The sequence below is a fragment of the Glycine max genome, chromosome 6, assembly GCF_000004515.6.
Source record: "Glycine max cultivar Williams 82 chromosome 6, Glycine_max_v4.0, whole genome shotgun sequence".
NCBI lineage: Eukaryota > Viridiplantae > Streptophyta > Magnoliopsida > Fabales > Fabaceae > Glycine > Glycine max.
In genome coordinates this window covers 44,325,466-44,456,720 of record NC_038242.2, presented here as the reverse complement: position 1 = coordinate 44,456,720, position 131,255 = coordinate 44,325,466, and the positions used below count along the sequence as shown (strand labels likewise).

Sequence of the window (131,255 nt, the reverse complement as noted above, 5' to 3'; positions counted from 1 at the left end):
TTATTTTAATTCGCCTACAACTTTAGCCACACATATGTTCTTTTGTATAATTTAACCTTCTTAACAAGAAGCAAACTCGCGGGTTCTTCGGAAGAAAAAAGACATTGCATAGTCTTAAACACCATCATGTATATATTCCAGTCAATCACCACTCACTGCATGGCATGTGACAAATTTTTTACACTTTCGTATAACATTTGTCTACTGAATTGGCTTTTATTCAATATATCATATATAGTTTTATTGAAATCGTATCTGATAATAGTACCAAACGATTTAAAAAAAAAATTCTAGCTTGTTTGACAGAATAAATACAATGACATTTTTTTTTATATGATAGAAATTCAAGTCTTTACTCCAGTCGTACTTGCATATTCAAACCTTTTATTATTATTTTTTAAATAAGACCCACCCGATTTTATCAAATAGATGTGGAGTTGTCGAAATTCCCGAGTTCAGTGCTGCTACTGTGGCCTGTGGGGTAATTATACTGGTGTTTTCTGCAATTGTTAGGTACCACTCGTACCAGTTTTATCAATGAAATTTTTTCCGATTTAAAAAAAAATCTAAAAAACCTAGGTATGATCGAGTGGAATGGTAGATGACTCTTCTCAAACGGGGATAAAAAATTCGTTAACTCTTTTCCTGTACGTGTCTTGACTCTTCAATTCCTTTTTATACTAACTCCTACTTCCATTAGCTTTGTCCATATGCATGCCTGTTAGAATTTCTTGAAAAATAATCTTAATATAAAGTTTTCGATAACCCTTGGTTTTATATTTGTTATTCTTGATATGCTTGAAACTCTCTTCTTTATGTATTAAGATATTTTATGTGTGATGTATTTTCATATTATTTTCATCCTTCTAATTTTAAGATGTATTTTTTTCACTCCTCTAACTTTGGAATGTATCATTTTTTGTACTTTTTAGATAATACTTTATACGAGAGTAAAAATAATTTAGATAGCACTTAAAACAATACATATATATATATATATATATATATATATATATATATATATATATATAAATTTTAAAATTAGAGAGGTCAAAATAATACAAAAAAATTAGAAGGACCAAATTCGAACACACTAATAATTTTAGAGGATCTAAAACATAATTTAATTATCCATCTAATTATAATTTATGAAAATATTTATTTTAATTTTCCTTCCTATTTAATTTTCATATAAGTGTTTACCAAGAAACTTATTTTAATTCGCCACGCATATGTTCTTTTGTATAATTTAAGGGTGTTGCTAGGTGCACCCAGCAATATTGCTGGTGCACCCAGCATTCCTATAAAATACCAAAAATGTCCCTGGGTCCTCACACACCTGCGGATCAAGTTGATCCATAAGTCATTCACGGATCAACTTGATCCGCAAGCTTCATGTGGATCAACTGTGCGAAGACAATTTTTTAAAAATTGAAGGTCATTTTTTTACAATTTGAAGCTTTATTTATTTTTTTACAATTTAAAGCTTTATTTATTTGAGTCATGACCAATCAAAAAAAATATTTACAAACTAAAATCCATTTGAAAAAATAATTAATTTTATTTTATGTCTCTTTTGTTTATGTAAATAAAATACTGTCCTAATAAATGTTTAGTTAAACGTAACATTCATACTATTTCAACGAAATTCAAATGAATTTGGAATCAAGTAATTTAAAAATAACAGTTAAACATTAACACTAATATTACAAACAAAAATAACTTTAAATATACAAAATGTTAAGTAAAAAAAAATGTTGTCAAGTACAAGAAATGTTTATACATCGAATATCAATATGAAATGTGTAAAGAAACTACGGCTTATCTATACGGCGCCAACGTCAAGACCTCACGTACACAATGCGGCCTTGGGTGACACTCCTAGCAACCTTAAGGCATTCTTTGATTACTTCATGTGTCGATGTGCCTGGCATGACTATCCCTAAGCTGAGGTGACGCTCCAACCTCTCGGCCATCGCATCGTAAGCCTCCTATTAAATAGAAAACAAACAAATTAGACAAATTAGTATTAAAAAATTGACGTAAATGACATTTCATACATCTAACCATATAGTAACACTTACCACTATATGTCTGGGCTCGTCGACATCAGACCTGGCTGGATCATCCGGGACCTGAGGGATATCTAACTCTAGGACTTGGGGGACATGTCTGGGTTGCGCAGCAGGTGCATCTGCCGGAGGATCTGATGGTTGTGTCGTGGTCATGAATGGATGAGAAATACGGAAGAACCAGTCTATGTAGTCAGGTGCACCCTGACCTGGCACAACACATGGATTACCTACTGTCGCCAGATGGTCTGAGTAGTGCGTCCACGTATCGTCTATGTCATCATATGACATCCATGGATGGACAGGGTGTGCAGGAATGCACTGGACGTAGCCAAACTGGCGCATAACCCTCTCCGGTCTGTACCTAACAACAACAGGCCCCCAACAGAGCTGTCTCGAGAAGCACGAAATCGGATGAAAGTCCTGCACAGGTCGATGCTTTGAATATGGCATTCAACAGACATCTAGGATCCTCAGACGATCCAGGCGTTGTCTGTACGTCGCTATAGATACCTTCTTCACAGTCTTCTTTGTCGCAATCCACCTACACGCATGTGGTGACACCTCGTCGTAGTCTGGATCACCATTGCACTCCGCAACTGACAGAAAGTGCTCGTATATCCAATACTACAGGGTTTACACGAAAATCATACATGTTAACTAAATATACACTTATTAAAATATTGTTGTAATTAAATTATGAAATACATGTTAATTACCTGTAACAAGGTGATGTAACCAGCAAGCTGTCGGCTGGTGCTGAGACTGGCATCATTAAGCTGATCGTACATATGGACGAGCCCAACAGCTCCCCATGCATACCGCTCAGCAAGAGTGAGGTCATGCAGGGCCTGTAAGTGTACGACATGAACATGGGTTGCACTCTTATTAGCAAAGAGAGTGCAACCTAAAAGATGCAGAAGATAAGTGCGAGCGGCAGCTGTCCAGTGTTGTGTCTGACATCTACACTGGTATATGTCTTGCAGCCACTACAGGCGTACGTATGGTCCACCACATTGGCCTGTCTCGGCCATGGCCACCTCTGGTGAGACCATAAGTAACTCAACCAAGAGTAGCACCGCCTCATCGCTGCGTAGAGGCTGGAAGTCATGCAGTGCGCCAACGATCGACAGATGGAGAAGAGCCGCAACGTCGTCTAGCGTGATCGAAATCTCCCCCACAGGAAGGTGAAAACTAGAAGTCTTCCAGTGCCACTTCTCGAAAAAGGAGGATATAAGTCCCCGATCGCCAGTGTTAATAGAACACGCGATCAAAGGACTTAATCTTGTCCCAGCAACCATGTCCTCAATTGCAGGAACAAGCCTGCCTAAGTTATGCACCTTTCTTCCATGGGAGGATAACTTCAACTCAGGACATTCCTGAATTGAAGTACAAAGGAACACAATTTGTTCAAAAAACGTGAATCAGTAACCAATAAATAAATAAATAAAAAGTTAACTAACTTTAATATTATAAAAACGTGAGATATTTTTTTCTAGACTAGATTTCCATTTTTTTTTTCATTTTCAATTTTAAAAAAATATTTTAATATTTCTATAAAAAATTAAAATAAATTTTTTTAATAAAATTTGTATTTAACGCACAATATTAATTTATATTTATGGCACTACACTGTTATTCGATCGATTATACATCATTAACATGAACAAAATAACGCAAAAAAAAAATCACCTCTATAAAAATTTTAAAGGAATTAACTAATTTTTTAAAATGTATAAATCATAAAACTAAAAGAAATGAACAACATTCTAAAAAAAAGAAAATTTCAATATTTTAAAAAACAAAACATATAATTATAAAATTGAAAAAAACAAAAAATTGGCCCATTGAAAAATTGGTTCCCCAAGAACCCATTGAGGAGAACTGATTTCTCAATGTTTAAAAAAACAAAGTGAAGATGAGAGATCGGATTGAAAGGGATCCAAGATAACCAGTGATTTATATCACTTAAGTAAATAATTTTTAACTTGTATTATTTGTGTATTTTTTTAATTTTTTGTATTTATGGGGTAAAAAACTCTAAAATTGAACACGAAACAAAAATTTGGGTATTTTTAAAATAGGGAGATAAAATGTCTCAAAGAAAATATGATTTTTTAAATTAAAAAGATAAAATGTCTCTATTTAAAATTTAAAAATTAAGAGACGACTAAAATTACAGATTAAATAAAATAAGATGATCCAAAGTATATTTAAACTAAATATAATACATGTCAATTTCCAAACATGTATGGAACGGAAGAAAGCCGACAAAAAAAAAATGGGAAGAAAGACAACAAAACAAGCCAAATTGCAAGATTTACATAACTACCCCAGGTGACTACGATAATATTTATGGGCTCTGTGGAGCCTACGGTAATTGCAGGATTACAGACTCAAGAGTATGCCTATGTTTAATAGGATTCAATCCAAAGTCACCACAGAATTCGAGTCAAGGATGCGTCCGGAATAAACCATATTGAGTTGCACTGCTGCAATGACAGCTACACGTATGCCTTTGTCAAATATGTAGGCATTAAAGAATCTGAGGCTACACATATATACATGACTGGATGAAAATATTTAGGACAAAGATGATGGATAATTTTATTTGCTTACATATTTTACGGTTGATGTTAATTAATGGCATTAACAAAGATAAAAGTAATGTAAAAAAAAAAAAAAGTATCATGTGCGATGTGAGAAAAACTAAGGGATTGAAGGTATAATAAAAATATTAAGTATGTTATAGGAGAGTGCAAAACGGGAAGGATTTCTAGTTTCTACATACCTCCACAATATGTCATAAGAAGTGACTTTGAGAGACACTTAGAGCAAAAACTAAGATCATGGCTATATATTTTCCGGGCCTTTTCGCACCAAAAAAAGACTAACATGAAATTTCTGACTAAGGTCGTCTTACATATTGATGGAGTTTGCAGGGAGAGTGAGGAGCCCTACTATGACATATATTAGCTTTTTTCCCAAGTAAGCATGGCAACAGGGGCAGAAATTTGCCCCTGTCCCTGAAAATGACGAGGTCAGAAATTTGTCCCCTGTTCCTGTCTCCGACGGGGGACGATTTTCTCCGTCCCGCTTCACTTCTGAAATACACTTATCCTATTAAAAATTTAATTATAAACAACATTTATAGCATAAAATCCAACGGACCCAAATATTGCCCCCGCACCCGCCCCCGAAAATTCATTGAAATATCTTGTCAAAAATTTAATTATAAACAACAATCATAACATAAATACAATTTTGGACAACAATGACAAATCAAAGTGATAATTGTGAATATCAATTACAACATAAAACATATGATTATCAATAACAAACCAATAACATAAGTTTCAAACATTCCTGAAGTGACTGTGAGAGGAAGCGAGTGAAGTGAAGGTTCCTTGTGGGGAGTGAGTGGTGTGAGAGGAAAGCTAGAAGGGAACTCAAAATCAAAATGAGAGTAAAAAAACTTCGTACCCCATTGCCCAGAGACTCTTCGCTATGCGAAGGTATGGTGGAGGGATGTTGTACGCAGCCTTACCCTTGCATATACAAAGAGGCTGTTTCCGGATTCGAACCCATGACCAACAAGTCACCAAGACACAACTTTACCAAAATAGAATTTCCTTCTTATAATATATATAAAGTGTATTTTTGTAATTTAATAGGTGTGGGGACTGTGGCACCACAGATATCGGCATTACCAAAATCATCACCACCCCAAAATGTAAGATGCGGAGAAAATCCAAATCCAAATCTAAACCGATCAACTTGATTTTTTCGTGTCAAAATCGAGACTGGTTCGAGAGGGTCCGGTTGCCACAATTAAACAGATTAATTTTTTTATACAGCCTTTATGCAAAAACATCAGAACAACTAAACAGGTGTTGAAAGAAAAATCCTTTGGTAGATATTGTACGCAGTGCAATACGTTCAATTGACTAATTTTCACCGACCTTTTAACGAAGCAATGGGTAATTCATCATTTCAAGTCATTTGGTTCGGATTTGTGCTTAAATTTCCTTCCATCTGAAATCCTCCTTAGAAAGAAACCAGGCTCTTTTGGCTCAACTAGTTCAATCTCACTCCCTAACATTTGAATTACCGAGGTCATGGTTGGCCTATCCTCGAGTATTGTTGCACACATAAGAGACTAACATGGATGCATCGCAGTGCTTCTGGGATGGCACATGAGCCCTTTATGCTTGAGTCAATCAACTATAAAGCATTTTGCTCTTTCCAAAGTGTCCATGCCTGAAACATAAAAGAAGGAAAAAATTAATTATTGATGTTTAAAATTTCTCATAGATAGATAAGCCATAACATGTGACTGATATTAAAAAAAAAAAAAAAAGAACACCTAATCTAAGCATTCTTTGTATTACATACCAAAAATGAAGGAGTCTAGGCTTCCATTAAGCATGTATTCATATACTAGTAATTTTTATTGTCCTCTAATGCAACAGCCAAGAAGCTTTACAAGGTTTCAGTGTTGAAGCTTTGCAATCAGTTTTACTTCTGTTATGAACTCGGTTATTCCTTGTCCAGAACTGCTTAAAAGTCTCTTGACAGAAACTTCTCACCCATCCACTAATTTTCCCTGCATAATTGCTTTCTTTTGAGTAGATGATTTCTGTAACAATAATTCATCACAGGACTCTAGTTGTTCTTTTTCTGTTAGGTGCATAAATATTGAATTACCTAATATACAGGTCCAAAACCACCTTGTCCAATTATTTAATGAGAAGTTGTTAGTGACAGTAGTGATTGTTAGTAGATCAAACAATGGTAGATCCAGATCTCCTAGCTGGTTTTCAATGTTGTCTTTTATCTTTGACTTGGAAATCGGAAGAAAGGAATAAAGCATTCAGTAATACTATGAAACATGAGAAGGGAATGAAACTGGCTTAAATATATGAATATATTACAGTTTAACTAATTTAGCTCAGTTAGCTATTTTTGTTACACAGCGATTAGAGTAGTTAGTGATGTTAGTCTTCATCTGCCCACATATAAATTCTGTTTTCCCTTTGTAATACACAATCTATTCATTCTGATTAACACCATTATAGAGAAACTATTCTTCTCTTCCAGTCTTTCTCCCTTAATATGAAGGCAAAAAAAAATATATTGTGTGAACTTAAATTCATTAATCTGTGGCAAATTTAGCATTAAACCATGAGCTTCATTGACATGTTAGAAAGACCTCAAATTCCCTTAGATGTTACTACACTACGAGTGTTTCCTGATAATTTGAAGTATTTCCAATTTCCATTTTAAAAATATTTAATACAGAAAAGATATGCCATGAGTTAATGACAGTAATATGGTTGAATAATTTACCAGCAATCTTCCTTTGGACTCTGTATATGACAAAAATGTAAAATGAAAGTATCCCACTAATTACAGCAATTGTGGTAGCCATCATTATTTTCACGCTTTTGTTGTGTCTATGTTCTTCAAACACGACAAACAAACAAAAAATATGTGAAATTGAATCTCAGATCTAAAGAATGATCTTGTATTTTTCCAAAATAATACGAATGATGGAAATACTTACCCACCAGGATATATAGATCCTGCCCACCTGTTTGAAACGGTTTGATGTCGATTAGGTCGCCAAACCAAAGGACACAACCACCACCTCCTCCTCATATGTCTGAATTTGTAAATGCCATGCAAGAACAATTATTCAAGCATTTGACTCTGCATTCCTCTAAATCCATATCCTCATGCATCAAAGTATGTGTAGTATCACAGACATATGGGAGCTTTATGAACACCTGAAACTTGTTAATGGAGACAAACACGACAGTACTTAAATGTGAAATACTGGAATTTATACAACGGAATTCGGTTCGGATTTGATAATCCACTAAAATGAAGTCCATTCCATGGTCTGGTAGTACTTTTGTGTTCCTCTCATTAGATAAAAATCTTGATAGTTATTCAGCATTAGAACTCTCCAATAAAAATCTCCTGGTGATCGATCATCTCATCTGAACTCCTCAAAGACATTATTTTCCGTTCCATACTGGTTAGGAGGTTCCATCTGGATTCTGTGCTCCACTATGATAGATTGTAATATTTGTATACCATACAACGGTGTCGTGTTGTCTGAGCTCAGGATTGCCTCTGCTGTTGAATGTTAAGTAGTCCGAGGAATCATTGATCGAGTTTGCCCGGTTTGCGACCCAGAATACTCTATCAGTAGGAATATTTTCATACCAAATCCCCAGGTAATGGTTTTTAGAATTACCTGGGCTGAAGAAATTATGCTCAAACACTCCTCTGCTGGACACTAAGGTCTTTCCATCACTGATAGACTGTGACACATTGAGGATATATAGCTGCAGAAATTTTGAGGCAACAAGCATGTAACCAACAACAATAAACATGAAAGGAAAAATTGAGAGACTAATGGTTCGGTTCATGGTGATGGGTTCTTTCCCCACCCCTAGTACACTACAACAAAAAAATGTTAACAAAGCATGTATAAATGTTACTAATATTTTTTCGTAACATTTTATCAAATGTTATATTTGATCATAAGCGCACAATACAAGATCTCTAACATCACCTACACGTTTAGCCACTCACATGATTGTTCTTTGGTACTCGTGTAATTTATCTGGTTCTTGCCAAGTAGCCAACTAGCTTTTTCGAAAAAAAAATTATTGCATGGCTGGATCAGCACCTCATGAAGCATGTTCCAGTCAATTTTAACTCTTTTGTATAATCTTTTCCTACTGAATTGGCTATTCTGCCAATTGTCCCATAGAGTTTGATTGGAATCATATCTGATGTAATAGTACCGAATGATTTACAAATTCTCTTTTTGAGGGTATTAATACAATGACATTATCTTTTAGTATGCAATGGAAAGTCTTGTATATTCAAACTTTTCATTATCTTTTTAGCCAAATTCCTTCTTTGGGTAGATTGATAAACTATAAGCACGTGCATTTATAATATTTATTTTATGTGTAACATGAAACTGATAATATGACTTAGGGTTTAGGATCTTGTTATTTTTTAATTACTAAATGATATGGACAGTTATTTTTGTTGTCCATTCCGTGTACAAAGGATTCTCTTGTTGCTTCTGCCATAGCGATGCATTCTTTATCCATGGACCGAGCATAAAAAGGGAAAAGGTTACGTTTTGGACAACTTTCTATTTTTCATGGACTAATTGCAAGGCCCAACTTTCTGTTTCCAACTATGAAATTGCTAAATGCACCTCCAAATTTGACTTATACACCTCGTTTTATACTTTCATTTAAGAAAAATCCAAATATGCCCATAATTTTTCATTCCGGAACTCAATTCCGGTGCACATCTCCAGAATACGGATTTTACAAAATGTCACATTGACTCATAAGCAACTTCCAAACGTGAGACTTTGGTCTTTTATCCTTTTCCTTTCTTTCTTTTCCTCTTTACTTCTCTCTTCCTCTGGTTTCCCTTACCAATTTTCTCATTATCATCATTGAGGCAGCAAAAATCTGTTTTTTACAATGAAAAAACAGAGGCCATTCACTTGTTTGGAATATATAAATATCAGCATCAGCGATTCAACATCTGTTTTAAAAGAAATTGGCAAAAAAAAAAATTCAGCATCAGTAGAGTCAAAGTATCTTTATTGGCAGAAGGACACTATGAAATCCAATTTTATAACAGTGATGTGATGGAGGAAAAATAGCAACATCACCAGAGTAAAAATAGTTATACTAGAAATCCAATTTGCACGAAAAAAGAAAAGAAAGATAAAACCAAAATTTGATGTTACGTAGAGACAATAACAATAGCGTCATAATTTTTTGTTAAAATTACATTTTTGGTGTTTTAGTTATCACCAATTTGGATTTTAGTCTTCTTTTAAATTTATTCACTAATTTAGTTCTCAAATTATGTCAAATAATATAAATGTGGTCCTCAAACTCACATTTGAGTGTTGACTGTCACAAAAAAACGTTAATTGATGCAATGGTTAAAATAAACAATGTTACAGTAGACTCTTGGACACACCTATTCATGTTCAATCAAAACGTAACACCTGATTGGAAATGATAATCATATCATAATAAATGGTTGACTTGATCCTTTGCAAGAACAGTGTTGAACATCTCCTCTTCAATTCTTGAGATTTGCATCATTATTTTTGCCTATTCATAGCACTGTGTCTTCATATCATTCATCAATTCTAAACTCCATATGGAGTTAAAAAGTTGGCATCATTAAATCTTGATACAAACATAACATTTTAAGCAAATTAATATATATCTAATACTATTATACAGTGCTATAATAAAGTTGATATTAATGTTGTACTTAATACTATTATACAATGTTATACATAAATCAGCAGTTCCTTCTTAGCCTCGCATAAAAATCTAGATGACACAACTATTTTTCATATGCAATGTGCCCACAATTATGCATATTGACAATTGAAACACAAGAACTAATCAACGCCAAGTGTAATTACATTAATGAAACTGCAACACACACATATTTTGCAGAAAAGCCAATGGCAAGAGATAACACATATTAAATTGAGAAGCAGTCTTTCATAATAGATTAATGTATATAAATGATATTGAATCATAATAGACTACTACCTTGCAACATAGTGGTCTCATGTTCTTGTGATTGATACAACATCACAACCTATTGTCCAACTGACACGTGTGAAGCTATTAGAAAATTTATATATATCGATTACTCTTTATGGGAAATCTACCATATTGCAATTACTAATAACACAACAAAATTTTAATAAGAAATATGAAAGTCATATGGATCAGTTTCAATTTTTTTAATAAAGACCTATTATTCCTTTTTTTAAATAAAAAAACAAAGACCTGTTTTAGGTCAAAATTGGTCATTTTCTCTTGCTTTTACTTTGGTACCTCTCCAAAACAAAACATATTCCCGAAATTTCTCAATTTTTTAAGAAAAAAAAACTAAAATGTGAAGAACTCCATAATCCTCCATCCAATAACGTATAATAAAAATAATGTAATAAATTTAAATAAACGGAAATAATAAGTAACTAATATGTTTAAAGGAGGAAACAAAGACAATTAACGATATAATAAGATTATTTCCGAGTTAAAAGTAGTAACTTGAAATCTTCTATAACAAACAAAAATAACAACATAATATTACATAATACATGAATTAATCTTTTAAGCTAGTAAAAAAAAGTTAAATATTAACTTATGGAAGATATTCATTGTTAACTACTAAAACAATATAATCTTTCATTATCGTCCTGCATTTGTATAATTATCTTCTTTGTAAAGCGGGTCTATCACGCGCGCATGGTTGAAAGTAGGCAAAAGAAAAGTCATTGGTACTTTAGTAGGATTAAGGCATGTCTCATTGATGTCCTTCCAAGCATTGTCAACCATCTTACCTAGTTGATCAATGGCAACTTGGTTTGAGGTATTGTGTTAAGTTTCTTCATATAGCATTCAAGGCTTGATGCAACATGTCCTCTTTCTTGTTCAACCTTCATAAACAAAATAAAAGAAAACTGAATCATAATGAAATAAAAATAAATATTTAGGTTGTGTTTAGAAAAATTAGTTGGAAATGGAAGAATTAGTTAAAAGATGTAAAGTTAACTTATAACTGGTCGTTAGAAACTGAAAAGCTAATTTATTAAATTAGAAATGTTCAATAAAACTAATATTTAGACACATTCATGATTAACTCATTCTTAAAAAATAGTGATATGGTATGGTACTAATTTACCTTGTATATAGGCCCGAACCCACCTTGGCCTAGTTTGTTGTCAGTTGAGAAGTTGTTGGTGGCATTAACTAATGTAGCAAGATCAAACAATGGTAGTTCCATGCTATCTTCTTGTCCAGCAGCTTCATCTTTCTTTACTACCAACACGTTTTCTTCTAGATCAATTAATTAGTGATACCAGCAGCATCGATCAGTGTTTTCATTTTTTTATTTGAAACAAAGTTATCTGGAATTAATATCATCTAAGTTTTCTTTATCTGGAATTAGCCTATTAAATGCCACTAATTTCAAGAAGTTTGGAACAATAAAATATTGTGCTTAAGAAATTTACCTTCATATATACTTCCGTTTTCTCTTGAAAGAGTAGAAGATTGCCAATAGTATCACGAGAACAATAGGAGGCACGATCGTACCTATCAACAGCAGTTCTTTCTTCTTATGGGCATCTTTAGCATCTGCATTTACAGGTTGAAAATTAATTGAAGTAATAATCAGTCCCCAAATAGGCATTTAATAGTACTTTTTATCTTTTATCATCATTTGGCAAATTTGGTCCTTCCATTTTTTGTTGTAAATCTTACGTTGTAGAATTTGAACAGTGTATTTCTTTTCATTTATCTATTAACTTCACATCCAATATTTAACGAAAATGTTTATCTAACCATTTACTGCACAACCCACCTTAACATTTCTTATGGCTATAAAATGTTTAGTTAATGGACGAACAAGAGATCAAAATCACTGGAAAAAAAAAAGAATGAAATGACAAAATTCACCAAATGAATGAGAACCAAATACCGCAACAAAAGTACAATTAAGCAAAAAAGAAATTAACAATGTTAGAACTTAATTAATTAGAAGAGCAACGTTTTAATTTCACCTGTCTGTGAATCTGCCATTCAAATATTGAGATATTGTCCACTTTGTGAAACAACTTTCAAATCAATAAGATCAGCAAACCAAATGGAACACCCACTTCCTGCTCCTCTTATGTCCAAGTTTGCATAAGCTGTGCACGAACAATTTTCCCAACATTTAACCTTGCATTCCTCGAGTGTCATACTTTTATTAATCCAAGAATGTGTAGTATCCGGAAACTTCAACCCAACAAATTTTCTAAACCCATCTCTCCCTTCCACCTTGCAGCTCCACGGTTCACTTCTCACACATCCTTGTTCCATTGTATCCAAAGATTTCGGTTTGAACCCTTCTAAACACTGACACACTGGCGATGAATCAACCATACAATTCGCGTAAGAACCACACGGACTATAAGTGTCACAAATGTCTCTCGGTGCAGTTTGAAACAACCTCCATGTTCCATTTTCAGGGATCCAAATGTTGCGTTGGCGACAGAGAAGGGTTTGGTATGCCACTGGTAGGTCCTTTTCATGTTTGAATTTTCCTAAAATACTCAAGTGTTGTGTTTTGATGTTTGAATTAACTGGCAGGTGTTCTTTTTGTTCCCTTTGCTATTTGAGCTTGGATTTAGACAATTATGTTTTTTTTAAGGTTAAGGACTTAAGGTCTTAAGGATCATATATTAACAAGGTCACTCTTTTTATAACTGGCTGGCGAATCCTCTAGCATACTTACCGTGAGATGCTTATGTTGCATTTAATGCTGGTGTTGGATTTTATGATATCTGTTTTATAAACTTTTACAAATACTTTTTGCGGGAAGGGGATGTCCTCTAGCAGAAGTTATTGTCTGTTCATTGGCTGAAAATTCAAATTACATACACTAACGTCTATAGGCCATTTGATTGAGAATGAATTATAGGCACACAAATATGGAGATCTTGCGTAGAGGGGTAGAATCATTTTTCTGATCGATTGTGCCTCGGCTCTTTTTTACAATGTGATTCTTTTATTCAATTTTTTTGTACTCTTTGTTTTCGGTATTAATCTATTCTAATACTAAATCTTAGGTCTTCATATGTTACTGTGTTTCTTAAAAGCGGAAAGTAATATTTCTATCATGAAAAAAGCAAAGGAGATTCTATTGGCTTATAAAAAAAATGTCACTCTTTTTTCTCATTATGACATAATATTATAAAAAAAATATCATATAACAATATCATTACAACTCTTTAGTGAAAAATTAATTGAAATATTTATACAGAAGTATTACTCTTTTAAGTATTTTTTTTACAACTAATATATTTTTATATGATTAGTTAATATTGCATGATTATGTTAAGGAAGAAAAAAATTCCTACATTTAAAAACTTGACAGTTTGTAACTTATTACATCTTCTTCTCACAAGATTTTATCATCACTCATCAAGGATCAGGGTTGGAAATGATGTTAGGTAGCATGGAAGGGAAGGGGAAACATTGTACCTATCTTCACTTCATTGTCATGCCTATTTAATATTAATCATCGCTTATACATTTTTTATTTTAAATATATTATAACTAAATTAAAATATAATTTTAGTCTTTTGTTTTATTTTATTTTTTGCTTTTATTTTTTTAAAATTTTAAACAAGTCACATTAATTTATTCACATATTTTTATTAGATGAATTTATCATATAACATTAAATTAAATATGCACAACAATCATCTACTATGATACAAACAAGGTCCTGACAATGCCTACGTGGCATTGCCAGGGCTTACGTGTCGCACTGTGAGCCATCCTCATTCCCGCCCAAAAACGTCTTATCACACTGCATTTATTGTTTCTGTCATTTTGTGTGTACGTGCATTGGCCTCCCTCATTTTTTCATTTCCACCAACGCTACACTTATTGTTTTGTCTTTTCAAGTTGGCATTGGCTCTACAGTGTTCACGCCTTTGCATTTTTCTGATTTCCATTTGCATTGTGACCTCTGAATTCTCTCCCGTTTGGATTTCCTCTCCATGGTTTCCATTTTTCATTGTCTTTCTTCCTCATTTTTGTTTTTTGTTTTCGGCTTGGCTCGGCCTCTACGATGGTATTTCAAACCAAAAGGTCCGACATTTTTGTATTTTATCATGAGTTTGTGGTTTTGTGTACGGAGCTTTTCGATTTTTCAAGCCAAAAGGTTTGACCTTTTTGTATTTTATCATGAGTTTGTTGTTTTGTATACGTAGCTAATGGATTTTTCTTGGGTGGTTGGTTGTTATATAGCAGCACAAAAAGAAAGCAAAAGCTTCTACCTTTTTGTTCATAAATAAACGTTGTTTGATGTTCGATTTTTCAAGCCAAAAGCTTCTACCTTTTTGTTCATAAATAAACGTTGTTTGATGTTTGATTTTTCAAGCCAAAAGTTTCTACCTTTTTGTTCATAAACGTGATATTTTATCATGGTATTTCAAGCCGAAAGGTTCAATTTTTTTCACCACATTATCATGAGTTTGTTGTGTTGTATACGAAGCTTTTTGATTTTCTTGGGTGGTTTGTTGTTATGTACCATTTTGCTCGGGCTTTGTTGGGTTTTGATGTTGCATTTGCATTATTTACTACCTTTTTGTGGTTTTTTGATTCATCGCAACAAGAAAGCTTCAACCTTTGTTCATTTTTTATGATTAGTACAAAAGGTTTGACCTTTTTTTGTTCGGTTTTGATGTTGCATGTGTATCATTTACTACCTTTCTGTGGTTTTTTGTTTCATCGCAACAATAAAGCTTCAATCTTTGTTCATTTTTTATGATTTTTTATGATTAGTACAAAAGGTTCAACCTTTTTTTGTTCGGTTTTGATGTTGTATGTGCATCATTTACTACCTTTCTGTGGTTTTTTGTTTCATCGCAAGAAGAAAGCTTCAACCTTTGTTCATGTTGGTCGAGAATGACAAAGAAGCCGACAAAGATGATTACTGAAGAACGACAGTGAACGGTATGTTTTCGTTTACCCAGCTTTTCTATCTTTCTCTTTGGATTGTTGTCATGATCAATTTTTGTGGGTTTTTGTTGTGCTTTGATCTTGCGTGGTTTGCAATACTTTTTTTCTAAATGAGTTGCGATAAAAAAAATGTACATAACTTCTTTTTGATTTCCCTGATGTCCATTGGTTTCATGTGTTTCATTTGGTTATATATGTTTATATATTTATATATCATCATCTATCATCTTCATCTATCATGATACAAACAAGGCCCTCACAATTTCATCGTTGTTTGTTGTTCATTTTGCATCTGCATCATTTACTACTTTTTTGTGGTTTTCTCAGTTCTCTGAACAGCAAATGGATTTTTAGGGTTGTTCATTTTTTTTCATTTACTAGCCAACCATGTTTTCTTTGTTCAGATCTGTGTCAAACAAACCATTTTTTGTTATGGTATTTGTCTTTCTGAAAGCCAAGAAGAAATGTCTTTTCACTTGCCATTAATTGTTTTCGGCGTTTTCTGCGTACCCCTTCAGTTACCAATGCGCGTTTTCTAATTTTTCACTCTTTTCGATGTTTCACGCTTTCCATTGCTACACGCCTTTCCAATTTTCCATTTTCCATTTCCGTTGTGCCTTTTGGATTGTGGGTTTTGAATTCTCTCCTGTTTCGATTTGCTCTCAGGCTTTTATTAAGCCTGGAATTCGTATTCAGCTTGGTTTGCCATGTATCATGAGGTTTGAATATCAGTGTATGTGTTTTTGTTATCGTATCTGAGTTTTCGCAGTCCAACAAGACAAAAGGTTGGACCTTTGTTCATTTTATCATTAGTTTATCTTTTCCTATACCTTGCTTTTCGATTTTTGGTGGGTTAATTTTGTCTGTCACGCATTGTTGCCGCTTGATGTTCATCTGCATCATGAACAACCTTCTTAACAACTCATTACATACACGTTTTTATTTGGTTGCATGATGGTCGAGAACAACAAAGAAGGCAAAAACGATAGGTGAAGCACAATAAAGGCCGTTAACACTGTCCCACAAACTCATTACATACAGGTTTGTTTTTTAATTCTCTTTTAATTACTTAAATGTTCATGTTTGTTCTGCAAAGATGTCCTAGAAAGAAGGCCTTCACCATGTATATCATGTACTTACTTTTTTTGGTCTTCTGATTTGCCACTCACATAGGCTTACATTTTTATTGTCAATCCTGTGTTGTAGATGGATTTGGTTAAATTATTATTTGAAGTCTCAGATATATTTTTGCTTAAATTTTGTTGTCCATCTTAGTGTTCATGTCAGTTCTTCATCATACTGCCACGTCTGCATCAATTTGTACTCATAATTCACTTCTGAATGACTTGCTAAGAGGATCAACTTTGTTATTTTTATTATTATTACTTTCTCATTTCTTATACCTATATTTCTTGCGTTTTGATTTTCAATTTTGCTCCTATACCTGACAACTTTGCTATCACTTTTTTTTTGTAATTTATTTGTAATTACTATTAAATTTATTTTCATTTTATTGTATTATCATTCAATTTCGTCACAACATTTATGTGTTTTTATTTTCAAAAACAGTCATTAAGTATTATTTTAATAACGGATTTGAATTTTGAATTTTGAATTTTTGAATATGGAAGGTCATACTTTGATGTGATTGCAGGTTGCGAAGTAGGACAGTCACACCCAATTTAAAGCTCCATATCAATGCTGACTTGGTTTTCAAGGTACCGTGTAAAATGTTCAATATCCCCACAATAGATCCTATTGGAATTCGTGTTGTACACGTCTAATCATATATCACATGGCAGAAAGGTAATAATTGTTTTCACCATTAAAGCCTCCCAATTAATTAATATATTAATATTTTCACCATTACCAAAACTAATAATTATTTTCACCATTATAAAGGAAAACCAGTACGGGAATTGTTAAAGTCTCACAATTAATTAATATTTATTAGCATTTTCACCGTTATCAAAGCTAATAATTGTTTTTACCATTATGAAGGAAAACCAGTACGGGAATTGTTAAAGCCTCCCAATTAATTAATATATTTATTAGTATTTTCACCGTTATCAAAGCTAATAATTGTTTTTATCATTATGAAGCAAAACCAGTACGGGAATTGTGACACCCTCTACCCCTCACATATATATTAATAAAGGAATAAAAATTCAAATATTAATTAAAAGTATTTTTAAAACATTTTTAAATACAAGCTTTTCAAATGGGTAAAAGGCTCACATTCACTTTCTTCTACATCATATTCAAACTTGTCCAAATAAATAATAAAGTCATCTCGACTCAAAGAAAGTCATATAAGTCTCATACAATTAATATAGAACATATATCCTAATGTCACATCCTATCAGAGCGTGGTGTTCCCGTGTCCTCTAGCATGAGGTTCTTCATAGTCATCCACCTATTCATTTGCTCCCCCGAACACAAAGTTCAAGATCATCACAGGATCCAAACACAAACAGCAAACCGGGAGTGAGTTATCACATTGCTAACTACTAGAGAGAAACAACACAACATATAGTAGCCAAATAAAATTTACTTAGCATATCTCACATTATTTCATCACTTTGTCATTCATCAATCACACTTTTCATCCATCAATCACACCTTTCAATCATCAATCATTATACACAGGAATCACACACTCCGATCAAGACATAATAACACATCAATTTCATAATAAATAATTAGCAAGTGTATGTGACAGTTATGCTAAGACTCAAGCCTATATGCAATGTGGTACCATGTCAGTGAAAAACCACCCTGGGGCGCTTAGGAGTACATAACAAGACACACCACACAATGGGTTTGTCAGGTCACTCTCACTAAGTAAGATCATAGGGAGACCAGTCAGGGTCACGATGTTTTGCGAGAATGCTCCAACCATATGGGATCAACATAAGCTTAAAGGAGCACTCAAATCCGGTGACCCCCAAGGCCTACACTCCGAAGAGTCCGTCAGGGCCTCTCCCTCCTGATTCAGGTCCAACCCCTAAAATTATTTTAGCACACAGACTCTATCTATGAACTGTACAAAACACACGACTCCTCAATCGTTCTTAAAATAATTTTAACTCGTCGCCTTTTAAGGGTCTTATCATTAACTCGTCGCCCTTAAAGGGACTTAACATTAACTCGTCGCCCAAAAAGGAACTTAGCATCAACTCGTCGCCCTAAAAGGGACTTAACATCAACTCGTCGCCCTAAAAGGGACTTAGCATTAACTCGTCGCCCTTGAAGGGACTTATGATCGTGTGATTGTACAATTCATAGTTCACAACTCGATGCACATATATATCTCAATCATATACATACTCAATTTATCACATACACTTAATCCCAATCACAATGGTATAATCTCAATTTAACATGTTATCACACCTCATGAATCATGTACACTTTACCTATGAACTATGCAATACACACATCTACTCAATTGTTTTCAAAATCATTTTAACTCGTCGGATTCCCACAGTGAATCCCATCACAATACTCGTCGCCCTTAAAGGGTCTTACAATTGTGTGATTGCACAGTTCATAGTTCACAACTCAATACACACATCTCATCTCAATACACATGTATTTCATCGTCCGTCACATGTTCAATTTATCACATACTCACAGTTTGAATCATCATTTCATAACCTCAACATAACAATTTATACAAAAGATTTCATCACAACATGGGGTGTAAAATCCCTGAAATAGTTTCTCACAATTATATCACAATCAATTAATCAAATTCATGGGTTAAACACAAAGACATCAAGAGCACTCAAGTTTATCAATCAATTCTCATCAGGACATCAATTGGTACATAGAACACAATAATATTATATTTATAATCATAAAGAGAAAATTATAATTCAATAAACATCCCAAAATAAACCCAAATTTAGTTCTCTAAGGATCCCTACACATGTTCATTCTAATCCTCAATTGCGATAAACTCATCCCTTACCTCTAAGCGGGCTCACGTGTCTTCCGCCAGCGATAGCAACATCTCTAGTGGTTCCCGGAAATTTTTTCAATTATTCATCCGACTGCTACGATAGGATTTCCAAACGTCAGAGAGACGGAGAAGAGATTGAAACCTCCACTTGTACTGTCTTCATGCGATTCCTTTTTCTTCCTCCACGAATATTATCTCGCAAATCCCAACGGTGGAAGCGTGCGGAATTGAATTTCAAACAACATATCCAAATTTCACAATAATCCAACGGTTAACGAAACCGGGATCGTAGTTTTACCAAGACAGCTCTGGGTTTCTGCGAGAAAGAAAAAGGCTACAATGCGAAGGGTTTTTCTCTCAGTTCAGACATCATATCGAAATTCCCAACGGTGAGAATTCTCGGAATTGTGTTGCGAACATGATACTCAAATTTTACGACGATCCAACGGTGAACGGGTTCGAGATCGTCGTTTTTCTGAGACTGGTTTGGTGGGCTGCGGGAAAAAGAAAGGGTTTTGAGAGGAGAAGGAGAAAAACGAAAATGAGGTCACAAGGAGGCAGCTGACTTAACATAACTATTTATACCTAGGGTACTCAGCCTATTATTTGCTCTATATTTATTTATTTATTTATTTATTTACTAAAAATCTTTTTAAATTTATTTACGAAAAATTGGGATGTTACAGGAATTGTTAAAGCCTCCCAATTAATTAATATATTAGTATATTTTCACCGTTATCAATGCTAATCATTGTTTTTACCATTATGAAGGAAAACCAGTACGGGAATTCTTAAAGCCTCATAATTATTAATTAGGATTTTCAAAATTAAAAAACGGGTACGAGAATTGTAAAAGACTCCCGAATTATAAGCGGTTTCCAAATTAAAGCCCATTCAATACAAATTACAAAAACTCAAGCATATCAAATCATAACCAACAGTTCTCCTCATTTGTTCTCCTCATTTCTTTTCTCATTCCTCCAACAACATCACTCAACCCTTAACAGTATGAGTACCCAATCATCATTCTTCTCTAATGCGGTAAGTTCTTTAACATTCTAATCCTTCTTCTTTTCTTTCTTATTTATGTTTAACTTCTTTTCTTTCTTTTAACATTCCAATCATCAATCTTTATGTATATATATGTATTACTTCATTATACGTTGTTTGCATTTTGGAATCGATTTTTGTCCTTTCGTATATGTTGCTTTCCTATTTTGTTTTGAAACTAATTACATTCAATGTTGTGTTATAGGGCCCATCAAATATGATGGCAAGAACACGATTTACAGCAGCATTTCGTGTTCAGAAGGTCAACATTAACAATCCCAACCACTTTTTCTTTTCTCTTATTCCAAATAAAAAAAATTGTGATTGCCTAATGTTTTCATGTTTCTGTGCAGAACATCATTGAAGTTCCATTGAGTTACCATAGTCAATGGAGGTCATATTACCCAACTTATGTTTTATTTGACTACAATGAAACCACGCATTTTATTAGGGTGCGCAAATATGGCACTCGATGTTTTTTTGCTGATGGGCTGAAGGAGTTTAGAAGAATCCATGACATTAATGACAATGTCATTATCCGATTTTTTGCAACCTCAAAAGATACTTCTTTGGAAGTCGACATCATGGGACCTACCCTTAGACAGACATGTCGAAGGCCGGTTGTTACAACCAGAAGGCACATCTTTACCGCTGATGTCACCCAAGACATGATCGAACATACCAACTCTTTGGTAGTAGTTTGTTACCCACTCAATGATGTTTTTATTTTTTGGTTCCCATCTTCTCTTACTTCAAATAACATTTTCAAATTACATTCATTGTTGATCACTTTGAATGGTTGTATAATCACTGTTTTGGTTTCAATGTAGGTTCTTCCAGCAGCAGCTTTAAATTTTTTGTTTGGATAAAAAAAAATTGTTCCTGTTCAGCTTCCAAATGGCACACGAAACCAATGGCAGATCACTGTGCACAATGGTCTGCCATCTGTTGCAGATCCATGGTTTCAATACCTCTGTGAAAATAATTTAATTGCAGGAGATGAAGACATGTTCTTCTTTAGGTTTGACAAACATGTATGGGAGGTCATATTTAGGAAACAAGTTATGTGGGATGAAGACCTCCCGGTTTGAATCACCATGCCTAAAGTTCATGACTTTTTTTGTTTTAATATTATTTTATTATATTTTCATTAATGTTGTTAATCCAATACCTTAGGGTATTAAATAATTTCTTTAATTTTCTGCTGCATAATTAATCACTATCAATTTATTATGTTCAATGTATATATCATTATCTTTGTTTTTTCTTGATTAATTATCTTTGTTTTTTCTTCAGCAATTATCTTTCTTTTTTCATTTACGTTGTGAATAGAATTATCATTATGTTTGTTGCTCATTTTGACTACAACTGCCACGTTTTTTATTTTTATTTTTATCATGGACCAAGGCAGCTTAATCATGTCAGTTGTATCATGAGGTTTGAATATCAATGTATGTGTTTTTGTTATGGTATCTAAGTTTTCGTAGTCCAACAAGATAAAAGGTTGGACCTTTCTTCATTTTATCATTAGTTTATCTTTTTCTATACCTTGTTTTTCGATGGTTGGTGGGTTCATTTTGTCTGTTACCCATTTTTGTCGCTGTATGTGCATCCTTTATAAATTTTATTTTCCAGTTTGAATAAAAAATTTAGTTTTCTTACCACTGTATGTGCATCCTTTATCAATTTCATTTTTCAGTTTGAATCAAAAATTTAGTTTTCTGAATCAAAAATTTAGTAATGATCGCCAAAATTAGAGTTTGAGCCCGTGCATCGGCACGGGTTTCTCGCTAGTTTAAAAGTAAGATCATAAATGAGCGTATGACTTGCGAAAGGAGAGTAGTAGAAAACAATTTTCTTAGAAATGAAGCAGAAATTCCAATTAGTGGCTGTTATTTATATTACATCTTTTTGGTGGAAATTAAACGAGAGTAGTAGAAAAGCTTAGGGGGAGAAGCTGCCAAGAAAACTCGCCTAAATAAAAAGAATTCTTAAGTCATTGGTGGAGTTGGATACTATTAAATATGCTACCTTAAGAATTTTCTGAAAGTCTCCAAAGAATTAATAGCAATGGACCAATAAAAGGATGGCAGACTAGTTGTTACTGTTATTGTCTTTTTTTTTGTGTGTGAAGTGTTATTATTATTATTATTATTATTATTATTATTATTATTATTATTATTTCAATAGTAATTCAACTCTAAATTCAATATTTCAAGCTTCAAGTACAGTATGGTGTATTAAGTAATTGCGTTTACGTTTTTACCGATGGCAGAAAGTGAAATACAAAAAAAGGGAACATATAATTTTTTAGCCTAAAGAACAAGACAAAACAAACTTCTTTTATTCAACTAATTTCAGTAATCTCTGCACCGCATAACATAAAAATAGAACTCAATAATACAAAGTATTTCCTTTTCAAAAAATAAAAAAAAAAACTATAACATGAAAGCACCTAAAAAAACAGAACTCAACACATTCTAGGACTAAAAAATAATGAAGGATATTCAAACATCCTTAATTCTAAATTTTAATTAATCCTCGAATTATCTTTCCTAACAGTCAAATCCCTTCACCTTATCCGAAATTACAACAAATTTTTGTAGGCTTAGTTTTTATCCGATTCATTGGACTTACCGAAAATATTTTGATTGATAATAATATCCATATGTATCTTGATAACGGAAAATCAAAAAGTGGTAAGTGTAATTGAAAATCAATTAAGATGTTTTTTTGTAAGATTAAAGTGGTAAGTTAAATGTTATTTTTTCAACATTTAACTTCTTTTCCACATTTATTCCTGGCACCGACCGTTTGGTTCCCCAGTAGATATTGTTGAGTAATTTGGTATTTCCATTTCTTATGATTGACATTTCACCACCTCGGTTGCTCCACTTTTTGCATTCTCAATAAAAAAAGAAACAAAGAAGACTCGATCATGTATGTTTTTGCTTCCCAAAACTCAGTTTTAATTCTTTTAAAATTAAAAGAGTAGAAAACTTGGGCTTTTTTATCGAGTGGGAATATTTTTTTTTTTTGTTTTTTAATGAGGATAAGTTTTAAATTACTTCTCAAAAGAGATAAGTGAGGTGTTGAGCAGGTAACTTGTTACGACTTCAAATTAGTAATTCAACTTTTTTTTCTTTTATCACTTTGAAGTGGTAATTTTTTTAAAAAAATTATGACTTTAAAGTCGTAATTTTTTTTTCACGCTTTGGTTTTTTAGTATTTTATTTTCATTTCTTTAAAAATTGTAATCAATTTTATTTATTTAACTATTAAAATAAATAATTTTAATTTTTCTTGTTATTAATTTTATTTAATATGTTATATATTTCTATAATATTTTTTATTTAAAATACACTATATTTTTTAAATATTGTTTTATTTAATATACTTTCCTATATTTAAAATTTAGATAATCTTTTAAATAGGAAAATATATTAAATAAAAAACAATATTAAATGAATACTCCATTTATAAGTCAGCAACTAACCTATTAATAATTACTTTCGAATTCTGTCATTTATACTATTATCAACACTTCATTATTAAAAAAGAGAAATATTGAGAGTGAAGGTTACTATTGGTCCATATTCATTGATGGGGATAATAGAGTAATGAGTGAAAATTAATAATGACGTGAAAGTCCGATAATGTGAGATGATAATTTAAGCTAAATATTTAATTAGTTATTAGTAAAATTAGTTAGATGTGTAATTATGTTAGGATATAATATAATTGAAAACTTGTTTTATTTTCAGACAAATTTAATGGCTTAACTTTCCTTCCTTGATCTTGATGATTGATTGGGTTGGAAGTGACCATTACATCATACTAGAGGGAGTATAATATTGAAAAACAATAATCTTTTAAAGATTAACTAAATTTTAAATATACAGAATATATTAAATATAATGATATCATAAATATAATATATTTTAAATAAAAATCAATAAAAAGATATATAACATATTAAATAAAATCTTAAAAAATATACAATATATTAAATAAAAATAATAACAAGTAAAATTAAAATTATTTAGTTAATAATTAAATAAATAATTTTTTTTCAATTTTTAAAAATTGAAAAGAAAATAAAATAAAAAAGTGTGAAAAAAAGCAAAATTACAAGTTTGAAGTCGTAATCCTAAAAAAAAAAACTTTAAAGACTTCAAAGTCTTAAAAGTAAAAATAAAATAAAATTAAGTTACGATTTTAAAGTTATAAAAAAATACACTGATTAGACTTATTTCCATATGAGAAATACTTCAAAAACTACTCCCATTTGAGAAAAAAAAAACAAAAAAAAATACACCCTTAGTAAAAAAATACACCCTTAGTTAAAAATTTATGCATACTTAATTCTAGCTTAGGGAGAACTTTATTTCATTTTTCCTACTCCCGAGAAAATAAAAATTCATCGGTCGGTTAGTTGTTTGTCACCCTTCTTACCAGTTTTCCCAATTATGTGTGAGTATTGCTGGCTCACAACCTCAAGTTTTCAGCAATTGAACGATATGAACAGGTATTATGGCTTTAGCCGTTAGTATAAAGGCTTTCTGACGGTTTTACTTCTTAGTTCAGAGTTAAATTTAATTTTTGTCTTCCTATTTTTTTAAGATTTTAGTGCTTATATTTTTTAATTGAGATATTTTTTTTTCACTTTCAAAAATTTATAATTTCTATCCCTCTATTTTTATTGAAACATTTTATCCTATTAGAAAAAAAACACAATTTTAGCCCCTATAGCTATAACTTGTGACGATCCAGAAACCTTATAAATGGGGTTCAATTTTCTTTCCCTTTCTTCATAGTTGTTTAGATGTCTAACTTTTAATAAATAATATCTTTTTAAAAAAAATTATTATTTTTATATATAAAATTGAAACTAATTTATATATTAAATGATGATAATAATAAACACACAACTAGTTTTACACTAGATATCACTTTATACATTGCAAACAAAAAAATATATAACTAATTTTACACAATTTTGTACAAACTAATCTTAATCATTATTATAATAACACCATACAAAAATAATTTATATAATTAATTTATAAATATATATGTATATACATGAAAAGTTTCCATGGAAGGAGAGGCACCATATCAAACATTAACGTGTATTAGGTTAATGTTAACGGACATTTATCGTATGTTTATTTATCTATTTTTTATCCATAGAAATTAAATACGATTGAGGTTATATATTTTGCTCAACCAAGTGAGCTAGACTCCCTTAGTGATTATTTATCTATTTTAATTATCACTAATAAGTTTAATTTATATAAAAATAAATTAAAAAATATACAATCAATGTTTGAAATAGACCATGGGGATTAAGAGTGTTTTAAAGGTGAGGGATAGAAAAACTCAATTAAAAAATAGGAGAGTAAAATTATAAAATTTATAAAAGTGGAAGATGAGATGTCTTAATTAAAAAATAGAGGAATTAAAATTACTTATTTACAAAAATCAAAGAGAAAAATTGTATTTTAGCCAAATTTATTTTATTAGTATTTAAATATCAATTTCCATTAATATAGTGATATTATTGATAATAGCTATTTTTATACCTTAATCTTATAGTAATTGTTGGTGCAGTATTGATTGGTAATAACTAAAGCTTTATATCCTTATACTATAAAATACTTTTAAAAATGTTCTGCACTTTTGCAAATTAAATAAGTTATAAAATTTACATCCTGAATGCGCAAACCATGAAACACTATTGGATCAACTTATTATTTTCAGTGGAAAAAATAGAGTGATGGAAAAGTACATGTGTTTATATATTAGTAGTTTTTTTCTGCTGGTAAAGTGGAAAAAAGAAACCAAGTTGACCACCACGTATAGAGGAAGCAACTTAGACATTATGGCAAAGTGAAAATTGATGCAAAGCAAGAGAGAAGCTGCCAAGAAACAAGGCCCAAATGAGGGGTTTTATTGATCCGGGTGAATTTAGTTTTTTTTTTTAATTCAATCTAATTAAATTTAATTGAGTTAAATTGATTGAATTTACTTTTTTTCTTATCAACCCAATACAATTCAATTCAACTTTAATTAGATTAATTACCAGATTGGGCCATTAAACAATTGTCACATGAAGTATTGATTTTTTTTTTTTAAAAAGTCATAAGTTCAACAAATAGTAAGATATCTTATTTGACAAAAAAATGAGAAAAATACTATTCATATGATAAGCAATAATCACTAATATTAAAACATAACATTATTTTATAACTCAAAATAGTTAAATAAATAATAATCATAAAACATAACATTATATTAGATTCGATTAGATTAAGTTTTGATCGGATTCAAAACTTTAAACCCACAACCCAATCGAAATATAATCAATTTTATTAAATTAAAACTAATTTTATTCAATAACTCAATCCAATTTATAAAAACTAGTTGAATTGGATGGGTTTGTGAGTTTGTGGATCAGATCAGATCCACTTACACTCATAGCCCAAACCAACCGCAATAAGGGGCTTTTTAGAATTACACACATTTTTTCCCTAAGTTTGCTTCCATTTTTGGCAATTGTAATGGATTAACATTAGCTTTATAATAATGTGGAAAAAGAAAACCAAACTATGACGAGTAACATGGACGTTATGAAAGAGTGAATATCCTAGTAACAACGGAACAAAGCTCAACCTAAAATATGGAACACAAATTTAATTTGAGGCACTAAATTATTTTAATTATCAATTTTGGACTCAAATTAATTATTTAATATGTAAAGTAAAATGTTAACTAGTACTTTAATATGATTATGAAAAATCCAACTCAAACTAAATACATATTTAAATTTCCTAGTAGGTCATGTCGGGATACCCAAAGAATAAAACACACTTTTTTTTATTAAAAAAATAAGAAGATACATTAGGATTAAAATAGTTAATCGGTGGTAAAAGAGAATAATAATAATAATAAATTATCAATTTGATACTTAATTTTATTTATTTAGAATGTTCAATAAGTTATTTTATTTCTAAAAGTTCCAATAAGGGCTAACATTTTATAAAATACCTGAATGTAATTCTTTATTTTTAAAAAATTTTCCAATGTGGTTGTCCTTTTTGTTCAAGTGAGGTTAACGACATTAATTACAAAGTTCGGAAAAAAATACCATATTGAGGCATTCTTAAAATGCAAAGAACTACAAAGACATTTAAAACCACACAAATTAAGAAAATTTTAGAAAATAAAGAATCTGATTCAAATTTATAAAAATAAAAAGACCTTATTTAACATTCTAAATAAATAAAGTGATACAATTGATAATTAAACATATGAATAATAATACAAACTATAACAAATTGTTGACAAAAGTAGTTGATACTTAGATCTCTTAACTAAAGTTTAAGATTTGATCATCGACTTGACATAAATTCTTCAATGAAGATATCATTTTGTCCCCCAAAGTAGACTGACCCATTAGGAGATGATTAGTTTGATTCTAAGTAAGAAGTCTCAAATACCTTAAGTTATGACAAAATGCTATAAAATGAACGCAAATCATCAATCGCGCTACGAACAACTTATTTTAATTTTGGGATGAAAAAACAGAACAATGAAAAAAAGTAGAAAAAGAAATTCAACTTCATTATGCATGAAGTAAAATAAACTTTATTAAAAAGTGAATACTCTAACAACTAATTTCGTCTGAAGGTTCTTAATTAAAAGAAATTACTACGAAACAACATTCAAAATGAAATAAGGAACTTCATACAAAACTAGACGGAAATATGTGCCTTACACATATCAATAACTAAATATACCTAAATATTGTGATATTAATAATCCTTCTCTTAAAAAAAATCTTGATAATCCTTTTAACATAATTCCTTTAATAACACATTTCAATATTTCATGCCTTAGGAACAAAAAACCTAAATTTAAGTAACAAACTCAATAACCAGATATTTTGAGAAGGTAACAATTAGAAAAATAATATTGCATGTTTTTGTACTTAACGAGAGTCAACAATAAGAATAAGAGTAAAAGAAAAAGACATAAAAATATTTAAAAAAAAAAATGTTTGATAGGAAGCACCGACGAAATGATGAAGCAGCAACATCAACGAAGTCTTCATTAAATTATTAGGGGGAAATTCATAACTCGTTTTCCACGAACCTCCCTTCGTCACCGTTAGATATGTGGCCTGAGCCCACTCACATCATCTGAACCCTCCATTCATTAGCAAGTGGGTTCAGTAGCTGATTCATTATTTGTATCCACAAACACTTGCTCTTCTTCCTTCACAGTTTTGCAATTGAAATGGCTTCTACTTCTAATGCCATCATCCAATGCACCTCTTCTTCTTCGTTTGAGTATGACGTGTTTGTGAGCTTCCGCGGTGAAGACACACGCAACAGCTTCACCGCTTTTCTTTTTGGAGCTCTGAAAAAACAAGGCATCGAGGCCTTCAAAGATGATAAAGACATCAGGAAAGGCGAATCCATAGCACCAGAGCTAATACGAGCCATTGAAGGGTCTCATGTTTTCGTTGTTGTCTTTTCAAAGGACTATGCTTCCTCAACTTGGTGCCTGCGTGAACTAGCACATATCTGGGATTGCATTCAAACATCACACAGACCTCTTCTGCCTATTTTTTATGATGTTGATCCATCACAAGTGCGAAATCAGAGTGGAGACTATGAGAAAGCCTTTGCCCAACACCAACAAAGTTCCAGGTTCCAAGAGAAGGAAATTAAAACATGGAGAGAAGTTCTGGAACAAGTAGCCAGTCTCTCTGGTTGGGATATCAGAAATAAGTAAGTAATCTTCTGTTGGTTTGTTACGTGCATATACAATATATTTTTATCATTTCTTACTAATGCTGTTATCTTGAATGTATTACTTATTACAACCTTTAAACTGGAGATTGGGTCAACATTTATTATACATGTTTAATACAAATAATATTTTAAAAATGAAAAAAAGTACTATATATGTTATTGTCTTCTTCTATGCATGTACGCTCTGTTTTGATTCCCTTAAGTGATGATTTGTCATTCTTTGTTTTCTTTAAACTTTTAGGCAACAACATCCTGTGATTGAAGAAATTGTTCAGCAGATAAAAAATATCTTGGGTTGCAAATTTTCTATTCTTCCATATGATTATCTAGTTGGGATGGAATCTCATTTTGCTAAATTATCAAAGCTAATATGTCCGGGGCCGGTTAATGATGATGTTCGAGTTGTTGGAATTACTGGGATGGGTGGAATAGGAAAGTCCACTCTTGGTCGAGCTTTATATGAAAGAATCTCTCATCAATTTAATTCTCGTTGTTATATTGATGATGTAAGTAAACTTTATCAAGGTTATGGTACATTAGGTGTACAAAAAGAGTTACTTTCTCAGTCTCTAAATGAAAAAAATCTAAAGATTTGCAATGTATCTAATGGAACACTTCTGGTATGGGAGAGGCTATCCAATGCAAAGGCACTTATAATTCTTGACAATGTTGATCAAGATAAACAGCTTGATATGTTTACAGGGGGTAGAAATGATCTGTTAGGTAAATGCCTAGGTAAAGGGAGCATAGTCATTATAATTTCTAGGGATCAACAAATATTGAAGGCACATGGAGTAGATGTTATTTACCGAGTGGAGCCATTGAATGACAATGATGCTCTTGGATTGTTTTGCAAAAAAGCATTCAAAAATAATTATATGATGAGTGATTTTAAAAAGTTGACTTCTGATGTATTATCACATTGTCAAGGTCATCCCTTAGCAATTGAAGTGCTAGGCTCATCTTTGTTTGGTAAAGATGTCTCTCATTGGGGGAGTGCATTGGTTTCGTTAAGAGAAAAAAAAAGTAAAAGTATTATGGATGTGTTGCGAATAAGTTTTGATCAATTAGAGGATACACACAAGGAAATATTTCTAGATATTGCATGTTTCTTCAACCATTATCCTGTGAAATATGTGAAGGAAGTTCTAGATTTTCGTGGATTTAATCCCGAATATGGCCTACAAGTTCTCGTTGATAAATCACTCATAACCATGGATTCGAGGTGGATTCAAATGCATGAGTTGTTGTGCGATTTGGGCAAGTATATTGTTAGAGAAAAATCACCTAGGAAGCCATGGAAGTGGAGCAGGTTGTGGGATTTTAAAGATTTCCTTAAAGTTATGTCAGATAATAAGGTAGAATAATTTATAAATATAAAGTCCTCCTATTATTCTAGAATTTGTAAATGCTTCCAAAGATCTAACTTTTTCTTTCCTCTTTGCAATGTTCAAGGCAGCAGACAATGTGGAGGCCATATTTCTTATAGAAAAATCTGACATTCTTCGAACAATTTCAACAATGAGGGTCGATGTTCTATCAACAATGAGTTGCCTTAAGCTTCTCAAACTTGACCATTTGGACTTTAACGTCAAAATCAATTTTTTTTCAGGAACACTTGTTAAGCTTTCCAATGAATTAGGATATCTTCGTTGGGAAAAGTATCCTTTTGAGTGTTTGCCACCAAGTTTTGAGCCCGACAAACTTGTTGAGTTGATTCTACCTAAAAGCAACATCAAACAACTTTGGGAAGGCACAAAGGTAATATCAATTATTATTATTATTTTTCTATATTGTATTTATTTAAATAAACAAATAAAAAGGCAAACTTTCTTATGATAATTTCTTTTTCTCTATTTAATTAAAGAAACAAAAGAAAGGCTGAATGTCATTATTAATTTTGTTTCCTACTATTGGCCTTGCATTGTAGCCTCTACCTAATTTGAGGCGTTTGGATCTCTCTGGCTCCAAAAATCTAATTAAAATGCCATATATTGGAGATGCCCTATATCTTGAGAGTCTTGATCTCGAAGGATGTATACAACTCGAAGAGATCGGTCTGTCCATTGTTCTTTCACCAAAGCTTACTTCTCTGAATTTGAGAAATTGCAAAAGTCTTATCAAGCTGCCACAGTTTGGAGAGGACCTAATTCTTGAAAAGCTACTTCTCGGAGGATGTCAAAAACTCAGACACATTGATCCATCCATCGGTCTTCTAAAAAAGCTCAGAAGATTGAATTTGAAAAACTGCAAAAATCTAGTAAGCTTACCCAATAGCATACTAGGCCTCAATTCTCTTGAAGATCTGAATCTCTCTGGCTGTTCAAAACTGTACAACACCGAGTTATTATATGAACTAAGGGATGCAGAGCAATTGAAGAAGATTGATATAGATGGAGCTCCTATTCATTTCCAATCAACATCTTCCTACTCCAGAGAACATAAAAAATCAGTTAGTTGCTTAATGCCTTCCTCCCCAATATTTCCATGTATGCGTGAACTTGATCTAAGTTTCTGTAATTTAGTTGAAATCCCTGATGCTATTGGAATTATGTGTTGCTTACAAAGGCTAGATTTAAGTGGTAACAATTTTGCTACACTGCCCAACCTCAAGAAGCTTTCCAAACTGGTCTGTTTAAAGTTACAACATTGCAAGCAGTTGAAATCTTTGCCTGAGCTCCCTTCACGGATTTACAATTTTGATAGACTAAGACAAGCAGGATTATACATTTTTAACTGCCCAGAATTAGTTGATAGGGAACGCTGCACTGACATGGCTTTTTCGTGGACGATGCAATCGTGTCAGGTTTGCATGTTCCTCCTTTGCTCCTGCCATCTCTTTCTCTCTCCTTTTTTGTGAATAGGAATCAGGAAATAACATAGAGATGTCTCTGCTGTACCAGGTGTTATACATATATCCGTTCTGCCATGTTAGTGGAGGTGTTAGTCCAGGAAGTGAAATACCAAGGTGGTTCAATAATGAGCATGAGGGAAATTGTGTAAGCTTAGACGCATGTCCTGTTATGCATGACCATAATTGGATTGGCGTTGCGTTTTGTGCAATATTCGTCGTACCTCATGAAACACTCTCAGCAATGTGTTTTTCAGAGACAGAAAGGATCTACCCTGATTTTGGTGATATTCTAGTGGATTTTTATGGAGATGTAGATCTAGAACTTGTTTTAGACAAATCAGATCACATGTGCCTATTCCTTGTTAAACGAATGGATTTCATTTATCATTTTCATCTCAAGCACAAATATCTTGGCAGATTGGTTTTGGAATGTGATGATGAGTGGAAAGAGTCATATGCGGAGGTGAAGAAATACGGATATCGCTGGCTATATGAAGAGGATATAGAAGGGCCATCAAATCCGTTGGCTAGGAAGAGCAAATTTGGGGGAAATGAAGAAAAAGTGAGCAGAAGGGAGAAAAGATGATGCAAGCTGCTCCCAGGAAAAGACAATAAAGTTGAATGTTAGGGTGTAGAATCATCATTTCTTCTCTCATTTTATTCATTTCAGTCGTCCTTCAAATTTTGAATAAGCTTGGTGGCGTAAAATCAGGTTTTTGGTTGTTATGGGATGCTTGTGTAGCTGTCTTTGTTGGTTAAGAATATTGTTTTTTTTTCCTTTTTTGGTTTGAGTAATGTTAACAGATGCAATTTCTCGTTTTCAGTCCTTTTTAATTGTTAGTGCATGACAGCTAAAAAAATAGTACAAATAAATTTTTTTAAAAATAGTACAAATAACATTTCTGCATGCCTAAGAAGAAAAATGAGTAAATATATTTTGAAGCAGAGTCACTATATCTTGTTTTAATCAAAAAATACAATAAAGTTTCTTGAATATGATAAATTAGTTGTGAAGTTTCTTATTTTTTTTTTTTTTTCAATTCACAAATAAATGCATGGGTAAATTAATTAAAATTTAAAAAATAAGTAAAATATAATTAACAAAAGAGTAATTAATGTGATCTTTAACTTTGTAGATGATGAATAAATAAAAACATTTTTATTTTAAAAAATCTAACAATTAAAATAAAAAACAGAAGGAATACCTTTTATAATAGGTTAAATTGTAATTCTACTCCTTTTTGTATGTTGATTATCCAAAGTTAAATGTTGACTTTAATGTGACGTCTTGATGTTATCATAGAACTTATATTGAAATAAATTAAATGAAGTGAAAAATAAAAAAAAATGTTTAAATAGAAATTGAAATAGTAACTTTTTATTCATAAACAAAACAATAAATTACTAAGCCATTTGCTTTGTTTATTGAAATATATTAATATTATTTTTCATCTATCATTAGACAAGATTTTTTATATTTCAAATTATTAAAAATTTTAAATTAAATTTTTTAATATATAAATCATTTTAATTTTTAATTTTATATCTTTTTATTTTGAATAATTTACATATTTTTATTTTTATGTTACCAATATAATAAAATTTCATAAATTAATATGAAAATTTGTACACAATTTTTTTAAAATTGATTTTAATATATAAATTATTTTTACTCTAATTATTTACGTAAAATTATTCATAAAAAGGTAATAAAACACTTTTGTTATTTAATTAATTATATTAACATTATTTTCTATTTATCACTAGTCAAGAATTATTATTTTTTAAATTATCAATTTTTTAACTAAAAATTAAAAAAATATGTAATATATAAATATTTTGAGTTATTACTTGTGGCTTGAATAGTGATACACATAAAAATTATTTATAATTTATTTAAATTTTTAATATCAATTACCACTAATTTAGTGTTATTATTGATGATAGTTATATTTATATTCCCTCCATTCCTTTTCATGTTATTTTTAAGGTTTTTATGTTTTAATAAAAAAAAAATACAATAAAGTTCCTTCAATATGATAAAATTGTTGTGAAGTTTCTTATTTTATTTCTTTTTTTTACACTTCACAAATAAATCATGGGTGAATTAATTATAAAATAAAAATAATTAAAATATAATTAATAAAAGAGTAATTGATGTGATCATTAACTTTGTAGATGATGAATAAATAAAAATATTTTTATTTTGAAAAATCCAGCAATTAAAATAAAAACAGAAGAAATACCTTTTATAATAGGTTAAATTGTAATTTTACTCCTTTTGTATCTTGATTATCGAGAGTGAAATGTTAACTTTAATGTGACATCTTGATATTGACCAGGATCTTATTTTGAAATAAATTAAATGAAGTCAAAAATTAAAAAAAATGTCTAAATATAAATTGAACTAGCTAGTAACTTTTTATTCATAAACAAAACAATAAATCAGTAAGACATTTGCTTTGTTTAGTTAAATATATTAATATTATTTTTCATCTATCATTAGACAAGAGCTTTTTTTTCAAATTATCAAAATTTTTAAATAACAAAAATTTTATTTAAAAAAATCCAGCAATTAAAATAAAAAACAGAAGGTACCTTTTATAATAGGCTAAGTTGTAATTTTACTCCTTTGTATTTTGATTATCCAGAGTGAACTTTAATGTGACGTCTTGATGTTAACGTGGAGCTTATATTGAAATAAATTAAATGAAGTGAAAAATAAAAAAAATGTCTAAATAGAAATTAAACTAATAACTTTTTATTCATAAACAAAACAATAAATCGCTAAGACATTTGTTTTGTTTAGTTAAATACATTAATATTATTTTTCATCTATCATTAGACAAGAGTTTTTTTATTCAAATTATCAAAATTTTTAAATTAATTTTTTTAATATATAAATATTTTAAATTTTTATTTTATATCATTTTATATCTTTTAATTTTGAATAGTTTAAATATTTTTATTTTTATGGTACCAATATATAATTAAATATCATAAATTAATATGAAAATTTGTACATAACTTTTTTGTAAATTGATTTTAATATATAAATTATTTTTACTCTAATTATTTACATAAAATTATTTATAATAAAGGTAATAAAACACTTGTTTGGTTTAATTAATTATATTAACATTATTTTCTATGTATCATTAGTCAAGAGTTATTATTTTTCAAATTATCAAAAAAAAATTATCTAAAAATAAAAAATATTTAATATATAAATCTTTTTAGTTTTACACAAATAATTAGAGTAAAAATAATCAGTACATTAAAATAAAATTAAAAAAATTACGTAAAAGATTTAGATATTAGTTTATGACATTTAATTATAAATTGATAAAATATAAATAAAATTTGTAAACTATTCAAAATAAAAACATATAAAGTGATGTAAAATAAAATTAAAAAGATTTATATATTATATTTTGATAATTTGAAAAAAAAATAATAACTCTTTTCTAATTGTATATAGAAAAGTGTTAGATGTTCTTACTTTGACAAATAACTGGAACACATTAGATCTATTTATAATATATAAAAATTAATCTTATTAATATCAAGCTGTCATCATGTTACTTGAATTAATCATTTGAAGGAAAGAGAGTATAAGTTGAACTTCTCATTAACTTTTATCACATCAATAAATTAATGATTGAGAGGAAAGAAAATATTCTAGTGTCACTGTATTAATTAAAAGTAACACTCATTAATAACCCTCAGTATATTTTAATAAAATCAATAACTTCTCACATTAATAAAAAAAATTATTTACAATATTTAATTTTACATATTTAATTAATATGAAGGAAAAATTATTAAATAAATTAAATCTAAAAGTTTACACTAATTTAATATTACTATCTATGCATAAATTTATTTATTTTTATAATTAGTCACTTTAAAATATATTTCTAGAAAAATAATAAATTAAATTCATGACTTTAAAGTTATAAAATCATATAATATAATATGAAAATAAAAAATATAAAAATTTGATATATACATATATATTTACATATACAATTATTAATAGTTATATTCAATGTTAATTATTTAGATTAGAACTAATTAGATACATGTAAATAAATGATAGATTAGATTATTTTAATACTACATTGAAGTTCCGCAATGAATACCAATATGTTATTACTCTTGTCTTTATAAATTCAAATTCTTTCTTTCTTCTTATCTCTATTGTACCTACTTATCTCTTGCTTGCTTGCAAATTGGGTATATATTACAAAGTTCACGTGAATTCGAAACTTGACTTTCATTCTAACTTTACTATTTGTGACAAATTGATACACTTGCTAACGAGTTAATAGTTATATGTATTAAAATATTATTGAATCATAATAAATAAGATTAATATGAAACCATTATATATACATGAATGAGTTTTAAGATTGAATTTTATGTAAAATAAATAAATAAATTCGAGCTCTAAGTTAACATATTTGTCAAATATAATTTTTAATTAAGTTTATCCTTAGTCATTTAAATGTATTAACACTACTTATATAATTTTGATACTATTTTAAATAATAATTATCACATTAATATTAAATTAAAAAATATTTCACTATGCTTAATTTTACCTTTTAAAAAATTAAGATACATTAAAGTATATATTTCACAAAACAACTAAAAACATTTATAATATTATATACTGTAAAATAATATATATATATATATATATATATATATATATATATATATATATTGAAATTATCTAAGACGTTATTATTTTTATATATAATAAAGTAATAGACATTATTATTATATGTTAAAATAATATAATATATTATCTGTTTCTTGCTTTTTTTACTTGATTCTTTATAAAAATTTATTATTATTTAAAGTTTTTAATAATGAAATTATTTTTCAAGTTAATAATATTTATAATCATTGATTATAATTAAAATTGCATTATCATCTTCATGTTATTATCAAATTGATAATTTCATTTTCTATATAAATTCTGCTTTAAAGGATTGTAAATATCCACACAATTTCTTTTTAGTGTGCTTTCTATTTCCTTTTTTATACATTATTATAATATGATTTCTTTCATTCTTTATTTTTATTTTTATGTATAAAAAAGTATATTTGAATGTGTTATTGATCATCATCAAAATTGAGAATTTAACTCTTTTATATCGGTAAGGTAAAATGTGGATCTATATTCATAATTGATAAAAAAAATTATTTGTTTAAATTTTTATTTCAGTGTTATTTATATTTATATTTTGATTTTGGGTCTAACTTTTTTAATGATTTTTGTGATATTGAATACACATTTGAATCAATATCATGTTTTTATTAGAAAGTTCTTATATGAATAATTTATCAAATACATTTTATAAGGAATGCCAAGTGAAAATTGGATACCATATTTGATAAGGTATATGTTACTCTTTGTCTTTTATCATTATTTTTTCTTCTCAAGTATCACCTTCGTTGTTTTTTTTTTTTTATCTTAATTTTATTGTTATGTTAATTTAAGTTTTGATATAATATCATAATTTCTTTTATTCTTCATTTATACGTATGAAATTATACTTTGAACATGTGATCGATCATCATCAAAAATTAAAATTTATCTTTTAGATTAATAAGGTATAATGTGGATCTATATTCATTATTGATAAAAAAATTGTGTAAATTTTTATTTATATTATTTTTATTTATATTTTTATTTTAGGTCTAATTATTTCTTAAAATATTTTTTGTTGATCAATGTTATGCTTTTATTAAAAAGTTGTTACATGAACCATTTTTTTCTTTGTCTTTCATTATTTTTTTTCTTTTTGCTTTGAAAGAATTGCTTCGCCTATTTTTTCTTCTTCATTTTAGTGTTATGTTATTATATGTTTTAATTATTATTATTGTTCAGCTTTTTATATATATTTCATGTTTTTTCTTCTATAACTATTGTATTTTAAATCTTACTTTTACATTATATTTGTTCAACAAAACATGAAGAGATTCTATTATTGTGACAATTTTAACTTTTTTATCAATCATATTTTGAATAATTTCATTACAAATTTTTATTTTTCCTACTCAAATCAATTGTCGAATTATATGAATGATAATTTCTAACTATCAATTGGATAATTTATTTTCTTAAAAATATATGTTATCAACGTAAATAATTTAACAATTATCATTAACACAATTAATTTTTAAAAAATATTTTTATTTTTGAAATATATGATATAACTTACAATAAATAATTTAAATAATTAAATTGATAATAAATATTACACAATAATAAGAATAATAACAATAATAATACAACAATTTTTTATAAAGGTCAATCATAAGAAATTATAACTTAATATCCTTATACATTTAGACCATAAAAAATAATAAACATCAATTAAATATTAATAATTTGAAATAGCTAACATATGTAATAATATAATTATTATTACAAATAAAAAATAGAATGTAATAGTTAATAATATATTAAAGATTAGTAATAAATATAAATAATTGGTGACATCTTTAATAAGTTAATAAATATGTAAAAAATAATATTTAATGTTTGAAACATACAATTATTTTTATAAGTAACTTTTGAAAATTAGTAAGGAATGAAAATAAAACTAAAACTAAGGTAAAATAAATATGCAAAAATTGCAAAATTGGTCCCCCACTTTATCTCCAATTATGGATTTGGTTCCCCTATAATTTAATTCACAAATTTAGTCTCCAGTTTTATAAATTCCTGCAAAATTGGTCTTGAAAGCCCGATTTGGACGTTGACCGTTAACCTCAGACGTTAACTGCCACGTGTCAATGCCACATGTGACTGCCACGTGTCAACGTCTGAGTGGATCCCCTTAAATGATTCATTTTTTGTAGGTAAAATTATACTTTTGGTCCCTCAGTTTTACTCCAATTTCGATTTTGGTCCCCCTATAGTTTAATTCACACATTTGGTCCCCCAGTTTTATAAATTGTTCCTGCAAAATTGGTCTTTTGAATGGTTTAGCCACTGGTACTAGAGACATGGTAGGTCTTGATAAATCTCGCACTTCTTTTTCATCGCAAGTTTTTGACTCACTTGGAACCCAGAGAAAAATCACTCTTTGTCTCTCACCCTCTTCCGGAGTTGTTCAACTTGGGAAAGTGGCGCATGAATCCCAACCTGGGTCTGAAATTTTCAAATCTCTTACATTAACAGGTTCTATAATAACTCCCTCTTTTTTCTTTTTTTCTCTTCTTTTTTTGCTCCCTCATGCGATATTATGTGTATACGACTGGTTAAGTGGCCTATGTATGACAATGATATTTTTGTTTGAAATTTGAAATACAACTTCTCCAGTAATGAAATTTGGATGAATTTATAAAGGGATTTATAAATTTGGGGGACCAAATGTGTGAATTAAATTATAGGGTGACCAAAATCGAAATTGGAGTAAAACTGGGAGACCAAAAGTGCAATTTTACCAACAAAAAATGAAGTCTTTACAGGAAACCACTCAGATGTTGACACGTGGCAGTCAACGTCTGAGATTAATGGTTAACATCCAAATCGGTTTCCAGAATCAATTTTGCAGGGATTTATAAAACTGGGGAACCAAATTTGTGAATTAAATTATAGGGAGACCAAATTCGAAATTGAAGATAAACTGGAGGACCAAAATTGCAATTTTACCAAATAAATAAAAATAACACCAATATGTTCTAGCCTTTTTGGTTCAGCTTTCTAACATTTTAATTTGTGGCTCAACACATACATGGGACAACTAACCTTTTCAGACCTCTGAAACCTGCCATCTCTGACAGTCAGGATGAGAAGTCCAAATTTTTAGAAACATAAAAGGTGAAGCAAAAACCTTTTCAGTTTTCTGAAACTGCACAAAAGTTAGACTATGATCTGATTTAACCCGTGAAAGAGTGCTACAAGAACATTTATCTAAGGAAGATTTGATTAGATGTTTGCCAAATTCAAAATGCATTGACTGCTATTTAAATGGGAAACAAGTCAGCTTTTGTCATAACAAATAATCCTATTCAAAATGGAAGGACTAAACACATCAAAGTGAAGTATAGTTCTATAGGAGAAGCAAAGAAATCAAAGGAAACCATCTTAAAGCTTTGCAATTAAAAAAATATTGATATTGCAAACATTACCACAAAACCCTTTACCAAAGCAAAGTTTTAAGTTTAGAAATCAAAGCTTGGAGTATTGAACAAAAATCTCAAGGAGGAGTCTTAGAAAATGGGGTTTTTAACAACTTTTATAATAAAATATAATGTATATGCAATTTTTATTTTCTGATTACTTGTAAGTTTGGTTAAAGGATGTTTGTGTTTATACAACTAGTGTAGGCTAATGATGCTAATTATCTTTTTAAATTCATGATAACCTTTTACTCTCTCGATGAGGGGCTTCCATAATTTTTGTACTTAAGAAACTTGCTGTAAAACTTATTTGTGTGAATAACCGAAATGCATCAGAACCGACACATCTAGCATAGCTTCTTTATCTTTAGTCCTAATCAGAGTTGTAGTTGATAAGAGAGTGATGAAAAAACATCGGTAAAATGTCACAAGGAAAAAACTAGGAAAAAAATCAAGATTCAACAAGAACATCCCGGATGTAGTCAGTAGCAGTCACAAGCAGGCTACAAATGACAACTCGAACACAAGCACTCTGTTTTTATCTAATTTTCCAGATTCTTTCAATGCCAAAAATACGTGGGAAATTTTTCAAAGCTACTGGGAAATTCAAGAGGTGTTTATTCCAGCAGAGAGGGATAAACATGGAAATCGTTTTGGCTTCGCACGATTCGTTGATGTACTGGACGTTTGCATCCTATGCCTTACTCTTGACAAGCAGTTTTTTGTGTAGAAAAGGTTGATGGTAAATCTCCCTGGGCTTGCCAGAGGTCAAAAGTATGAGACAAGGATAAATGAGCCGTAATAAAAGAAGAAGATAGTCTCAGTGGGTTTGCGAAAAGTAGGCCACTCATCGCTTCACCAGAAAGACATCAGAAACAGAGTTCGACCCAACGTAACTTATGTAAATGCTACTTCATAGAAGAAGAACGCACTGGTGGCGAAGATCAACAAGGTACAACATGGATCAAACAATTTTTATGGCTTATCTTTTGAGGTAGGAGAGGAAGATGTCAGGAGGCTTAGTCAGGCAGTTGTAGCAGCGGTGTGGAGCTGTGATGCGGCCAAAAGTCCTGCCCCCGATGGCTTTTCTTTGGAAATTTTCAAGTCCTGCTAGGAAACTATTGAAGTGGATTTGTTTGATGCTGTTCAAGAGTTTTTCTCTAATGCAAAGCTACCCAGGGAAACAATAGCATCTTTTGTGGCATACAAGGGGACCCTCAGTCCCCTTTTCTTTTCCTGATATTCAGAGGCCTTTCATGCAGCCAAGACATTCTTTTCTCTATATTACAGTATGCTGATGACTCCCTGGCCATAGGAGAAGCATCGCATGATAACTCTTGGCCCTAAAGGTGATTCTACGCAGCTTCAAAATGCTCTCTGGTTTAAAGAAAATTCCAATTGGGGCAAATCCTCGTAGATATGAAACATGGAAGCCGATAATTAAAGTGTTTGAGTCGAGATTAGCTTCCTGGAAAGGTAGGAACCTTTCAATGGGGGGTCACATTACACTTATAAATTCTGTTCTTGGCATCCTGCCCCTCTTGTTCTTCTCCTTCTTCAAAGCCTCGAAGGAGGTGCTGAATATACTTAAAGGAATTCAGCAGAGATTTCTATGGAATGGCCTTGTTGAGAAAAAAGGTATGCTGGATTAAATGGGACATGGTTTGCAAATCCAAGAAGGATGGTGGCTTAGGTGTTAAAGAACTGGAGATGTTCAATGATAGTCTTTTATCAAATTGGAGGTGGAGATTGCTTCAAGATGAAGAGTCAATGTGGAGCAGATTTTTATCCTTCAGATATGGAAATGTTCACATGCTTCCATTAAAGCTACAAAATAGATCTACCAGTTCAATTTGGTGGCATGATTTAGTTGGATTGGGTGCAACCAAGATGCAGCAAGAGGGCTGGTTAAAAGAAGTGATAGTGAAGCGAGTTGGAGAGGAAACTAGGACTCTTTTCTGGTCTGAATCTAGAAGGGGAATAGCAGCATCAAGGATTCATATCCTAGACTATTCCAAGTAGCCATAAATAAAAATGCAACTGTATTACAAATGTTCTCTTCTGAACCTGAAAACCACACATGGAGGTGGTTATGGCGCATGAAACTGTTCCAGTGGGAACAGCAATAGCTCGAGGAGCTGGAATTTTTCTTAATGGATTTTACCCAGCGAAGGGAAGAGAGAGACTCTTGGAGATGGACTGGACTGAGAGCGCCTATTTATTCAGTAGCAGCGGCTTACAGGCACCTTTACTCTATAAAACAACAACAACATCTATCCCCAACAGCAAGCCTACTCAATGATACCTTTTGGAAATGCCAAGTACCATTGAAAGTCCTTATGTTTTCTTGGAGACTTCTTCATGATAGGCTGGCAACAAGAAGCCTACTACAATTAAGAAGTGTACCAATAGAGTCAACGACTTGTGTGCTCTGCTTACAACATGTTGAGGAAAGTAATCACTTGTTTGTGCTTTTCCCATTTGCCAACCAAGTTTGGCAAGGTATTTTGAATTGGTTGGGATATTCTTTTCTGTTACCTAACAATATTCACGAACTATACTTACAACTGGATGGATATAAGAGGGAAAAATAAAAGGAGGTTTAAACACCTATTTTGGAAGATCACATGTTGGTCCATTTGGTGTCTCAGGAACAATATATGTGATTTTTAGGAATGCAGAGGTTGACGTGAACAATACTATATTGTTCATTAAATCAGTGTCATGGCAATGAGTGCTGTATAAATCAGGTGATAAACCTGGTTTCTTTTTCTCCTCGTGGTGTCTATGTCCTTTGGATTGTTTATAGTTGACATAGTTGATCCCAACTTGTTTTTTGTTTAGAGAGATGGCCTCTTTTTTGTGGTTCCAACTGCACTTTCTGGTGCAAATTGCATATCTTTATTTACTATGATATATAATACTATTTAACTCTAAAAAAAAAAAAAAACCGAAATGCATCAGATAAGTTTTTGCTCCTTTCTCTTTTCATTTGAGAGATTTCTTTGTTTCATTGTACTGCTATTAGTGTTTAGTCCTATATCTTGTTTTATTTTTGTTTTCGAATATAATCAACAAATGTTAAAATTTTACAAAAAAACATCTCTTTTATATATATATATATATATATATATGTATGTATATATATATATATGTATATATTGATTGCATGAGATCTGCAAATAATTTTGTGCATTATAGCAACAAATTGCTGGAAGGACAAGAGTGAGAAGGATGAGTACATTGATTTACAAGCATTGGATTTTTCATCCATCTCTTATGCCACAAATCACTTTTCAGAAAGCAACAAGTTAGGACAGGGTGGTTTTGGACCAGTATATAAGGTAAGAAAAATAAATTTAACCTTAGCACTCATCTTGATCAAAATAACTTCAATGTTTACAAAATCATTTTTAGGGCTTGTTACCAAATGGGCAAGAGATTGCAGTTAAGAGGCTTTCTAATATTTCTGGACAAGGTTTGGACGAGTTCAAAAATGAAGTCATGTTAATTGCAAAACTTCAACATCGTAATCTTGTAACGCTCCTTGGTTGTTCTATTCAGCAGAAGAGAAGTTGTTGATATATGAATTCATGCCTAACAGAAGCTTGGACTACTTTATTTTTGGTTTGAGCTTTGCCAGAATTTTATCCTTCTTTCTTTTTAAATTTTGATAAAATAGTCTTCATATGCTAACAAAGAAGTAAAATTCGTCAGATACAACAAGGCGTACATTATTAGGATGGGCTAAACGACTTGAAATTATTGGTGGAATTGCTCGAGGACTTCTCTATCTTCATCAAGACTCTAAACTAAAGATCATTCACAGGGATCTCAAAAGCAGTAATGTTCTACTTGATAGTAATATGAACCCTAAAATTTCAGATTTTGGTATGGCTAGGACATTTGAGCTAGATCAACATGAAGCAAATACAACTAGAATAATGGGAACATAGTAAGTTTTCTAGTACTTGTTTTTCCTTTCGCATTCTATATTTTTTGTTAGCTTCTCATTATGGATTCTTGTTTTGCTATGCAGTGGTTATATGTCTCCTGAATATGCTGTACATGGATCTTTTTCAGTCAAATCTGATGTTTATAGCTTTGGAGTGATTGTGTTGGAGATAATAAATAGGAGAAAGATCAAAGAATTTTGTGACCCACATCATGACCTGAATCTTCTTGGGCATGTAGGTCTATAAAATAAATCAATTTGTATGTGAATAATAAGACTTTGGACCGTGAAATGATGAACATTATTGTTTCACAATTTCTAATAAGGAAAATGAACTAGCTGCTTTGTGACTTTAATGCTATTTTCAGGCATGGAGACTATGGATTCAGCAAAGGCCGATGGAACTTATGGATGACTTAGTGGACAATTCAGCTAGTCCATCTGAAATATTAAGGCATATTCATATTGGTTTGTTATGCGTACAACAAAGACAAGAGGATAGACCAAACATGTCATCAATAGTTTTAATGTTGAATGGTGAAAAGTTGTTGCCTGAGCCAAGTCAACCCGGGTTCTACACGAGAATTGATCATGCACCCATGAGAGAATCTTCTGCAAGAAATCTTGAAGCATTTTCCCTTAGTGAAATGTCTAACTCAGTGTTGGAGGCAAGATAAAAAAAAACTAAAATATGTTTTTTGTCAAAAAATAGAAAATATTCAGATGTCGTTCCAGCAAAACATTTTTTTGTCATCATAAACCTTAAATGTTTCATTTTTTGGCCCAGATCAAGATTTGGTATGTGAGCCTACTTGAATAACTTTTTTTTACATCAGTTATATGCATAGCTGATATAAAAATCATAATCGTAAGTTTGAATTTACCTAAACCTAATTCCAGACCAAAACCTTGATAAATTTAACAAAGACACAAAACATAATAATTTTTTTTACAGGGATGAAGTCCAAATATTTTTAATCTTATAAGAACAAAAAATATATTTTAACCTTAAAATAATAGAAATGACATGTGGAATAAAAAGTCTCCACCGTCAACCTCAACAATTACTTCTATATGTGTGAAAGAAATAGAAATGACTCTAGAATTTTAGTTTTTATTGAATCAATGACTTAAGTCGAATGTCTCTTTCTTTGAACTGAAATCCTTAAATTTTTATCCAACTAGATCTAAACATGCATGTTGTGTGTGCATGCGTTATCCATGAGTATAAGAAAAATCATTTTTTTATTTTTAATTTGTATATAATAAAATGAGTTTTCTTTTTGAGAAAATTGATTGTTCAATTTGATTGTAAGACTAGAATTTAATACCATGTCATACAATTACTTTTTAAAAAACTTTTCAATTTTAGAACTTTATGTATGGGAAAAAAATACTAATGTGTATAAAGTTGTTTCTTTTTAGAATTTAGTACATAAATGGAATCCCTTCTGGAAACAACTTACTAGTTTCCTCTCTTTTATCTTTAATACTATAGCACATGATTAAACCATGCTTTCTTATTTTCCTCAAAAATAACTTTTTATCTCTCAAACAAACTATTAATTAATATATTATGTATATTTAATTATAACTTTCAATCTATCTATTTTATACTATATAAAAGTTGAAGTCTTAACCACAAAATTAACACATAAGCCTAAGCATATGCTATTTTCAAGCCACACCAACATAAACTATACCCACAGGGTCGGACCACTACCAAGTGTATGGCCAAAAAACCCCTTATGGCATAGTCAAACACCCCTAGCCAGAGCTACCAGCTGGCCAAGGCTGAATACCCCTTCGATCAGGTCCTAAACACCCCAGGGATGAAGGATGAGACACATATGCATGGCCACAAGCATAGGCCAAACACCCTATGGGCCTGGGCTGAGTACCTTATCGGCCATGGCCTAACCCTCCATGACAGTACAATAGGACCACTATGGATTAAAGGGAGAAAGTTAATCAAAAGTAATATAATCAACACTAGGACCTCAACAACAGGTAATCACTGGTTCGTACTATCATTAACCTCAAAGATAAGACTCATGGACCCAAGACCCATTAATATATAGGGATATAAAGGGTGATAAGGTAACACATTGTTCATTCTCATTTAATTTATTACTTTCTCATTTATCATATTGAGAAAATTCTAACTTAAGTGTTGGAGTATCTTCACAAGTATTCATTCCTGACGCATCGGAGTATGAGTTCACAAAGAAGAGGACGGGAGACACCATCGGAAAGGAGGAAATTATCCCAGTACCCTGGTGTAGATAGATAAACATTATAACAAAACCACATCACCTATCTATACCTATATAATGTAGCTCTTACTTACACTACTGTAATGTTTCTTTTATTAGACTATTCTAGTTTTTACACCTTTTTAATTAAAAAAATTCATATATGAGAGGTATTAATTAATATTAAATTTCAATTTCTTCTCCTAACATTTACACTTATACTCACTACTAAAAATATCATATTTCACGACACACATTTAAAGTCGGTCCTCACAAAACCGCTTTTGTTTGGGGGTAATGACATTTAAAGTCAAGAAAAACCGTCTTCGTCTTTAAACTTGTGCAATTTTAAATTTAATTTGAATAATTCTGACTCTTCCTCTCCTCTTGTGACTCTTCTCTTTCCAATGCCTCTTTCTTCTTCCCATTATTATATTCTCCTTTTGTAGGCTCTCGATAAAACACGTCCCCTCTTTCCTCTTTGTACTCTCCGCCTCATTGTAGTAGCCACCAAAACAACACCACATTTCCTCCGAATTGTTCTGCGATCGTTGGATCAGCGATATGAACGCCTACATTATCGGCCTCATGGTTCCATTCCTTGTCCTCCTCTACCGCAGCAATGTGCAACACCACGGGTTCAAAGTCTAGTTAATTACATTATTTGTGGCCTAGATACTTTTTGTCAACCATTTAGAGAATTGATAGAACCTCTCTGTCAAGAAGACAAAAAAGAAAGACATGCTTCAATCCGCGTGATCTGAATGGTATGACTTTATAAACGTTTACTGACCATAAACAAAATTCTGTAATGGAATGGACTACAAAATTTTCACATAATGTGTGCACAGAATAATTGTATAAATTTTTAAATATATACTTTAAAAAGAATATGGTTTATTATGTAATTACATCTTTTTTTCATATTAAGAAGTAGAAAACAAAAGCCCAAACAAGTACATAGAAACTATACAGGCCAAAGGAAGTCCCATTACATCTTTAAGAAGTAAATGCACACACCCATGAGGTAGTGTATGAAGTACATGTAATCCTATATCATGCAAAGTGAACCAAAGATGCTAAATAATCAGCAACCAAATTACCTTCTGAATAGACATGAACAACACAGACTTCCCAATCTTTTACCCACGATTAATGAATAAACTCCACCAAGGACCAATAAGGATGAAGAACATCTCCCAATCCAAACCTTGATCTAAATGCTATATATGACTAGCATTATTATAGTTGTCTCTTATTTAATACATTAATTTCAGCATTTTGCTTTTACTTCTTATATAGTATGATAATGTTTTTACTTGTTAGGATAGAAAAATGACCGTTACTTCATAATTCCTAGTTTGTTAGTTTGTTAAAACTGTTACTAGTCAGTTGAATTAGTTAGCCAACTAACTGATCTATATATAAAGTGCTAACCCATTCTATCATCAAATGGAATAATTAATTTTTGTGCCAAATCATTGTAATATGTTATCAGATTTTTCATGCTCCGGCAACTTAGTTCTTCCCTTTCAGGAATAGTGACAGTCTACATTGTTGAAGCAAGGAGAACTCCACTACTAAATACACGATAGCTACTCACAAAATCCTTCATCGCCCTACAATCTGTATCGTGGACAAAATCCAGGTCTGATTCTTGTTACACTTCTACTCAACAATAACCTGAATTATCACACATGGAGCCGCGCCATGAAATGAGCTTTATTATCGAAAAAGAAGTTCAAGTTCATCAATGGCACCATTTTGATGATTTATCGAATAACCAAATGAGTTGTTTCAACTAATAAAAAAATAAAAACTAATTTAAATGTTTTATCAAAAATAGCCTTAACACTTAAAATAACAATTGTTAATATATGATATTGTCAAAATTATTATTAAGTCTTCCTCTCCTAAATCTTTAAAACTGTTGGAATATATAATGACTAGCTCTTTTAACATAAGATAAATTAATGTGTATCATCTATGTTTGTAACTCAAAATACTGCTTTTACACAACTAGTCTTATGAAACCTAGTAGCTCAAGTATTTGGAGAGCGATACTACTGTTACTTATTCTCAATACATTGTTTTTTTTTTGTTTTTTTTATAAAGAGGTGTATTTTATAGGAGTCCCATAAAAACATTGATTCATTCTCTTTTAAGTGAAATGTAAAATTCACCTAATATTGGACAAAACAATTTGTATTTAGTATGCACCTGATTTCCAACAATGCCATCCATGATCCTACAAATAGTTGATGTAGCTATAACAATGACATATGAGGATTTCCTCTGTTGTGTCTTCCATGCCAATGAAAGATATGATTATCAGCACTTGGGTAAAAACTTGATCTAGTTCTAACTTGCATGTAATCATCTATTGTTGGCGTGTAGTTGCAATAAAGTCATCTCGCTTGAGTCATCTAACAAAAAGTATCCAACAAATATCAAAATGTGTGGATGCCAAAAACTCATTCGATCTAGAACATCACATTACGAACAAGAGAGATATTCAAACTTTATTGGAAGACACAACCAGTGGTGCAAGAGCTGCAACCAATATTCGGCACTGGGGATATTATCTAGTGGGAATGGGTCTCCAAAGATTAGTTTCTTTCTGGATGAATTCTAGTGGAAAAGTGAAACATCTTTCCCACCTGCGAAAGTGCATTTTACATTGTTAGAACTTTTTGGAGTTTAATCTGATGACTGACTTTTTTTTTCTTTTTTTTCATTTTTCTCTTCATCTTTTTACCAGGTTACCCCTGTTCATCATCGAATTAAACTTTAAATAATCTAACAAGTCAGAAATACACTTTCTCACGGAAAGATATTTCACTTTTTCATGTTAGAAATCGTCTACTTTCTGAATATATTATTCGGCTGAAAAATCATCATATTATTTTATGTTTATCAGGGACCTGTAACATCTTTGGTTTTGGTGGAGGTGCCGTTTAATATCATCTTATTTTATATATCAATCTCATAAAAATCACACAACATATTCTAAAATGTGTTTTTCAGAATTTAAAAAGAATGATATCAAGATTGAAAAATAAAATCTGTTCACATCAATTTCTCGAGAAAAAAACATGGGTGAGAAATATAAGAAAAAAGTGAAGATAATTATGTTTTTTAGATATTTTGTACCTGTATGAAATAAAAAACTATTTGATGATTTTTGAGTAAAAAAATGAAAATTTTGTCATATTCATATCTCCTTAGTTTATGTTGTTCTATAATATTTTTTCAAATCAAAGATAAAATAAAATATTATATTTATTATTATCATAAATTTGATGCATCAAATAAACTCCTAGTATATGCACCTGCAGAGGCAGCCAACCTCACCGCATTCCCCAAAGATCACAAGCCTCTTAAAATTTCCAGTTGAAAGTAAAAAATCGCCCCGTCTAATTATTTGACGAACTAAATCCGTTTGCTGCTCTCAAATTTATGGCTTGGTAAATTATTTTATATTGACATGCTAAATTATTATTCATTGTCTGTGTTTGAAAAAACTTGCAGTTAAATTGCTGAAGCATGACAACTCAGAACTATTAATAGTAGAAATTAAATTGTAATTATTTTTTAATAGTAAAAGTTTGTGTTGATAATTATATTTATTTACTTTCATTGTATATTTTTATTAGATTAAATTGTAAAATTATTGTTAATAATAGAAATTAGTTCCGGTTAATTTTGGTTATCATGTGATTTTTTTTTCCCCCCCTAAATCTTTTCTTGATTTCGTCTGTGTGTCGTAACTATCATTCATTTAATTGTATTTATGGGCCGCTCTATTTGACAACATTTAGTTGAATTTTAAATATTACTTTCTAGATTTTTCTCCGTGCAGCCTAACTGCGGACAGAGTAAAGAGAACATATGTACTAAATTTTCTAACGCTTACATAAATTTTGCTGTGAATAGATCCAAAAGGCTAAAGGCTTTATTTTAGAAAATGTTTAATCTCTATTATAACCGTCATTTAATCACATATTATCATTTCATTTATTTTAAAATAATTATTTAATTAATTATGAGTATTGACATATTATTATATGAGAATCAGAAAAATTAATTTTAACTATTAGGTTAAAATGAAAAAAAATTAAATTCAAATATTTTAAATTCAAATAAAATTCTCAAATTACTAACAAATCTCTATAAGATTTGTCAAATAAAATTAAATCTCTAAAAAATTTTAATAATCACATTTAAAATATTTTAAACTCTATTATAACAGTCATTTAATCACATGTTATGATTTGGTTTATTTTAAAATAATTATTTGATTAATTATGAGAATTGACATATTATTATATGAGAATTAGAATAATTAATTTTAACTATTAGATTAAAATCAAAAAAATTAAATTAAAATATTTTAAATTCAAATAAAATTCTAAAATTACTAACAAATCTCTACAAGATTTGTCAAATAAAATTAAATCTCTAAAAAAATTTAATAATCAATTTAAAATATTTTAAACTCATCATCACCGCAGCCGAGCAATCACATAAGTAAATTTGACATCACACTTTAACCCAAATTTTTAAGGCTCAAGTTATGGATCTTGTATCCACTTATATGGTACTCAAACTTCTCATTCCTACACGATGTGAGACTTCAACTAACACTTGTACTTTTATAATCTCCCTCTCAAGTATGAGTCTCTTACACATGATAGTCTCTCCTTCGAGCGAATACTATTATCATCCACGAGTATTTCATGGTGGCCATTAAAGTCCACGTGCTCTAGATACTTGCACCACCAATCCACCCACGAGACATGCTGCTTAGACCACTTCCACCAATCACGTTAAACAAATTTGTTATATCTTTCTATTTCGTTTATGATGTTGTCTCTTGTTCTTGGTTGTGTGATTTTTGAGTAATAAAGATATGAGTGTGTTTTTCCCTCCAACAATTAGCATCAGAGTTGAACGATCTTGCAGCCTGATATCCAGAGATAGAAGAGTATTGAAGAAGTTGATAATGAATTTGTGTGGGATCCTTGTGTCAAAAGTCTACTTAGTGATGTGATAGTCAAGTGGTGTGTTCTAATGGAAGTAGTTGGTGGTACAAGCAGAAGGGTCACCATTCAATACTCAATAGAGTAGATTAGGAAACATACTAAATTTTGTGCAAAGTGAAAGCGTGATGCATCCAAAAATATTGAACATGAAATTCAATTTTAATTAAGGAAAGGAATGTTGGAAAACAATTCAAATTTATAATTTTAAATCTCTAGGATATTATTTAGATTTAAAAAAAGATATTATCTTATTTCTAGGATGCTCTTTATAATTAAAGATATATTTTATAAATTAGATATTTGTTTTCTCTTTTAAGATTATGATGCTAGATCTATATATAAAGATTTTTAAGATGAGAAGAATTACCAAGTCCGAAGAAGGGCCAACACCCTAGATGAGAGAGAGATCATCTTGAGAGAATGTTTACAAGTTTGTCCTAAAAACTTGTTGAGAGAAGATTATGGATGTAGGGGTGAATCATGCTAAACAAATTTGTGATATGTTTTCTATTTCGTTTATGATCTTGTCTTTTTTCTTGGGTGTGTGATTTTTGAGTAATAAAAATATAAATATATTATTTTTTTCTCAATATGTCTAAATTTAATCTTCTCACTCTCATGTAATATGTCTTATAAATTTAGGAAATCATATACGTATCATATTACAATATTTTCTATTAAAAATAGAGTAACATACTTTTCTCATAAATTTTTGAAGTTTAGTTTTAATCCCTAATTTTTTTTGTCAATATTTCGTTTCTCTATTTTTAAATATATATTGTACAACTTCTGGTGTTTAAAGTAATTTAGCTAACACTATGTTGAGGATGAAAAAGAGTTTAAATAGTATATGAGGAATTAAAAGTGGTGTGTTTTAAAATTAAAGTGTTAATTTTTTTTAGAGAAGCTAAAATTGAACTTCAAATATTTCATAGGGTTGAAATGCATATTTTATCCTTAAAAGTATTATTTAAATGTAATTTAAAATAAAGATAAAATATAAAAAAAATAAAAGAATATAATTTGATATGGTCGAAAGGAAAGCAAAATTATCAGTGTAAAATGCACCTAAAAAAATACATAAAAAATGAGTTGGTTAGTCACTGATAATTTATTGTTTTAGGCGGCTTGAGAACTGATATTGTCAAAGCTTTAACATTACAACTTTCTTTTCGTTTTGTTTTTATCAAGATTCAATCCCTTAATTTAGCCACTCGCCCACATGCACGTTTAGAAAAAATAATTTAGCATAAGTATTTTAATTTGTGTACGCCATATAATAAACGTTTAATTTTATAAAATGAAAATTTATATTAAATAAATATTTTTAAATATAAAAATTATTTTATATATTATAACTAAAAATAATAATATAAATAAATATAATTGAATATATAAAATATATTATTTCATTTCTTGGTTTCTATCTAACAACCTTAAACAACAAATAACAAAGAATAATGTATTACTATTGCAAAATTAATTATTATCAACATCAATTTCAACTATCATTCAATCACCCATCACTTTTATCTTTTGGCTTAATTGTATTTTTACCTTCAATTTACCACTTTTTGGCATCCTTAATTGCATTTTACCCCAAATTTGTCTGAGAGAATAACATTTGCCAAAAATTGAAAAAAAATGGGGGTAAAAATTGTCAAAAATTGAGGAAAAATTATTTTAGCATGTAATGTTAGCTTAAATTAAGAAGGTAAAATTTTTAAGTTTGTAATAAAAATGAGAGTAAAATACAGTAAAATTTATCAAAAAGTAAAAAAAAAAAAATACAATTAAGCCTTATCATTTTTAATTTCAACTTTCATTTCTTATTTTTGTTTTCATAATTGGCTTTTCGTTTTCTGACAGAGGGGAAAAGGCATTGCCAAGTAGTACGCATCCCCTGGCTGATCAAACAAATGGTTTATTAATTTTGAAACAAATTAGAAATCATTAGGCCTTTAAGTCACATATATTTATGGTTCCGTGTAACGTGGACTCCAATTGAAGCAGTAAAAGTAAGAGTTTGGAAGTCGTTGAAAACATGATTTCAACGGTTGCGATCATAATCGTGGTTGTGGCTATTGCGGTTGCGGACAATGTGATTGCTGTGATGTAGATTGCAACAGTTAGACAGTTATGACTTAATATCACTAAAATAAAAGGATTTTTACAATTATTCTAATTATTGACATATCTTTTATTTATAACACCACATAATTTTTCATTCATTTTAAGATTTGGTATCTCCTAACATCCCATATAGCAAAACACATTCGACCATTGTCCCATAGAAATTCAAACTAGAAGATTGAAATCTAAATTTAATTTAAGTTTGACAAAAAAAGTAGAATAGAATCGTGTTAAGGCTCTGTTGCCACACCAACATGGGGAAGGTGTCTATGTTGGTTGTAGTCTAAGTATATGATGTAATAGATTTATTTGGTGGGTGTCATGCTTTCATTTCTACGTTGTAATAATTCTCTGCTTCTGTAATATGTTCACAACTTGTAACATATTATTAACCTTTTAATATAATATATGTTTTTGGCTGCGCAAAAAAAAAAAAGAGTCACATAGTTAAAATTGTACCGAGTCCTCTAATTCATTGAAAAAGGCTTACAAATGCATGATTTGATTAGATAAAATGAGTAATGCAGCTGGGCAGGATAACAAAAATGAAAGGGGCCAGGGTAGAATGATCAGAGAAGAAAATCAACTTGGTATCTTCGGCGATTGTGTGACAATAGAAACTTTCTGTGTGCAACTAACAGTACGTGAGAGATGAGAGAGAAAGAGAGAAATCTGTCACAAGCTTTTTGACCTCTGTTTCTCTACTCTTTCCCTCTATCCACTCAATTCTGTTTTTTACTTTCTTTTCCTTTTTCTTCTCTTTTTCTATAACATGTATGATTATTAAATATTAAAGGGATGTTTGGTTTGATTGTTTTCTATTTTCATTTTCACTGAAAATAGAAAATGGTGATGAAAATGTGTTTAGTTGAATCTCTGAAAACATTTTCAGTAAAAATGAAAATAGGAAACAATCAGAAAATGAAAATAATAAATTTTCGTTTTCATTTTCACTTGAGAACAAAAACCTCATTTAGGGTAAAATGAAACTGTGATGACTGTAATTTTAAGCAAATCTAAAAATATAAAAAGACAAGTCAATATATCATAAATTTTCAGTATTTTTATTTCATGAAAACAGAAAATAGGAAGTCAAACCAAACATATTTTCAAAATTCTAATTTTTTAAAAATAAAAATAGTTTTCAAAAAATAAAAATAAGAAATGAAAATAGAAAATGAAAATGCAAACTAAACACACGTTAATCTTCCTTGAGAAATTGAAAATTACACAGGATGTCATCATTATTCGTCTCCAGGGACATCATATCATGATATATCAACTTTCTCTCTCTGGATACTAGTTCCTACAGTGGCTTTGATTCAATTAATTAAGAATATGTTAACTCCATCAATTAACTGATCTGTGGCCCTCTTTTTACAATTATCCACGTACTTTACTTGACTAACTAAGCTAGATTTTTTAGGTTCTTTCCATGTGCCCTTTTTTTTTTACAACTTTTTGTCCATTCTTATTTCTTACAACAACAATTAATGTGAAGTATGGACAAATCGTGTAACAAGTCAAAAGGGGCGTTTGTCGTTACTGATATGGTAGGTTGACATGCAATCCAAATGAATTATATATTATTAACTAGTATAGTTGTAGTTAGAAACCTAAATGACAAATTGAAGCCCAAAGAGAACATGCTGCGAGCTTGAGTTGAAAGTCAAATTAGAATGAAGAATCAATGCGTAGGAACGTCCACCCTCTCAGCTTATTATATGCTCAGGGACTAAATATATTTTTAGTTGATATGAAATGGGTGAATTTTGATTGTAATTTTTCTTTTTTCCCTAATCAAAAGGCTTAAATAATGGTTTTAGTTTGAGTAAATTTCACTAAGATTTTGTGAAACCACACAATCATTTTTTTTGTTTCTTTAGTTAACATTACCTCTCTTTACCTCTCTTTGGAAGAGTCTCGTATGTATAAAAGGGTGTCCGTTATATTTTTCAAAAATTAAACTATTATAAAAGGTTAGTGTATGAGTAGAACAAAGTATCAAGTGTTTTTAAAATTTCATAAAATCCGAAGAGTAGTTTTTCTTATTATATGATATGTGCATTAATCATTGTACGTATTTAATAGGATTAGTTAACTCACCATCATGTGACACTTTAGATGATCGACAACGGTATTTGTGATACTATGTTAGCATGTTATGTCTATTTTTTCTCTCCAAAATTTAATAATTGTTATTTATGTATATAAAAATAAATATTAGTGACTAGCCAATATGTCATTGGTTCAAGTGATACTAAATTCAGTTGTCTTAACTAATGTCTCAAATTTAAATCTTGTAAATGAAAAAACTTGATTGAGAAAGAAAAATCTCATTAAAGATGGTTAATAAGATTTTTCGGTAGAAATTAGTTACTCACAAAATCCATAAATACAAAAAATATGGTAAAAAAATATTAGTCACTAAATCTTGATATGTCAGATTTTAAAGGATAAAAATCAAAAGGAAAAATTTTAGAGAGACAAAGATCAAACTTTGCTCACGAATGCTTTCAAATTTTTGGAGGATAAAACAAGAAACAAAATTCTTTTACAGAACCAAAGTTTGAACGGTAAAATCCTTTAAGGAATAAAACCATATTTGACTCTACCCTGAAGTTCCCATTTTCGTGTTTATGATAGACATACCTTAACCCGTATAATCATTGTGCAAATAAGTGAAACAACGGAGTACCCACAAAAGTTGTGTGACTCAATGGACATTCTTTCATGATTTTATTTGCATGCATACTTGTTCCCTCTCTCCAAATTTGCGAAGCAAATGATTCTATAAACGTGCTCCAGCCTATGAGTGATGGGGAGACCTTGGTGTCAAAAGGTGGAAAGTTTGAATTTGGTTTTTTCAGTCCAGGTAATTCCCATAAACGTTATGTGGGAATTTGGTACAAGAATATCCCAATTCAGACAGTGGTTTGGGTTGCTAATAGGGCCAACCCCATCAATGATTCCTCAGGCATTTAACACTCAACACCACAGGCAATCTTGTTCTCACCAAAAATGAGTCTCTAGTTTGGTACACCAACAACTCTCACAACCAAGCACAGAATCCAGTGGCGGAGCTCTTGGACAGTGGCAATCTTGTCATAAGAAATGATGGAGAAACAAACCCAGAAGCGTATTTGTGGCAAAGTTTTGACTATCCATCTGATACATTCCTGCCAGGAATGAAGTTGGGATGGAATCTCCGAATCGGTCATGAATGGAAACAAACAGCATGGAAGAGTCCAGATGATCCATCACCAGGAGATGTTTATCGCGTTTTAGAACTCTATAACTATCCTGAGTTTTATGTAATGAAAGGAACAAAAAAGGCATACCGGTTTGGACCTTGGAATGGCCTATATTTTAGTGGATTGTCTGACTTTGAGAATGGCACCATGTATAGCTTTTGTTATGTCAGCAATAAACATGAGATTTCCTTCACATATAGCATTGCAAATGATTCTTTCATCGCCAGATCTGTCGCAAATCAAACAGCAATTACAATTTATCGCTATATGTGGGTGGTAGGAGAACAAGATTGGAAGATGTCTAGATCCTTCCCACAAGAGTTTTGTGACACTTATAGCCTCTGTGGAGCTTACGGGAATTGCGTAAGCAGTACTCAACGTCAAGCCTGCCAATGTTTAAAAGGTTTCAGTCCAAAGTCACCAGAAGCATGGAACTCATCGGATTGGAGTGGAGGATGTGTGCGCAAAAACCATTAAGCTGCAAAGACAAACTAAAAAATGGGTTTGTCAAATTTGAAGGTCTCAAAGTTCCGGATACTACACATACTTGGTGGGATGAGAGTATTGGTCTAGAGGAATGCAGAGTGAAGTGTTTGAATAGTTGTTCTTGTATGGCCTATTCTAATTCAGATATAAGAGGTGAAGGTAGTGGCTGTGTCATGTGGTTTGGAGATCTAATTGATATGAAACAGCTTCAAACTGGTAAGCAGGATCTATATATCAGGATGGCTGCTTCAGAGCTAGGTATGCACTGTCATTTTTTATCTTCTCTTTTCAATCACGACTATGAAAAATCGTCTAAGATAGCTCTAATTTTAGATTTTTTTTTAATGGATCCAACCCGTAAGATCCTATATTTAGGCACAAGAAAAATATGCCAACAGTGGTTGCTTCTACCGGTGCTTTTATTTGTGGCGTTCTGTAACTAAGTTTTTATTTTATCTGCAGAAGCCGGAAGACCAATGCTGGTAAGTGTTTATCCACAGTTTTTTTTTTTTTTTGATAGATATTAGATATGCTAAGCATCATAATAACTCTAGTAATCTCAACTAGGTTGACACCACTGAAGATACTAACCCCATGCCGCATATCGTATATTATTTATAAAAGAAGTAAATAACAAAGAAAATGGAGGGATAAAGCAAACCCAGATATAACAGTCAAGAAAATCTATAAGAAGGCAAACCTATTTTATTATGGATAAAATTTTCCCTAATAAAATTTGGCAGCTCATCCCACCATTTATACCCAACCTGAGCAATTCCATAAGAAGCTATATTATCAGCACAACTATTGCCCTCCCTAAATATGTGTAACAAAGACACTCGTACTGCGTATATCTGCTAAACAATTCTCCAATTGGACCTGCAGTCTCCAAGGTACCAAAGATGCATCCTTCAAAGCAGCAATCACTAAGTTGACTCAGTTTCCAGCCAGCCAAATAAATCTCCATACTCACTGTCATAGAAATTAAAATTCTTAAATTTCATAATTAGGTTTGATGCATAATTTGAAGAAATTAAATTATCCCTAAATTTCATAATTAGGGTTCATGCATAATTGGGAGAAATTAAATCATTTTTGGAGAATCATAAATTTCATAACACATGCTTTGATACCACATGTAAAATTCTTAAGGGGTTTTCTAGACTATCAATTATAAGAAACAACAGGATCTTGAAACCTATGATTTTCACAAACAATCAATAAACAACAATAGATAATGATGTGTACCTTTCTCCATAGGAACTTCTCTCCGGTGCACTTTGATTTCCTTGAAAGAGAAGAGAAATAAGATTTCACTTCCTTAGGCCTTTCTTTTCCGCCTCTCTCCTTTCTTGATGGCTATGGGTGAGAGAGAACACTTTCTGGTCAGGAAGGGGACCTTATTTCACGTTAGTGAGTACTAAACCCCTTTTATAACCTCTACTCCCATCAAGTAACACTTAGCTCTAGAAACTTCTCCTATTAAGTTCAATTACAATTTAGTCTTTAATCGTTAATTATTTATTTATTCGTCCCTATTAAGTCACATGTCTCTCACATGAGACATTAATTCTAACAATTTTTCCATGTATGAATCATGATACTGATTCTGCCGCAAGAAGAGATACTCATCCCTAAATGAAAGTGCCAATTAATCCGAGCTTTATGCCACCAAAAAGACTCTTGGAATATTAATTAAACCTTTCTGCAACTCCATTTGCACCTCAACATCAATCTTCAGAAAATCAATCAACAGACAGACCTTGAATCTAAATTTTCTTTTGAACCTCAACTTTATATATGGCCTGATATGAACATTAGAGTGCACATCATATCACCAAACACTGATATGTTCTAGACTTTTAAGTTCAGCTTTCTAACATTTTAATTTGTGGCTCAACACATACATGGGGCAGCCAACAACCTCCTTATTCCAGACCTTCGAAACCTGCAGCCTCTGACAGTCAGGATGGGAAGTCCAAATTTTTAGAAACTTAAAAGGTGAAGCAAAAACCTTTTCAGTTTTCTGAAACTGCACAAAAGTTAGACTATGATCTGATTTAAACCGCGAAAGAGTGCTACAAGAATATTTGTCTAAGGAAGATTTTATTAGATGTTTGCCAAATTCAAAATGCATTGACTGTTATTTAAATGGGAAAACAAGTCAGCTTTTGTCATAACAAATAATCCTATTCAAAATGGAAGGACTGAACACATAAAAGTGAAGTATAGTTCTATAGGAGAAACAAAGCAATCAAAGGAAACCATCTTAGAGCTTTGCAATTAAAAAAATATTGATATTACAAACATTACGACAAAACCCTTTACCAAAGCAAAGTTTTAAGTGTAGAAATCAAAGCTTATAGTATTGAACAAAAATCTCAAGGAGGAGTCTTAGAAAACGGGGTTTTTTAACAACTTTTATACTAAAATATAATGTATATGCAATTTTTATTTTCTGATTACTTGTATGTTTGGTTAAAGGTTGTTTGTGTTTATACAACTAGTGTAGGCTAATGATGCTAATTATTTTTGTAAATTCATGATAAATTTTTACTCTCTCAATGAGGGGCTTCCATAGTTTTTGTACTTAAGAAACTTGCTATAAAACTTATTTGTGTGAATAACCAAAATGCATCAGAACCAACACATCTAGCATAGCTTCTTTATCTTTAGTCCTAATCAGAGTTGTAGTTGATAAGAGAGTGATGGAAAAACATCGGACAAATGTCACAAGGAAAAAACTAGGAAAAAAATCAAGATTCAACAAGAACATCCCTGATGTAGTCAGTAGCAGTCACAAGCAGGCTACAAATGACAACTCGAACACAAGCACTCTATTTTATCTAATTTTCCAGATTCTTTCAATGCCAAAGATATGTGGGAAATTTTTCAAAGCTACTGGGAAATTCAAGAGGTGTTTATTCCAATGAAGAGGGATAAATGTGGAAATCATTTTGGCTTCGCACGATTCGTTGATGTACATGACGTTTGCATTCTATGCTTCATGGAGAAAAGGTTGATGGTAAATCTCCCTTGGTTTGCCAGAGCTCAAAAAGCATGAGACAAGGATGAATGAGCCATAATAGAAGAAGAAGCTAATCTCAGTGGGTTCGCGAAAAGTAGGCCATTCATTGCTTCACCAGAAAGACATCAGAAACAGAGTTATCTCCATATGAGAAATACTTTAAAAGTTACGACTTTAAAGATATAAAAAGAATTAAGTTACAACCTTAAAGTTATAAAAAAAATTAGAGTGAAATAGTAAAATTATGTATGACTTTAGTTAAAAAAATTAAAGTTGTAATAGGTATTACAATTTCTAACTTAAAAGTCATAGCACCGAATAGACTCATATAACCTTTCATCAACCAAATTGTTTGTTCCATCGTTAGAGTATTTTCGTGCATGCATACCTCTTTGATGGAGATGGAAGGGACTCTAATGCCCCTCATCTCTATGAAAAGCAACACTCAATCTAATAGCAGAGGCCATAAGAAGGAACCCACTTTCTGTCATCATGCTTGGGGACATTGCATGATGACATAGAAGAAGCCAACAATACATCCTTCTTCGTTGGAGCATTCAAAGTGCCAAGGAACAATGTCGGTTACGAGATCCTCATGTGATAGGTAGAAGGAGGCACAGGGGCAGCAAACACACGGGTGCAAACAACAACAAACATGAGGAGAATTGTGAGGCCTGCTACCTCAGGGATTTCGTTTGAAGTAGGGGGTAATGCAGGAGCGCTTCGATGCTGGCCTTTAGGGGACAAGAATAACCAATTCTTGAATTATGAATATTCTAGAAAAGTACAAAATGCCAAAATTAGTTGTATAGAATTCAGTATAAATAGGAATATGTAATAACAGCATGAGACATGAATGAATGAGAAATAGCAGAGTTCCTTCCCTTAGCTTTCTTCTTCTTCTTCTTCTTCTGGAGGTGCTGATCCTCGAAGTTCAGCAACAAACACAACATGTAACATCATGTATGGTCACGAAATCGAGTCTAAAAAATATCATATTTATCCTCACTAATGGATCTCCATTGAATGAAGAAAAGCTTGAAAATTTGGCAAAAGAAGAGTGGCAACTACACATATCAGTGGGTAAAAGGGCATCAAAATGAAGAGCCAAGTGTTTATCAGAGAAATGAAAAGCGTATCAGGCAAAAGGTAATTTGTTGAAACTCTCATGTTAGCTTCTTTAAGTGATTTTTATATTAATCAAGATGTTTAGATGTATGTTTGAAGACGCCTTCTAGCATGCAAAGCTGAGTTGGTCCTGCATGTTGCGAAAGTTTTTTTGATCGTTGGATCCATCTGTTCCTAAGGGAAACATGTAGGTTGTCTTTCTAGAAATTGCACCGTATCCCACTCTACGTATGCTTGTTGTTTTTCAACATTTAACTTCTTTTCCACATTTATTCGTTTCTCTGGCACCGACCGTTTGGTTCCCCAGTAGATATTGTTGAGTAATTCGGGCTGCAACGGTGAGTATTCCCATTTCTTATGATTGGCATTTCACCATCTCGGTTGCTCCACTTTCTGCATTCTCATTAATAAAAAGAAACAAAAAAGACTTGAGCATGTATCTTTTTGCTTTCCAAAACTCAGTTTTAATTCTTTTACAATTAAAAAAATAGAAAACTTGGGCTTTTTTACCGAGTGGGAGTATTTTTTTTTATGCTTTTTTAATGAGGGTATTTTTTAAATTATTTCCCAAAAGAGATAAGTCTTAACAGGTGTTGCGTATGACTTATAAATTTGAAGTTATAACACCTGTTACGATTTTAATTTTTTAAATGAAGTCGTAAATAATTTTATGACTTTATAACTTTTTTTAAGACTTTGAAGTAGTAACTTAACTTTTTTTTCTTTTACGACTTTGAAGTCGTAATTTTTATTTTAAGATTACGACTTTAAAATTGTAATTTTTTTTCTCGCTTTGCTTTTTTCGTAATTTATTATCATTTCTTTAAAAACTGTAATCAATTTTATTTATTTAACTACTAAAATAAATAATTTTAATTTTACTTGTTATTAATTTTATTTAATATGTTATATATTTCTCTAATATTTTTTATTTAAAATACACTATATTTTTTTAATATTGTTTTATTTAATATACTTCGTATATTTAAAATTTAGATAATCTTTTAAATAGAAAAAAAAATTAAATAAATACTCCATCGGTCCTATATATTGGTCATATTCTAGAATGAATACTTAATCCTATTGATAAGTCAACAACTAAGGTTTTTTTCGTGAATACACTTTCTCTCCCTGTTTGTTTTTTTTTTTTAATGTACACTACTCTGCAATTTAATTTCCAATGTATACTACTTTAGACTTTGTACTTTGATTCATACCAATTTGCAAATGAATGTGGCTCTTTTTGTTTTTTTTTTTTAATTTTAAATATTATAAAATATAAATATTATATTATATATTTTTTTAATTAGTTTTAAAATTACTTATTTATTAAATTAAATTTTATAATTTTTTTTATTTTTTTGAAGAAAAATATACAGATAAAGAAAAATAAAAAAAAATTGGATAAAATTAGAGTACAATTTTTTAGTTACGTTGTACGTAATTTTGTAGTTAAATTTATGTGTCATTGATATTTTTTTGTTATGTCCGTTAATTAAAAAATAAGAAAATTAGTTAATAGTATTAAAACAAATTAAATAACACAATGAAAAAATAATTGATACATTTATCTTATACAATAAACATAAAATTTCAAAGTGTAGTAACTGAGATGATAGTCGAAAATAATGAAACATATTAAAAAATACAATTACGATGTAAATATGACAAAACTAATGATCATCGGGAATATTTTGTGCAGGATACATGCCTTCTTGTTCTTCTATCTTAACTACTAGTTTGTTAAAAATAGCCAAAATTTCTATTGTGCAGGATCGTTTTCAATAGTTGGATTGTGCTAACACCTTTAGCACGTCTTCGTCATTTTTTCAATTCTTTTATCTCATATTCAATGATGTTCTTCTATAAATAATTTGTTAAATAGAAAGTATTATCATTTTTAATTAAATTTAATGACATAAACAAATTAATTATATTAAAAATAATTATATTAGAAAATTCAGATTTTAAATAAAAATATTCACCTAAAAATATGTTAAGTAAATTAAATAATAAAACAAAAATAATTATATTTAATAATATCATTTTCTTTTAAAAAAATAAAATAAAAATTATAAAATTTAATTTAATAAATAAGTAATTTTAAAACTAATTAAAAAAATTATATAATATAATACCTATATTTTATAATATTTTTAATTTAAAAAAAGACAAAAAGGGTCACATTCATTTGCAAAGTGGTGTTAATCAAAACACAAAGTCCAAAGTAACGTACCCTTAAAATTAAATTACAAAGTGGTGTACATTGGGAAGAAAAAACAAGAGAGAGTGTGTGTTCACAAAAAACAAAACCAGTAATTAACCTATTAGTAATATTAAGATTGAAGGTTGCTATTAGTACATATCCTATGGAGATAAAAGAGTAATGAATGAAGATTAATAATGGTGTGGAAGAGACCGAATGTGAGATGATAATTTAGGTTGAAAGTCCCCATTGTATCGGATTGGAGGGAGTATAATATTGAAAAACAATAATCTTTTAAAAATTTTATTTTTAAAGATTATATAAATTTTAAATATACAAAATATATTAAATATAATGATATTTAAAATATAATATATTTTAAATAAAAATCAATAAAAAGATATATAACATATTAAATAAAATCTTAAAAAATATACAATATATTAAATAAAAATAATAACAAGTAAAATTAAAATTATTTAGTTAATAATTAAATAAACAAAATTGTTTTCAATTTTTAAAAAATTGAAAACAAAATAAAATAAAGAATGGGTGAAAAAAAAACAAAATTAAAACTTTAAAGTCGTAATCCTAAAAAAAAACTTTGAAGACTTCAATATCTTAAAAGTAAAAAAAAGAAGTTATAACTTTAAAGTTATAAAAAAGAAGTTACATTAAAATCATAAAAAATTATGTACGACTTCAATTAAAAAACTAAAGTTTGTAATATATGTCACAATTTCTAACGTATAACATTGATTATGACTTATCTCCTTTTTCAGAAATACTTTAAAAACTACTCCCATTTGAGAAAAAAACAAAAAAAAAAATATCCCACTTAGTAAAAAAGCCCAAAGGTTGATTATTAGAAAGTTTAAAAAGAAGGAGAATGAATGAGCAACGAACGGGTGTGTGGTCTCAAAACGAGAAAGTATGAAGCGTACTGAGTGTTAAGAGGATAGCTTAAGTTTTTTCAAATTGATTTAAAATAAAAGGTAGAATTAATGGGATACGGTATTTCAAGCTTATTATACATTTATGACTTCTCAATTTCTTCCAGGCATCAATCCTCCATTTGTAACTCTCCCATAATGATGCATGTAATTGCAAACGACACATCCAAGGAAGACTCTTAACCTTTCATCAACCAAATTGTTTGTTCCATCCTTAGAGTATTTTCATGCATGCATACCTCTTCGATCATTATGCCTTTTGAAAAGATTCGATCAACAATTAAACTTTAAAATAATTTATAATTTCAACAAATAGTAAGATCTTTTTTAAAACTTATAATATAAAATTGTTTATTTTATTTTCTAAAACTTTTATTAAATTAAATATTTTGGTTCCCATAATTTAAAAAATCATTTTAGTCCCACAAATTTGAAAAACAAAATCAGCTTTAGTCCTCAAATAGTTCCAAGGAACTAAAAGTGATTTTGAAAAAAATAGTTTTGTTCCTCAAATATACTATTTTGTAACTAAAAATATATTTTAAAATTTGAGGAAATAAGTTTTTTTTTTTTAAAAAAATAATTGAAAGAACAGGGCAGGATTTAGCCCAAATTTGAGGATTAAATTAAACATAATCAAATTATGACGTTTTAAAAAAATTTATAATATTATTTTACTATTATTTTTAACTTATAATACTATTACCTGAACAATAATTATTAATATAATTTATTGGTTAAAATTTAATTTTTATTTCTCTATTTTTTTTAAATATAAGATTTTAGTTCTTATATTTTTTAATTGAAACATTTTGTTTTTCACTTTTAAAAATTTATAATTTCTATCCCTCTATTTTTATTGAAACATTTTGTCTCCCATTTTAAAAAAATGCAATTTTAGTCCCCATAACTTGTGACGGATCCAGAAATCTTATAAATAAGGCTCAATTTTCTTTTTCTTTCTTTATAGTTGTTTAAATGTCTAACTTTTAATAAATAATATCTTCTTAAAAAATTATTATTTTTATACATAAAATTGAAACTAATTTTATATTAAACGATGATAATAATAAACACACAACTTGTTTTACACTAGTTATCACTTTATACATTGCAAACAAAAAATATAACTAATTTTACACAATTTTGCACAAACTAATCTTAATCATTATTATAATAACACCATACAAAAATAATTTTATATAATTAATTTAAAAATATATATATGTATATGCATGAAAAGTTCCCAGGAAGGGGGAGGCTCGCACCCATGTCTGTTTGTGTAATCATTATCAAACATTGATGTGTATTAGGTTAACATTGACTCAGATGTGTTATATGTTTATTTATCTATTTTCTATATGTAGGAATTAAATACGGTTGAGGTTAACAAGACTCACATATTGTGTTTAACTAAGTGAATTAGACTCCTTTTGTGATTATTTATCTATTTTATCAATGATAAACTTAATTTATATAAAAAAATGAATCAAAAAATACATAATCAATGTTTGAAATAGACCATGGGGACTAAGAGTAATGTTTGAAATAGACCATGGGGACTAAGAGTATTTTAAAGGTGAGGAACAGAAAACCTCAATTTAAAAATAGGAGGAGTAAAATTATGAAATTTTTAAAAGTGAGAGATAAAATGTCTTAATTAATTAAAAAATAGAGGAACTAAAATTACATATTTATAAAAATCATAGACAAAAATTGGATAGCCAAATTTATTTTATTAGTATTTTAATATCAATTTTCATTAATGTAATGATATTATTGATAATAGCTATTTTATACCTTAATTTTATAGTAATTGTGGTGCAGTATTGATTGGTAATAACTAAAGCTTTGTCTCCTTATACTATAAAATACTTTTAGAAATGTTCTGCACTTTTGCAAATTAAATAAGTTATAAAATTTACATCCTGAACGCGCAAACCATGAAACACTATTGGATCAACTTATTATTTTCAGTAGAAAAAATAGAGCGATGGAAAAGTACATTTGTTCATATATTAGTAGTTTTTCTTCTTCTGGTAAAGCGGAAAAAAGAAACCATGTTGACCACCACGTATAGAGGAAGCAACTTAGACATTATGGCAAAGTGAAAATTGATGCAATTCAAGAGAGAAGCTGCCAAGAAACATGATCCAAATTAGGGGTGTAAGTGGTTTGGATTGAATTTAGTTTTGTCTATTTTTTAATTCAATCCAATTAAATTTAATTAAGTTAGATTAGATTAAATTTAATTTTTTCTTGTGAACCCAATACAATCTAATTCAACTTTAATCCAATCCAACTTTAATTAGATTAGTTACCCGGTAGAGTCATAAAAAAATTGTCAAACAAGTCTCGGAAAAAATTTTAAAAAATCATACGTTCAACCAATAATAAGATATTTTGTTTGACATAAAATGAGAAAAATAATATTCATAGGATGAACAATAATCACTAATAGAATTCAATAATATTAAAACATAACATTGTTTAGTAACTCAACATAATTATAATCATAAAACATAATATCATGTTAGATTGGATTAGATTAAGTTTTGATTGGATTCAAAACTTCAAACCCACAACCCAATCGAATTATAATCGATTTTATTAAATTAAAACTAATTTTATTCAATAACTCAATCCAATCTATAAAAACTAGTTGAATTGGACAGGTTTGTGGGTCGGATCGGATCCACTTACACCCATAGTCCATACCAACCGCAATCAATGACTTTTTAGAATCACACACATTTTTCTCCCCAAGGTTGCTTCCACTTTTGGCAATTGTAATGGATGCACATTAGCTTTGTAATAAAGTGAAAAAAGAAAACTAAACTATGGCGAGCAACATAGACGTTATGAAAGAGTGAATACCCTGATAACAACGCAATTTAGTCTTAAAATTCTTAATTAAGAGAGAAGCTTCTACAAAACAATGCTCAAACTAAAATATGGAACACAAAAACTTAATTTGAGGCACTAAATTATTTTAATTATTTAATATGTAAAGTAAAATGTTAACTAGTAATTAAATATGATTATGAAAAATACAACTCAAACTAGACACACATTTAAATTTCCTAGGTCATGTCCTGGGTATCCAAAGAATAAACCACACTTTTTGATTAAAAAAACAAGAAGGTGCATTAGGATTAAAATAGTTAATCAGTGGTAAAAGAGAATAATAATAATAATAATAATAATAATAATAATAATAATAATATGTAATTATCAATTTGATGCTTAATTTTATTTATTTAAAATGTTCAATAAGTTATTTTATTTCAAAAATTTTCAATAAGGGTTAGCATTTTATAAAATATCTGAATGTAATTCTTTATTTTTTTAAAATTCCTCAATGGGCATGGTTGTCCTTTTTGTTTAAGTGAGGTTGACGATATTAATTATAAATTTCGGGAAAAAAATATCATATTGAGGCATTCTTAAAAAACAAAGAACTACACTCAAACATTAAAGAACCACACACATTAAGAAAATTTTAAAAATAGAATTTGATTCAAATTTTTAAGAATAAAAAGACCTTCTTGAACATTCTAAATAAATAAAGTGATAAAATTAATAATTAAACATATGAATAATAATACAAAGTATAACAAATTATTGACAGAAGTAGTTCGATACTTATATCTCTTAATCAAAGTTTGAGATTTGATCCTTGACTTGACATAAAGTCATAACTGAAGGTATGGTTTTGCCCCCAAAAGTAAACTGACCCCGTAGCACATAATTAATTTGATAGCAAGTAATAAGTCTCAAATACCTTAAGTTATAACAAAATGTTACCAACTGAACGCAAATTATCAATCAGGCTGAGAGTTACTTATTTTAATTTTGGGGTGCAAAACAGAATTATGAAAAAAGTGAAAAAAGAAGTCCAACTTGATTCCGCATGAAGTAAAATGAACTTTATGAAAAAGTGAATACTCTAACAATTAATTTTGTCCCAAGGTTCTTAATTAAGAGAAATTACTACGAAATAACACCCAAATTAAAATAAGGAACTTCATACAAAACTAGATGGAAATATGTTCCTTACATATATGAATAACTAAATATACCTAAATATTAAAATATTAATAATCCTTCTCTTCAAAAAAATCTTAGATAATCCTTTTAACATAATTCCTTTAATAACACATTTCAATATTTCATGCCTTAGGAACAAAAAACCTAAATTTAAGTAACAAACTCAATAACCAGATATTTTGAGAAGGTAACAATTAGAAAAATAATATTTCATGTTTTTGTACTTAACGAGAGTCAACAATAAAAATACGAGTAAAAGAAAAAGACATAAAAATATTTTAAAAAAAATGTTTGATAGGAAGCACCGACGAAATGATGAAGCAGCAACATCAACGAAGTCTTCGTTCAATTATTAGGGGGAAATTCATAACTCGTTTTCCACGAACCTCCCTTCGTCACCGTTAGATATGTGGCATGAGCCCACTCACATCATCTGAACCCTCCATTCATTAGCAAGTGGGTTCAGTAGCTGATTCATTATTTGTATCCACAAACACTTGCTCTTCTTCCTTCACAGTTTTGCAATTGAAATGGCTTCTACTTCTAATGCCATCATCCAATGCACCTCTTCTTCTTCTTCTTCTTCGTTTGAGTATGACGTGTTTGTGAGCTTCCGCGGTGAAGACACACGCAACAGCTTCACCGGTTTTCTTTTTGAAGCTCTGAAAAAACAAGGCATCGAGGCCTTCAAAGATGATAAAGATATCAGGAAAGGCGAATCCATAGCACCAGAGCTAATACGAGCCATTGAAGGGTCTCATGTTTTCCTTGTTGTCTTTTCCAAGGACTATGCTTCCTCAACTTGGTGCCTGCGTGAACTAGCACATATCTGGGATTGCATTCAAAAATCACCCAGACATCTTCTGCCTATTTTCTATGATGTTGATCCATCACAAGTGCGAAAACAGAGTGGAGACTATGAGAAAGCCTTTGCCCAACACCAACAAAGTTCCAGGTTCGAAGACAAGGAAATTAAAACATGGAGAGAAGTTCTGAACGATGTAGGCAATCTCTCTGGTTGGGATATAAAAAATAAGTAAGTAATCTTCTGTTGGTTTGTTACGAGCATATACAATATATTTTTATCATTTCTTACTAATGCTGTTATCTTGAATGTATTACTTATTACAACCTTTAAACTGGAGATTGGCTCAACATTTATTATACATGTTTAATACAAATAATATTTTAAAAATGAAAAAAAGTACTATATATGTTATTGTCTTCTTCTATGCATGTACGCTCTGTTTTGATTCCCTTAAGTGATGATTTGTCATTCTTTGTTTTCTTTAAACTTTTAGGCAACAACATGCAGTGATTGAAGAAATTGTTCAGCAGATAAAAAATATCTTGGGTTGCAAATTTTCTACTCTTCCATATGATAATCTAGTTGGGATGGAATCTCATTTTGCTACATTATCAAAGCTAATATGTCTGGGGCTGGTTAATGATGATGTTCGAGTTGTTGGAATTACTGGGATGGGTGGAATAGGAAAGTCCACTCTTGGTCAAGCTTTATATGAAAGAATCTCTCATCAATTTAATTCTCGTTGTTATATTGATGATGTAAGTAAACTTTATCAAGGTTATGGTACATTAGGTGTACAAAAAGAGTTACTTTCTCAGTCTCTAAATGAAAAAAATCTAAAGATTTGCAATGTATCTAATGGAACACTTCTGGTATGGGAGAGGCTATCCAATGCAAAGGCACTTATAATTCTTGACAATGTTGATCAAGATAAACAGCTTGATATGTTTACAGGGGGTAGAAATGATCTGTTACGTAAATGCTTAGGTAAAGGGAGCATAGTCATTATAATTTCTAGGGATCAACAAATATTGAAGGCACATGGAGTAGATGTTATTTACCGAGTGGAGCCATTGAATGACAATGATGCTCTTGGATTGTTTTGCAAAAAAGCATTTAAAAATAATTATATGATGAGTGATTTTGAAAAGTTGACTTCTGATGTATTATCACATTGTCAAGGTCATCCCTTAGCAATTGAAGTGCTAGGCTCATCTTTATTTGATAAAGATGTCTTACATTGGAGGAGTGCATTGGCTTTGTTAAGAGAAAATAAAAGTAAAAGTATTATGAATGTGTTGCGAATAAGTTTTGATCAATTAGAGGATACACACAAGGAAATATTTCTAGATATTGCATGTTTCTTCAACCATTATCCTGTGAAATATGTGAAGGAAGTTCTAGATTTTCGTGGATTTAATCCCGAATATGGCCTACAAGTTCTCGTTGATAAATCACTCATAACCATGGATTCGAGGCAGATTCAAATGCATGACTTGTTGTGCGATTTGGGCAAGTATATTGTTAGAGAAAAATCACCTAGGAAACCATGGAAGTGGAGCAGGTTGTGGGATGTTAAAGATATCCTTAAAGTTATGTCAGATAATAAGGTAGAATAATTTATAAATATAAAGTCCTCCTATTATTCTAGAATTTGTAAATGCTTCCAAAGATCTAACTTTTTCTTTCCTCTTTGCAATGTTCAAGGCAGCAGACAATGTGGAGGCCATATTTCTTATAGAAAAATCTGACATTCTTCGAACAATTTCAACAATGAGGGTCGATGTTCTATCAACAATGAGTTGCCTTAAGCTTCTCAAACTTGACCATTTGGACTTTAACGTCAAAATCAATTTTTTTTCAGGAACACTTGTTAAGCTTTCCAATGAATTAGGATATCTTGGTTGGGAAAAGTATCCTTTTGAGTGTTTGCCACCAAGTTTTGAGCCCGACAAACTTGTTGAGTTGATTCTACCTAAAAGCAACATCAAACAACTTTGGGAAGGCACAAAGGTAATATCAATTATTATTATTATTTTTCTATATTGTATTTATTTAAATAAACAAATAAAAAGGCAAACTTTCTTATGATAATTTCTTTTTCTCTATTTAATTAAAGAAACAAAAGAAAGGCTGAATGTCATTATTAATTTTGTTTCCTACTATTGGCCTTGCATTGTAGCCTCTACCTAATTTGAGGCGTTTGGATCTCTCTGGCTCCAAAAATCTAATTAAAATGCCATATATTGGAGATGCCCTATATCTTGAGAGTCTTGATCTCGAAGGATGTATACAACTCGAAGAGATCGGTCTGTCCATTGTTCTTTCACCAAAGCTTACTTCTCTGAATTTGAGAAATTGCAAAAGTCTTATCAAGCTGCCACAGTTTGGAGAGGACCTAATTCTTGAAAAGCTACTTCTCGGAGGATGTCAAAAACTCAGACACATTGATCCATCCATCGGTCTTCTAAAAAAGCTCAGAAGATTGAATTTGAAAAACTGCAAAAATCTAGTAAGCTTACCCAATAGCATACTAGGCCTCAATTCTCTTGAAGATCTGAATCTCTCTGGCTGTTCAAAACTGTACAACACCGAGTTATTATATGAACTAAGGGATGCAGAGCAATTGAAGAAGATTGATATAGATGGAGCTCCTATTCATTTCCAATCAACATCTTCCTACTCCAGAGAACATAAAAAATCAGTTAGTTGCTTAATGCCTTCCTCCCCAATATTTCCATGTATGCTTAAACTTGATCTAAGTTTCTGTAATTTAGTTGAAATCCCTGATGCTATTGGAATTATGTGTTGCTTACAAAGGCTAGATTTAAGTGGTAACAATTTTGCTACACTGCCCAACCTCAAGAAGCTTTCCAAACTGGTCTGTTTGAAGTTACAACATTGCAAGCAGTTGAAATCTTTGCCTGAGCTCCCTTCACGGATTTACAATTTTGATAGACTAAGACAAGCAGGATTATACATTTTTAACTGCCCAGAATTAGTTGATAGGGAACGCTGCACTGACATGGCTTTTTCGTGGACGATGCAATCGTGTCAGGTTTGCATGTTCCTCCTTTGCTCCTGCCATCTCTTTCTCTCTCCTTTTTTGTGAATAGGAATCAGGAAATAACATAGAGATGTCTCTGCTGTACCAGGTGTTATACTTATGTCCGTTCTACCATGTTAGTAGAGTTGTTAGTCCAGGAAGTGAAATACCAAGGTGGTTCAATAATGAGCATGAGGGAAATTGTGTAAGCTTAGACGCATCTCCTGTTATGCATGACCATAATTGGATTGGCGTTGCGTTTTGTGCAATATTCGTCGTACCTCATGAAACACTCTCAGCAATGAGTTTTTCAGAGACAGAAGGGAACTACCCTGATTATAATGATATTCCAGTGGATTTTTATGAAGATGTAGATCTAGAACTTGTTTTAGACAAATCAGATCACATGTGGCTATTCTTTGTTGGTCGAGGAAGGTTCATTGAATATTTCCATCTGAAGCACAAATATCTTGGCAGATTGCTTTTGAAATGTGATAATGAAGGGATAAGGTTCAAAGAATCATATGCTGAGGTGAAGAAATATGGATATCGCTGGGTATATAAAGGGGATATAGAATGGTCGGCTAGGAAGCACTGGGGAAATTGAAGAAAATGAAGGAAAAAGAAAGAAAGGAATAATGTCAGCAGAAGGGAGAAAAAATGATGCAACCACCTCCCAGAAAAAGACAAAAGTTGTTGCTAAATGAATTTCAAAATCTTAGCCTATAGAATCATCATTTCTTTTGTCATTTTATTCATTTGAGTTGTCCTTCACTCATCCCAACAATTCACAAGTAGCATAAAGGGAACTGATCCAAATTTTGAATAAACTTGGTGGCGTAAAATCAGGTTTGTATTCCCTATTACTGTTATTTTTATTCAATTCACATTTGATTGAAGATTATATATAATATTTGTTTATATATATGATTTTTTATATTGTATTTATTAATCAACTTATTCATAATGATATTTTAAATAAATTTTATAATATTATCTTAATTTCTATTATTTGTTACTTGTGGCTTTAATAGTAATACAAATAAAAATTATTTATAATTTATTTAAATTTTTAATATCAATTACCACTAATTTAGAGTTATTATTGATGATACTTATATTTATATTCTCTCCATTCCTTTTCATGTTATTTTTAAAGTTTTTATGTTTTAATAAAAAAATACAATAAAGTTTTTTGAATATGATAAAATGGTTGTAAAGTTTCTTATTTTATCTCTTTTTTTTTCGACTTCACAAATAAATGCATAGGTAAATTAATTATAAAATAAAAAATAAGTAAAATATAATTAATGTGATCATTAACTTTGTAGATGATGAATAAATAAAAATATTTTATTTAAAAAAATCTAGCAATTAAAATAAAAATAGAAGGAGTACCTTTTATAACAGGTTAAATTGTAATTTTACTCGTTTTGTATCTTGATTATCCAGAGTGAAATGTTAACTTTAATGTGACATCTTGATATTGACCAGGATCTTATTTTGAACTAGCTATTAACTTTTTATTCATAAACAAAACAATAAATCGCTAATACATTTGTTTTGTTTAGTTAAATACATTAATATTATTTTTCATCTATTATTAGACAAGAGTATTTTTATTCAAATTATCAACATTTTTAAATTCATTTTTTAATATATAAATATTTTTAATTTTTATTTTGAATAGTTTAAATATTTTTATTTTTATGGTACCAATATATAATTAAATATCATAAATTAATATGAAAATTTGTACATAATTTTTTTGTAAATTGATTTTAATATATAAATTATTTTTACTCTAATTATTTACGTAAAATTATTTATAGTAAAGGTAGTAAAACACTTGTTTGGTTTAATTAACTATATTAACATTATTTTCTATGGATCATTAGTCAAGATTTATTATTTTTCAAATTATCAAAAAAATTTAACTAAAAATAAAAAATAATTAATATATAAATATTTTTAGTTTTACGCAAATAATTAGAGTAAAAATAATCAGTACATTAAAATAAAATTAAAATAATTACGTAAAAGATTTAGATATTAGTTTATGAAATTTAATTATAAATTGGTAAAATATAAATAAAAATTGTAAACTATTCAAAATAAAAACATATAAAGTGATATAAAATAAAATTAAAGAGATTTGTATATTATATTTTGATAATTTGAAAAAAAAATTAATAACTCTTTTCTAATTGTACATAGAAAAGTGTTAGATGTTCTTATTTTGACAAATGACTCCAACATATTAGATCTAAACATTCCAGTGTCACAGTATTAATTAAAAGTAACACTCATTAGTAACCCTTAGTATATTTTAATAAAATCAATAATTTCTCATATTAATAAAAAAATTAAATTATTTGCAATATTTAATTTTACATATTTAATTAATATGAAGGAAAAATTATTAAATAAAATAAATCTAAAAGTTTACACTAATTTAATATTACTATCTATGCATAAATTTATTTATTTTTATAATCAGTCACTTTAAAATATATTTCTAAAAAAATAATAAATTAAATTCATGACTTTAAAGTTATAAAATAATATAATATAATATGAAAATAAAAAATCTAAAAATTAGATATATACATATATATTTACATATAAAGTTATTAATAGTTATATTCAATGTTAATTATTTAGATTAGAACTAATTAGATACATGTAAATAAATGATAGATTAGATTATTTTAATACCACATTGAAGTTATTCAATGAATACCAATATGTTATTACTCTTGTCTTTTTACATTCAAATTCTTTCTTGCTTCTTATCTATTAATTATCTCTTGCTTGCTTGCAAATTGAATATACATTACAAACAAAGTTCACCTGGATTTGATACTAGACTTTCATTTTAACTTTACTATTTGTAACAAATTGATATACTTGCTAACGACTTAATAGTTATATGTATTAAAATATTATTGAATCATATTAAATAAGATTAATATGAAACCATTATATATACATGAATGAGTTTTAAGATTGAATTTTATGTAAAATAAATAAATAAATTCAAGCTCTAAGTTAACATATTTGTCAAATATAATTTTAATTAAGTTTATCCATGGTCATTTAAATGTATTAGCACTATTTATATAATTTTGATACTATTTTAAATAATAATTATCACATTAATAGTAAATTAAAAAATATTTCACTAAGCTTAATTTTATTTTTAAAAAATTTAAGATACATTAAAGTATATATTTCACAAAACAACTAAAAACATTTATAATATTATATACGGTAAAATAATATATATATATATATATATATATATATATATATATATTAAAATTGTCTAAGACGTTATTATTTTTATATATAATAAAGTAATAGACATTATTATTATATGTTAAAATAATATAATATATTATTTGTTTCTTGCTTTTTTCAGTTGATTCTTTATAAAAATTTACTATTATTTAAAGCTTTTAATAATGAAATTATTTTTAAAGTTAATAATGTTTATAGTAATTGATTATAATTAAAATTGCATTATCATCTTCATGTTCATTATCAAATTGATGATTTCATTTTTATATAAATTCTACTTTAAAGGATTGTAAATATCCACACAATTTCTTTTTAGTATGCTTTCTATTTCCTTTTTTATTCATTATTATAATATGATTTCTTTCATTCTTTATTTTTATTTTTATGTATAAAAATTATATTTAAATGTGTTATTGATCATCATTAAAATTGAGAATTTAACTCTTTTAAATCGGTAAGGTAAAATGTGGATCTATATTCATAATTGATAAAAAAATCATTTGTTTAAATTTTTATTTTAGTGTTATTTATATTTATATTTTGATTTTGAGTCTAACTTTTTTTAATGATTTTTGCGATATTGAATGTACATTTGAATCAATATCATATTTTTATTAAAAATTTATTTTATGAATAATTTATCAAATACATTTTATAAGGAATGACAAGTGAAAATTGGGTACCATATTTGATAAGGTATATGTTACTCTTTGTCTTTTATCATTATTTTTTCTTCTCAAATATCACCCTTGTTGTTTTTTTATCTTAATTTTATTGTTATGTTAATTTATGTTTTGATATGATATCATAATTTCTTTTATTGTTCATTTATATGTATGAAATGATACTTTGAACATGTTATCGATCATCATCAAAAATCAAAATTTATCTTTTAGATTAATAAAGTATAATGTGGATCTATATTCATCATTGATAAAAAAAAAATTGTTTAAATTTTTATTTATATTGTTTTTTATTTATATTTTGATTTTAGGACTAATTATTTCTTAAAATATTTTTTGTTGATCAATGTTATGCTTTTATTAAAAAGTTGTTACATGAACCATTTTTTTCTTTGTCTTTCATTATTTTTTTTTCTTTCTGCTTTGCAAGAATTGCTTCGATTGTTCTTTCTTCTTCATTTTAGTGTTATGTTATTATATGTTTTAATTATTATTATTATTGTTCAGATTTTTATATATGTTTCATGTTTTTTCTTCTATAACTACTGTATTGTAAATCTTACTTTTACATTATATTTGCTCAACAAAACATGAAGAGATTCTATTATTGTGACAATTTTAATTTTTTTATCAATCATATTTTGAATAATTTCATTACAAATTTTTATTTTTCCTACTCAAATCAATTGTCGAATTATATGAATGATAATTTTTAACTATCAATTGAATAATTTATTTTCTTTAAAATATAAGTTATCAATGTAAATAATTTAACAATTATCATTAACACAATTAATTTTAAAAAAATATTTTTATTTTTGAAATATATGATAAAACTTACAATAAATAATTTAAATAATTAAATTGATAATAAATATTACACAATAATAAGAATAATGATAATAATAACAATAATAATACAACAATTTTTTATAAAGGTCAATCATAAGAAGTTATAACTTAATATCCTTATACATTTAGACCATAAAGAATAATAAACATCAATTAAATATTATTAATTTGAAATAGATGTAATAATATAATTATTATTACAAAGAAAAAATAGAATGTAATAGTTAATATTATATTAAAGATTAATAATAAATACAAATAATTGGTGACATCTTTAATAAGTTAATAAATACATAAAAATAATATTTAATGTTAGAAACATACAATTATTTTTATAAGTAACTTTTGAAAAATAGTAAGGAATGAAAATAAAACTAAAACTAAGGTAAAATAAATAATAATAACACTAATATGTTCTAGCCTTTTTTGTTCAGCTTTCTAACATTTTAATTTGTGGCTCAACACATACATGGGGCAGCCAACAACCTCCTTATTCCAGACCTCTGAAACCTGCAGTCTCTAACAGTCAGTATGGGAAGTCCAAATTTTTAGAAACATAAAAGGTGAAGCAAAAACCTTTTCAGTTTTCTGAAACTGCACAAAAGTTAGGCTATGATCTGATTTAACCCGTGAAAGAGTGCTACAAGAACATTTATCTAAGGAAGATTTGATTAGATGTTTGCCAAATTCAAAATGCATTGACTGCTATTTAAATGGGAAACAAGTCAGCTTTTGTCATAACAAATAATCCTATTCAAAATGGAAGGACTAAACACATCAAAGTGAAGTATAGTTCTATAGGAGAACCAAAGAAATCAAAGGAAACCATCTTAGAGCTCTGCAATTAAAAAAATATTGATATTGCAAACATTACAACAAAACCCTTTACCAAAGCAAAGTTTTAAGTTTAGAAATCAAAGCTTGGAGTATTGAACAAAAATCTCAAGGAGGAGTCTTAGAAAATGGGGTTTTTAACAACTTTTATAATAAAATATAATGTATATGCAATTTTTATTTTCCGACTACTTGTAAGTTTGATTAAAGGATGTTTGTGTTTATACAACTAGTGTAGGCTAATGATGCTAATTGTCTTTTTAAATTCATGATAACCTTTTACTCTCTCAATGAGGGGCTTCCATAATTTTTGTACTTAAGAAACTTGCTGTAAAACTTATTTGTGTGAATAACCGAAATGCATCAGAACCGACACATCTAGCATAGCTTCTTTATCTTTAGTCCTAATCAGAGTTGTAGTTGATAAGAGAGTGATGGAAAAACATCGGACAAATGTCACAAGGAAAAAACTAGGAAAAAAAATCAAGATTCCACAAGAACATCCTGGATGTAGTTAGTAGCAGTCACAAGCAGGCTACAAATGACAACTCGAACACAAGCACTCTGTTTTTATCTAATTTTCCAGATTCTTTCAATGCCAAAGATACGTGGGAAATTTTTCAAAGCTACTGGGAAATTCAAGAGGTGTTTATTCCGGCGAAGAGGGATAAACATGGAAATCGTTTTGGCTTCGCACGATTCGTAGATGTACAGGACGTTTGTTGATAGACCAGCAGAAACAAGTAACAAGGAGACATCAGCTGCAAGCAGCAATACAGGGGTGCAAAAAGAGGAAAAATCTAAGAGAAAGATTATGAGGCCTTCGTACCTTCGAGATTACGCTTGAGTCAGTGGGCAGTTTGGGCAAATGCAGAGTTAGGAAAATGTTGCTTGGGGAATGCTTGTCTCGTTCCTTCAGACACAACATAACCAATTTGATCCAATTTGATATTTCGCAATCTTTCGTAATATTCCTTGTACGAATGCCATCAATTATGTTATCAGGAATGCTATATATAGGATTGTAAATAACAAGCAATGAATATGAATAATTTTGCCCACAATTACTTTTGTTTCCTTTTCTCCCTCGTTATTCTGGAGGTAGCTGGCCCTCGAAGCCCAGCCTTAGCTTTTTCCCTAACAAATTGGTGCTCTCGTTGCCATGTCCGCCTCGGACCCTCCTGGGTCAATCACCAAGCTTGAAGATGTTTTGCTTCTTCTTGCTCAACAACATCTCTCACTCACCACCAAAATCGATGAGTTGCTTCATCGTCTACCTCCGTCCCAACCTTCACCCTCTTATTCTCCCTTCGATTCCACCAACCCTCCCCTCCGTAGCCCATCCCCTGCAACCACACATAAAATGAAATTAGATGTGCCCCGGTTTGATGGCACAGATCCAAACGGCTGGATTTTTAAAATAAACCAGTTTTTTTAATATCACAGCACCCCCTTTCAAGACCGCTTGACCATTGCATCCTTTGCCATGGATGGACGTGCCCTTGCTTGGTTCCAATGGATGACCAGCAATGGGCAACTTACGTCTTGGCCGGTTTTCCTGCAAGCACTACACGCTAGATTTGCTCAGTCACAATATGAGGACCCCACAGGGGCCCTCTTCAAGCTCACACAGAAGGGGACCGTAGGGGATTACCTTGCAGAATTTGAGGACCTCGCAACTCGTGTCGTCGGGCTTCCACCGCCCTTCCTTCTCAGCTGCTTTGTTTCTGGATTGTCCCCTGACATCCGCCGTGACGTCCAGGCAATGCAACCACTCACCTTAGCCCAGGCGGCGGGCCTTGCGAAACTTCAGAAGGAGAAGTTTCTGGACCACCGCCTTCCGCCTAAACCCAGGAACCCTGCACCTACGACCCAACGCCCTTTCATCCGCCCTTCCCCTCCCACTCCCTCACCCAAATCTTTCTTCCCCACCCCAATTTCAACCGCGCCTGCACCCTTACTCACTGCCCCGCCGCGTACCCCACCTCCCGTGAAACGTCTATCCCCGGAAGAGGTCGCTTCTCGCTGGGAACGTGGTCTGTGTTTTTCGTGTGACGAAAAATACCACAGAGGACACAAATGTGCCTCTAGGGTTTTTCTGATCATAGCTGCTGAAGACGACCCTCCTCTACCCAATTTAAACCCAGCTGACCCGGACCCTGACCCACCTGATCCACCCGATATCAACCCGGCCCAAATTAGCCTTAACACTCTTGCGGGTAATGTAGCCCCTGAAATGCTGCATTTGGTGGGCATCATTTCAGACCACCACATCATCCTCCTTGTTGACGGCGGCAACACTCATAGTTTTATACAAGAGCAGCTGGTCACGCAATTGCGGTTACCATGTCAAGACATACCTCCATTACGGGTCATGATCGGCAACGGTCAACACTTGGTCTGCAGTCACATGTGCCCACGTGTCTCCATCACAATTCAGGGAGCCCAATTCACAGTTGATTTGTATGTGCTTCCTATTGCCGGAGCCAACGTTGTCCTAGGAGTTCAATGGCTCAAATCCTTGGGGCCCATCCTAACGGATTATACGACCTTATGTATGCAATTCTTTCATGAGGGACGTTTGGTACAATTGAATGGCGACAGGGACGCAAGCTTGCACATGCTTACCCTTCCTCAATTTCGTCGGTTTTGTCGCCGGCATGAAGATGCTCTCTACTTGCATGTTTCTATGACATCGTCAGAAACTCCTCAACAAACACCTACCCAGGTCCCTTCTGCAATTAAAGATCTCTTGACCCACTTTGCTTCTCTGTTCCAGGAACCACATTCGTTGCCACCACCCAGAGAGACGGACCATCACATTCATCTCCTTCCCCACTCTTCCCCTGTGAATGTGCGTCCGTACAGGTATCCCCATTTTCAAAAACGTGAAATTGAGCTTCAGGTGGAGTTGATGCTTCAGAAAGGGTTAATTCAACCCAGTACGAGTCCTTTCTCGTCCCCAGTCTTGTTGGTCAGGAAACAAGATGGATCATGACGCTTCTGCGTAGACTACAGGGCTCTGAATTCAGTTACGGTGAAGGATAGATTTCCTATCCCCACCATTGATGAGCTTCTCGATGAGCTTGGAGGTGCGCGATGCTTCTCAAAACTTGATTTGCTTAGTGGTTACCATCAAATCCGCATGCATTCAGCCAATATTCCAAAGACCGCATTTCGCACGCACCATGGGCATTACGAATTTAAGGTAATGCCCTTTGGGCTCTACAATGCGCCGTCGTCATTTCAGGCGACTATGAACACCATATTCCGGCCATATTTGCGGCAGTTTGTCATCGTCTTCTTTGATGACATCCTGATATATAGTGGATCCCTGGATGAGCATCTCTCTCACCTACAAACGACATTTCAGGTATTGCTTGAACACCAATTTGTTTTGAAGTTTTCTAAATGCTTCTTTGCGCAGCCTGAAGTTGAGTATCTTGGCCATGTGGTCTCGATAAGAGGGGTGGAACCTGTTGCTTCTAAAGTGGAGACAATTCGTCAGTGGCCTATTCCTCAATCAACCAGAGCTTTACGAAGCTTCCTTGGCCTCGCCGGATTTTATCACCGGTTTATCAGAAGCTATGCCACTATCGCTGACCCTCTGGTAAAGGCAACCACTAAGGATCCTTTGGTGTGGACGGACCAAATCTAGACCGCTTTTACTCATCTGAAGGAAGCTTTATCCACCGCCCCTGTTCTTATCCTTCCAGACTTTACTCAGCCTTTCACGGTGGAGACTGACGCGTCTGGTGTCGGTATGGGCGCCATTTTGTCGCAACGGGGAAGACCGATAGCCTTCTTTAGTAAACCCTTTTCCCCTAAGCTGCTACATGCTTCGACATATGTATGGGAACTCTGCGCCATAACCACTGCAGTGAAGAAATGGCGACAATACTTGCTTGGTCAACGCTTCACAATCCTCACCGATCATCAAAGCCTTAAGGAGTTATTGACGCAGGCCATCCAAACGCTGGAACAACATGTCTATCTCGCACGTTTGCTGGGATATGACTATGTCATCCACTATCGGTCTGGTTTGAACAATCAGGTGGCTGACGCTCTCTCACGGTTGCCGGAACAATTCGCCACCAAACTCATGATACTTTCAGTCCCTTCTTTGACTTTCATAGAAGACTTGCGCTGTCAATTGACTAATCACAGTGGGTACCAGCAGAAGCTTCAGGACATTCGCGAATCACCCTCCACTAATCCTAAATTCTCAGTAACACGAGACCTCATCATTCATAAAGGTCGTATATGGTTGACCTGAGACCTTCCGATTATCCCTGTCCTCCTCACTGAGTTCCATGCAATACCGACTGGGGGTCATGCGGGAATTGTCAAGACATTAGCCCGATTAACTGAGAACTTCTATTGGCCAGGGATCCGAGATGATGTCACGAAATTTGTGACTAATTGTGTAGAATGTCAAGTTACTAAATATGAGACATAGAGGGCAGCAGGACTACTATGTCCATTACCAGCTCCGAGCAAGCCATGGGAAGACCTCTCATTAGATTTCATTATCGGACTCCCAGCGTATCATGGTCATACGGTCATTCTCGTAGTGGTGGACAGGTTTTCTAAAGGAATTCACTTAGGCACGCTTCCTTCAGCACACACAGCGCACACGGTGGCTCTGTTGTTCATCAACATTGTGGTCAAGCTCCATGGATTACCACAAAGTTTGGTTTCTGATCAAGACCCGTTGTTTATAAGCAATTTTTGGCAAGAACTCTTTTAGCTAAGTGGGACATTATTAAGGATGAGTTCGGCTTATCACCCTCAAAGTGATGGCCAAACAGAGGTGTTGAATAGGGTAATTGAGCAATATCTTCGTGCGTTCGTACACCGGCGGCCGGGAACTTGGGGGAAATTGCTGCCATGGGTGGAGTGGTCCCACAATCCATCGTGGACTGCTAGCACTGGTACTTCACCATATGAGATAACTTATGGCCGCAAACCATTCAATTTTTCGGAGTACATTGCCGGAACTTCAAAAATCGATGCGGTGGACGAAATTCTCATAGACAGGGACCACACTTTCCAAGAAATTCGAAAGAAGCTTGTCAAAGCTCAAGAGCAGATGAAGAAGTATGCGGATAATAAGTGCAGAGAAATTCACTACAACCCAGGTGATTGGGTGTTGCTTAGATTGAGACCACGACGTCAAACATCGGCGAAGGGTTCTCTGACGAGTTCTGGGAAATTAGCCAAACGATATTATGGGCCATTCCAGGTTATAGAACGGGTCGGAGAAGTTGCTTACCGTCTCCAGCTACCGGCAGAGGAAAAAATTCATTCAGTGTTCCACTGTTCTTGTCTTAAACCATTTCACAGGTCACCGGAGCAGGTTGACACATCGCCTTTACCACAGCAATTCGTGGGAGATCAACCCATGGTTACTCCTTTAGCTATCCTGGATTATAGACGCTCTCCGGTAGACGTTAATACATGGCAGGTCCTGGTTCAGTGGACGGGGTTATCCCCTGATGAGACAACCTGGGAAGATTGGAACCAATTGCGTGAAGACTACCACCTTGAGGACAAGGTGGTTCTGCAAGGGCCAAGGGATGATAGACCAGCAGAAACAAGTAAGAAGGAGACATCAGCTACAAGCAGTAATACAGGGGTGCAAAAAGAGGAAAAATCTAAGAGAAAGATTATGAGGCCTTCGTACCTTCGAGATTACGCTTGAGTCAGAGGGCAGTTTGGGCAAATGTAGAGTTAGGAAAATCTTGCTTGGGGAATGCCTGTCTCGTTCCTTCAGACACAACATAACCAATTTGATCCAATTTGATATTTCGCAATCTTTCGTAATATTCCTTGTACGAATGGCATCAATTCTGTTATCAGGAATGCTATATATAGGATTGTAAATAACAAGCAATGAATATGAATAATTTTGCCCACAATTACCTTTGTTTCCTTTTCTCCCTCGTTATTCTGGAGGTAGCTGGCCCTCGAAGCCCAGCCTTAGCTTTTTCCCTAACATTTGCATCCTATGCCTTACTCTTGAAAAGCAGTTCTTTGTGGAGAAAAGGTTGATGGTAAATCTCCCTAGGCTTGCCAGAGGTCAGAAGTATGAGACAAGGATGAATTAGCCGTAATAAAAGAAGAAGATAGTCTCAGTGGGTTTGCAAAAAGTAGGCCACTCATCGCTTCACCAGAAAGACATCAGAAACAGAGTTCGACCCAACGTAACTTATGTAAATGCTACTTCATAGAAGAAGAAGAACGCACCGGTGGCGAAGATCAACAAGGTACAACATGGATCAAACAATTTTTATGGCTTATCTTTTGAGGTAGCACAGGAAGATGTCAGGAGGCTTGGTCTTGCAGTTGTTGCAGCGGTGTGGAGCTGTGATGGGGCCAAAAGTCCTGCCCCCGATGGCTTTTCTTTGGAAATTTTCAAGTCCTGCTAGGAAACTATTGAAGTGGATTTGTTTGATGCTGTTCAAGAGTTTTTCTCTAATGCAAAGCTACCCCGGGCAACAACAGCATCTTTTGTGGCATACAAGGGGACCCTCAGTCCCCTTTTCTTTTCCTAATATTCAGAGGCCTTTCATGCAGCCAAGACATTCTTTTCTCTATATTACAGTATGCTGATAACTGCCTGGCCATAGGAGAAGCATCGCATGATAACTCTTGGGCCCTAAAGGTGATTCTACGCAGCTTCAAAATGGTCTCTGGTTTAAAGATAATTCCAATTGGGGCAAATCCTTGTAGATATGAAACATGGAAGCCGATAATTAAAGTGTTTGACTCGAGATTAGCTTCCTGGAAAGGTAGGAACCTTTCAATGGGGGGTCACATTACACTTATAAATTCTGTTCCCGGCATCCTGCCCCTCTTCTTCTTCTCCTTCTTCAAAGCCTTGAAGGAGGTGCTGAATATAGTTAATAGGAATTCAGCAGAGATTTCTATGGAATGGCCTTGTTGAGAAAAAAGGTATGCTGGATTAAATGGGACATAGTTTGGTGTCGAAAGGTGGAAAATTTGAACTTGGGTTTTTCAGCCCAGGTAGTTCCCAGAAACGTTGCTTGGGAATTTGGTACAAGAACATCCCATTTCAGTCAGTGGTTTGGGCTGCTAATAGGGCCAACCCCATCAATGATTCCTCAGGCATCTTAACAATCAACACCACAGGTAATCTTGTTATCACACAAAATGGTTCTGTGGTTTGATACACCAACAACTCTCGCAAACAAGCACAGAATCCGGTGGTGGAGCTCTTGGACAGTGGCAATCTTGTCATAAGAAATGAGGGAGAAACAAACCCAGAAGCGTTCATGGAAACTAACTTCTTGGAAGAGTCCAGATGATCCATATCCTGGAGACGTTTATTGGGTTTGAGAACTCTATAACTATCCTGAGCTTCATGTAACAAAAGGAACAAAAAAGGTATAGCCGTTTGGACCTTGGAATGGCCTATATTTCAGTGGATTACATTATCTACAGAATAACAACATTTTTGGCTACAATTTTGTAAGCAGTAAAGATGAGATTTACTTGACGTTTAGCCTTCTAAATAATTTTGTCATAAAAAAACTGTAGTAAACCAAAATGGTATAGTTTATCGCTATGTATGGTGGGAGGGTGATCAAAGTTGGACAACACATAGATTCTACTGAAAGAGTTTTGTGACTCTTATGGTCTCTGTGGAGCCTATGGGAATTGCATGATTACAGAAACACAAGTGTGCCAATGTTTGATAGGGTTTAGTCCAAAGTCACCACAAGCATTGGCTTCATCTGACTGGAGTCAAGGATGTGTCCGCAATACACAGTTAAGTTGCAACGACGTAGACAAAGATGGGTTTGTAAAATTTGAAGGCCTGAAAGTTCCAGATACAACATATACTTGGGTGGATGAGAGCATTGGTCTAGAGGAATGCAGAGTAAAGTGTTTGACTAATTGTTCTTGTATGACCTATACTAATTCTGACATAAGAGGCACAGTTAGTGGTTGTGTCATGTGGTTTGGAGATCTCATTGACATGAGACAATTTGAAACTGGTGGACAAGGTCTTCCCATCAACTATAGTCTACGATCACTCTAATTTTAGATTTTTTTTAATCGTTCCAAGTTCCAACCGTCAAGAACCTGTAGATAGGCACGAGGAGAATACACCAACGATTGTTGCTTCTACCATTGCTGCAATTTGTGGGGCTCTGTTGCTGAGTTCTTATTTTATCTACAGAAATAGGAGGAACAATGCTGGTAAAGTTACAATAATTAATTAAATACTAACAATTTTATCTATATTAATTTAAATAGATTATTAGTGGAACATGAAAGTAACTAATCTTCATTTCTATTTAAATTCTAATTACTGTTACAGATGACCAAGATAATCTCTTCTATTTATATTCTTTTATTGCATAACTTCTTCTAATAATTTTGAGCACTCAGTAACAAAATACTCGAAGGACAGGAGTGAGAAGGATGACATAGATTTACAAATATTTGGTTTTTCATTCATTTCTAAAACCACAAATGACTTTTTCGCAAAGTGAAAAATTAGGACAAGGAGGCTTTGGATCCGTGTACAAGGTACAGAAATTAAATTTAATCTATGCCCTCATTCTTCATCAAAATAATCTCAATCTTTCAAAAATCATTATCACGGCATATTACCAAATGGGCAACAGATTGCAGTCAAAAAGCTTTCTGAAACATCTGGACAAGGTTTGGATTAGTTAAAAAATGAAGTCATGTTGGTTGCAAAAGTTTTGAAATCACAATCTCGTAAAGCTTATTGGTTGTTCTGTCCATCAAGATGAGAAGTTGTTGATATATGAATTCATGCAGAAAGGAAGCTTGGATTACTTTATATTTGGTTGGAGCTTTGTCACATTCTAATCCTTTTTTTAGAAAACAAAAATTTCTATGAAATAGCTGTCAAGTTAATTTAGAAGTGAATTTAGAAGTAGCTACGTACATTATTAGGTTGGGCTAAGCAATTTAAAATTATTGGTGGAATTGCTCGAGGACTTCTCCATCTTTGTCAAGACTCTAGACTGAAGATCATTCATAGGGATCTCAAAACGAGCAATGTTCTTCTTGATAGTAATATGAACCCAAAAATATCATATTTTGGTATGGCTAGGACATTTGGATTAGATCAAGATGAAACCAATACAAATAGAGTAATAGGAACATAGTAAGTTTTTCTACACTTGTTTTTCTTCTTCCCTTTTCGTAGCTACTTTTATAGTTTGATTGTAGACTCTTGTTTTGTTTTGCAGTGGTTATTGTTGGAAGAAGAAGAAGATTTTATTTCATTTGCCATACAAAATACGTACAAGAGTATGATCCCCTATTTATACTAGAATAGAGTGACCACTCACATAATTTGCTTATTCAAAAATACTGAATGCTCACATAATTGTTTATTCAAGACTTTGTAACTTACAACTTTACAACTTTCATCTTCCATAATTTAAGGCTCATAAAACTTATTATTATTTTTCTAATTAATATCTAACATCCTCCCTTAATTGGAAAAATTCTTCTGCACACCAAGTCTTGCTTGCAATCTTCGAAAATCTTTAAATTTGAGAGGCTTGGTGAAAATATCCGCAACTTGATCTTGACTTTTCACATGAGTCAATTCTACTTCTTTCTTGGTAATGCACTCTCTAATGAAATGATACCTTGTATCTATATGCTTACTTCGTTCATGGAACACCGGATTCTTGACAAGTTCTTGTGCAGATCTATTATCAACATAGATCTTTGTATTTTCCTTTTGCAATAACTAAAGTTCCTCCAACAATCTTCTTAGCCAAATGGCATGACATGTGCAAGAAGTTGCAGCTACATACTCGGCTTCACAAGTAGAAAGTGTCACAATGCCTTGCTTCTTAGAACTCCATGTAAAAATACAATCACCCATAAAAAATACAAATCCGGTAGTACTTTTTCTATCATCAACATCTCCGGCAAAATCACTATCACAAAATCCCACAAGCTTATAGTTATTGGAGGGAGAATAAAACAATCCAAAATCAATTGTACCTTTCAAGTAACGAAGAATTCTTTTTGTGGTTTTTAGATGAGGAGAGGTAGGAGCCTCCGTAAAGTGACACACAACTCCCACCGCATATAGAATATCGGGCCTTGTATTGGTTAGATACCTTAAACTCCCCACAAGACTCTTGAAGACCGTGGAGTCTACCTTCTCTCCTTCATCAAACTTTGATAACTTCAAGCCACCTTCCATAGGTGTGTTCACGGGATTGCAATCAAGCATATTAAATTTCTTCAACACTTCTTTTGTGTAGCTTCCTTGTGAGACAAAGATACCATTCTCCGTTTGCTTCACTTCCATTCCCAAGTAATATGACATGAGTCCCATATCTGTCATATCAAATTCACGAGACATGGATTCCTTGAAGTCTTCAAACAAATTTGGGTTATTGCCGGTAAAGATAAGGTCATCCACATAAAGACAAATAAATAAGACATCACCATTATTAAAAGTTTTAACATAAAGAGCATACTCATTTTGACAACGAACAAACCCATTGTCTTGGAAGTACTTGTCAATGCGAGTATTCCATGCCCTCGGTGCTTGCTTTAGACCATACAACGCCTTGTTCAATTTCAAGACTTTTCCTTCTTGACCTTCGATGACAAAACCCATTGGTTGTTCAACATAGACATCTTCTTCAAGATAGCCATTTAGAAATGCCAATTTTACATCAAGCTGAAAAATTCTCCACTTCATTTGAGCTGCCAAGGAAATAAGAAGACGAATGGTCTCCATGCGGGCAACCGGTGCAAACACTTCATCATAATCAACTCCATATTGTTGCTTGTAGCCTTGAGCTACAAGTCTTGCTTTGTGTCTCTCAACCTCTCCTTTTGCATTCTTCTTGATTTTGAACACCCATTTGACTCCAATTGCTTCATGACCTTTGGGAAGACTTGATAACTCCCAAGTGTTGTTCTTCTCAATGGCTTTGATTTCTTCTTCCATGGCTTGTCTCCACCTTTTGTCTTTCATTGTTTCATCAAAGTTTAAGGGTTCACTATCAACAAAAAGACAAAACAAATCATTTATAACTTCAGTTTCATCATATAATTCTTGAATATTTCTCATTCTTCTTGGCCTTTCACTTGAACTCCCTTCGGAAGATGATGAGGCTTCATTGGTTGAAGGAGTTGGTGAAAGTGCTGGAGTTGAATCATTTGGAGTCAAGGCTTCTTCATCTATTTCTTCAAAGTACGGGAAAAAATTATAAGTGTCTTCTTTCTCCTCCCAATTCCATGTGCCTTCTTCATAGAACTCGACATCTCGGCTCACAATTGTCTTTCCATTGTTTGGATTGTACAATTTGTAGCCTTTTGAGCTTGCATCATAGCCAATGAACACATGTTTCTCACTCCGATAATCAAGCTTGAATCTTCCTTGGTCGGGTACATGAGCATATGCAATGCTCCCAAATACTCTAAAGTGATCAACTATTGGCTTCACTCCAATCCATGCTTCTTGTGGTGTTTGATCATTAACATTCTTTGTTGGGGAGCGATTGGACAAATAAACAGCACATGCAACAGCTTCGGCCCAAAATTCCTTTGGCATATTTTTAGCCTTCAACATACATCTAGTCATATTAAGAATAGTTCTATTTTTTCTCTCCGCTACCCCATTTTGTTGTTGAGATCTAGGAACCGTTAGAGGGCGACGAATCCCATATTTTTCACAAAATTCATTAAATTCTTTGTGAATTCGCCACCTCTGTCGGATCTTAGAGCTTTGATTACATAACCACTCTCCTTTTCCACAAGAGCTTTAAAATTTTTAAAAACTACAAATGCCTCAGATTTTTGCTTTAGAAAATAAACCCAAGTCTTTCTACTATAATCATCAATAAAAAGCAAGAAATATTTATTGTTACCACATGAAGGAGGATTGATTGGGCCACACACATCAGTGTAAACAAGTTGGAGAGGCTCCTTTGCTCTTGAATTAGCTTCTTTTGGAAAACTCCTTCTTGCATGCTTTCCAAGGAGACATGCTTCACACAATTGATTAGGATGGTTGATGTGAGGCATCCCTTTCACCATCTTCTCCTCTCCTAAGGATTTTAGTACTCCAAAATTCAAGTGCCCAAATCTCATATGCCAACACCATGATTCATCTTTTATGCTAGCCTTCAAACATTTTGCTTCATTGGTTTTAATGTTCAAAGTGAACATTCTATTTCTTGACATAAACACCTTGGCAATCAAATTAGAATTTTGATCTCGAAGCCATAAACAACAATCTTTCATATGAATTTCATACCCCTTTTCAACAAGTTGTCCCAAACTCAAAATATTGCTTTTTAGTTTAGGAACATAGTAAACATCCGTGATTAATTTGTGAGCACCATCTTTTAAAGAAATTAAAATGGTACATTTTCCTTGGATTTGCACCTTGGAAGAATCTCCAAAAGAAACATTTCCTTTCACCTTCTCATCAAGTTCCACAAATTTCTCTTTGCATCCACACATGTGATTGCTTGCTCCATTGTCAAGATACCATAAGCATTTGTCTTCCTTCTCACCATTATTAAGTGATAGTAGTAGTGTTGGCTCTTCAACTTCTTTATCTTCTTTATCATCAACAAGATTGACCTTCTCTTCAACATTTGTTCTACACTCCCAAGAGTAATGGCCATATTTATGACAATTAAAACATTCAACATTAGATTTATCATACCTCCTTTCATATGCTTTTTCATAATTATTTCTACCTCTTCCTCTTCCATGACTTCTAGTGGATTGATGGCTCCTCCATTCATTATTGTCAAAATTATCATGATCTCCTCTTCCTCCTCTTCCTTGGCCATGACCACGTCCACGACCACGTCCTCTTCCACGTCCACGTGCTTTTTGACTACTTTCTCCTCCATTTTCTTTCAAAGAAGCTTTGGCTTTGAGGACTTGCTCCAATGGCTCATCATGTCTTCTATTGAAACTTTCTTCATAGGCTTGAAGAGAACCCATCAATTGTTCTATGGTCATTGAGTCTAAATCCTTAGACTCTTCAATAGCACAAACCACATAATCAAATTTAGCGATTAAGGAGCGAAGAATCTTTTCCACCACACGAACATCTTCCATATTTTCTCCATAACGCTTCATTTGGTTCACAATAGTCAATACCTTGTTGCCAAAATCTGAGATAGATTCGGATTCCTTCATATGCAATGATTCAAACTCTCTACGTAGAGTTTGTAGGCGCACCTTTTTTTACCTTATCAACACCTTCAAAGGAGGTTTTCAAAATCTCCCATGCTTCTTTGGATGTGGTTGCATTTGATACCAACTCGAACATAGCTTCATCCAAACCTTGATGAATGAAAGTAAGTGCTTGTTGATCCTTCTTCTTCGACTTCAACAAAGTCTCCTTCTCATTTGGTGACAAAATAGCCTCATTTTGAGGTTGAGTATAACCTTTATCTACAATCTCCCATGCATCTTGAGAACCTAACAAGGCTTTCATGTGACGACACCAATTATCATAATTCTCTTTGGTAAGACGAGGGAATTGAAACATACTGAAGCCATTGCTTGCCATCTCTCAACTCACAAAGTGTTTCTCTCTCAACATTCTAGAACTCAAGCTCTGATACCACTTTGTTGGAAGAAGAAGAAGATTTTATTTCATTTGCCACACAAAATACAAGAGTATGATCCCCTATTTATACTAGAATAGAGTGACCACTCACATAATTTGCTTATTCAAGAATACTGAATGCTCACATAATTGCTTATTCAAGACTTTGTAACTTACAACTACAACTTTCATCTTCCACAATTTAAAGCTCATAAAACTTATTATTATTTTTCTAATTAATATCTAACAGTTATATGCCTCCTGAATATGCTGTACATGGATCTTTCTCAGTCAAATTTGATGTTTTCGGCTTTGGTGTGATTGTACTAGAGATAATAAGTGGGAAGAAGATTAGGGCATTTTATGACCCACACCATCTCCTAAATCTTCTTGGGCATGTATGTCTAAAAAAGTTAGCAATCTATATCGGGATAGTAACAAGTCCATAAAACGATTAATATTAATGGTTTAGCATTTTAATATGGAAATGAACTCTGATTTGTGGCTTCCACATCATTTTCAGGCATGGAGACTCTTGATGGAAAAAAGGCCATGAGAACTTATGGATGACTTAATTAGTCGATAATTGAGCTTGTCCATCTGAAAGAATAAGAAATATTCATATTGGTTTGTTAGGCATAGAACAAAGACCAGAAGATAGACCAAACATGTCATCAAGTAATGTGGTTGATAATAAAATGAGTATTTTCAAGAAATTAGATAATTTAAATTGAGTGAGATAGCAAATTTTTTTTAATGTAAAACCTTTGTTATATTCCAGATGAATGAATGTTATTTAAATCAGCTAATATATAAGAAGCAATTTGGTGGGGATAGTCCTCCATCCAAAACATTTCATTAAAGGAGATATATAGCTAAATTTGCTAATCTATCAGCTCTCATGCATGATACCCATTCTCTTACTGAAACTCAGCTCACAAACAGAGAAACTTGATTGGTTGGATATGCAATCTTGTCACATTGATTGAAAATAATTTTGAGGAGGGGCATTATCAATTTGATTCAAAGCCTTATAGATCCGAAGGTTGTCCCTGTAATTTAATTTTTTTCATTTTTGATCTTGTAATTTTTGTTCGTTTTAATCCTCATAAAATGTGTTTGTTCTGTTTCTAAGTAAAAAAAGAATGTCTCTGATGCATAGTAAAAAAAACTTCTAGCATTGATTGAAAAAGGTTGTCTGTTTAAAAAAAGAATTGGAGAAAAATGTGGGGGACAAAAATCAGTAGCAGCAGCCAAAACATTCCCCAAATTATCTCTATAAAATCACCCAAAACCTGTACCACTTTTATCTTTCAAAGACGCATCAAAGTTTCCTTTTATGCAATGATTTGGAAGCGGAATCCAGTTTACCTCTTGAGAGTGTGATTGTGACCAGTGCTTGTGTTGGCCTGGTAATACATAGAGTCTGCTACTGCCAGAGTTTGCCGCAAAATTTGCTTTTTGTTCTCAAAAACCCATATGTTCTTCTTTGCCAAATGGCCCATAGGAGACAGAAAATGTAGTTTGTTGCCTCTACTCTTCTTTGGACATTATGCAAGAGTTAATCCAGTCAGAGAAATTTGAGACAGAGGGATCAATTCTAATAGATAGCCAAGATGCAAACCAAATTCACCTTGCCTGTGATCACATCTAAGAAGAGCATGATGAATGGTCTCCGAATTATCTCCACAACAAGGACACACATCTTCATCAGTGATTCCATTTCTTTTCAGATTTTGTCTAATAGGAATAATGTTTCTGCTAGCTCTCCAAACAAAATTCATGTTCTTTGGGACCACAGGAATATGGAAAAGGTCTTTTGACCTCACTGTTGACCTCAAACTGGTCTATGCTTGCATGTCAGAATTTTTATACATGGCCAAATAATAAAGACTTAGGCAACATGAAACAGCTCATGGCATAGGAAGGAATTGATTGTGCCACTGCTTTGATTAAAACCTATCTTCCTGTAATACATCATCACACCCTGTTAACAATAAAAAGAAAGTAGGATATTTTTTATTCTTTAATGTTTGTTAGGATATGGCAATGCTTATATCACTACCAGATTTGACATAACTACGTATCCACCCAACAGTATATATCTTTATAATTATCCCTGGAATTATTACCTTATAAGTTTGCAACCCAACGTGTCAACTTGATAAAGATCAGAATTTGTGCCACCAAATAAGGCAGTTTTTCGTTCCCCTCAAATCCATATGCTTTCTGTTGTATTCTCATTAGCCCATTCTTCTAGCATAATTTATTCACCTCAGCTGTTTCGTGCATTCCAGTGGTTTCATTGTCCATTCATATAAAGATCCTAGAAACCCTTTTACTTTCCCTTTCAGCCAACTCCATGCTCAGTTTTTGAACAGATCCACTAGACCACTACTGTCTCCAGGTCACAAATTTTCTCCTTAAACAATATATATCGTTCCTATGCTTCCATCTGATTGATCATTTTACCCCCATCCAAACTGTCCACTAGGCGTCCCTTGCCATCTTACCTTGAAGATTTTCACCTCTATTAGCTAGAAATGTTTTATTTTCCTGCAGTAAATACCGTAGGAAAATTGTGAGTTTTTCTACGAAAATAAATCTGCAGGAAATTCCTGTGAATTATCCTGCAAAATTTATTTACAGTAATCTCTTGCAGATTTTGCTGCAACTGTATCAAATATAGGAGTATTTTTTGTTTTCATACGAATTTTGTTGTGAATATAATTTCGCAGGTAATATTGTAATAAATCTTAGGAAAAGACTGCAAATTTTCTGGCAAATTAAATTCCATAGGAAACATAAGGATAAAAATAATATTATTTTAAAAAAATATTTAGAAAAAGTAAAAAAAAAATTGTTGATCAAAATATTATTTTGATATTTTTTATAAATATTTCACTATATTTAATACTAATTAAAATAAAGTATATACATATATGAATAAAAAATATTTAATCTGATGAAATAAAAAGGAGCCCTCAGTTTGAGGAGACCATTAACGACCCGCACTAACACATGAAGCGCCTAAGTGTTGTTCATGTGATAATATAAACAGTGTCACCATGCACCTAAAGGTCTACTCTGAATCATCCTTTGCAGGCTATATTTTTATTTATTTAACAGGTCATTAATTAGTGGAATGTGAAAGTGACTAATCTTCATTTATAAATTGTTATTCTTGTTAAAAATAAATAAAAAAAATATATTTTTTTATTGCATGAGATCTGTTAATAATTTTGGACAATACAAAAACATATAAGACTGGAAGGACAAGGGCGTGAGAAGGATGGCGACATTGATTTACAACCATTTTGTTTTTCAACCATCTCTAATGCCACAAGTCATTTTTTAGAAAGTAAAAAATTAGGACAAGGTGGTTTTTGACCAGTGTACATGGTAAGAAAATTAAATTCAAACCTTAGCACTGATCATCTTTAATCAAAATAATTGCACTGTTTCAAAAATCATTGTTAGGGCATATTACCAAATGGGAAAGAGATTGCTGTCAAAAAGCTTTTTAATATTTCTGGACTAGGTTCCATCTTTTTATTTGTATAAAATAGTTATCATGCTAAAATAGAAGTAAATTTTTGTCAGATTCAACAAGACGTACAATATTAGGATGGACTAAGGGACTTGAAATTATTGGTGGAATGGCATGAGAAATTCTCTATCTTCATCAAGACTCTAAACTAAAGATCACCCACAAGGATCTCAAGACCAATAATGTTTTTCTTGATGGTAAAATGAACCCAAAAATATCAGATTTCAGTATTGCAAAAACATTTGAGCTAGATTAAGATGAAGCTGTTGAAATTGCTACAAATTTCTAGAATATTCTTAAATATAATATGTATGAAAATAGTAGAATATCCTAGAACTATAGTGTGAATGAATATGGTAGAATAATCTAGAACTATAATGTGTATGAATATGGTAGAACAATCTAGAACTATAAGTGTATGTATAAGATATAAGAATCTAGAACTATCATGATACTAATCTATCATGAAAACTCTAGAAAGACCTAAAGTAATGTAGAAACATTCACCACCATTGAGAGGTTGGTGACTTGAGCCTATAAATAGACAATTGGTATGTTGTAATTGACAATCCAAGAAATCAATGATATAGTCTTCTTTCTAAAACAATTCTCTAAAACTATCATCTAATCAACTACCAACCGTGGTATCAGAGCCATATTCTGCCCGGTGGGTGCCGCCGGGCGTAGTTATCTTACCTACCTACCATTCCAAAATCCTCCCAACTACTTCAAAAATTTTCTTTGTACTATTAACCCACTCTAATAATATTTTTTTCTAAGCTATGGATAACACTACTCAATCGTCAACTATTTCTGTCCTTATCTTCAATGGTGAAAATTATGATTTTTGACGTGTTAAAATGGAAACATATTTTTCATCTCAAGATTTATGGGACATAATAGAAGAAGGCTTCACCATTCCCGCGGATACTTCAGTTCTTAATGCATCTCAAGAAAAAGAGTTGAAGAAAAATAAACAGAAAAATTCAAAGGCGTTGTTCACCTTGCAACAAGCGGTGACTGATCCAATTTTCCCAAGAATTATGGGAGCTAAGACTGTCAAAGAAGCGTGGAACACATTGCAGGAGGAGTTTCAAGGAAGTGTTAAGGTACGTGCCGTTAAACTTCAATCTCTAAGAAGAGATTTTGAACTATTGAAGATGAAGGAGTCTGAGACAGTTAAAGATTACTATTCTAGCTAAAGTTAAAGAAATAGTTAATCAAATGAGAGCTTTTGGGGAATATATTCTTGACAAGAAAATTGTTGAGAAAATTCTAATTACTATGCCCCAAAAGTTTGACCCAATCGTGATAACGATTGAGGAAACCAAAGATATGTTCACTCTATCAGAGATAGAACTTGTGGGCTCTCTTGAAGCATATGAGCAAAGACTGTATAGGCATAAAGAAGATACAATTGAAAATGCCTTCCAGTCAAAGTTTAAATTTCATCCCCAAAACAAAGAAAATGGAGGAAAGAAAAATTATGGAGAAACTTCCAAAAGAAGAGAAGGTTCTAGGAATTTCCTTAAGAACAAAATAGATAAAAATCCTCCATGCAATATATGCAAAAGACAAGGCCACGCAGAGAAAAAATGTTGGTTCCGTAATATGCCACAATGCAACCATTGCAAGAAGTTCGGGCACGTAGAGAAAAATTGTCGCAACAAAAATAGGCATCAAGCCAATATCGCAGAGGAGCATGATCAAGAACAATGTACGTTCTACGCCACTCAAGACTCAATAAAAGAAAATGGAGGAAAATGGTACTTGGATAGTGGATGTAGCAATCACATGGCCAAGGATGAGACTATTTTCAAAAGTATTGATGAGTCTGTCAAAGTCAAAGTTCGACTGGGAAATGGAAGTGTGGTTGAATCAAAAGGCAAAGGCACTGTCATGGTGGAGACATATAAAGGTACGCGACTCATCCATGATGTCTTACTAGTTCCCAGCCTAAAAGAAAATCTTCTAAGCATTGGCCAAATGATGGAGAAAGGCTACACACTTCACTTTGAAGGAGGTGTATGCAAAATCTTAGACAACAAAAATAAAAGGTCTGAGATAGCCCAAGTAAAGATGAATAAGAGCAATAAAAGCTTCCCTCTAAATTTAAAATATGCAACAAACATTGTCATGAAGGTACAAGTTGATGATTCATGGCTATGGCATCGAAGATTTGGCCACTTCAACACACATGCCTTGAAGTTGTTACATGAGAAGAACATGATGAGAGATCTTCTAAGCATAAAGGAGAACAATGAAGTGTGTGAAGGATGTCTCCTTGGTAAGCAACACCGATTTCCTTTCTCAACAAGCGGAGCATGGAGAGCGAAAGATCTATTGGAGCTGATACATACGGACGTTTGTGGACCAATGAGGACGCCATCACATGAGAACAACAAGTACTTCATACTCTTCATTGATGACTTCTCTAGAATGACATGGGTATATTTTCTAAAAGAAAAATCATAAGTCTTTGGAGTATTCAAAAAGTTCAAGGACCTTGTTGAAAATCAAAGTGGAAAACGGATAAAAGTACTAAGAAGTGATCGCGGCAAAGAGTACACCTCTCGCGAGTTTGAAAGATTTTGTGAGGATGAAGGCATTGAGTGACAACTTACAGTCGCATATTCTCCTCAACAAAATGGAGTGTCCGAGAGAAAGAATCGCACAGTTATGGAGATGGCTAAATCGATGCTCAAGGAGAAGGGACTACCTAACACATTCTGGGCTGAAGCAGTCTACACTGCTGTTTACATACTCAACAGATGTCCAACTAAGTTTGTAAAAGACAAGACTCCAATTGAAGCTTGGAACGGGAAGAAGCCATCAGCAAAGCACCTAAGGGTTTTTGGATCTATATGCTACATTCATATTCAGACGTGAAGAGGCACAAGCTTGAAGACAAGACTATACGAGGTATCTTCCTTGGGTATAGCAATATCTCTAACGGCTACCGTGTCTACAACTTGCAAACTAAGAAACTCGTCATCAGTCGAGATGTTGAAGTTGATGAGTACGCTTCTTGGAATTGGGATGAAGAAAAGGTGGAGAAGAACGTTCTTATACCCGCTCAACTATCTCAAGAAGAAGCTGAGGAAGAAGACCCAGGTGAACCACCTTCACCTCCACCACAACAACAAGATCAAGAACTATCATCACCAGAGTCTACTCCAAGACGAGTAAGATCTTTGGTGGACATATGAAACCTGTAACTTGGCCATACTTGAACCTGGAAGCTTTGAAGAAGCGTCAAAGCAGGAAGTATGGGTCAAGGCAATGGAAGAAGAGATACAGATGATCGAGAAAAAAAACACATGGGAGTTAGTAAATCGTCCCCTCGGAAAAGATATCATTGGGGTTAAGTGGGTCTATAAGACAAAGCTCAACTCTGATGACACCATACAAAAACACAAGGTGAGGCTAGTAGCTAAGGGTTACTCACAGCAACCCAGAATTGACTACAATGAGACATTTTATCAGTAGCTCGTCTTGATACCATAAGAGCTCTAATAGCTCTTGCGTCATAAAAAGGATGGAGTATCCATCAACTAGATGTCAAATCCACCTTCCTTAACGGCGTACTTGAAGAAGAGATCTATGTGGAGTAGCCACAAGGATTCGTGTCTGAAGACAAAGAAAACAAAGTGTTAAGACTAAGAAAAGTACTCTACGGTTTGAAGCAAGCACCTCGAGCATGGTATAGCAGAATCGATCAGTATTTCATGGATCGAGGATTCAAGAGGAGCAAGAGTGAGCCTACACTTTACATCAAGTCTCAAGGGCAGTACACTCTCTTACTCTCTCTATATGTAGATGATCTTATCTACACGAGAAACAATACTAAGATGATGATGGAGTTTAAAGAAGACATGATGAAGACCTTTGAGATGACCGACGTTGGTTTGATGAGTTACTTCCTCGGCATAGAGGTAAGTCAGAGAAATGAAGGGATATTCATCTCGCAAAATAAATACACAAAAGGCTTACTTAAGAAATTCAAGATGTATGATTGCAAACCTGTTGCTACTCCACTCATAACAAATGAGAAACTACAGAAGAATGATGGAGCACCAGAAGCTGATGCATCCAAATACCGAAGTCTAATTGGAAGCCTCCTATATTTGACAGCTACACGGCCTGACATAATGTATGCTACAAGTCTTCTATCAAGATTCATGCAAAGCCCAAGTCCAATACACTTTGGAGCAGGAAAAAGAATTTTGAGGTATCTACAAGGAACAAAAGAGTTCGGTATATGGTATACTACCGAAACCAACCCAGAACTACTTGGCTACACCGACAGTGATTGGGCAGGTTCGAGAGATGACATGAAGAGTACCTCTGGCTATGCTTTCTCACTAGGATCGGGAATGTTCTCTTGGGCGTTGAAGAAGCAAGCTACAGTAGCACAATCAACAGCAGAAGCAGAGTACGTGGCAGCTGTTGAAGCAACGAGTCAAGCTATATGGCTTCGTAGGATACTTGAAGACACGGGAGAAAAATAAGATGAGCCTACTAAAATCAACTGCGACAACAAATCAGCAATTGCAATGGTGAAGAATCTAGTTCATCACAGCAGAACAAAACACATAGCAATCAAGTATCACTTTATCAGAGAAGTTGAAGCAACTAAAGAGATCAAACTCGACTACTACACAACAGAAGATCAAATTGCAGACATATTCACGAAGGCTCTGCTGAGACCAAGATTTGAAGAATTACGAGCTATGCTCGGAGTCACAGAAATTTGCATCAAGAAGGAGTGTTGAAATTGCTACAAATTTCTAGAATATTCTTAAATATAATATGTATGAAAATAGTAGAATATCCTAGAACTATAGTGTGAATGAATATGGTAGAACAATCTAGAACTATAATGTGTATGGATATGGTAGAACAATCTAGAACTATAAATGTATGTATAAGATAGAAGAATCTAGAACTATCATGATACTAATCTATCATGAAAACTCTAGAAAGACCTAAAGTAATGTAGAAATATTCACCACCATTGAGAGGTTGGTGACTTGAGCCTATAAATAGGCAATTGGTTTGTTGTAATTGACAATCCAAAAAATCAATGACATGACCTTCTTTCTAAAACAATTCTCTAAAACTACCAACTATCAACTATCATCTAACCAACTACCAACAGAAACAAATACAATTAGAATAGTGTGACCATAGTTAGTTTTCCTGTACTTGTTTTTTTCCCTTTCCTTTTCCAGTTTTGCATAGGTAGTTTGAGTGTTTTCTGTTTTCATTAAAAAAAAAAACAGAAAATAAGAATGCAAATATGTTACTTAAAATTTAGAAAATATTTTCTCTTAAAATATTTTCAAAAACATGTCCAAAACTAAAAACAATAAATCAGTGTTTTCATTTTTTCTGAAGAAATGAAAACATGATGAAACCATAGAGTATTTTTTCTTGATACATATTTTCTAAATTATAAAAATTTAAAAACAACAAATATTCTCAGAAAAAGAAAATAAAAAATAAAAACAGATAATAAACACTCGAAGCAAGGGTCACCTTAGCTTTTCACTCTCTTGTTTTGCTATGCAGTGGTTATATGCCTCCTGAATATTTTGTACATGGATCTTTTTCAGTCAAACCTGTTGTTTATAGCTTTGGTATGATTGTGTTGGAGATAATTAGTGGGAGGAAGATGAAGGGGTTTTGTGACCTACACCATGATCTAAAACAATCAATTATTACATGTGGATAATAACACTTTGGCCCATGAAATGATGAACATTGTTTCATAGTTTTTAATATGGAAAATGAACTGGTTGCTTTGTGAATTTGATTTCATTTTCAGGCATGGAGACTCTGATTCATAAAAGGTCAATGGAACTTATGGATGAATTATTTGGAAATCGATCTCAAAATTCTGAAACACAATTATGTTTGTAAAATTGTTTTGAAGAAAGATTTTCATTTTCCAAGTTTATTTATTTGCAACTGGTTAATTAGAATTACTTTGGAAAATGGTAAATATATTTTTCTTGTAGAAAACCATACAGTGCCATTCAATTAATTCACAGTAATAATAAAAGTATGGTAACTCCATTAATTTTTCCTATTGGGTCATTCTTTTTACAATCTTTTGACAATTTTCACAACAATAATTAATGCCAAAGAATGGACCAATCGTGCAATAAGTCAAAAGGGGCGCTTGCCGTGGCTGCTATGGTAGTTGACATGTAACCAAAATGAATTATTGACCAGTACTTCTTTCTGACCTAAATTTAAGCAACAATTTTTTTTTTACTCAAATATATACAAATTTAAACTACTTTCATCGTACTTAATAATATTATTTCAAAAATACCATTCAATTAATTGAGATTCTATTTTGAATGATTATTTTTATTCTTATATCAAATAGACACTTAAAAAAAGTTTATTTCTTAAAGGTAAATACTAAAATTAAATGATATTAATTAACATAAAAGTTAATTAATTTTACTTATATTTAGGTTTAGAGGGAGTATAGTTGTCGTGGATATTAAATGTACGTGGGTTACATAATAAAGTCTATTAAGAAATATATTTTTGACCAAGTCATGTACTAAAATCTTGATCCAAAAAAAAGAAATATAATCGATCAAGGCTACTAGAGATATTTATGAATATAATAAACGGAAAATTTTTATTTCTTTCATCTTTCAAATCTAAAAACTAAAATATTCCATATTTATAATCTTAAGAGGGCACAAGTAATATTTTTTGAAGGGATTCACCAACATATACGTTACTATGGATACGTTAGCAAGTTGTAATGTTTTTAGTATATTTTATGATAATATCTAATTATAAGTTGTTAACATGCTCATATTAAAATAATAAGTATTTGTGTACATTAAGAAGTTACACCATTAGTGTGATACTTATTTGAATACTAATAAACTCATCAATTTTAGTAATTATTTATTTTATATATATACATAAATACATATATGTGTTTATGCATTTCATTTGTCTTATCACTCCTAGTGCCTTTTGATTTCAATTTTGGATTACCCCTAATATAACCTTATCAGCCATGATCAGAATTTTTTTTATTAATGTTGTGGAACCAATGATTTTGTACACATTACTATAACGTTAATTGTTTGCGAAATGGTTTTAAAATATGTAAAATAGATACATAAAAATTACACATCACTATTATAAAGGTAATATAAATATGTATGTTAGCAAAAAGGCCTAAGCATTTTTCCTTGAAGTGCCACATTATTAGTTAGTAGATTTTCTTTTCAAATAGATTTGAAGTAGCAGACTTAATACTCAATTTGGTCCTGTAATGTAATTGTGGTTTGGAAGGCGTAAATCTCTTGTTTGTGCAATGTTAGTTCTCAATTCGTGTATGGAATGCAGTGTATCAATGGTGGGGAGTTAGTTTAGTGCAACACAATCTGATACAACAACATTTCACTCAGCATGGCTTTTTACTGGGGAAGAAGATGCCCAGATGGAAATATTTGATATGGCATGTTACTTGCTGGGTTATTTGGCTGCAGAAGAATGGTGCAATATTCAAAAACAGTGTTGTTGCTGATCTTAATAGTGCTGTTTTTTTTCATGTTGAAAGATTATGGTGGATTTAATTTAGGCTAAAATATGTCTTTCATTTTTAATAAATATCTTAATTTTGTGTTTGTTTTCTGATAATTTTTTTTTGCATCGAGAAGATAATAAAATATTAATTTTATTTTTTATCTTTAACACTTTTTTTAATTCGAGATAAATTAACGAATTTTGTATTTGTTTCGTGATAAAAAAATTATTTGTTATCGATCGTTTTTAAAGGGACTAATAAAAAATGAAAAAAAAAATATCAGATAACAAAGTGTAAATTCACTAATTTATCGGATGCTAAAAAATAGTGTCAAGGACTAAAGATAAAAATTTTGTTTTATCAAAGAACAATAACAAAAAAAAAAATATTAAGAAGCAAACATCAAAATTTGAGTATTTTTTAGAAATCACAAACATATTTTACTTTAAGTACAAGGGACTGTGCTCATCTAGTTTATCATTCCATAACTGGTGCTCATATCCTATGGAATGTATCATGGATTCTGTTTGAAGCTTCATTTTTGGTACTTAATTTGTTCAGGAGCTTTATGTTTTCAGAACTGGGAAGGAGGTTTTGCCCTTGCTTCTTCTTTTGTATTTCTCTTTAGTAATATATGCTTTTGTCGTCCAAAAAAAAAGTAAGTCCTCTAATTATATTAAAGTGTTCAATTAGGTCTTGATACTTTAAAAAACTCAAATCAGGTCCTTTAATTTTAAAAAAATGTCTCAATCACGTACCTTTCGTCCTATTAAGCTGATGCCTCAACCTGAAAAGCCATCACCAAAACCCACCACCTCTCCAGTGCCCTACACCACCAAACATCACAGCACTGAAAACCAAATTCTTGGTGGTGGGAAAAAGAGAAGAAGCACCAAACCCATAGCCAAACACAATGGTGCACCAAACCCAGATCTACGGTTGTGAGAGAGGAGAACCAAACACATAGCCAAACACCACGACACACCAAACTCAGATCCGTGGCACACTAAACCCCAGCGAACCATATGTTTGTGCTTTTATTGGTCGAGGTGATGGTTTTCTCGGTGGCTGTCATTTGGGAGCCATTGCGTGGAGGTTTACAATGGTGAGAGAAGGAGAAGGAGGAGTAAAACAAAAAGTGGCGGTTTTAAAACTTCATTTTTAAATTGTATATTTTATTTTTATTTATTGAAAGTTTTAAACTGTCAATACTTGCAAGTTAATGGGATTAGGTCCAAATTGGATGAAAAAAATTAGATTGATGCATCTTCAAAAATAGTAGGACTTTATTAGAGTTTTTTAAAATATTGGATTCTAATTAAACACTTTAATATAATTAGAAGACGAAATTGAATATTAAACCTTTAAATTACTATTCAATATGTATTATAATAGGAATAGCTACATTGTGATTACATGGTATAGATTATAATATCATATTTTTTTCTAATATTTGAAGAATATAACAAATTTAAAATAACTCAAAATTAGAATTATAATAAATGGAACCAACGATGAGAATTAATTGGGAACGTAAATGACAAATTAACACCCAAAGAAAACGAGGTACGTGCTTGAGTTGTAAGTCAAATTACATTAAAGAATCAAAGATACATCAAGCACTCTCAGCTTATAGATAGTGAAGGATTAAATATATTTATAGTTTACATAAAATGAATGATTTGGGATTTCAGTTTTTTTTTTTTTGAAATAAAATTCTATGGTTTTCTTGAAAGATTTAAATAATTTGTAATTTTTTTTTTTTTTTTTGCAAACCAAGGATATCTCTCGGATGAGAGTCAAAAACTAATCGTTAAAGCTATTGAGACTCATTTAATGTGTAGAATTTTCTCGATAGATGTATTTTCATATGCACCATTGACTACATGTTTAAAAAATATTATATATCAAATTATGTGCACCATGTTGATTAAATAAATAAATAATTATATTTAATAATTTATTTTTAGTTTCTGTTATTATATGAAACTATTAATTCTGTGTGTTTAATAGAAAGTCAACTGACATTTGCAAGTGACATTTACCACTGTGAAATCACGTTATGCATAATTCTTTTCCAAATCCTTAGAATAAATGCTATTTATATATCTTACAATGAATGTTAGACGACTTAGATTTTAAAGGATAAATATTAAATTAACATATTTTACTAAGACAAAAATCAAACTTTGCCCATTTTAAATATGGATAAAAACAATGCTTCCAAATTTAAAGAAAGAAGGAAACCAAACCAAAAAATTCTTTTACAGGAACCAAAACCAAATTTTATACAAAAATCAAACTTTGCCCATCTTTAGCTTAATCCTCATCATCATTATCCAATAACCGAGTACCAAAATAGCTGTGACTCAATGGACATTTTCTCTGTCATGACGATGGTTGCTTGCATGCTTCCCTCTCTCAGAATTTCCGTAGCAAATGATTCTATTAACGTGTCCAAGTCCATGACTGATGGGGAGAGCTTGGTGTCAAAAGGTGGAAAGTTTGAACTAGGGTTTTTCAGCCCTGGTAATTCTCAGAAACGTTACTTGGGAATTTGGTACAAGAATGTCCCAAACCAGACAGTTGTTTGGGTTGCTAATAGGGAAGACCCCATCAATGATTCCTCAGGCATCTTAACACTCAACACCACAGGGAATCTTGTTCTCACCCAAAACAAGTCTCTTGTTTGGTACACAAACAATTCTCACAAACAAGCACCGAATCCGGTGGCAGTGCTCTTGGACAGTGGCAATCTTGTCATAAGAAATGAGGGAGAAACAAACCCAGAAGCGTATTTGTGGCAAAGCTTTGACTATCCATCTGATACATTCCTGCCAGGAATGAAGTTGGGATGGAATCTCCGAACGGGTCATGAATGGAAACTAACAGCTTGGAAGAGTCCAGATGATCCATCCCCAGGAGACGTTTATCGGGTTTTCAAACTCTATAACTATCCTGAGCTTTATGTAATGAAAAAAACAAAAAAGTTATACCGATTTGGACCTTGGAATGGCTTATATTTTAGCGGAATGTCTGATCTACAGAACAACACCGTGCATAGCTTCTATTATGTCAGCAATAAAGACGAGATATACTACGCGTATAGCCTTGCAAATGATTCTGTCATCGTCAGATCTGTAACAGACCAAACTACAAGTACAGTTTATCGTTATAAATGGGTTGTGGGTGAACAAAATTGGAGGCTATCCAGATCCTTCCCTACAGAGTTTTGTGACACTTATAGCGTCTGCGGAGCCTACGGGAATTGCGTAAGTAGTACTCAACCTCAAGCCTGCAATTGTTTGAAAGGTTTCAGTCCAAATTCTCCACAAGCATGGAAATCTTCGTATTGGAGTGGCGGATGTGTACGCAATAAACCATTGATCTGCGAAGAAAAACTATCAGATGGGTTTGTCAAATTTAAAGGCCTGAAAGTTCCAGATACTACACATACTTGGTTGAATGAGAGTATTGGTCTAGAGGAATGTCGAGTGAAGTGCTTGAGTAATTGTTCATGTATGGCCTTTGCTAATTCAGATATAAGAGGTGAAGGTAGTGGCTGTGTCATGTGGTTTGGAGATCTCATTGACATGAAACAACTTCAAACTGATGGCCAAGATCTATATATCAGGATGCATGCATCAGAGTTAGGTATGCACCGTCAACTTTGATCTTCTCTTTTCAATTGTAACTATAAAAAATCGTCTAAGATAACTATAATTTTAGATAGGCACAAGAAGAACATGCCAGTAGTAGCTGCTTTCACCAGTGCTGCAATTTGTGGGGTTCTATTACTAAGTTCTTATTTTTTCTGCAGAAGCCGGAGGAGGAACAATGCTGGTAAATGTTAATCCACACACTTTTAGTAAACCCATAATTTGGAATGAAGTTTTCTTTTACATAAATCATATACATAAAATTTATATTGATTTAAAATTATTTACTGTCATTATATAGATTGAAATCAATGTAATATAATTTTTTTAAAATATATTAAAATATAAATTATTTGATTATTTTTTTTATTATTGTTTAATTTTAAAAAAATTGTTATAATAAGTATTTATAATATGTAAATATAATTTGATAGTTGAATAAATAAAATTACATTCTATATAAAATTATTGAATGATATAATATTGATGTAATTTGATTCATTCTTATTTATATATATATATATATATATATATATATATATATATATATATATATATTGTAAATAATTTAATATTTACTCTAAATATAAAAATTATGATGTCAACCTATAGTCTCTTAGGTAAGTAGATTTATTTACCCTTTGTTTGGTTGGAGAGAAATAGGAAGAAGAGTGAAGATGAAATTAATATGGGTTGTTAATTTGGTGTAAAATAAAGACGGCTGGAATTATTTTTAAAAATTGTGGGAACGACTTTATCACCTATTTTTATATATCTTTCATTATTTTTATTTTTTAATTTTTCTTTAACCAAACACCTTTGTTTTTATTTTATTTCTCGTATCTTTTCTTTCATTTGTTTTTTCATCTATCCTATTTGTCTCCACTCTACCAAATGGAACGTTAGACATTTTTTTTCTTTATTAGGATTGATTTTGTCATTTCTTTTTTTATTTGCACGTATCATATTATTAAATTTTTTATGCAGCAGCATCTTGAATTTGATGTACCAACACCAGAATATGTTAGAAAATGCGATTTTTAATCTTTTATATTGAAATATTATGTCTCTGCAATTTCTAATGATTTGAAAGTTTGGTTAAAGATTGTTTGAGTTTAAAAGTAGAAAGTGTTGGCGAATTATGCATATTAATGCATTTTAGTTATGATAACATTTAGCTTTACCCAATCAAGGTCTTTCGTAGCTTTTTGTAACCAAACAAGTATGAATATATAAAAAACTAAGCAACTTGCTTTAAAACCTATTTGTATGCATAACTAAAATACATCGAATTAGGTTTTATTCCTTTCTCATCTGAGTGGTTTATTTGTATGCTATTTGTGTTTAATCCCATTCCATATTCCATGTTTTGTTTTCTAACATGGTGTCAAGAGCTTCATTGATCTTTTAGGGTTTGTGAGATCACCATAGTTTGAGAGAAAGCCCACACAACTAACCTTCAAATACAAAAATGGCTTCTAGGAATCGTTTTTAATTTTTTTTTCTCCAACTCTAATATTTATAGGAGAAAACTATAATATATGGGATGCAAAAATGAGGTCTTATCTTAAAGCTCAAACCATGTGAGATGTGGTCGGAAATGGTAGCAATCCACCTCCTTTATCAAACAACCCAACTTTAGTTGATCAGCTAAGGAATCTTAATGATGAAGTGAAAAAGAAGGTAGAGCATTTGCAATATGCATGCAACACTATATGATGATGTATTTATCACGAGATTGAATCTTGAGGCTACAAAAGAAGCTCGAGATAAGTTGGAGGAGGAGTTCCGAGGTTGTGAAAGAACAAAAATAATACAGTTTCTGGACTTGAGGCGAGTTGAAAGCATTAAAATATGTAAGAAAGTAAAACTGTTAAAAGAGTTTTCAAAAATTTGATAACATAAATAATATTGCTTAACGAGGAGCTTAACGAATATCAGAAAGTTGTGGAAAAAGTTCTAGTGTCTTCCAAAGAGTTTGAATCTAAAATCTCCATGATCTATAGAAGAAAATAGTTTTTCCCCCCACAACAACCCATGCACAACTCATTAATGCTTTGCAAGCTATTGAATATAGAAAATTGATCTTTGAGGATGGAAAAGTTCATTGAAAATACTCTTTGGATGCACAACTCATTAATGTTTTGCAAGCTATAAACATAGAAAATCAATCTTTGAGGATAGAAGAAAGCATTGAAGAGGTTTCTTTGTTTCCTTTTACTTCTATTTATGTTTATATTTTGTTTTATGTTTCATTTTTTAATAAAATAAACAGATAACAAAATTAGTATTTATAATTTTTTAATTTTCTAAATTCTTTTTCTTGTAATAAATGTATAACAAGCATCTCTTATATATTTTTTGATTGCATAAGATCACTAATAATTTTGTGAATTATAGCAACCAATTGTTGGAAGGACAAGAGTGAGAAGGATGACAACATTGATTTACAAGCATTTGATTTTCCATCCATCTCTAATGCCACAAATCAATTTTCAGAAAGTAACAAATTAGGACAAGGTGGTTTTGGACCAGTGTACAAGGTAAGAAAATTAAATAACCTATGCACTTATCTAGATCAAAATAATTTCAATGTTTCCAAAATCATTGTTAGGGCATGTTACCAAATGGGCAAGAGATTGCAGTTAAGAGGCTTTCAAATATTTGTGGACAAGGATTGGACGAGTTCAAAAACGAAGTCATGTTAATTGCAAAACTTCAACACCGTAATCTAGTAACACTCGTTGGTTGTTCTATTCAGCAAGATGAGAAGTTGTTGATTTATGAATTCATGCCAAATAGAAGCTTGGACTACTTTATTTTTGGTCGGAGCTTCACATCAATTTTAGCCTTCTATTTTTATTTCGCTAAAATAGTCTTCATGCTAACATAGAAGTAAACTTTGTCAGATTCAGCAAGGCGTGCATTATTAGGATGGGCTAAACGACTTGAAATTATTGGTGGAATTGCTCGAGGACTTCTTTATCTTCATCAAGACTCTAAACTAAAGATCATTCACAGGGATCTCAAAACCAGTAATGTTCTACTTGATAGTAATATGAACCCAAAAATATCAGATTTTGGTATGGCTAGGACATTTGAGCTAGATCAAGATGAAGAAAATACGACTAGAATTATGGGAACATAGTAAGTTTTCCTATATTCTTCTTTCCTTTCCCATTCTACATTTTCTTTTAGCTTCTCATTATGGACTCCTGTTTTTATATGCAGCGGTTATATGTCTCCTGAATATGCTGTACATGGATCTTTTTCAGTCAAATCTGATGTTTATAGCTTTGGTGTGATTATATTGGAGATAATCAGCGGGAGAAAGATCAAGGAATTTATTGACCCACATCATGACCTAAATCTTCTTGGGCATGTAGGTCTATAAAAAAATCAATTTGTATGTGAATAATAACACTTTGGGTCATGAAATGATGAACAGTGTTTCATAGCTTTTCATGTGGAAAATGAACTAGTTGCTTTGTGACTTTAATGTTATTTTCAGGCATGGAGACTTTGGATTCAGCAAAGGCCAATGCAACTTATGGATGACTTAGCGGACAATTCAGCTGGTCTATCTGAAATATTAAGGCATATTCATATTGGTTTGTTATGCGTACAACAAAGACCAGAGGATAGGCCAAATATGTCATCAGTAGTTTTAATGTTGAATGGTGAAAAATTGTTGCCCCAACCAAGTCAACCCGGGTTCTACACAGGAAATAATCATCCACCCATGAGAGAATCTTCTCCAAGAAATCTTGAAGCATTTTCCTTTAGTGAAATGTCTAACTCAGTGTTGGTGGCAAGATAAAAAGTAAATTAAAATAATAGAATGATATGGAAAATAGACAAGTCTCCAGCCACCAACTCATCAACTACAGTACTACTATATGCATGCGTGGAGGAAATTAAAGAGGAATGAGACTAGACTTTTTTGTTTTTTATCAAATCAATGGTTTAAGTTCAATGCCTCTTTCTTTGAACTTAATTGTCAATTCCTGAGAATTTTATCAAACTTTATCTAAATATGCATGTTGTGTGGTTGCATTAGCCATGATTATAGTAAAATGAGTTTCCTTTTTGAGAAAAATTGATAATTCCTAATTCGTTTTGTTGGCACGAAGATTGCAGACGTGCATTGTTGTGTTCTTTACTTACCCAAGCTAGATGGAGCTAGGCATGTATGCTTGCCATTGTGGATTGAAGACCTATCCTCACATGTTTAGTTTTGATTTTGATAAATTTCCCCTCCATTTTTTATTGTTTACTCTACAATTTTTTCATGTTTTTCTCAAATCTATAATGAGTGATACTAAAAAGAAAAACACATATTCCATCTACCTTTTAATGTGACTATTACTTACATCACTTCAATATTTCATTCATGGTTTAAATATGTTTTTTTATCTTTAATATATATCCTAATTTTGTATTTACTCCCTAATAAGTTTTTCCTTTGCAACAGGTCCATGGGATTTGAAAACTTTTGTAGTAGATCCTTGTCATTTAAAGGGTTCAATCAAATGTTGATGTTTTTGCTAAGCTGATGGTGTGTCATGTGACTTGGCTCCATATTTTTATTCATTTTTTTATAAATAAAAATAAAAATGGAGGGATCATTTAAAATAAAAACGTTGTCGTTTGAGACTGAAGGTTGGTCTTCTTCCTCAACACCCACCAGGGCCACCAACAACAACACAAACCACACTATTGTCACTGACTCACCGCCATTTTGAAGGTTGTGAAGCCGTTGTTGATCAATTTGCGGTATCAGGGTCTTTGGCTGTTGATATCAATGGCACGGGAGGAGACGAGAATAATTTCCTATCCGAGGGAGTTGAGCTTTTAACCTGTTCACAAATAATCCCTAATCTTCCATATGCTAACCTTCCCTCTTCATGAGTGGCCACCGTGGTGCCAATCTCATGGCTCTGACATTGTCATGCCACCATCCTCTCCAGATCTACGTGTGCACCACCTCGACCACACCAACAACATACATCATCTGCGTATTAGCTACCCCTAAAACACTCATGTATTGAAATTGACTAAGAGTTCTCCCCCCTAAAACACTCTTGTATTGAAACTAAAATATCTAGATCCAAAAATCAAACATGGTATTCAAAAAACTCAAATCCAAAAAAACTAAAACACAAATCCAATTAAATGGGGAAAAAGTGTATCCCAAAAACCTAGATGCAAAAATAGAGCCATCAAAGTTTGTACAGGTGTTGGGGTCCATCAGCGAACATGGTGGTCACGACAAGCATAAGCACAGGCAGTAGCAGCAACCAAACCTCCAAGTCATACCACCACTTGAAAACCCTAACCAACCATGAAAGTGTTGTGTTGAGTGTCAAGTTCTTCCACGACGAAATCCGTCGAGCCACTCCCATCCTCCTCCACCACTTTGAAGGCCTCCCCGATTCACATTAGGTCTAATCCGCATCTGACGGTTGCCCCCTACCATCTAGGATGCCACTGATGTCGATAGTTGCAAGATCCGTAACTATAATGAGTGCATTTTCTGCATCATAGTCAAGATAAACATTTTATTTTCTTTTTTTTTTAAAATAACAAGTTCATATCTTAACTGAAACTCCAACTTAGAGTTGGGGAACACATGGCACCATAGGTGGTTGGTTGACTTATCAATTTAACGACTAGGCCATTATCTAACATAAGCCTTCTAATGGTAGGGCCTATTACAAAAACTTGCAAATGTGAGTGACCTATTGCAAAGCAAAAATTTATTAGGGAACAAACACTACTAGAAAATTTATTTTTAACATTGTTAGAATAACATCAATTTTATAGAAAATCGATGTAAACGAAAACATTGTCGCATAATCATAAATAACGTGACTTCTTGAAAACCGATGTTAACATGAGTTTGTTAACATCATTTTTTGAAAAAAAATCGACGTTGTATTGTCCTATTTATAATATTTTTCACGCTTTTGCCAGTTCACTCGTCTCCCTCATGAACCCTTTGTCACTGTTGCGGGGCTGAAACCACTATTGTCACTGTTGCTCATGGTGTCGTCTTGCTCATAGTCATCTAGGTCTCAATGTCAGTCTCACTCTCAATGTTGGTCTCACTTTTGCTCTTGGCACTATCACTCTCGGTCTCACTCTCGATCTCATGGTATGTTTTTCTCTTGAAGCTTTGTGGATTGTGTATATCTTCCTCATTCTGCACTGTAAATTTATGAAATTTTACTGAGTGTGTGAAAGAAGTAATGCATAATCATTGCAAGCGTTCTTGAGGTTTTAGTGTCAAATGGTCCAAGGAAAGCTTTTTTCGACGATGAAATCTTGTTTTTGGTTCTAGTTTTGGTAAAAGATCAGAGGAAATGTTGAATGGTTCTGGTTGCTCCAAAACAAGAGCACTTGGGAATTTTGAGTGAAATAATTATCTATTGTTTGTTTTGCATATTTATTGGTGTTTTGGTTGTTTTCATGGTTCTGATTTTTGTTGTTTTTGATAGTGTAGGTCTCATTATTGTTTGTTTGCATAGTTTTGACAAAATCTACTTAATGTCATGTTTATATTGTAAATGGAGTTTAAAAATGATGGATGAAGATCAATGGAACAAAAAGGAAATGGCTAACACAATGATAAAGATTAACAAAAAAGCAAAGAAAATGTTCAACATTGTTCACGTTAGAAATTTCAGGATTAATATTCTCAAATAACATGACATGATATAACACATTTGATTATATTTCTTTACTTGTTATATGTAGCCTTATGGTAATATCTGAGAGAAAAAATATATATATTTCGAAACCTTAGTCCTCAAAATTACTTGCCTTCTTCCAACATAAAAAATCTAAGATTTGAGAAAAACAGATCGCATTAGTGAACCAGCACAGCCTCTGCAAACCTCAATTCCTAGGGACTAGGGTCACCACTAAGCCTCTATAAAGAAGCAAAACCACCAAGAATAAAGGCAACCAAGACCAAAATAAACCAAAATAAGTCTATTGGTGTCCATATTGATTTAGTTATTATGTCAGATTACATTTACTCTAATGGCGGGCTTGACCATGTCCACATATTCTCTTATTGTTACCATGCATCATGATTTAATCAAATTTCCTTCTTTTATTCATAATGTTTGAAATAAAGTCCTCAAAAATTGGGGCACGAGCTTGACTTTGATGCTAAGTTAGAACTAGATTTTGAATTTCGTGAGTTGCACGGATTTTTTTGAATTATATATATATATATATATATATATATATATATGTATATATATATATATAATATTTTTAAAATGTTTAGTATTATGTTAAATATAATTATATTATTAATCAGAAAGTTGATTTATTATATTTTTAATTAAATTAATGTATCTTAAAACTTAAGTATATTAAAATTTATTATAATTTTTTGTTTGTTGAAGTAATGATGATGAGACAATATCTTCTGAAAAATAAATGTATATAAATAAATTATCTATTTTAAATACTTTTAGTAGTGAAACAAATATATAAATATTAAAATTGAAAATAATGTTAAATATTATATTTTTAATGAACATATGTACTCTTTAAACTTATTAAAATTGTTGAATTTCATTATTATTTATTTTTTCTCCAAGTAATAGTATTAATGCAATATCAATATGAAACATAGAATTTAAAAAATAATAAATATAATACATATCTCTTTATATATAATGTACAATATTGATTTAAATTTGAGGATACATTTATGATAAAAAAAATTAAATATTTTTTAAATTTTATGAAATAGTATGAATTCTATTAAATACATATGGTCATTAACTATTTTTAAAACTATAATTTTACTTATTTTGAATATATTAATTTTGTGTGACTATTTTAAAGTTTTGAAATTTAAATTAATTAATTAACTTCACTATGATGTAATATAAATTGAATAATCTTAATTTCATAATAATAATAATAATAATAATAATAATAATAGTAATAATAATAATAATTATTATTATTATTATTATTATTATTATTATTATTATTATTATTATTTATTTATTTATTTTCCCTTAGTTTCACTTTTATTTTCATTGCTTATTATTTTTCAAAATTTATTTATAGAAATAAATATATGATTCAAACTTTAAATATTATTGTTTACATATTTATTAAATCATTGATTATTTGCATTTATTACTAATCTTTAAATGTTATTAACTATTACATTCTATTGTTTCATTGTAATAATAATTACTTTGTTATATACGTGCTTATTTCAAGTTGATAATATTTAATTGATGTTTATTATTTTTATGTTCTAAATGCATAAGGATATTAAGTTATACCTTCTTATGATTGATATATATAAATAATTTTTGTATTATTATTATTATTATTGTGTAATATTTATTATCAATTTTATTATTTAAATTATTTATTGAAATTTTTAGCGTATATTTCAAAAGTAAAAATATTATTATTAAATTTTTTACATTAATGATAATTATTAAATTATTTACATTGATAACGTGTATTATAAGGAAAATAAATTAACATTGACAGTTAAAAATTATCATTCAACAATTTATTTGAGTGGGTAAAATAAAAAGTTGTAATGAAATTATTGAAAGTATGATTGATTAAAAAAATTGTCATAGTAATAGAATCTTTTCATGGCTTGTTGAACAAATATAATATAAAATATTTCTAATACAATAGTTATAGGAAAAAAAAACATGAAACATATATAAAAAACCTAAACAATAATAATAATTAAAACTTATAATAACATAACACTAAAGTGAAGAAGAAGAAAAAATAAAAGTGATTCTTGCAAAGAAAAAAGAAAAACTTAATTGCAAAAATAGTTCCCCTAAGACCGATTTAGTGACTTGGGATAAATAGGGAGACTATTTTTGCAATTAAGCCTAAAAGAAAAAATAATGAAAGACAGAGAGAAAGATGATTCATGTAAGAAATTTTTAATAAAATCATGATATTGATTCAAATATTTATTCAATTTCACAAAAATTATTTAAAGAAACAATTAGACCCAAAATCAAAATATAAATATAAAAAACACTAAAAATAAAAATTTATTCAAATTTATTTATTTTTATCAATGATGAATATAGATCCACATTATACCTTACTAATAAAAATTTTGATTTTGGTTTTTTGAAAAATCAATGTTAACATGAGTTCATTAACATCGGTTTTGGGAAAACTGATGTTAACCAACTTATGTTAACATCGGTTTTTCCATAAAATTGATGTTGTGTTAGTTAAATTAAATCATAAGTTTCTTCATCTTTTCGCGCTAATTTTGAACCAGTTGTCTCTTCCTCTAGTTTTTGCTTGCTCTCATTCTCACTCTCGCACTATCCTTCTCACTCTCATTCTCACGCACTCTCTGTGGCAGCAGCATCGTGTTCTCCATGTCACCGTTCTTACATTGCCATTCTCACTCTCTCGCGCTTACAGAATGCTAGTCTTCTATAATTCGTGTTTCTGTGTTTGGTTTTGATGGTGTTGGCAATGCTTGTTTCTCGCATTCTCACTCACACAAGAGAAGTTGAGGCTCGTTATTGGTTTTGATGGTGTTGGTAATGCTTGGTTCTAGCATTCTCACTCACTCACAAAAGGCCACTCACTCACGAGAAGCTAGGGCTTTATGGCAATTGGTAATTCTTGTTTGGTTTTGATGGTATTGGTAAAGCTTGTAAAATGTTGTTTATTCTTATGCTCGTTCTTGGTTTTGATGGTGTTGGTAATTCTTGCTTTTGTGTTTGGTTTTGATGGTGATGGTAAGCGAGAAGCTAAGGCTGGTTCTTGGTTTTGATGATGTTGGTAATGCTGGTTTCTGTTTGTATATGCTTGTTGATGGGACTTTGTGTCGGTGTGAGAATTATGCCGTAGCCTTAAACCCTTATTGGTATCATATAGTTATGTCAAATGTATCATGCATATTTCTTTATGGATTGACAAGTACACCAATGTCCCAAGTAGTAAAGTTAAAATAGAAGTTTGGGTGTCGAATCCATAGGAACTTTGTTTGTACTTAGGTAGATGAATATTTTATTAATAGAAGAGATTAAAGAAAATTAATTTGAAAAGGTTATGAGAAAACAATAATTTAAATTGGCAGAAATTAAATCAAACAAAAGGAGAATTTAAACAAGAATATAAATTAATTAATTAAAAACAGAAAGGAAAAGAAAAGCCAATTATTATAGAAGTTAAATTCAGAAGATGAGAATGATGGGAACATAGCCTACCAGAGCTACTCCTTGATGTAATGCTAATGATTTTTCTCTATTATAATTATTCCAATTTAGACCTACATCTACTAATATACTCTAACTTAGTCCTCCACATGAAAGAGCCTAATTTATTTATTTTCTCTCCCAAATCCCTTTGCAGAGTTAAAATAGTAAATTGCATTAAGAATAGATATGTCTAACATACTAAACAAATATCAACCTATCCCTAACGATGACTTTATTTAGATACCCTTCTCAGTTCTATTAGAAAATAACGTTTCCCAACACTATCCCTAAAAGTTATCATAAAAATGGATGATCAAGCCACAAGCAATAATATTAAGTACAAGAAAAGATAATGCAAATGTAATATTCATAAATAGATAGGAAGAGAAAATACATCAAAAGTAGTTGGCTGCCAAGTTCTAAAAAAAAAGGTTTAGCCTTTCATTATTATGGAAGCTTTACAATTACAAGAGGGGAATATTTAGTAAAAAGGAAGAAGATAAGAAAGGGAATGGAGGGAATGAATGATTCCTAATGCTTGCTACTCCTTCTTCTAGCCTTTGCCTTATATAAGGAATTGAATTCTCTTGGGAATTTCTATGTGTTTTTTCTCTCTTCTTCTTTTACAGGTGCAAATTTAGCTTAGTGCTAAGTGGGCTACTCATGCTAATCTCGTCTTTACTTTCATAAATTAGCCTGTTTTCCTTAATTAGCCATATTTTTCTTAATTAGCATTGTTTTCCTTAATTATCCTTCTTTTTGGGACTTTATTTTACTCACTAAGCATCATAAATTCATCACTTTTAATATTCTCTACACAAAAACTTAAATGATGTTAATTTAACAATTATTTACCCAAAAAGGAAGAATTAGGAGAGAAAAATTACAAATTCTTATATAATTTAACCCCAAAATATACTCACAATTAGCAACTATCAATATTAATGTCGTGTTCATATTGTAAATGAATTTTAGAAATGATGGATAATGAACATCAATAGAACTAGAAGGAAATGGTTATCACAACAATGAAGATTAACAAAGAATCAAATGAAATGTTTAACATTGTTCATGTGATTGATCAGGTTATAAATTATTTCAATACTATTCTAAAATAAACATGACTTGATATAACACTTTTTGTTATATTATTTTGCTTGTTAAATGTAGCCTTACGGTGAAATGAGTAGGTAATTTACTGTAAGATGGAAGGATGAACTAGAGTCTACTTGGCATCTGCTACACTCTATTTGCAACATCCACTCTGTCACATATAACCCATATCTTGCGAGCCTAAAACTTAGAGAGTTCTATGGGCTCACTGGAAATCATCAGATGACCTTGACCCACTATGGACAGAGTGTTTTCCTCCTCACCATCTTTAAAAATAGCTCTGAACCAAAAGTTTACCCTAAATGACACTTTTTGTACCACCAATTTCCTAACTCAGTCACTTTTAAAGTCCTCCTAACTGAGTACAAAATGACCTGCAGTAGTTTGGTGAGTAATTAAGCACTCATCAGTATGTCAAATTTTGAAGTCATATTCTTATCTAATATGAATTTCATATTAATTTTAAGATGTGCCGAGTACCATGTACTCATTTATGAAAGCTATAAGATTCATCCATCTGAACTTGCAAGAGATTACAGAGTGTAGGATAGTTTATAATCATCTTAGGAAGACTGCAAGAATTGGAAATGGATGGAAGAGTTTTGCACAATCACAAAATTTGCTTCTTGGTTCCCAGATGGAACTTTTAACATTGTTTTATTATGGCTTTGTTTGTAATTAAAGTACATTACTACTCTAATATTTTATCAATTTGTAATTTTTTGTTTATAAGTTATTTTGTTTAAAAATGTTTATAACTACTCTTGGTGCATGATATATTGATATATACCTTGTTTATAACTTATGGTGCATGACTAATTTTATGTGTTCTTTTACAACTTTCAAGGATAAGTTGTGATCTGAATTAATTACAGGTTGGTAATTAAAAAAAATATATGATAGTGGACATTAAAAATGTTGGTATATGTGCTTATTTTTAAATATTAAATGAATTTAAAATATGATAGTAATCTCAAATTCGGTCATTAAACAAAAATATGTTGTATTTTTTATTTTTCCATGTTACATTTTGACCTACTTACTAATTATTGATTGTAAATATAATTTTTAATTAAATTGCATAACCAAACTTATAAATAAAAGTGGACATTAATAATGAGTAAATATATCTAATAACAAAGTTTTAATTTATAGATTGATAAGGTGTAAATAAAATGCAATGTCAAAGTTTAATAAAGTTCACATATAAGTAATGATGAGTTTAGCCTAGTATTTTTTATGTTATTTTTTTAATAAATTGTGAATTTTGATTGCTTAATATTTATCTAATTGTTTTAAATTTTGATGTCACTACCTTAGCCACCACATGATTGACTACAGGGGAAAAACTCCTTACATAAATGTGGTTTTGTTACAACTTGCACATGAAAAAATTAAAAATAAAACTCCTTACATAAATGTGTTTGATTTGGAATCATATTATACTTGTTGTCAATATCATGACTTGTGATTGAAATGGAAGATTGTATGTGGTGTGAAATTGAATTCAACAGATTTCGTTAGTAGTAAAAGAATTGCCTAGGTTATTGCTTCCATTAAAAGAAAAGGTTTAGTCGGAAAATAGAGTTACATGTGAGAAGATACGTAAGTCTTCCTAAACAGATTTTTTGATAGGTTCTAAAACATAGATAACAAGCAAAAGGAAAGGGACACCTAAATTATGGGATGTTTTCTAATCTTGATAAATACAAGTAATAGAAATACATTTATGAATGTTACAATTACGCTGAGTCTCAAATAGAAATTTGTTCAAAATTCCAACATAAAGACACTTAGACTTAGAGAAATTTCTTATTTGATTTCAAGTTTTTAGATCATTTCTTAGTAGCTAATTTTTATCTTTAATTTTATAGTACTTAATTTGATGTGCCTAAAACTAGGGTTGAGCTTAGACCTAGATTGGAGGGGCCATTCCCTAAGGCACATTAGTGGGAGCTAGTAGACCAAACAAGAAATTAAAGTCCAAATGGTTGGGAAGAGGGAAAAAAAACTTTGATCATTCATTTATTTTACATAATTTTTAAAATTAATGCTATTTTTCGAAAAAATAATAATGTTATTTTAAGATTTTAATTTTCATTAATAAAATTATACATGATTAATATAAATTTTAATTAAGAAGGAACTAAGTTTCACTATTATTCTTGACATTCTCAACTTTTCAATGGAATTAATTAATATGTTATTTTAAAATTTTGATTTTAATTTGTAAAATAATATATGATTAATATAAATTTTAGCTAAGACAAAACTAATTACACAATTCTATAGTTTATTATGTACTGATTTTATTTATAAAATCTTATATTAATATAAACTTATTTGATATTTTTTATACATGTCAAAATTTACATAATAATTAATTTTAAAATATATAAAAATAAGAATTATTTTAAAATGTAATTTAATTGTCGATCGTTTCAATTAGTATGCAAGATACAAACCTTAGCCTAGGTTTGTCTCTCTCCCTCTCTCTCTCTCATATATATATATATATATATATATATATATATATGATAATAAAGGGCTGCCAGTGAGTTTGCCTCATCATCATCATGACCGGTGAATATATATTGCGGAGAAGTTGGTGCCTTTGGTGGTGGGGAATCAGTTTCTTCAATTCTTTTTATGTTTGATATATAACAGAATCAAACACATTTTATATAATGAAAAAAGTATATTCAAAGGATATTTTTTTATAATTAAATAAGAAATATGACCTACAAAATTATGGTTTTCTAACAATTTAAGCTAATAAGTGTATTTGGAAGAGTGTTGATACTGAAGAAACAAACAAACAATAACACTAGAAAAGAAACACACAAACCTTAGCATTTCCCCATACTTGCTTCCACTATTCCTAGTTGGTTTGTCCTTAACTAGTTTCCTATCAGTCACAATTTCAACAACACATGGAATATCATTGATCAAGCTAAATATGTTAGATCTGTATTAAAAATCTAATCAAAATATTAATTGACACAAATAGTAGCAGCTAGTGAGCAAAATTTAATTATTTTTATTAATTTTTTCTAAGTTAATTATAACTCAATTATCTTTATTAAGTTTCCTTAAATTATTTTATAACTATCAATATAATATTTAATAATTATTTTTATACAAGATAATTTAAAAAAGAAACTTAACATGTAATATATAAAATTAAAAAGAAAACTTGAGCTTGATTCTTTTACATAATCAAGTGAGAGTGATATCTCAAAAAAAAAAAAAAGTGGTATCTGTTTTATCAGTATAAAAAAAAGTGGTATTTTAAAAATAAGTGAGAGATAAATTGTCCCTCTATTTTGATTATACTAGAAAGTTAATCAATATTTTCTTATAAAATAAGAACTTAAAAAAATTATTTGAGTAATGACTAGAATCATGGTCCTAGAAATAAATAGCACACTCCATTACCATTATACCTACATGTCCATCTGAATATTTGGAATAAAATATAGTATTAGTATAACTATAACTTTTATGTGAAAATAGTTCAAAATTTACACTTTATTCTTTTTTAATTTATTATATTTTTATAGTCTTATATACTATCTTTTAAAATATAATATGAAAGATTAAATTCTATTTTCGCATAAATTAGAATAAGTAAACTTTATTATTTTTTAATTTATTATCTTTTAAAATCTTTATACATGTGATTTAATGACAATACTTTTTTTACTTATATTAAGATATTATGTTTATTTTTTTGACAGTAATTTTATTTATATTTAACTCTATTTAATCATGTGTGTAATTTTTTTAAAGAATTAAACTATATAGTAAAGACATGTAATTAAATAAAATGATAGAATTTTATATTTATTAAAATATTTATGTATGTGATTTATTAACAGTATTTTTTTTATCTATACTACAATAGATAACATGAATATCTTAAAATAGATAAAAAAAATGTTATCACCGTATCCCAATCGTTAATTTAAAAGATAAATATAATATTAAAAATAAAAATAAAACATATATAAATATACATATTATAATTTACATGAAAATAGAATTTAATCTTGTATATTATATTTTAAAAGATAATATATATGATTAAAAAAATATAACAAATTAAAACGAATAAAATTTTAATTTTGAACTATTTTCGCATAAAACTTATATTAATAATATATTTTGTACAAAATATTCAAATGAGTACTTGGGTGTAGTGGTAAAGGAGTGTGCTTATCACAGGCTATTTTCATGCATTCTTAAAGTTTTATTAAGAAAATGTTGGTCAACTCTCTAGTTTAGTTAACGTTAAAATTTAATGAAACAATTAGTTAATGGTTCAAATCAGCGAATTTTAAAAAAAATAGGGAAATGCATTTTCCAAATAAGCCTTAAATTAAAGTCAATTTGGAAATATTAGTGAATGCATAAGCTATGCATTGCATCTTATTAAGCCTATTTAGTGCACATATTATAATAAAGTCAAATTATATCTTCACTTACCAATACATAAATTCCACTCACACCATATTGAACCTTACTGAATCATTAGTGTTAGACTTATATGTTGTATTTTAAAATACTTAATTTTACAAATTTTGATTATGACATATTTTCATAATATAAAGGATATTTGTTTATGATAATTTTTAAATAATTATATAAAATAAATTCAAAAAACAAAAATTAAAAGACTATTGATAAGCATGATTTATTTATGGTATGCAAATAATGTAAATATTGGTTATTTAATTTTAATAAAAAGTATCATAGTATAGTTAAAAATATTATATATTTATTATGATTTATAAAATATTGTAAAATATTGGTTTGTTAGTTTAAAAATATTACTAATATATTATTTTAATAATTTTCAAGTATAAAATATATTTAAGTATATTATACATTTATTATCATTTACAAAAAAAAATTAAAAATTTAGTGTCTTATTTGTTTTTAAAAGTAAAATTGATCGCTAATGTCATATAATATTTAGTCTTGTAGCGACCGAAACATTTCTGTCGCTATCATCATAACATAACGACCAAATCATACTTTGTTGCTATTTTCAAGTATATTTTAGTCGCTATAATACTTTTTTGTATTTATACATATATAGGGACTAAAATAGCAACCTAAGATCTAAGAAACCCTGCATTTCAGTCTCTAATTTAGTCGCTGATGCAAATTAGCCACCACAATTTATTTCGGTCGCAAACTGTATAAATACTTTTTATATTTATACACTTATAATGGACTTGTCCGACCTGTTTAGGTCAACTCATATTTACCTCGATTCAAGAAGCCTTCACTCTCTTTGTTACCTTTTATGGACCAAAGACCCTTCCCTTAAGTACATAGATCCTCTCGACATCTATACAATGTGGTTATCAATTAGTTGAATGTTACATAGTCCAAACAAGGGATCAATGCATTTACAAGCGTGTGGAAACTACAGAGGGAACACCATTTTCTAACAAGTAAACATTGTAAGCACCACCACAAATGCACATACGAGTAGTGCCATGGGGCACTCCATGTAACATGTTAGGCAGTGGATTATCGCCACTATCATCTAATATGATAATTGTTAGAGAGAACCACAACATAAATAGGGGTGACAAATCAATCCATTTAATTGTCATTCATCCAATCCATCCATTGCAAAAAAGAAAAAGTAAAAGGTTTGTATCCAATTCATCCATTTAATTTATGGATGGTTAATGGTTAATGATTCATCCACTATTTTTCAAAATCCAATAGATTCACCAATCAATACTTAATGGGTTAAAATTCATTTAACTTACTTATTTCATATTTAAATTGTTCTTAAATTTATTTTTAAAAATTTCTTCAAAAAGTATATTTTATAAGTTTTAAAAATATATTTCATTCTATCATGGTTATGTTTTGGTTGACATCGGTCCAGGCTACTTTCGATCAATCTTAGTTGGGACTGTTTTTTGACCTACATTGGCTGCAACTATTTTTCAATTGCCATTGGCCAGAGCAAGTGTTGGGGATATTTTCTGCAAATGTCAACCAATTCTACTTTTCTGTCGACATCAATTGGGAAATTTTTGGATTGTCATCAGGTAGGCTAATTTTCAATTCACTTTGACCATGGCTTTTTTTTTTCTGACTAACATAAGCCAAGGCAAATTTTGCTGAAACTCAGCTAGTGTTTTTTTGTGGATGATGTCATTCAGAGTAGTTTTCAGCAAATGTAACATATTGATTTTTTCGACTAACATTGATTAGCATTTTCTTCGACTGATGTCGTTTACTATTTTTTTTTTTTAAGTTTCCAGTCATCTTTGCACAAGACTATTTTTAGTTAATGTCGGTTGAGGTTATTTCTTGATTGACATTGGCAAGGAGAATTTTTGGCTGACATACATGTGGGAAGTTTTTTAGCAACATCTATCAAGGCAATTTTTCTCCGTTATCGGCCAAAGCTATTTCCAATCGACACTTGTCAGAGTTGTTATTATTTTAAAAAATCAAAATATTATTTTTAAATTAAAAATAATTATTTTTAAAATTTATATGGCCAAATTGGATATCCATCCATAAAAAATTTGTTAATGGATGAATTCAATGAATTTTTAAAAGGGATAGCATTGGATTGAATTTCTTAAATAATTTTTAATGAATCAAAATAAATTAATAATTTATTTTGATGGGATCCATTATGATCCAGATTAAAAATTATCCCATACATCAATTTTTCCACCCTTAAACATAAATAGTTGTAGTGCCCTCCTTGCTACACCAAGGTTTACGTTGAATAATAGCTCATTGGGTTTTCTTTCGGTCCCTCTTAGGCCTTAGGACTCCTCAGTCGATGGTATTCTCAAGTGTGAATAAATGATATAGCATTTTTGTTAGCAGCACCAACACAGATAAGAAAGATAGCAGTCACAATGAACAAAGACAAAGGAACTCCACACGCCCGAAACATCTAGAAGATTACGTGTTATACTAGTTCACATGTGATAATAAGACCACGTGTTGTATTAACAGGAAATAGTTAGTCTGTTATATGGGCATGTGAATTAGTTAGAAAAGCTGTTCATGGTCGTAACGTACTCATGTATAAAAAGGATATCTCAGCTTGAATAAAACACGTGAAAAGAACTAAACCTTGAATATTATATTTTGTTAGGAGGTCTTGGCCTCGAATCCAAGGAATTTCCTATCTCTTTCTCTCTCACACAGCGTTCCTAACAACTTTGGTCCGACCTGCTACACCGTGCCACCGCCATGGCCGAACACGGGACTCGTCGTACCACTACCGACAGACTAGAGGACGCCATTTCCATCCTCTCCGAGAAGCACTCCGACCTCACCAGTAAGGTCGACGCCATGTACGAGCAATTATCTCAGATGCACTCTGCGCCTCACCCCTCGACCCAGCGCTCCGGTCATCCCCGACCTCCAGTAAAGCTTGAAGTCCCACGCTTTGATGGCCATGATCCATTGGGATGGATTTTTAAAATCTCCCAATTCTTCGAATACCAGGGAACGCCGGAAGAGGATCGCATCACGGTGGCTTCATTTTACCTCGACGGAGCATCCCTCAGTTGGTTCCAGTGGATGTACCGGAATGGTTTCATCACCTCCTGGTCCGCCCTTCTTCAAGCTATTGAGACTCGTTTCGCCCCATCATTCTATGATGATCCTAGGGGAACCTTATTCAAGCTTATGCAGCGCGGTTCAGTCACGGAATATCTCACAGAATTTGAAAGATTAGCCAACCGCATCGTCGGCCTCTCACCCTCCGTCTTACTGAGCTGTTTCATTTCGGGTCTTAACCCCGAAATCCGCCGCGAAGTTCAAGCTTTGCAACTGGCGTCACTCCCTCACGCTACTGCTCTGGCACGACTCCAGGAGGATAAGATCAATGATCGTCGGAGATCCTCTCGTCCTTCGTTCTCCCCCTCACCAACACCCAACCCAACACCCTCCTCTCAGATAGCTTCCTCCACACCTCGCCCTAAAACACCTTTTATCCAGAGAACTCAAGAAGAGATGACATATCGACGAGAAAAGGGACGTTGTTACAACTGGGATGAGAAGTGGAACTCATCACACCGTTATAAGGGTCGCGTTCTCTTCTTCATTGCGGCCTCCGACAACCCTCCCTCCCCCGATTCCACCACACCAGACCTCACAGCACCCTTCCCTAACGACCCTTCCCCTACCTTTGATCCCACATCTCTTCATCCACACATCAGCTTACACGCCATGGCCGGCGTACCCGCCACTGAAACTTTCTGACTTTACGGTCTGGTCAACCATGCGCATGTCATCATCCTGGTGGACAGTAGGGGTACCCACAACTTTGTCCAACCTAGGGTTGCAAAGTTTCTAAACTTACCATTGGAAGACACAACCCCCCTTCGAGTGATGGTGGGTAACGGCTCCATTCTGGATTGCCAACAACTTTCCCCCGCCACCAAGCTGCTTATTCAAGACCACACCTTTACCGTCACATTACGAGTCCTACTACTAAGTGGAGCGGACATCGTGTTAGGTGTTGAATGGTTGCGTACCCTGGGACCGATCATCACGGATTATTACGCCTTCACCATGCACTTCAGCCACCAAGGGCACTCCATCACCCTTAGCGCCGGCGTCCAGTCCGACACTGATCCAGTCTCCGCTAATCAGGTACGACGTATGCTACATACTCAGTCAACGTCTGCCCTCTTTCACTTATCCTTATTACCAGCCAACCCTATCGAACCACCACCAGACCCACCTCACCCCATTTCCACCATTAATGAACTCCTACTCCATTTCAGTTCTCTATTTCACCAACCCTCTTCCCTTCCCCCTCCCCGCCAACATGACCACCATATTAACCTCCTTCCATCAGCTAACCCTATTAATGTCCGTCCGTATAGATATCCGCATTTTCAGAAAACAAAAATTGAAAAACAAGTCACAGCCCTTCTCGAATCAAGCTTCATCCAACCAAGCCGCAGTCCGTTTTCCTCCCCCGTCCTACTGGTTAAGAAGAAGGACGAAACATGGAGAATGTGCATGGACTACAGGGCACTTAATTCAATCACTGTGAGGGACCGTTTTCCACTTCCGACTATAGACGAACTCCTCGATGAGCTCGGCCGCGCTTCTTGGTTCTCCAAGATCGACTTACGTCAGGGGTTCCACCAAATATTAATGGCCCCAGAGGACATTTCTAAAACCGCTTTTAGAACTCACCACGGGCATTATGAATATAGGGTCATGCCCTTCGGTCTTTGCAACGCGCCGTCGACATTCCTGGCCGCCATGAACGCTGTGCTTGGTCCTCACTTGCGGAAGTTTGCAACAGTGTTCTTTGACGACATTCTCATTTACAGCGAGACTCTCCCAGATCATCTTCTTCACCTCGAACGTGTTTTCGCTTCACTGACTCAAGCTCAATACTACCTTAAGCGTTCTAAGTGTCTCTTCGGCCTGCGCAAGCTCGACTATCTGGGCCATGTCGTCTCTGAGAAGGGCGTCCAACCCGACCCTTCTAAAATACAGGCTATCCTTGACATGCCTGCACCACGATCGGCCAAAGAACTCCGCTCCTTCCTTGGCCTCACTGGGTTCTACCGGAAGTTTGTTAAAGATTACGCCGCTATTGCTACACCGCTAACTCGTTTACTTTGCAAGGACGCCTTCCAATGGCTACCAGAATCACAAGAGGCTTTTCTCATGTTGAAACGCGCAATGATGGCAGCCCTAGTTCTCGCTCTTCCAGATTTTTCCTTGCCCTTCGCCTTAGAAATAGATGTGTCCGGCACGGCCATGGGCGCTGTCCTTCAGCAACAGCGCCACCCTATCGCATTCTTTAGCAAACCCTTTTGCCCACGAATGCAACAAGCCTCCACAAGTGGCACCAATACTTGCTCGGCCATAAGTTTACTATCTTCACCGACCACCGCAGCCTCCATGACCTTATGTCTCAGGTCATTCAAACCCCGGAACAGCAGTTTTATTTGGCAAAGCTTCTCGGGTTCGATTACGACATCCAATACAAAGCTGGATCATCCAATATCGTGGCAGATTCTCTCTCACGTATTGATCACACCAGTCAAGCCCAATGCCTCCTCCTCTCCGTGCCTCACCACGAATTCCTCACTCAGCTAAAGCAAGCCCTCTTAGATAGTCCTGACTTTCAGACGCTGAAGGAAGCTATTCAGGCTCACCCAGAGGATCACCCACATTTCACCATCGCCAATGAGCTCATCTTCTTCAAGAACGCCATCTGGATTGACTCTCGCAATCCCTGCTCTATTGCATGAATACCACACAATCCCTTCATCACCGACTGCGTTCTAATTTCCAGTGGGCCACCATGGTCGTTGATGTCAAATCCTTCATCCACGAATGTCGAGTCTGCCAACAAGTCAAACACGTGACCCGTAAGATAGCTGGGATACTTCAACCAATATCACCCCCCACTGGTGTCTGGGAAGACCTCTCGATGGATTTTATCACCCATCTCCCAAGCTCTCACGGTTTCACAGTCATTTTGGTGGTCGTCGATAGATTCTCGAAGGGCCTCTATCTTTGTGCTTTGCCAACTCAATTCACAGCTTTTAAAGTAGCCACTCTTTTCCTAGAGATCATGTGTAAGCTTCACGGTTTCCCTTCCAGCATTATATCGGATCGCGACCCCGTGTTTATCAGTTCGTTTTGGCGTGAGCTGTTCAGACTTAGCGGCACCACCCTCCGTATGACCACCGCATACCATCCTCAATCAGACGGTCAAACAGAGGTAATGAATCACACCGTCGAGCAATACCTGCAGTCCTTCGACCACAAGCGTCCGGCAGAATGGCATAAGTTTCTCGCTCTCGCAGAATGGGCGTATAATACTTCGCAGCACTCTGGAACTGGAGTCACCCCCTACGAGATATTCTACGGGAAACCACCACCTTCTGTTCTGGGATACATCATGGGTTCTTCCCGGAATGACGCAGTTGACACCCTTTTACACTCACGGACTGAGCTCCACGCCTCTCTTCATCGCAAACTCCATAAAGCACAGGATGAGATGAAGCATTTCGCAAACAAGCGGCACCGCGATGTTCAATACGAGATAGGCCAGTTAGTCTATGTTAAGCTTCGCCCTCATCGCCAACTCTCCCTCCGTTCCCAGCGGCCCCATAAACTTATGAAGCGCTACTTGGCCCATTTCCGATCATAGAACGCATTGGCAACGTTGCTTACCGTTTGCAACTCCCTGAAGGATCCCGTATACGCCCCGTCTTCCACTGTTTTTTGTTACGACCTCATCACGGCCCTCTCGACCTTCCAACCTCTCCCCTTCCGGCGGATACTTCCTCTCCCCATCCTATACTTGAGCCACTAGCCATTCTCGATTCTCGGATGGACTCCTCCATCAACCCTCCAACTCGTATGGTCCTTGTTCAATGGGTTGGTCTCACCCCTGAAGACTCCACGTGGGAGAGATGGGACGATGTCCGCCATGCCCATCACCTTGAGGACAAGGTGAGTTTCGCAGGGTCGGATAATGTTAGCAGCACCAACATAGATAAGAAAGATAGCAGTCACGATGAACAAAGACGAAGGAACTCCACACGCCCGAAACATCTAGAAGATTACGTGTTATACTAGTTCACATGTGATAATAAGACCACGTGTTGTATTAACAGGAAATAGTTAGTCTGTTATATGGGCACATGAATTAGTTAGAAAAGCTGTTCATGGTCGTAACATACTCATGTATAAAAAGGATATCTCAACTTGAATAAAACACGTGAAAAGAACTAAACCTTGAATATTATATTCTGTTAGGAGGTCTTGGCCTCGAATCCAAGGAATTTCCTATCTCTTTCTCTCTCACACAGCGTTCCTAACAATTTTTGTACTTCTTCAGTAATGGTCATGTCTAAGGTTATAAGACTCTGATTCTACGTACAATCGTGAAGGTTCCGTAAACTCGACTCGTAGAATCGAATTGTAAACTCGTAAGAGTTTACTCAAATAAAAAAAATATATTAATATTTCTTTATATAAAATCATAAGTAAATATTTCAACCCTAAAATAATAAACTTTAACAATAATTCAATAAACTAACATATTCCACAATCCACACTCAATCTAACATAAATTCATACGACATAAAACGTAAGTTCTTAAAATAAAAACACTTAAAAAAAGAAATAATTCAAATGTCTTATTGGAATCTAGCAAGAGAGATGTTATAACTTACAAATTCCTCTCGCCCCTGCTTTAGCTCCTCACATTGGTCTACAAGTTGGGTGTGCTGCTTCTTACTGCTTTCTAGATCAGAATCAAGTTTGCAGGACACAATCCTAAGCTGTGCATGGATTTATAAAATCATAATTAGTTTACATCAAGATACTATAGAGGGTAAGGATAGTGTAAATGATAGATGATAGCACAAACAATAGAAATATAACTAGCTCAACAGTCAGTTTTGCTGTGTTGCTATATTTCTATTATTAGTACTATCCTTTACGGGTAGTGACAAATTCATCAGCATAAAGATGTTAAGACAACACAATGTATCTTTATCAATAGAACTTCACCTGATTATCAGCACAGCTAGGTAGACTCCAAAAGTACACCTGACAGGCAAAGTTAGGTTAGGATTATTAAGAAATTGAGTATATTGAAGTTTCATCAAATCCTCTTGATAAAGTATATTGAAACTTCACTTATGATTAGAGAACAACACATTTTGTGCAAAACTAAAAATTATAGGAGAACATGCATCCCAGATGATTTCATTGCCTTCTAAATGGATATGTTCACATCTTCAGGTAAGGAACCTAGAGACTGATGATTACCTTGTCCATATCTTAAGAGGGGGCCTACCATTATCTCATCTCCTCTTCGCAGATGATGTGATGTTATTTTGAAGAGCATCTAATGAGCAAGCTAAGGTAGTGATTGGAGTTCTTGATTAGTTTTTTGT

At 31.9% G+C, this 131,255-nt stretch overlaps 5 protein-coding genes and 1 pseudogene across 5 annotated transcripts; all 6 read left to right on the top strand.

Annotated features, from left to right (window-relative positions):
* Nucleotides 1-29,756: 29,756 nt before the first annotated feature.
* LOC100806688 (disease resistance protein RPP2B) lies at nt 29,757-33,192 on the top strand. The gene is made up of 3 exons (XM_041016662.1): nt 29,757-31,276; nt 31,446-32,321; nt 32,419-33,192. Exons 1-3 carry the CDS (start codon nt 30,962-30,964, stop codon nt 32,953-32,955), a joined length of 1,728 nt encoding a protein of 575 aa, XP_040872596.1. The 5' UTR covers nt 29,757-30,961; the 3' UTR covers nt 32,956-33,192.
* A 23,524-nt stretch (nt 33,193-56,716) lies between these two features.
* Nucleotides 56,717-73,471, top strand: LOC100305456 (TIR-NBS-LRR type disease resistance protein). Its single transcript, NM_001248715.1, is given in 11 exon segments — nt 56,717-56,900; nt 56,903-57,616; nt 57,679-57,861; nt 58,108-58,127; nt 61,591-61,756; nt 65,179-65,275; nt 69,528-70,046; nt 70,312-71,428; nt 71,526-71,831; nt 72,001-72,876; nt 72,974-73,471. Coding segments are annotated over 11 exon segments (4,680 nt in total).
* A 115-nt stretch (nt 73,472-73,586) lies between these two features.
* Nucleotides 73,587-81,660, top strand: LOC121175073 (uncharacterized). Its single transcript, XM_041016664.1, has 2 exons — nt 73,587-73,713; nt 78,181-81,660. Exon 2 carries the CDS (start codon nt 80,023-80,025, stop codon nt 81,532-81,534), a length of 1,512 nt encoding a protein of 503 aa, XP_040872598.1. The 5' UTR covers nt 73,587-73,713; nt 78,181-80,022; the 3' UTR covers nt 81,535-81,660.
* Nucleotides 81,661-85,507: 3,847 nt separating this feature from the next.
* On the top strand, nt 85,508-86,099 carry LOC102668695 (G-type lectin S-receptor-like serine/threonine-protein kinase At4g27290; annotated as a pseudogene).
* Nucleotides 86,100-99,435: 13,336 nt separating this feature from the next.
* LOC106799103 (uncharacterized mitochondrial protein AtMg00810-like) lies at nt 99,436-100,218 on the top strand. Its single transcript, XM_014777068.1, has one exon. It carries the CDS (start codon nt 99,436-99,438, stop codon nt 100,216-100,218), a length of 783 nt encoding a protein of 260 aa, XP_014632554.1.
* A 5,259-nt stretch (nt 100,219-105,477) lies between these two features.
* Nucleotides 105,478-110,996, top strand: LOC100804557 (G-type lectin S-receptor-like serine/threonine-protein kinase At4g27290). The gene is made up of 6 exons (XM_041016170.1): nt 105,478-106,934; nt 107,010-107,123; nt 109,334-109,482; nt 109,554-109,764; nt 109,849-110,086; nt 110,171-110,996. Exons 1-6 carry the CDS (start codon nt 105,653-105,655, stop codon nt 110,331-110,333), a joined length of 2,157 nt encoding a protein of 718 aa, XP_040872104.1. The 5' UTR covers nt 105,478-105,652; the 3' UTR covers nt 110,334-110,996.
* Nucleotides 110,997-131,255: the final 20,259 nt, after the last annotated feature.

Bases quoted from the DNA above. Each gene is read 5' to 3' on its own strand.
- LOC100806688 (XM_041016662.1), top strand. From the start codon at position 30,962: ATGTTCAAGGCAGCAGACAATGTGGAGGCCATATTTCTTATAGAAAAA. The intron at 31,277-31,445 runs GTAATATCAATT...CTTGCATTGTAG, and splicing joins AACTTTGGGAAGGCACAAAG to CCTCTACCTAATTTGAGGCG. The intron at 32,322-32,418 runs GTTTGCATGTTC...CTGCTGTACCAG, and splicing joins GGACGATGCAATCGTGTCAG to GTGTTATACATATATCCGTT.
- LOC100804557 (XM_041016170.1), top strand. From the start codon at position 105,653: ATGGACATTTTCTCTGTCATGACGATGGTTGCTTGCATGCTTCCCTCT. The intron at 106,935-107,009 runs GTATGCACCGTC...CTATAATTTTAG, and splicing joins GATGCATGCATCAGAGTTAG to ATAGGCACAAGAAGAACATG. The intron at 107,124-109,333 runs GTAAATGTTAAT...TAATTTTGTGAA, and splicing joins CCGGAGGAGGAACAATGCTG to TTATAGCAACCAATTGTTGG.
- LOC121175073 (XM_041016664.1), top strand. From the start codon at position 80,023: ATGGATGGACGTGCCCTTGCTTGGTTCCAATGGATGACCAGCAATGGG.
- LOC106799103 (XM_014777068.1), top strand. From the start codon at position 99,436: ATGGATCGAGGATTCAAGAGGAGCAAGAGTGAGCCTACACTTTACATC.